General features: G+C 37.8%; 1 protein-coding gene and 2 non-coding genes across 10 annotated transcripts; 1 reads left to right on the plus strand and 2 right to left on the minus strand.

Annotated features, from left to right (window-relative positions):
• Positions 1-51,958: 51,958 nt before the first annotated feature.
• On the plus strand, positions 51,959-116,039 carry LOC103094472 (membrane cofactor protein-like). 8 transcript variants are annotated; one of them, XM_056815868.1, is made up of 14 exons: positions 51,961-52,344; positions 54,204-54,392; positions 61,465-61,656; positions 63,441-63,540; positions 73,245-73,330; positions 79,700-79,894; positions 82,600-82,782; positions 94,181-94,228; positions 96,140-96,187; positions 103,262-103,306; positions 105,159-105,191; positions 107,309-107,366; positions 111,107-111,190; positions 112,831-112,895. In XM_056815868.1, exons 1-13 carry the CDS (start codon positions 52,257-52,259, stop codon positions 111,177-111,179), a joined length of 1,338 nt encoding a protein of 445 aa, XP_056671846.1. In that variant the 5' UTR covers positions 51,961-52,256; the 3' UTR covers positions 111,180-111,190; positions 112,831-112,895. The 8 variants fall into 8 exon arrangements, with proteins under 8 accessions (XP_056671851.1, XP_056671850.1, XP_056671849.1 ...); XM_056815867.1 differs by lacking the exon at positions 111,107-111,190 and having other exon boundaries at positions 112,831-116,039; XM_056815870.1 differs by lacking the exons at positions 111,107-111,190; positions 112,831-112,895 and adding an exon at positions 111,434-112,811.
• A 1,779-nt stretch (positions 116,040-117,818) lies between these two features.
• MIR29A-2 (microRNA mir-29a-2) lies at positions 117,819-117,874 on the minus strand. Its single transcript, NR_127449.1, has one exon. It is a non-coding gene; the product is annotated as a microRNA mir-29a-2 (primary transcript).
• Positions 117,875-118,548: 674 nt separating this feature from the next.
• MIR29B-2 (microRNA mir-29b-2) lies at positions 118,549-118,612 on the minus strand. The gene has a single exon (NR_127450.1). It is a non-coding gene; the product is annotated as a microRNA mir-29b-2 (primary transcript).
• Between the last annotated feature and the right edge of the window lie 5,141 nt (positions 118,613-123,753).

Consider the following 123,753-nt stretch of genomic DNA (forward strand, 5'->3'; position numbering starts at 1 on the left):
TCTTCAGGGGATATATTCTCTCCTATGATACCTTTGTCTCTGGGGAGAATTGGCTCAGAGAATAAGTAGGCTTATTCTCCACTTGGCTTTCATCCCACCAAGTTCATGTCCAAATTCAGCAGCCCTGCCAAAGGAGTCCTCATCTCAGCTTCTCCTCGCTGGACCAGGTCTCCAGGGTCATTCCTTGCCCCTTGGGACATCAGAGCTGAGATAGCTACAAAATTGGCATGGATTTGACTCCCATATTCTCAGAAATTAGATGGTTTACCATTCTGACCTTTTTGAAACTTTATGTAGTCATAACCAACTGTCTTTCCCTAAAACAAAAGAACAAATACCAATGGAGAGAACATAACCCAGTATTCCCCTGGTCACTTGTGGGCCTTGAGGTTGAAGACCTCAGGCCTCTTCCTTTAAGGCACTGTCTCTCTCATCAAACACCATTAGGCAAGAAGTTTTGGCAGTCACCCCTAGAGAGAAGCCACCATTTTGCTTGGCTAGTTGAATAACTCTTATTTCTGGTTATGCTATCCTCACCACCTGGTTAATAGACTTGAACCAGTTGCAGAATGTCTACACAGGCTCTAAAACCCCTTTAAAAGACTTTGGAGTATCAAAAGTCTCCAAAAGCAACCCCCACTCCAGCCTCTTGCACATGGGAAATTATAGCAACAGCATCCATGCATATTTGTAGGGATAGGGCTAATTGGCCAGGCCCTTTTTACATAAATTCTCAGAGATAAAGTGACTTGCCTGTGACCCTACAACTTGGCGTTTGAGACCAGAATGTATTTATCCCTGAGCCCCCCAAACTCTTTCTGTTAAGGCCACAAATTACTCATTTGCAGAAGAAAGAAACAAGTCCAGAGGTCATGACTTGCCCACTGTCATCCAGGTTAATTTAGCAGGAGACCTAATAGCAGAAACCAGCTCCCCTGACTCCTGTTGACTTATCTTTTCATTATGCCACACATGATGACTCAGGAAAGATATTTTGACAAGAACCATTTTAAAACTGTGACCTGCTTTCAGAAAGTGGATGCCAGGAGAACAGATAAGAAGTAAGGCTTTTTTTTTTTTCTCATGGCAGAGAAGCCAAGGAAAACTAGAGCCCAATATTATAAAGTTTTTCAAGTTTGTTGCTCAGCTACAAGGGAAAGGTCAGTCTGTGGAAGATATCTTTTTTCATCAATGACTGTGATGTAAAATAACAAACAGACATAAATAAAGTGTATTTTTAAAAGTAGATGTTATGTTATTTTTTAATTTCTTGCTTATTATAGTGTTCACAGATCCCTTTCCTGAAAGAATGAGAAGCTTATATTGTTGAGCCAGCATTCTCATCAGGAAAAAAAAAAAGGTTGGTGAGCTGTGGAGCTTTTTATTCCCTTAGGCATTTATCGAGTAACCTGGTGCCCATAGCAAGAGAGTTTAAATGTTAAGGATTTAGAGATTTTTATAAAACTTTTCCAAACCTACTCATTGAAAGCTCTCCCTTCCTTCCAGTTCCAACTTGGTTGTCACCTTTTCTACAAAGCCTTCCCAGACTTCTCAGAGGTATCAAATTCTTAAAAAATTCAGGAAAGAGACTCCCTACCAAAAACCACTCAACTTGGGGATTGGAATATTCACTAGTGACCTTTGAGAGAACAATTTCAATAGAAGCAGAGGTAGACGCCAGATCACCAGTGGAGATTGTGGGCCATGAGGAAGTGTCAGATGGAGGATATTCTGAAAGAAACTTGACCATACAGGGAAGGATATTCTGAAAGAAGCTTGAACATACAGGCATGGTGTGGAATGAGTAAGAGAAATGAATTTTTGTTTCATTTTGAAGATTGAAGAATTATTTTAGTCAGAGAAGAAGTCAGGAGAAAGGGAAAGATTGAAGATGCATGGGAAAACAAGCATGAATGCTGCAACAAAATCCTAGAGAAGATAGTAGAAAATGGAATGAAGGGCATGTGCAAAGGCTAGTTTCTTATTTTGCTCATGTGACCAAAGAGGAAAGAAATTTATTCAGAAAATATATTCTTTAGAATAGCTCTTTGGACCAATAAATGAATATAGCTGACATTTCATGTAATTTTTAAAAATTGCTAATTGAGCATTAGTAAAGAGTTGGGCAGAGGAAAGAATGAGAGGATTCTGAAAAGGTTCTAAGATTGGCTAAGAGATTTAACATAGAATTGCCTTTAGGCCCTTTGGAGCCTAAAGTCATGTGTGTGTGAGAGAGAGAGAGAGAGAGAGAGAGAGACAGACAGACAGACAGAGAGACAGAGACAGAGAGATAGAGAGAGAGGCTTGAGAAGAAATGGATGAAATCACAACTCTGAAAGCATCAAAGTAAATTACTAAGTAAAAATCTTTTTTTAAGTCACAGGTAGTGATCATACTTTCCTTTTTTTACTTTTGTTCCACCGTATTTCCTTAGTACAAGTTATTTTTAAGCTTTCCTAACACTTGAGAGTTTGGAAAGAGGAAGGATTTTTCCACACCCTAGTTAAAAACAGGTATTTGGTAAGGATGTGGGTTGGCAGTAGGAAGAAAGTTGCCAAAATGAGGGGCAGCAAAAGAGTAGTGGGGAGGGGAAGAGAGGAAGAAAGAAAAGAGGGAGAGAAACTAGGTAAGGGAGAAGAGGGAAGAGAGGGGAGGAGGAGGAGGAGAGAGAGGGAGAGAGAGAGAGAGAGAGAGAGAGAGAGAGAGAGAGAGAGAGAGAGAGAGAGAGAGAGAGAGAGAGAGAGAGAGAGAGAGAGAGAAGGGGAGAGGGAGATTGAGAGAGAAATGCCAAGTAGACTGGTTTCTAGTTTTTTTTTACTCATTCTTGCCCTCAACCATTTTTTTAAAGAAAAAAACATTTGCCTTTGTAGCTGCCAGCAGCCATAAATTAATTTAGTCATGGGTGAACACTCAGAAAGGAGGCTGAAGACTGAGAGAGAATGGGTGATGAGGGAAAAGAGGGGAAACAATAAAGGAAGAAAGACTCAGAAACGAAGAGTTCAACAACATGGGCTCCAGCCATGAGTGCTCCTCTGATGGTGGAAAAGAGAAAGAGCTACCTGTGTCCCCAATCTTTTATTGGAGAATCAAGGAATAGGAAATGGGAGGTAGTTAATGAACAGGTGACATAGTATAAGATTTGACATTGGCTCAATAATAATAAGATCAAAGAGGAGGTGGTTAATCAAACATGTGACCTGGTAAGGAATCTGGTCTGTCAAGGTAGGAGCTAGGACCGTGTGCCAGCTAATGCCCTGCTCAGGAATTCTCTTGACCTTTGGACTGTAGGTTTGGGGAGTGGTCAGAATTAATAGAGTACCAACTAAATATAATGATCAAGAAATAATATGATACATGAGCACATAGGTTACAATATTACAACATCAATAATATTTTCAAAATTAGAATATACCTGGGATGCCACAGCCTTTTCCCAATTATTAGTGAAAAACCATATATTAGTTGAATATATACTATTTCAGTCTGAATATAGATCACACTTTCTCGGAAATCTAATGAGTAGAAAAGCTAAGGGTAACATATAACAGTCCTAAAATGAGATCTTGTTGAAAGGGGAAAAAATAGAAAACCATTTAAAAAATACTAAAGATCAATTTCAAGATAGCCATCACTTAAACCAATATAGTGCTGGATACCATAGGGAATTCAGAGGTTTAAGATATTGTCCCTGCATTTAATAAACTTGCAAGCCCAGTTTCTGGAAAATAATGGCTCATGATTCTAAAAGAGCACTCTTTAAATACCTTGGGATTTCCCATTTTCCATTCATCTTAAATGTTTCCTTTATTTCTTTCTGAATTTTAATTTGGCTTTTTCTTCTTCCATTGCAACCAGGATTTGTTTTGGTCAACCACTCCCAATATAGCATATTGGATAGAGTGAGTACAGCATCCACCAGCAAAAAGCCTAGATTAAAATTTTGCCTCAGCTGCTTACTTTGTACGTGATTGTGGGCACAGCTCAACTACTAAATAAGGATAAAATACTTGTTTTCTAGACTTGTAATAAGGATGATGCTTTGCAAACTATAAAGTGGTATAAAAATAGCTGTTACTCTAAAGATAATACTTAATATTTTCTAAGCACTGTGCTAAACATGAGGGATACAAATATAAAAGCAAAAGCAGTCTCTATCCTCAAGGAGCTTACATTCAAATAGAGAAACAACACACATAGTAGAATGGTGGCATGGGGCAGGGACTTCAGTTCTGAATGTTACAAGGGTAGTGGCCAGGATGAGAGACCCTGAATAAATATTTCCTAATTATAATTAAATATATTAACTAAATATATTTAATAATAACAATATAAATTAAATATAAAAATATAGTTAAATATAATTATAATTATAAATAAAAAGTTCTTAGTTATATATAACCAAATTAAGCCATTTGGGGTGGGGGCAGGGAGAGGATGCACAGCAGTTGCTGGTAAGGCTGCCCAAAAGATGGAATGTAAGTAGAGAGTGAAATGAAGCATGACTGGAATCTTCCTAAAATAGTGGGCCAGGTGAGATTGTCACCAGTCAGGAACCCCAGGGCTAAAATTCTGGAGTTAAGAAAGCTAAAACCTCCAAGGAATGGTTTCTAGGCTAGACAATGAGGCAGCTAGCTGTCCAAACTTTTGAGAAGATGGCGGGAAGTGAAATGTGTGTGACAGGGATGGGCTAGTGTGTTTTATTAATGAACATGTATTTTTCACTCATTAAAAATGATAGAACTGTGGGCAGCTGGGTAGCTCAGTGGATTGAGAGCCAGGCCCAGAGATGGGAGATCCTGGATTCAAATCTGATCTGACATTTCCTAGATGTGTGATCAAGTACTTAATCCCCCTTGCCTAGCCCTTACCACTCACTCTTCTACCTTGGAACCAATACCCAGATGGAAGTTAAGGTTTTTTAATAAATAATAAATGATTTTTAAAAATTGCAAAACTGAGGTCACATTTGAATCCAGGACCTCTTGTCTCCAGGCCTGCCATTCTATCCACAGAGCCAACTAGCTTCCCTTCTTGTATTGATTTTGACATATTCATAGAAACACCTATTGGAATGGGAACATTTAAGGTTACGTGTTTGCTTATTACATTAAATAAATGCCTTTCTCAAAAATCAAGGAAAAAATGTCAAAAAACAGGATTCTTAGTCATAGACAAATTAGAAAGGTCCTTTTATAACTTCCTCTGCATTGCTTAATTCAGGGGTCAAACACTGTTACCACCAAACAGGCAAGATTCCAGGGCTTCATCTGAAAGTGAAATCCCACAGTCTTTCTTTTATGGCTCCCACATTTGTGGAAAGCAAGAACAAGTCTTTCTGAGGCATCTTAAGAATTTGATTTTTTTTTAACTTCTTTATTGTCTGCTTGACTTCTTTCTCACACTGAAAACTAAGATCTTGAAGAAACATAGAATCTATCCATCTGTTACCACCTCTGTTCCATTATGGTATTTTTCCTGTCAGAATTAAAAACAGGGAACAATCCCACCTGTGAACAGCAGTTACCATCTAATGGTGAAGTCTAAATCATAAGGTGATATATTACTAGGCCCCCCAAATAGTTATCATTTATTGATCTAACAAAAACCCATCTTCTGACATACTACCTTCAGCTATAGAGTTCCTGAGGACTGATTTTTAAGAGAGCTAATATCTTTTATCAGGACAAACCATACTAAACCAATATTTAAACACAATTAAACAAAAATATTTTTTCAAACTGGAGGAATTCCATGTGAACTGGAAAGACTTTCAGGAATTGATGCAGAGTGAAAGGAACAGAACCAGGAGAACATTATACACAGAGATGGACACACTGTGGCACAATCTAACATAATGGACTTTTCTGCTTGCAGCAATGCAATGATCCAGGACAATTCTGAGGGGCTTATAAGAAAGAACACAATCCACATCCAGAGAAAGAACCGTGGGAGTAGAAACACAGAAGAAAAACAACTGCTTGATCACATGGGTAGCTGGGGATATGATTGGGGATAGAGACTCTAAATGATCACCTGAGTGCAAATATCAATAATATGGAAATAGGTCTTGATTAGTGACACATGTAAAACCCAGTGGAATTGCTTGTTGGCTATGGGAAGGGGATGGGAGGAGAGGAGGGAAAGAACATGAATGATATAATCACAGAAAAAATATTTTAAATTAAATAAAATTTTCACTAAAAATATTTTTTTCAACTCTATCTCCCTTACTTGTTGGATTTCAAGGAAATATACTTTTGGGGATACTTCAAACAATTCTAACAGATCTAAGATTTTTTTTAGACTAGGTCTCCCTACTTGTCCCAGGTTGAAAACTTATTGGGTACTTATTGGGCTGATCCCACTGGAATGGGCATAGGGACTTAGACCTGCTCCCTTCCTGTCTTGGAGCAGCTTGACCCTCCTTAGACAGTCTGGTGCCTTCCCATGTGTGAGCCCTCACCATATTGGTGATGGACTTAGTGTGGACACCTGATCAGCTTTAGCCCCCTGCAGCAGGGAACTCCCTAGACTCAAGTGATTGATCTAAAGGTCTCCTAAGAAATAGAGATTACAGGCTGCTGTCTCATCTCACTGTAACAGGTATATGACCCAACTCATAGAATCTCTTGCTATTTTCATTGACACCAGGGGAAAGGTATAACTATTTGAGGTGTAAAATCTATAGTAGACCCCAAGCTTTCAGCTTTCAAGTAGGCATCACAGCAATGTTTTAAGTATGGTGGTTCCTAGTCTTTGGATATGAATTTAAAAGAGCTCTGTCTCTCCAAAGAGTCTAGATACCTGAAGTCCAGCAGATAACAGCCAAGGGCAACTCAAAGAAGAGATCCCATCCTTTGAAATGCTCCATCCTAAAGCTTACTACTTGATTCACTTTCTTGTTATTATCTTGTGACTCATCTGGCTCAGAGATCCCCAAGATAGGGGTTTGGAATTATTTATTGGGCTAGAGAGGGACCCAAATGGATATGAGGAAACTAGGTGTATCCAAGAAGGAGTGATGGTGGGGAGCTACATGCTGATTCTTTTTATTTTTAAAATTGTTGATTTTTTTTAAAGTCATAGTTGTTTTTTTCCAATGTTATCTGCCCTTCTGGAACGAATATGAGAAAACAAAAGAATGTTGTGTGAAGACCTCTCCCTCCAAAAAAGAAAGAAATGCCTCCATCCTTTTCAGTTTCCTTTTGCATATTGTCTTCCCTCATTAGATTGTAAAATAGTGTTAAACTGGAAAAGACACAGAGCTATTAAATAGTCAGAAAAACTACATCTTTAATTAAGGAGAGAAGTTCAGTAATTTTCTCTCAGGCCTCCACACAGGGTTGTGGGCCACAAACCCACACAGAGCCCTGAGACTCTGGCTACCCAGGCCATGGACTCCTGGGAACAACAACTGCACAAGATTGGCAGCTCCAAGGAATAAAAGAATTTGGGGAACTTATATACCTTTTGGGAACCAGAGGGACAGGTAAATATGATTGATTGACATTACCATGGCTACAAGGAAATAGAAGTGTTCAAACTACTTGGACAGGCTTGGGAAAGAAACCACAGCCAGAGGCGAGGGCGCCTACCTTACAATGGATACTAAAAAGGGTGGTCCCTGCACAGGTGTAGGTCTTCTAGGGAAAGGATCTCTGATACAAAGGGAGAAGTATTTGATTAAAATTTGCTAACTCTACCTAACTAGGTCCATTAAATATCTTAAGGTCTGTTATTCCAACTGAAACTGTTAGTCTGAGATTCCCTTCAAGTGGATTCTCAGGAGAACAAAGACAATCTTTGAGGTCTCCATCTTTGAAGCTGACTAAACTTGGGGGTCTTCAGATCCCACATTGCTGCAAGTTCGGGGTTTCTAGATTCCCTGTTGACAATAGCAATAATAAAAACTAGCACATATATAGTACCTACTATGTTTTAACACACTGTGTTAAATACTTTACAATTATCACCTCATTTGCTATTGTTATTCCCCTTTTACAAATGAGAAAACTGAGGCAAACAACGGTTAAGTGACTTGCCCAGGGTAATGCAATTAGTAAGAATCCAAGGCCAGGTTTGAAATCAGGTCTTCTTGTCTCAAATCCTGGCATTCTATCCACTGTGCCACCTACTTGCCTTGAGGGGCCAGAGCTGTCATTGATTTTATTTGTATTTGTATCTCCAATGCTGGCATATATTAGATGCTTATGGTTTATCGATTGATTGAAAGACCACCAGACCAGTGAAGACAATACAATTGTAAGTCAACATGTGAAACCAGCAGAGATAATGCTTAAACTGGAGAGAAGAGAGGCAATACCCAGCAGAGAACTGTAGAGGGCAGTACAATGACATCACGGTAAGGGTGAGTTGGCCCTGCCATAGCTGCCTACTAGTCACCTGTGTCCCCATGCATAAACCTTGGCCACATGGATTGAATGTGTTTGTCTAGGCATATATTTCCCATGGATACATGTACTCCCTCTGGGCATTCCACAGAGGCACATCCCCTGACAGAATGTTGGTGTGAAGCCCTGATGATTTCTAGAAGAATGTACTCCCTGTAGGAGATTTTTCTCATCACTTCTTCATTTAGTTATTTTATTAATTTTTTTGTATTAAACCAATGTGTCTTCAAGTGACTAATGAAACTAAATACATTGGTGAGGGCTCATAAGCTACAGTTTTGACCAAATGCTAAATTACAAAGTATTTCCAGTCTATAGTAGCTTTTCTGGCCACCCACAGGAAAGAAATTCAACAATTGGAGGGAAATTGTTTTGGTTTCAGATTTTTGTGCCTTGTAAATGTCACCTTCTCTCAATTGATTTAAACTTTGTCAGTTGTTTACCCCAGAGTATGAATGAATTTATCAGATCTTTTCCTAAGAAAAGGTTCTGATAAGAGGAAGGGAAATCCACAAGGAAGGACAGAACAAAAAAACTTCACAATTTTGATTAGAATTACCCTGGTTATGTGTACAGATACATTATAAAATATTTTAGTTTCTGATACCAAAATATATTTGAATTCTAAAGACTATAATATTATATAATTTGATCCTTTTAATACTTGGTAAAAGTATCAAATTATTTAAGAAAGCAATATATACAATGATAATATAATATATACAATTGCCAAGAAAACAATATATACAATGGCTACAACAATATGGTTACCAAAGATCTCTTAGCAAATCTAAGACAGCTGGGTGACCCAGTGGATAGAGCATTTGGCTTGAAGTCAGGAAGACCTGAATTCAAATCAGATCTCAAAAACTGTGTAAATCTGAGAAAGTCACTTAATTTGCCTCAGTTTCCTCTACTGTAAAATGTGGATAATAATAATACCTACCTCCCAAGGTTGTTGCAAAGATCAAATGAGATATATTTGTAAAGTACTTAGTACTGTGCCCGGCACATAGTCGGAACTCAATAACCTTGTTTCCTTCCTTCTTTCCTTCCTTTGTCTTCCTTCCCACCTTCCTGTCTTCCTAAAGGCCCTTCCTTAATCCTCATCCCTTCTTGACCTCTCTCTAAGTCTTTGACACTGTCATTCGCCATCTCCTTCATGATACTCTCTTCTCTCTGGGGTTTCATGACATTATTCTCTTCTGGTTCTTTCCCTTCAGGTCAGACTGCTCCTACTCAGTCCCCTCTTCTCATGCCCATTAACCACTGATGTCCCTCTCCCCCAGGGCCCTCTTCTCTTCTCCTGGGGTAATATTTGGCTTGCTGATCTTATCAGCTCCCATGGTTTCCATCACCATCCCTGTGTTGATTCCACAATCTATTTTTCCAGCCCTAGTACTCATATCACCATATCCCATTCAGTAAATTCCAATGGCTCCTCAGTTTTGATATTCAAAATACATAATCTTCATAATAAAAAAAACAAAACCTTCATAATACAGGTAGTCTTGATATGCCTTATTCCCCCTCAGGTACTCTGCAATCTAGTGACACCATTCTCCTTGCAGTTCCTCACATATGACACTGTCCCCTGAATGTATTTTACTGAGTGTCCCCCAAATCTTAAATGTTCTTCCTCATCTCGGCCTCCTAGACTCCCTAAATTTCTTTACATCCTAGCTAAAATCCCAACTTCTACAAGAAGCTTTTCCTGATCCCTCTTTTTTTTTAAACCCATTACCTTCCATCTTAGAATCAATAATATGTATCGATTTCAGGGCAGAAGAGCAGTAAGGGCTAGGCAATGGGGGTTAAGTGACTTGCCCAGGGTCACACAACTAGGAAGTGCCTGAGGCCAGATTTGAACCTTGGTCCTCCCAGTCTATAGGCCTGGATATCAATCTACTGAGCCTCCCAGCTGCCCCCTTGATCCCTCTTAATGTTAACACCCAATATATCCTATATATAATGTGTCGCAAAAATTTCCTGACACTTTTAAGCCAGAAAAGCTTAAACAAAATGTACAAAATGTCCCAAAAGTCTTAGGGCAGTGATAGTGAACCTTTTAGAGACCGAGTATCCAAACTGCAACCTTCATACTATATGTGAGTCCCCCACCTTACCCCAGATAGGGGAGGGAGAAAGCATTCCCATTGGGCTCCTGGGTGGTCAGGTGGGTGATGTGAAAAATATCCTCAGGCATGAGTGGAGAGATGGAAGGGAGAAACCTGCTCTAGCGTGTGTGCCATAGGTTTACCAGAATGATCTTAGGGTGATTTTAACCTATCACGACCTATAAAGTTTAAAACTGCCCTAAAACTTATGACAAAAAATGCTATCCACCTCTAGAGAAAGAACTATTGGAGTTAAAATACAGATCAAAGCATATGTTTTTTCACTTTAGTTTATTTGGGTTTTGATTTTGGGGTTTTGATTTTATATTATGATTTTCTTATAAAAATGAATAATATGAAGATATGTTTTGCATGATAATACATGTCTAACCCAGATCAAATTCCTTGTCAGTTCTGGAAAGAGGGAGGGAAATGATTTGGGTCATATAATTTTGGAAAAACCTATGTAGAGATGTATTACATGTAATTGATAAAATAAAATATTTTTACAAAAAAAAAAAAGACTGCCTTAGGGATACCCTGTATATCTTTTGTACCCAGTTGTTTACATATTTAGCTCCTCCATTAGAATGTGAGACCTTGATAGCAGGAATTGACTTTTGCATTTTTTGGTATCCCCAAAGCCCTCAGCACAGTGCCTGGCACATAGTAGGCATTTAATAAATTCTTGATAACTTGATCTGACTTGACCCAGAATGAGAAGGCTGGTGTGGTTTACAGTAACATTACATTGATCCATAGAAATATGATTCTGTAATTTAAGCCCTCTGAGAAAATATCTTAGTCAATTGTCCTAAGAAGTTATAAACACAAATTAAATGGTTTTCATTTATCTTTAAAACAAATAATTTTGTTCTAGTAACAAACTCTCCACAGTAGTTCTTACTCACATCATGTGTTACTAGTCTACCTTAAGAAAAGACTAAAAGTGAAACAGGCTCAATCAATCAATAAAAAAAGGCTGAGGATAAAAAAAAGAAGAAGAAGAAGAAAAAGACAATCCCTGCCCGCAAAGAACTTACAATCTAAAAGGAGGGACAGCATGAAAACAATTCTGTTTCTGGAGAGGGGGACATCTATTATAGGATCACTGTGCCCTGTCACCTCCACAAGGACAATAAAGCTAGTGTAAAGTAAGACCTTGTGGTGTGCTTAGCTATGCAAGCTGTTTTGAAAGCACATTACAATGTGATATTCTAAAGTAAGACTTTACTGCAAGGACTTTAGTATCTGGGGCATTTCCATATGTATTGCTGAACTATGCAAAGGTTTTTATAAGAAACTGTGAATCTACAGAGTGTAGGGCTGATTTTTGTTTTTATATATGTGATACATTTAAAATGAAGCTTTCTGAAAGCAGAGTCAAGATGGCAGTGTAGAGGCAGGGAAAGTTCAGACCTCTAAAAACCCATCGTCACCAATTAAAAACCAAATGCTCCTAAGGGACTGAAAACCAAATCTAAAAACAGGACAGAGCTAAGGAACCCTCCTGCTGGCTCAACTTAAAAGGTACACCCCCCCCCCAAAAAAAAAAAAAAACCTGAATTCAAGAACACTCGGGTTTAAGGGGAAGGAAGAAGGAAAGTCCCAGGACCCCTCCCCCACCTACAGTACTGAGCCTCCAGCAGTGACTGGAATCTCTGGATGGGCAAGGGCACCAGTCTAGAGAGAGAACCTTGAGGCAAAGCTGTGCCAGGCTCAGGGCTTTGAACACAGGTGGCAGGGAGGCAGCCAGAGGAGAACCTCAAAGAAGGCAGCCCAATTATAGCTGAGATCCTCCATATTTTTGGCCTCAGGGCATATCCAGCATTGCAAGTTCAACTCAGCTAGGCTTAATCTTATCAAGCTCCAGTACCCCTCCCCCACAAACTGCTCTGAGTGCCTTGCTAAGCTCCAAGGGTGAAGGTTGACAGAAAAGCCGAAACCCACAGATCCAGCACATAATGAGAGGAGCAAGACTACAGTCAACTACAGGTGGAAAAGAAGGGGCAAATATAAGCAAACAACAGAAAAAGAAAAAAGAAATTACAATCAACAGCTTCTATCCAGCCAATGAACAAAGAGCAAATGTAACAGAGGAAGAAAAAGGAACACCAAGCAAAAACAGAGAACTCCAGCGAATTGGACACAGGCTTTGAAAGAACTCAAAATACAATTCAAAATACAATTAAGAGAGGCTGAACACAATTGGGAAAATAACTTAAAAAGCAAGATAAGTCATCTGGAAACAGAGGCACTTGAACTAAAATCAGAAAATAGTGTCTTGAAAGCCAAAATTAATCAGCTTGAAAACGAGGCAAAGGAGATGAAAGAGGAGACAAAGAAGATGAAAGATGTCCTCCAAAGAAAATAAGAGCAGAAAGAGAAGGATGACCAAAAAGTCAGGAATGAAATTCAGTCTTTAAAAACCAGAAAACAACAATTAGAAGCAAGCAACTTCATAAGGCAGCAAGAAACTATAAAACAAAATCAAAAGAATGAAAAAATTGAGGAAAATATGGAACACTTCATACACATAACAGAAGATTTAGAAAATCATTCCAGAAGAGACAACTTAAGAATCATTGGTCTACTGGAAGACCATGACAAAAGAAAAATCCTGGACATCATCCTACAGGAAATTATCCAAGAAAACTGCCCCAACATTCTAGAATAAGAGGGGAAAGTGGAGAATGAAAGAATCCACAGATTTCCTCCTGTACTTAATCCCCAACTGACAATACCCAGGAATGTTATAGCCAAATTCAACCAGACCAAGGAAAAAAATATTACAAGCTGCTAAGAAGAAGTCATTCAGATACCATGGAACTACAGTTAGGATAACACAGGATCTGGCTGCATCTACACATAAGGATTGAAAGGAATGGAATATGATATGCTGGAAAGCAAGGGAACTAGGTCTACAACCAAGAATCAATGCCCAGCAAAATGACTATATTTTTACAAGGGAAAGTATGGTCATTTAATAAAATAAAAGAATTCTAAGCATTCATAAAGAAAAGACCAGACCTGAACAGAAAATTTGATGCCCAAAAACAGAACTCAAGAGAATCATCAAAAGGTAATTAAGAAAGGGGGGGAAACAAAAAAAAACAAAAACAAAAACAAAAAAACAACTTTTTTAAGGGACCCAATAAGTTAAAATGATATGTGTCCCTACAAGAAAAGAGAATAATGGTAACTCTTAAAAATTGTTATTATTACCTGGGTAGCTAGAAGAATTATACTTAGAGGGAACAGTGACAAACTGTATAGGATAAAATGCCAAGACATAAATATGTAAATAGATATATGTATGCATAAATATATATGTATGTGTATATATATGTATATATATATATATACAACTAGAGTTTTTTTTTAAAAAGAGGATAATACTAAGAGAAATGGGAAAAGAAACAAAATGGGCTAAATTTATATGTCACAAAGAAGTGCATAGCAGAAGGTGGGAAGAACATCAATATACTGGAAGGGTAAAGAGGTTGGAGATAGAAAATACTTAATTCTTATGTGCACTGAAATTTACTTGAAGAGGGAAGAACAATCAAATACATTGGGGGAGAGAATTTATCTACAACCTATAGGGAAGTCGAAAAGTAACAAACGGACTGGTGGGGAGGGAAGCAATACAAGGGAGGGCGAGAGTGGGGGGATGGTTTAAAAAGACTGTAAGGAAAATAAGAGGGGAATAAGAAGGGAGGGGGGTAGAAAGGGAAGTAAAATAAGGTTGGGAAGTAGGGGGACTGATTAAAAATAAAACACTGGTGTAGAAGGAAATAGTGAAAGAAGAAAGGACAGGACTAGGAGTGGACATCAAAAAGCTGGGAAATACACAGCTGGTAATCATAACTCTGAATGTGAATGAATGAACTCACCCATAAAATGCAATCAAACAGAGAGTGGATTAGAAACCAAAACCCTACCATATGCTGTCTACAAGAAACACACATGAGGAAGGTAGACACACATAGGGTAAAAATAAGAGGATGGAGCCAAATCTATTGGGCATCAATGGAGAAAAAGAAAGCAGGAGTTGCCATCATGATATCTGACAAAGTCAAAGTAAAAATAAATCTAGTCAATAGAGATAGGGGAGGTAATTACATCTTGATAAAAGGCAGTTTAGACAATGAGGAAATATTAGTTTTATGCATCAAATGGCATAGCATCCATATTTCTAAAGGAGAAACTAATGGAGCTCAAGGATGCAATAAATAGAAAAACTATACTAGTGGGAGACCTGAACCTTCCTCTAACAGAACTAGATAAATCAAACCAAAAAATAAATAAGGAAGAGGTAAGAGGAGTGAATGTAATCTTGAAAAAATTAGAGCTAGTAGATATGTGGAGAACAATAAATAAGAACAAAAAGGAATATACCTTCTTTTCAGCAGTACATGGTACATTCACAAAGATTGACCATGTACGAGGGCATAAAAACATTGCAAACAAATGCAAAAGAGCATACATAATAAATGCAACCTTCTCAGATCACAATGCAATGAAAATAATAATTAAGGTACATAGAGAGGCAAATCAAAAATTAATTGGAAATTAAACAATATGATTCTCCAAAATTGGTTAGTTAAAAAACAAATTATAGAAACAATAATTGCATTGAAGAAAATGACAATGATGAGACGTCCTTTCAAAATCTATAGGATGCAGCCAAAGCAGTACTCAGGGGGAAATTTATATCCTTGAGTTCATATATTAACAAATTAGGGAGGGCAGAGGTCAATGAATTGGGCATGTAAATTAAAAAACTAGAAAGTGAACAAATTAAAAATCCTCAGATGAAAACTAAATGAGATCCTAAAAATCAAAGGAGAAATTAATAAAATTGAAAATCAAAGAACTATTGATTTAATAAATAAGATTAGAAGCTGGTACTTTGAAAAAACAAATAAAATAGACAAAGTACTGGTCAATTTAATTAAAAAAGGAAAGAGGAAAACCAAATTGACAGTATCCAAGATGAAAAGGGAGACCTCACCTTTAATGAAATTAAGGCAATAATTAAAAACTATTATGCCCAATTATATGGCAATAAATATGGCAATCTAGGTGATATGGATGACTATTTACAAAAATATAAATTGCCTATATTAACAGAGGAAGAAATAGAATGCCTAAACAACCCCATATCAGAAAAAAAGAAATTGAACAAGCCATCAAAGAACTCCCTAAGAAAAAATCCTGAGGACCAAATGGATTCACAAATAAATTCTATCAAATATTCAAAGAACAGCTAATTCCAATATTATACAAACTATTTGACAGAATAAGGAAATAAGGAGTTCTACCAAATTCCTTTTACAACACAAATATGGTACTGATTCCAAAGCCAGGCAGGTCAAAAAAAGAGAAAGAAAACTACAGACCAATCTCCCTAATGAACATAGATGTAAAAATCTTAAATAGCATACTAGCAAAAAGACTCCAGCAAGTGATCACAAGGGTTATTCATTATGACCAGGTAGGATTTATACCAGAAATGCAAGGATGGTTCAATATTAGGAAAACCATCCACATAATTGACCATATTAACAAGCAAACCAACAAAAATCACATGATTATTTCAATAGATGTAGAAAAAGCCTTTGACAAAATACAACACTCATTCCTATTGAAAACACTAGAAAGCATAGGAATAGAAGGGTCGTTCCTAAAAATAATAAACAGTATATATCTAAAACCATCAACTAATATCATCTGCAATGAGGATAAACTAGAAGCCTTCCCAATAAGATCAGGAGTGAAACAAGGATGCCCATTATTACCTCTATTATTTAACATTGTACTAGAAACACTAGCAGTAGCAATTAGAGAAGAAAAAGAAATTGAAGGCATTAAAATAGGCAATGAGGAGACCAAGTTATCACTCTTTGCGGATGATATGATGGTCTATTTAAAGAATCCTAGAGAATCAACTAAAAAGCTAGTAGAAGTAATCAACAACTTTAGCAAAGTTGCAGGATACAAAATAAACCCACATAAGTCATCAGCATTTCTATATATTTCCAACACATCTCAGCAGCAAGAATTAGAAGGAGAAATTCCATTTAAAATCACCCTAGACAATATAAAATACTTAGGAATCTATCTGCTGAGACAAACACAGGGACTATATGAACACAACAAAACACTCTCCACACAATTAAAACTAGATCCAAACAATATGAAAAACATCGATTGCTCTTGGGTAGGATGAGCTAACATAATAAAAATGACAATTCTGCCCAAATTAATTTACTTATTTAGTGCCATACCCATTGGACTACCAAAAACAAAGTTCATTTGGAAGAACAAAAGATCAAGGATATCCAGGGAAATAATGAAAATAAAATGCAAAGGAAAGTGGTCTTGCAGTCCCAGACCTCAACAATATGGTACGGGCTAAGAGACAGACAGGAGGATCAGTGGAATAGACTTGGGATAAGTGACCTCAGCAAGACTGTCTATGATAAGCCCAAAGATCCCAGCTTTTGGAACAAAAATCCACTATTTGATAAAACTGCTTGGAAAATTGGAAGACAGTGTGGGAGAGATTAGATTTGGATCAACACCTCACACCCTACACCAAGATAAACTCAGAGTGGGTGAATGACTTTAATATAAAGAAGGAAACTATAAGTAAATTAGGTGAAAACAGAATAGTATACATGTCAGATCTTTGGGAAAGGAAAGATTTTTAAGACCAAGTAAGAATTAGAAAAAAATCACAAAATGTAAAATAAATCATTTTGATTATGTAAAATTAAAAAGTTTTTGTACAAATAAAAAACCAATGCAACCAAAATTAGAAGGGAAGCAACAAACTGGGAAAAATCTTCATAACAAAAACCTCTGACAATGGTCTAATTATTAAAATTCATAAATAGTTAAATCAATTGTACAAAAAAATCAAGCCATTCTCTAATTGATAAATGGGCAAGGGACATGAATAGGCAATTTTCAGATAAAGAAATCAAAACTATTAATAAGTACATGAAAAAGTGTTCTAAATCTCTTGGAGAAATGCAAATCAAAACAACTCTGAGGTATCACTTCATACCAAGCAGATTGGGTAACATGACAGCAAAGGAAAGTAATGAATGTTGGAGGGGATGTGGCAAAATTGGGACATTAATGCATTGCTGATGGAGTTGTGAATTGATCCAACCATTCTGGAGGGCAATTTGGAACTATGCCCAAAGGGCACTAAAAGACTGTCTGCCCTTTACTGCTGGGTTTGTATCCCAAAGAGATAATAAGGGGAAAGACTTGTACAAGAATATTCATAGCTGTGCTCTTTGTGGTGGCAAAAATTGGAAAATGAAGAGATGCCCTTCAATTGGGGAATGGCTGAACAAATTGTGACATATGCTGGTGATGGAATACTATTGTGCTAAAAGGAATAATAAAGTAGAGGAATTCCATGGAGACTGGAACAACCTCCAGGAAGTGATGCAGAATGAAAGGAGCAGAACCAGGAGAACATTGTACACAGAGACTGATACACTGTGGTACAATCGAATGTAATATACTTTTCCATTAGTGACAATGCAATGATCCTGAACAACTCGGAGGGATCTACGAGAAAGAACCCTATCCACATTTAGAGAAAAAACTGTGGGAGTAGAAATACCCCCCCAAAAAAAAACTTCTTGATTACATGGGTCGAGGGGGATATGATTGGGAATGTAGACTCTAAATGAACATCCCAATGCAAACATCAACAACATGGAAATAGATTCTGATCAAGGACACATGTAAAACCCAGTGTTTTACGTCAGCTATGGGAAGGGGTGGGAGGAGTGGCAGGAGGGAAAGAATGTGATTCTTGTAACCAAGGAATAATGTCCTAAATTGACTAAATAAAATTTTCAAAAAAATTAAAATAAAAATAAAATGAAGTTTTCAAAGCTATCCTGCTGGTCTATGATTCCTTCTGTATTTCTTTCTGTTAACTTTCCTTTTTGAGGAGCTTTCCTCAAAATAACTTTTCTATTCTCTCATATCCTTCCTACTTAATGAAAAATGCTCATTTTATTTAGTGTTTGCTAAATTCCAAACAAAAATAAGGGAGGAGGTGGGAATACATGACCTCTGAAGACCATTCTACTGCTAGAATATGCTCCTATGCATCTCTGAAGGAAAAAAACTAGAAACATTTCATCATACAAAGAATATGAAAGGCAACTCAACAGAAATTGTAACCTGTTTTGTGGTTTATTTAATATTTCAAATTTAACTTAGTAGTTCTAACACTTTTCTTGAACATCTTTTGATTCTTTAATCACGTTTAGATATTCTTTTCTTTTCCTTTTGATAACAAATTGCACAAACAAAATGCATCCCCACATTGAACCTGTCTAAAGACGTATATCATCCTGCACTTTGGGTTCATTGCCTATTCTGCAGATGAGGAAACTGAGGCCCAAAGAGGGAAAGTGACTTGACCAAGATAAGTATGTAGAGTTGGATTTCAACTTCTGACTCCAGAGTCAGTGCTCTGTTAAATTCATGAGATAGAGAGATTGATAGATGGATGAATGGATGGATGGATAGAGGAATAGATAAATGAATGAAAAGATACATAGAAAGATAGATGGATAGAGACAGAAATAGATGCATGCATACCTACATACATACATATATACAGAGATAAGTAGATGGATTGACAAACATTAATGTTTGGCCATTGGCAGTAAATATATATATATATTAACATATTATTTGGGGGTGTATGGGGTGCTCAGGGAGGAGTAGTATCTCTGGTATGGAGGGCTTGTCGTGCCCTTCTAGGGCAGCTCTCCAGCCTCTGACCCCCACCTGACACCCAGCTCTCACTTGTGGCTCCTAGTAGCTGCTAGCATGTGGCAGCGGCCACACCCCGGGCAACGGCTTCAACAGGCCGGCCAAACCTTGTGAGGGTAGCCATTGGGTCGTCGACCCCTGGTGAACCAGGGCTTTGCTCACCCAGCATGTGAAGACTGCTTTGGCCGAACAGATGGAAGAAACCAATAAGAAGGTTCAACAGCTGAGATGGAGATGCAGCAAAGCACTGTGGAGTGCTTAGGGCGTGTTGGAGCACAAAAGACAACACGGCCATCCAATGCAGTTGAGGAAGTCTCCAAGTCTACCGACTTTTCATGCCACTGGACCCAGGCTTCCAACACCGAGAGTGGGACTGTCTCTGTGCATCGGCTTTTCCACTTAAATCTCCTTCACGCACAAGTGTTTTTGTGCACACTCATCTAAGCGCACAAAGACAATCGTCATCCTCGGTTACCAAGAGACTACTACTACTACTACTACTACTACTATATTATTTTATTTTATTGATTTGTATTTATTATTGCTACTCAATAATAAAGGCTACCTTACCATTTGCTAAGGGAATTTTGGATGTCTTCAAGGGATCTGAAGGAAGTTGCCTTTGTATCTCTGGGACACAGGTCTGTTCATTTTGTAGTCTGGTTGCATTAGCAACTGAGATTGTGTACAGCAGCTCTGCCCTCTAGAGGATAAAGAGCAGTATGGGCAGTAGCTAAGTCATTTCCCTAAATACTTCATTTGGAGCAAAGCTCCCTTCTCTTTGCCCACAGTAACATGTGGGGATCTTTCTTAGGTGCAGCCAGTTCTGTCCTGTATAGAGGAGCCCTCCCTGAGATCACTTAGTTGTCAATGCAGAGCCTGTGAACCACAGGCTTCAGACCAGCCCAACTACTGGATCTCTCAGCTTGTGCTGAGCAGAGCTCTGTGCCCAGTTTAAATTCATTTCTTGTTGGCACCATGGTGTAGAGCTTGTGCAAGGTCCACACCTCTATGGAAGATCCACAGAACAGACAGTAGAGTGCATGACTAAATGTTCTCCTGGAGGTTAATAACTCCCTTTTTTAATAGATGATAGAACCTGGAGCTCATGAACAATAATACCACAAAGAAACAAAAACAAAAATAATCATGCTTTATCTCTTGCTGTTGTCACCCTCACTGCTTGTTAATTTTAGGTAAAATGTCACACCTGACCAAATGACCAGGATTAAAAGAAAATGGAGTTTTTGAGAAACTGAAAAAGAAAAAAATAATTGATGTCAAGAAAGAAGAAACAAACTAAAAACGGAAGCCACAAGGTCCTCAGCCCTTCTGACAATGAGACAGTTAATAATTACCTTACACACATCAGGGCCTTAATAAATTGAATTTAAAATGGAATATAATTGAATTTAACACAAGAATAGTATACTGAGCAATTGTTTAAATGTTTTATTAGTCTTGCCCAGTGAAACCTCCCATCTTTCTTTGAAGAGAGTTAAGGCCTTAGAATCATTAATGTTCTTTTTAGACCAAAGAAAACTGGCATGCAGATGGTAAGTAAATTAAATTATGTCATCTATAAGAAGAGAGGAGAACCCTAGAAGAAACTAGAATTGGAACCTATTTTCAGGGTGTTTGGTTAATGTCATTGACTTCTGTCCATGCATGGAATACACTTCTTCAGTTGTACCTTTCAAGATTCAGCTCAGGCATTAGCTTCTATGAAAGCTTTTTTTCTGAACCCCACAACCGTTTAGTTCCTCCTCACTCTAAATTCCCTTGCATTAATTTTGCTTACATTTTCTATTTGCCTATATGGGTGTGTACTGTTTCCCCTGAAACTTGTTGAGAGCAGGGATTATTTACTTTCTTCTTTGTATCCCCAAGGCTTATCACAGTGCCTAATAAATAGGTAGTAGATATGTAAGACATTCTTGTAGATAGACTCAAAATACTCCATTTTCTTTGTAAACTGAGATGACAGTCCTAATTTTATATAGCTCTAAGGGTTGTTGTTTTTTTAATTTCAGAAATGTCAAGAGAAAAGAAACATTTCATGAATATTTGTGCTTTCAAATTTCCTATGTGAATATTTTAAAGATCCATGTGGATATTCCCTCTGCCAGCACAGATTCCGATCCCTCTACCTGTTAGTAGAGGTTCAATCCTTCTCCCTGTCTTTTCATTTTCCTTTTGTCTATTATCTTTTCCCATTCCATTGTAAGCTCCTTAAGGGCAGGGTCTATTTTTCTTTTTCTTATTTGTGTCCCCAGAGCTTAACACAGTTCCTGCCATCTAGTAGGTCCTTAATAAATATTTGTTGACTGACCTATATATCATATAGCTAAGTAAGAATTGAACATGAGGTCTCCTAACTACAAGTCCCAACTGGTGGTTGTTGTTTTTGTTGTTGTTGTTGTTTCAGGACTACAGAAGGCTCATTTGCTAGTAAATAAATGTTTAAGTGACTTGCCCTGAGTCACACAGATAAGGCAGCAGTTCTAGGATTAGAAATAGTTCCCCTGCCTCTGGGTCCCTTTATCTTTCCATTACAGAGAATTTTCACTTTCTTCTGTAAGTGGATCATTCTACAGATCTCCACATAAAGCAGTTTTTATTGCCCCTACCTACCACTTCACTTAACCTATACAAAACAATATTTTCACACAAATATACCAAAATACTGACATATATAAATATGGTACTTTGATAAAATAGAATTATGAAATCAAAAGTCAAGTTAATGATAAAGTATGCAAAGTACTGTACAGTAAGGCTCACATACATGTGTGGTATATTATCTCTGCTCCATTCACTGCACCTACTAGTAGTTGACTATACAACTTTTTTTATAAAACTATTAAGAGATATTAAAACTGTACCTCTTTTCCTCCCCTTGTAAATCTGACAATAGCAAGTAATAGTATTCTTTTTTTTTTTAACTCCTACCTTCCGTCTTGGAGTCAATACTGTGTATTGGCTCCAAGGCAGAAGAGTGGTAAGGGCTAGGCAATGGGGGTCAAGTGACTTGCCCAGGGTCACACAGCCAGGAAGTGGCTGAGGCCAGATTTGAACCTAGGACCTCCTATCTCTAGGCCTGGTTCTCAATCCACTGAGCTACCCAGCTGCCCCCAAGTAATAGTATTCTTAACTAGTCTTTGAACATATAATAAAAATCTTGAAGCATTTGGATCTATTTTTTTTCAGTACAAGAAAAAAATTCACCCAAATAATGAAATGCTTCTGCCAACTGATTTGCTGCAAACTTTGTGGTTTGACTTCAGGATTCAAAGCTTTCTATTCTTATGCTACCTTTGAAGCTGGCAACCCCATCAGATCTTCATTCAGAATCCTCATTCAGATTTTTTTCATTATTCTTTACATAAAGTCAAATTTGGATAATATAAATTTATCTATAGCAAGAACTGTCTGTATTCTACACTTCCTCTCAAGAAAGGCATTTTGGACAAGAATAGCTTAAAAACTGGCCTATTGGGGCAGCACAGTGGCTCAGTGGATTGGTCTTCAGTTTGAATCTAGGCTCAGACATTTCCTTGCTGTGTGCCCTGGACATGTCACTCAAATCCTATGGACTGACCCTTGCCACATCTTTGCCTTGGAACCATTATGTAGTATCGATTCTAAGAGGGAAGGTAAGGCTTTTAAAAAACTGACATTTTCAAAAAGACCAGAACAAGAGAATAGATAAAAAAAAATAAGTCTCCTTCCTCTTGGAAACCTCCTTCCTCATGGCTGAGAGGTGAGCAACTATAAAGGTAGAATATGATCTGCTTTGTCAGTATAATGCATTTTTTTGACATTGAATGTTATTGTCTTTCTTAAACTTAATTTCTAATCTGTTGTAGTGATGTTTCACAATTTCCTTCCTGAGAGGGTGAAAGGCCTGTCTTGTCAAACTACAGAAAGCCGTTTGGGAATCTACAAGAGTTGGTGAGCTGCACTGTTTTGTCATTTCCTGAGCTACTTATCTAATAACCAGAGGATGCTGACAACTGAGAAAGTTTTGAAGACATTTAAAGATTTCTCTCATTCCACTTCACCCTCTCTTCCCAACTCATGTGATAGTTTTTCCAGGAAGCCTTCCAAGAACCCCCAACAGTGTCATATTATTCAAAAGTGAAGGAAGGAGTCTCCCCTCCCCCAGAAAAAAAGGAAAGGGTTATTGTGTTTGAGGCTTAGGATATTCACTGGAGACCTCTGAATCTAATAGAATGATAAGGATAGAAGCCAAATCACATGGGTAGAGAGTGGACAGTGAGAAGTTTCAAGTAGAGGAATCTTTTTTTAAACAGTTTGACCCTGAAGGGGAGGAGAGAAATAGGACATAATTGCATTTTGTAGAATAGATAAAGAAATGAAAAACGCATTTTTTAAAGGTTGAGGAGATGTAAGAATTTTTATTTTTATTAGATGGGAAGGAGTTGGAAAGAAGAGATTTAAGACATATGGGGGGAAAGTCATGATAGCTGGAATCTTGGAGGAAGCAAGAGTGAATGGGACTAAGGACACAAATGGATAAGCACTAACAAGGAGTTTGGCAGAAGAAAGAGTGAGTGATAATTCTGAAAAGGTCGAAAGATTGGCCTAGGGCAGATAAGGGAGTTTATATGAGACAGACTCAATAATTCAGTGAAATAAAAGCCTAAAGTCATGTGTGGGGAGGCTGGTGAGGGTGGTGTCTGTGGCTGGAGGAGAAAAGGATGAAATCACATCTCCTTCAAAGGATCAAAATAAATTACTAGGTAAAACTTTCCCTTTTTTGTGAGCCTCAAGTAGTAATGAGCCCTTCCATTTTTACTTTTATTTTTACCTTATTTCCTTAGTAAGAGTCATTTTTAAGAATTCAAGACTTTTGTGAGTTTGGAAAGGAAAAGAAAGGATTCTTTCTCACCCTAGTTAAAGAGAGGTGGTAAGTCTATCTGTGGGCAGTATGTGCCTTGACAGTGGAAAGAAAATTACCCAACCTAGAGAGTAGTCTAAGAGGTCAGAGAAAGGAGAAAGAGTAGAAATGCCCTGGGAGTGTCTGTACAGAAACAATTAAAAACATCCCAGAAACTGTGTCATTTCACCCTGCCCCCATCTCCATGGTTACAACTACTCAAGGAATGAAGTAACTCTTTAATTTGTCTTTAAAGTGTCAAAGAGTTGACATAATAATAAGAACAAAGGCTTTGAAGTCAAACTACTAGCTCAGTTATTTCCTCTACCCAAAGACCTTAGAAAAATCACTTCCTTTTTCTTGTTCGGTTCCCCCAAGGCTTGCTTTAGTGTGCTGAGGTTTGATGAATGAAACTCTCACTATGCTATCTTCATTTCTTTCAGAATGAAATTGCTCATCATTTTAATGTTTTTATGGCATCATTTTAACTACCTATCTCTGAACTTTCTATAATATCACAGAAGGTCTAGAAACCAAAGTTAACATAGTATATTCCAGGTGCTGTCAGAATAGTACTATAAGAATTAGAAACTGAGGGATATCTATCAGATGAATTAGTTGTGGTAAATGATTATGATAGAATATTATTGTAGCATGACTCCATTTTATACAGTGAATATTGTATTCCTTGCCTTCTTAATGAGTAGGGGGAGAGAAGGGAGAAGGAGAATATGAAACTAAAAATAAAAATCAAATTAAAAATAACATCATAATGCTATGATAGTCTCTTTTCTTTCTTGATATAATCCATCATTTTATTGACCTTACTAGTTAGACAAATGGCAGCTTGAACTATGGTCCTTAAGAAAGAGTTCACAATTAAATAGAGTCTTTTCTGTGCTATATTTGAAGTTCAGTGCCCCTCATCCTACAATAATACTTTAATTATTTAATTTTTTAATAAGTACACTTGCTTCCCTGGAAAAATCTCACTTCCACATGGAGCCAAGACCAAATTCTATTTACATGGGGGGAGGGACCAATGAGAAGATTTGAAGATAGAATTTCTCACTCTCTAATTGATTGACTGTGAGACTCTCTGTGAGTTTTTTGTATGTGCTTTCTCTTATTTGCCAGTAAAAATCTTTTGGGGCTAAGGGAAAGTCAGGAAGAAATATATTTTTAAAGTTTTCTTTGGTTTCAGTGCTATAGAGAGAAAAAAAAGAATGAAAGCCACACCCCAAAAGCAAGGCAGCATGTTATAGGACAGTGATGGTGAACCTTTTAGAGATGGACTGCCAGGTACTTCCCCCACCCCACCCCCATGCCCTCCTCTCACCCCAGACAGGGAAGGGAGGAAGCACTCCCATTGGACTTCTGGGTAGGAGGCAGGTGATGAGAGGCATGTGTGGAGAGGGGGAAGAGAGTGCTCCATGTGCCCAGTGCTCTGCTCCCCTCCAGCTAAGTGCCTCACTGTAAGCTGTGCTCCCCTCAAACCATGCTCCTCTCCAACTCCACTGCAGGAATCACCTTCACCACAGACTCAACCAATGGCTGTCTACACACACCCTCACACAGCTTCCTCCCTCCACCCCTCCAGCACCTTACCCTAGACTGGGGAGGGAAGATGTACTCCCATTGGCTGTTGGGAAGAAGGGTGGGAGAAGTGAGGAATGTCTTCAAAACCATGAAGACAAGGAAGGGAACAGCTCCTTTCTGTCCCTCTGGCTTTCTAGTAAGAAATTCAGGTGGGTGACTGCAGGCATGCCCACAGAGAAGGCTCTACATGCCCTTTTTTACATGCATGCCATAGGTTTGCCATCATGGTTATAGGGGAAAGAGAAATGGATGGAGTTAGAAGATGTTGATTAGAATCTCAGCTCTGCAATTGACTGTGTAAAGTCACTTCTCTCTGAGACTCAGTTTTCCTATTTGAAAAATGGGGTGGGGATGTATAAAAATAGACTCAAACTCTAGAATTCAATCCCCACAAGCCCTTGCTCCACTTCCCCAAAATGCTTTGTAATCTCACGGAATTCTGAGGTGGGCCGAGATCGAGAAGGGATTTAAGCTGATTGCAAAGGCTTTTGTGGCTCTTTTTGGACTTCCGTTTTGGAGCAGAGGTGTCTCTTCCATGATGTGAGGTTATCTTGTCTAGGCCTCTGGCCAAGGCACGTGTTGTTTCTTATCCTGTATTTTCTTTAATCCTTAACCTTTAATAAACCTCTAAAAAATATAATACTCCTTGTAGAGAGAAACTAATTTCTACCTGCCTCAGTCTCCCCTAAATTTTAATCTTTATAGATGGGAGGCAAACTGGATAGTTTCTAAGATCCTTTCCAGCTGGTATGATACTTACACATAGTATGCTTCAATGCTTAAATTGATTGATAAAGAGATACCACCTAATAACTGAATTTACAAACTAAGCAAAGGTACTTGGGAATTTATATTACTCCCTGCCTTCCTAGATGAGGTGGGCAGCTCATCTACTCACACTCTCTCCTGAAACAAATGAGATTTCCATTCCAGCACTGAAATTCCACTGAACTTTTATTTCATTAATGACACTTACCATAGTCTATTATTTTCTGTACTTTTCCTTTGCCTTCTTTGGACTGTGAGATTCAGTAATATTTTTCCTTCTATCTTCTGTAGGAATTAAAAGCAATAATTCCCTTCCATTCAAATTCATTTTATTTTCAAGTCAATATACTTTTCTCTCTAATTTCTGGGGACATTCTTATCCTCTACCATTTTTTTAAAGTTAAAATCTGTCCTTTTCCAATTTTTAGTGAATAATCATTTACTTAGGGAGTATATATTATTTTGACTTGTATTTTTGGTCACAATTTCCCTCATCTTTGGTGAGTTAAAACTGGAGGGCAGCTTATTTTTGGTATTTCCAGTGGCTGTCTTATTTTTTTTTCCTGTTGATCAGCTGTTATCAATAGGCAGATGAGACCAGGAACTCAGGGCATGGCAGCACCCTCCAGACCAATGGTCTTGCTACCAGACCAGTCCTCATAGCTATTATCAGGAGAAGCAACTCCTATGAAAAAGGGGTTAGCCACCCCCACCAAATGGTACCCACAGAGCTGACAAACCAGCCAGTGGGTAAAACAGGAGGCTGTATGTATGGAGCACATCTGGCCACCATCTTTGCCTTGACACTATCTCCTCTCAGACCTTGGTGGAGATAAACCAGAACTCTGAATCCAAGAGCATTGGGAGGAGTTATGCTTGCATCCCAATACCCTCAGTCATTACCCTAGGAAGCAATCTGTTGAGAAGCAACCTGGCAACTGCTTCTAGAGATGCTACAGCCATAATTAACAAAGACTCAGAAAAGATAACTCTTGCCATCAAAGTTCTTGGCACTGTCAAATGGTTCACCATCAGAAATTGATATGATTTTATCAGTGGAAATAGCATTGAAGACGAGGCATTGTCATCTGCTTTGCCCCTGTATCTTAAGGACCTGGAGTATTCCAGCCAACTTATTAGCTAAAACCTTCCCTGGCTAAAAATTTCTCTATTAGAATGGGAGCTTCTTGAGAGCAGGGGCTATCTGATTTCTTGATTTGTATCCCCAGCAATTTCTATAATGCTTTGCCCACCTTAGGTGCTTAATAAATACTTCACCTCTTTCTTTCATACTGTGAGAATGTCAATACTGCTCCTTTAAGGGATATATAATATTTTTAGGAATGTATAATCTGCTTTCTCACAAAAAAATGATTCATGACTAAGCTGTCATTCAGTCTTTAGACCTGTCCTGACTCTTTGCAATCCATGAGATTTTCTTAGCAAGGATACTCAAGTGGTGTGCCATTTCTTTCTCCAGTGGATTCTGTGAAAAGTTAATATCCATCTGTACCCCTTTTTGGCACCCCAAGACAACCTTTAGATTTTAAAGGAGAAAAAAGTTTGATTTTTAAGACTGAAGCTACCAATTTGCTTCTTCCCCTTAGCTAAAGCATGGTGGAGACAAGTTCTTTATTTGTACACAAGCCTCTGGGTGGTGAAGCAATTGATTAAGATAGGTAGAGCCTTGGGGATGAGAAGAGTATACAAGAGCTAGTGGTGACTCCTGATGTCCAGAAGCTTGCTTCTAGTCTGGACTGAGGTCAGAGTCCTCCAATCAAAGAGGCTTGGGAAAGGGACATCCCAAAGAGCACAAATGGCTGAAGGGAAGGAAATTGCCCTTTCCTTGGAATCCTGGACCAACGAGGCATGTGATCTAGCTCAGAGATGGTGAGGGGGAGGCGGCTAAGAGAGCAGCCAATCACACTTGGCTAGTGCCCTTTCTTTCTGGCTTGTTTCATTATTTAATTAATTTTATAAAGTATATAAATAAATACATTTAGTTTATGAATTTATTATATTTAATAAATTATAAATTTGCTCAGTTGCTTTATAAATTTATTGAATTCATTTTACAAACATATTATTATAAATAAATGTAATAAATAATTATAAATTAAGATATGGTCTCCAGAGAATTTTAGTCATAACAATCCAATGGATCCTCAGAAGTAAAGTGACTTGCCAAGGGTCACATAGCTAGGAAGTCTCTGAGGTCATATTTGAAATCAGGTCTTCCTGACTTCAGGCTCAGTACTCTATCCATTGAGCCACTTAGCTGCCTCCTAGGTATACAAAGGTTAAGTGACTTGCCCAAAGAGACAGGATATGAACTTGAGTCTCCATGATTCCAGGCCCAGAACTCTATCCACTGAGCCCCAGCTGCCACTCTCCTGACTTAAAGTAGCACCTTTTTAATACCATGGAGCAAATGTTATTAGTTCCTGTTGACTTTGTGTGTTTCCTCTATTTCTTTTTGTATTTTAAATTGGCTTTTCAATCTTCCTGGGCAACCAGGATTTGCTTTAGTCCTTTGAACATTTTGGATTACCTGATAAATAACAACTGCTTCAACTGGGCCAAAGACCCCAGTCCCACACTTTTTCTTGCATTTCATCTCTGGTTGTTATCATCTGTTCCAAGTTATATGTTGGAAGTTGGGAACCTAAAAAGGGGAAGCAGTGGAGAAGAGAGGGAGGAGGAACATACTTGTCCAGTTGTCCTGTTTAGAAAATAGCAAAACAGAAAGCCCAGAATCTTGACCTGGGCTTTCCTGGAAAATGGATCCAGGCAAGCAAAGATAAAATGCATATTCCTTCAATCAGAAGGCCAGATGTATTTCCTAACCCACACTAACGATGACTCACCAGGATCAAAAAAGATGTTTAGACCAAGAACTAGGACAGGGGTTACAAAAAGTGCTTCTCTCTGCCAGACCTGTTGGAGATAGCACCCACTGGCAAAAATTATTGGGAAATTAAAATGAGATATTTTTAGAGTATCTTGCAAACCTTAAAGTGCTAGATTAATGCTAACTATTATTGTTGTTCTTGTTGAAGTATTTTGAAATTGGCACATACTCTTGAAGTCAAACTCCTAAATATTTGCTGTAAAAGAACCAATCCATTTCCTGTGAATTATCTGTATAACCTTAAGACCTTGGAAATTCCATTAAGGTGAATTTCTACTCTTGAAATAATGGGTAAAATTTCTGTTTTTGTTACTACACCATTGTCCATTACTTTACTTTTATTTTTTCTTTAAAACCCTTACCTTATGTCTCAGTATTAATTCTAAGACCTTTTCTAAGAGAGCTAATTTTAAAATTTTCTTCTTAGAATACACAGTGTTTAGAGAAGACTTTAGAGGCAACTAGATTATGCATTTTATCAACTAGTCAATGCATAAATATTTAACAAAAATTAACAACAAATTAAATTCACATTTGGTTTTTGAAGTAGATCAACATGCACTCTTTGATCTAGGGGCATAGCCTCCTTGCTATTCTATGAACACTCTCTACAGGTATTTTCTCTGAATGTCTCCTGTGCCTGGAATTCTCTACATCCTCTTCTCTACATCTTGGCTTCCCTTACTGGCTTCAGTTCTACTTAAAATCCCATCTTCTACAGGAAACTTTTTCTAATTCCTTAATTCTAGTTCCTTCTCTTTTTTAATTATTTCCCATTTATCCTATACATAACTTGTTTGTACATATTTGTTATTTTCTATAACTTGTTTGTACATATTTGTTGTTTTCTTCACCCCCATTGGATTGTGAGTTTTTTGAGGACAGGGACTCTGTTTTGCCTTGTTTGTTTGTTTTTTTAACACCCTCTCTTCCCTCTTCCTCAAAACACAGCAAATTCCTGGCATCTAGTGGCACTTAATAAATGTTTATTGACTTGACTGACAAGGTCACATACAAAAGTAATTGGTTTTTATAAAATTCTTCCCCCAAGCAATCTTTAACACTCAATCATTCTTGAAGTTTTATGAAAGTAGGAGTTTCTGCATGTGTCAAAGGGAAAGCCAAGATAGATACTGAATAAATTTCAATCCAAATGGTTAAAAACATGTTCAGTCAGGGGCAACTGGGTAGTTCAATGGATTGAGAGCCAGGCCTAGAGACGGGAAGTCCTAGGTTCAAATCTGACCTCAGACACTTCCTAGCTGTGTGACCCTGGGCAAGTCACTTGACCCCCATTGCCTAGCCCTTCCCACTCTTCTGCCTTGGAACCAATACACAGTATTGATTCCAAGATGGAAGGTAAGGGTGTAAAAAAAAGAAAAAACAAAAAACCATGTTCAATCATTCAATAGGAAATGATACTACTTTTAAAAGGAAAGCAACCTCCCAAGTGTGTCAAGGGCATCTGCAAAAAATATCTCATTTGCTATAAATACTTCCATCCATTTCTTCGATGCATTTATTGTAGGCTAACCCCCTGGTGCTCTTACATTAGCTGTTCTTTCAATAGTAATGCCTTTTTCAATTGGGAGTTTGAACACTTTGCTTTATTCATGATAGAAAAGAAGAGAAAAATAAGAAGACAATATAAAGGAAATTCTTTTGGATATTGTATAATCCTTTAGCAAGTTCTTTCTTTTTTTTAATTTTATTTAGATGATTTAGAATATAACAAATTCTTCCCCTCCTCTCCCCCTGTTCCCCTCCTGTATCTGATGCGCAATTCCACTGGGTTTAACATTTGTCATTGATCAAGACCTATTTCCATATTATCAATATTTGCACTAGGGTGATCCTTTACAGTTTACTTCCCCAGTCATATCCCCATCAACCCATGTGATCAAGCAGTAGTTTTTCTTCTGTGTTTCTTTTCCCACAGTTCTTCCTCTGGATGTGGATAGCATTCTTTCAAATATGTCCCTCCAGGTGATATTGATGAATATTTACAAAAATATAAATTGCCTAGACTAACAGAAGAAGAAATAGATTTCTTAAATAATCCCATATCAGAAAAAGAAATCCAACAGGCCATCAAAGAACTTCCTAAGAAAAAATCCCTAGAGCCTGATGGATTCACCAGTGAATTCTATCAAACATTCAAAGAACAGTTAACCCCAATACTATGCAAACTATTTGACATAATAAGCAAAGAGGGAGTTCTACCAAATTCCTTTTATGACAAAAATATGGTTCTGATCCTAAAGCCAGGTAGGACAAAAACAGAGAAAGAAAATTATAGACCAATCTCCCTAATGAATAAAGATGCAAAAATCTTAAATAGGATACTAGCAAAAAGACTCCAGCAAGTGATCAGAAGAGTCATTCACCATGATCAAGTAGGATTTATACCAGGGATGCAGGGCTGGTTCAATATTAGGAAAACCATCCACATAATTGACCACATCAACAAGCAAACCAACAAAAATCACATGATTATTTCAATAGACACAGAAAAAGCCTTTGATAAAATACAACACCCATTCCTATTGAAAACACTAGAAAGCATAGGAATAGAAGGGTCATTCCTAAAAATAATAAACAGTATATATCTAAAACCATCAACTAATATCATCTGCAATGGGGATAAACTAGATGCATTCCCAATAAGATCAGGAGTGAAACAAGGATGCCCATTATCACCTCTATTATTTGACATTGTACTAGAAACACTAGCAGTAGCAATTAGAGAAGAAAAAGAAATCGAAGGCATTAAAATAGGCAATGAGGAGACCAAGTTATCACTCTTTGAGGATGACATGATGGTCTACTTAAAGAATCCTAGAGATTCAACCAAAAAGCTAATCGAAATAATCAACAACTTTAGCAAAGTTGCAAGATACAAAATAAACCCACATAAATCATCAGCATTTCTATATATTTCCAACACAGCTCAGCAGCAAGAACTAGAAAGAGAAATCCTATTCAAAATCACCTTAGACAAAATAAAACACTTAGGAATCTATCTCCCGAAACAAACACAGGAACTATATGAACACAACTACAAAACACTCTCCACACAACTAAAACTAGACTAGAACAATTGGAAGAACATTAACTGCTCATGGGTAGGACGAGCCAATATAATAAAAATGACCATCCTACCCAAACTCATTTATCTATTTAGTGCCATACCCATTGAACTTCCAAAAAATTTTTTTTACTGATTTAGAAAAAACCATAACAAAGTTCATTTGGAAGAACAAAGGATGAAGGATATCCAGGGAAACAATGAAAAAAAATACAAAGGAAGGGGACCTTGCAGTCCCAGATCTCAGACAATATTATAAAGCAGCGGTCATCAAAACAATTTGGTACTGGCTAAGAGACAGAAAGGAGGAACAGTGGAATAGACTCGGGGTAAGTGACCTCAGCAGGACAGTATACGACAAACCCAGAGAACCCAGCTTTTGGGACAAAAATCCACTATTTGACAAAAACTGCTGGGAAAATTGGAAAACAGTATGGGAGAGATTAGGTTTAGATCAACACCTCACACCCTACACCAAGATAAATTCAGAATGGGTGAATGACTTGAACATAAAGAAGGAAAGTATAAGTAAATTAGGCGAACACAGAATAGTATACATGTCAGACCTTTGGGAAGGGAAATATTTTAAAACCAAGCAAGACTTAGAAAGAGTCACAAAATGCAAAATAAATAATTTGGAATACATCAAATTAAAAAGGTTTTGTACAAATAAAACCAATGTAACTAAAATCAGAAGGAAAGCAACAAATTGGGAAGCAATCTTCATAAAAACCTCTGACAAAGGTTTAATTACTCAAATTTACAAAGAGCTAAATCAATTGTACAAAAAATCAAGCCATTCTCCAATTGATAAATGGGCAAGGGACATGAACAGGCAGTTCTCAGCCAAAGAAATCAAAACTATTAATAAGCACATGAAAAAGTGCTCTAAATCTCTTATAATCAGAGAGATGCAAATCAAAGCAACTCTGAGGTATCACCTCACACCTAGCAGAATGGCTAACATGACAGCAAAGGAAAGTAATGAATGCTGGAGGGGATGTGGCAAAGTAGGGACACTAATTCATTGCTGGTGGAGTTGTGAATTGATCCAACCATTCTGGAGGGCAATTTGGAACTATGCCCAAAGGGTGATAAAAGACTGTCTGCCCTTTGATCCAGCCATAGCACTGCTGGGTTTGTACCCCAAAGAGATAATAAGGAAAAAAACGTGTACAAGAATATTCATTGCTGCACTCTTTGTGGTGGCCAAAAATTGGAAAATGAGGGGATGCCCTTCAATTGGGGAATGGCTGAACAAATTGTGGTATATGTTGGTGATGGAATACTATTGTGCTCAAAGGAGTAATAAAGTGGAGGAATTCCATGGAGTCTGGAACAACCTCCAGGAAGTGATGCAGAGCGAAAGGAGCAGAACCAGGAAATCATTATACACAGAGATAATAATACCACCACACTGTGGTACAATCAAAGGTAATGGACTTCTCCATTAGGGACAATGCAATGTCCCCGAACAATTTGCAGGGATCTAAAAAACACTATCCACAAGCAGAGGATAAACTGTGAGAGTAAAAACACCAATGAAAAGCAACTGCTTGACTACAGGGGTGGAAGGGATATGACTGAGGAGAGACTCTAAATGAACACTCTAGAGCAAATACCAACAACATGGAAATAGGTTCGAGTCAAGAACACATGTGATACCCAGTGGAATCATGTGCCGGCTATGGGAGAAGTGGTGGTAGGAGGGGGGGAGGAAAAGAAAATGATTTTTGTTTCCAATGAATAATGTTTGGAAATGACCAAATAAAATAATGTTTAAAAAAAATATGTCCCTCCAAATAGTTCTGGATTGCTACTAGTAGAGAAGTCCATTACATTCAATTGTACCACAGTGTATCAGTCTCTGTGTACAATGTTCTCCTGGTTCTGCTCCATTCACTCTGCATCACTTCCTGGAGGTTGTTCCAGACCCCATGGAATTCCTCCACTTTATTATTCCTTTGAGCACAATAGTATTCCATCACCAACAGATACCACAATTTGTTCAGCCATTCCCCAATTGAAGGGCATCCCCTCATTTTCCAATTTTTGGCCACCACAAAGAGCACAGCTATGAATATTCTTGTACAAGTTTTTTTCCTTATTATCTCTTTGGGGTACAAACTCAGCAGTGCTATGGCTGGATCAAAGGGCAGACAGTCTTTTAGTGCCCTTTGGGCATAGTTCCAAATTGCCTTCCATATTGGTTTCAATTGACAACTCCACCAGCAATGCATTAATGTCCTCATTTTGCCACATCCCCTCCAACATTTATCACTTTTCTTTGCTGCCATGTTAGCTAATCTGCTAGGTGTGAGGTGATACCTCAGAGTTGTTTTGATTTGCATCTCTCTGATTATAAGAGATTTAGAACATTTTCTCATGTGCTTATTAATAATTTCAATTTCTTTATCTGAGAACTGCCTGTTCATGTCCCTTGCCCATTTATCAATTGGAGAATGGCTTGATTTTTTGTACAATTGATTTAGCTCCTTATAAATTTGAGTGATTAGACCTTTGTCAGAGTTTTTGTTATGAATATTGTTTCCCAATTTGTTGCTTCCCTTCTAATTTTAGTTACATTGGTTTTGTTTGTACAAAACCTTTTAAATTTGATGTAGTCAAAATTATTTATTTTACATTTTGTGACTCTTTCTAAGTCTTGCTTAGTTTTAAAATCTTTCCCTTCCTAGAGATCTGGCATGTATACTATTCTGTGTTCACCTAATTTACTTATAGTTTCCTTCTTTATATTCAAGTCATTCACCCATTCTGAGTTTATCTTGGTGTAGGGTGCGAGATGTTGATCCAAACCTAATCTCTCCCATACTGTTTTCCAATTTTCCCAGCAGTTTTTGTCAAATAGTGGATTTTTGTTCCAAAAGCTGGGATCTTTGGGCTTGTCTGTCTATTCCACTAAAATCCTCCTTTCTGTCTCTTAGCCAGTACCATATTGTTTTGATGACCACTGCTTTATTGTACTCTATTTACTTTCTATATACTTCCAACTCATCCCAGCAGCAAGAGTTAGAAAGAGAAATTCCCTTTAAAATCACCATAGACAATATAAAATACTTAGGAATCTATCTGCCAAGACAAACACAGGAACTATATGAACACAACTACAAAACACTCTCCACACAATTAAAACTAAATCTAAATAATTGGAAAAACATTAATTGCTCATTGGTAGGATGAGCTAACAGAATAAAAATACAATCCTACCCAAACGAATTTACTTATTTAGTGCCATACCCATCGAACTACTAAAAAACGTTTTTACTGAATTAGAAAAATCAATAACAAAATTTATTTGGAAAAACAAAAGATCAAGATTATCAAGGGAAATAATGAAAAAAAATGTGAAGGAAGGTGGCCTAGCAGTACCAGATTTTAAAATGTACAATAAAGCAAGTTCTTTCTTGAGGAGAGTTTTAAAGATTCCTGAATTCATAATTTTATTATTTTACCATCTCAACTGTCAAAAGAACTTTCTAATGATTATATAAAGGGACAGCTAGGTAGTACAATAGATAGAACACTAGCCCAAGTCTGGAGGCCCTGGGTTCAAATTTGACCTCAGCTATTTCCTATACTTCCTATTTGTGTGACCCTGAATAAGCCACTTAACCCTAACTGCCTAGCCCATGTCAACTTGTATTAGTTTCCCCCCTAGATTGAAAGATCCTGAGAATCAGAAAAACACAGTTCTTAAGATTGTTTTATATACTGATAGGCCAAGATTCTTAAAGGCTTAAAATACTGCTTTGGTTTGTCTTCCTGTAATAAATATCTATAACTCATATTTCCTTGTTTATTTAAAGATTACTGTGTTATGTTGCTATGATGCTAGTTACTAGATGTTATCATCCTATTAGATACACAGTTCAGTGAACACTACTTTGAAAGGACTGTTTTATCTTTGATTCCCAAATGAACAGAGAAGTAAATTTCAAGAAGTTAAATAAAGAATCAGAACCTTATGAAGGTTCTAACAAATTATTGAAGGTTGTAAGTAGGTTTTCTATTCAATTTTCAGATCCTATTCCTCATGGATGAAAGATCATAAGAATTCAAGCTAAAAAGAACCTCAGAGATCTCATGGACTTCTATCCCTTTATTTTACAGATGAAGAAAATTAGGCTCAGAGAGATGAAGTAACTTGTACAAAGGTCACATAGCTCATATCTCGGTCAGGATTTGAACTGAGACTTTTTTGACCCTGTTATCGATATCTTCTATGCCAGCTATTTTCAAAGTGTGTTATGGGAAATCCTAGAAGTCCTTGAGACCCTTTTTGGGAATCTATGAGGTCAAAATCCTTTTCATAATAATACTAAGGCATTTTAATTTCTAATATGATAAATATAAAGCTATAATCCATAGATACATGAGCTCTTTGGGGGAGAGGGGTGGTGCTCAATAATTTAAGAACATAAAGCAATCTTATAACCAAAAAGTCTAAGAACTGCTCTTCTACACCATGCTTCTGCCAAGCAGTAGACAAAGATTAGCATGGGAATTAACTTGACACTCTAAGCAATATCTGAATTTCTAATATACCCACATATTTCATTACATTGACAACATTTGTGGATACTTGCTCTACATCTCTTGGCCTTCTATTTATTTCTGGGGTGAGTTCATTGTCCACTGGCAATACTTACCCAGTACATATGTACAGATGGACAACTGAATGGCTATCTGTTGTGATCTGAACAACATTCATTATTAATCCATTTGTTTTTTACTAGGGGAATTGCTAAGTGAGATTGACATCAATCCATTTATCACTACACAAGGTCTGGCCATTCAGTCAATTGCGAATCCACCTTTTTGATCCTTACCAAGCTCACATCTTGTCACCTTATTCATGAGGATTTTGTGAAAGCTAACACTTTATTAAAATCCAGAGAAATTATGTGATAGAAGCTATACTAACAAGGATATCTTCTACATGGGCTAAACTAGTTTTTTCCTTAAAATTTAGGAAAAATACACAGTAGTTATTGTCCATAGCAACTTAGTGTTTGATCTGCCCAAAGATTCAAGATTTGGGGGAAAAGAACTCATTATTTGACAAAAACTGCTGGAATAACTGGAAAACAGTATGGCAGAAACTAGGCATAGACTAACATGCCACATATCAGAATAAAGTAAAAATGAATACTTGATCTAGAAATAAAGGATGACAACATAAACAAATTGGGGGAACATGGAAAAATTTACCTGTCAGACTTATGAACTAGGGAAGAATTTAAAACCAAACAAGATATAGGAAACATTACAAAAAATGAAACGGGCAATTTTGATTACAAAAGTTAGGGAAGTTGTTTCTGAGACTTAATTGGTTTAGGGGACTAAAACTCAAAATAATGATGTAGCTTCTTGGATATTTGGGGCACAAAAAAGCAAGCCTACGAAGCCCCTCAGACTGGAAGGATATTCCACTGCCAGTCTAGTAACTATACCCATTTGACACGAATTGACCAAATGATTTTTTTAAACCCTTACCTTCTGTCTGAGAATAGGTACTAAGTATCAGTTACAAAACAGAAGAATGGTAAGGGCTAGGCAACTGGGATTAAGTGACTTGCCCAGGGTCACACAGCTAGAAAGTGTCTGAGTAGAAATTAGAACCCAGGACCTCCTATCTCCAGGCATGGCTCTCAGAGTCACTGTGTTGCCCTAATCAAATACATTTCTATGCATCTATAGAGATAAGAGGGGCTGTATCTACCTAAACTGGTGCCAGTTCCTTGCTGAGCATTCTCCCCAAAGAAGAAAATGCCATTGCCCAGTGAAAAGTAATTATAAAGACAGCTAGAAGGCACCATAGTGCACAGAGCACTAGGCCTAGAGTCAGGAAGATGAGTTCAAATCCAGCCTCAGACACATTATTACTGTGTGACCTTGAGCAAGTCACTTAACTTCTGTTTGCCTCAATTTCCTCAACTATAAAATTGGGATAATGATAGTACCAATTTCTGGGATTCTTGTGAGGATCAAATGAGATGAGAACTAGCACAAACTAAATGCTATATAATTATTATTTATTATTATTATTTCAAAGTAAGGAAACAGTTCCTGTTCCTGAGGAACTTGTAGTCCATCCCTAGAAGACAAGTATACGCACAAGAGAGAAACCAAACTTTTTTTGTGGGCGCACATTAGCAGTATGCAGGATTAGTAAGGGCATCTGAGTTGAATCTTGAAGGAAACTAGAGATTTTAGAGGTAAGGAAGGAGTACATTTCAGGCGGAGATACCATATCTTTATCATTAAATCTTTTTGGACAATCTTCAGAGCCATATTTATCTTCCAACATCTTTCAGTTCTAATTCTGAATGTTTTAATTTATCTAGGATTCCCACAGACTTGTTATAAATTATTGGAATATGGTCCTCCAAATGAGGAATCTTCTCATTTATTAAAGCTGTCTGAAATCTGTTAGGTTATTAACCTGTTATTCATATTAGGCTTCAAAGCAAATATAGCCCTCCCATACACACACATGCATACATGCACACACCTCTAGTTTGTCTACAATGTTCTGTGCCTGCTTTACTCACCAACTAAAGAAGACATTACAAAGATCCTCAAAAGTACTAAAAATGTACAAAAATCTGACTATATATCACATCATAATAAAGTTAACAACAAAAAGATGTAATGGCACGCATTAAAATTTTTAGAGAGAAGTAAATATGTTAAGTTTATTTCTAGGAGGCAGCTGGGGGCTCAGTGGAGAGAGAGCTGGGCCTGGAGTCCAGAAGACCCAAATGAGTTGGAATCCATTCTCAGACACTTATTATCTGTGCAAGTCACTTTAGCTCTGCCTGCCTTAATCTACTGGAGAAGGAAACAGCTAAACACCCTAGTTATCTGCTAAGAAGATGCCATGGACGATATAGTCCATGGAGTCACAAAGGATCAGACACAACTGAATGATGACAATAAAAATCTATTTCAGGCACTGAATTGTGCTGGCCAAGCTACAACTGATGGCTGCCTATTGTAGAGAGGGTGCTGATCTATACTGGAACATGGAGTGTTCACAGGTCCAGTCCAAAAAGAAAAATACATTCTCCAATGCCTAGCACAGTGCTCTATGCGGGTAATAAGCTTTTCATTAATGGCTGCTGAAATAGAATGTTAGAGATGAATTGGAGTTTAGTTTTTTTGGATTCAAGATATGACTTCTGCCCATTATTTTGTAAATCAGAAAAGTGTCTTCAGTTCTACCCTTTGTAGCATGTTATATCTATGCTCTCTTTCTCTCCTCTGATTCTACCACCTGCACTTCTATTCAAACCAGGCTGTTTTTCTTAGTATATCACTATATTATTCTTTTCCATTTTATGCCCCTGCATTTATACTCCCTGTGATCCAAACTACCCATTTCCTTACTCTGAAGGCCCTCCTGGCATTTGGGTGGGTCATTCTGTGCCTGGAACATACTCCCTCCAAATCTCTTCCGATGATCTCTCAACCTTTAAGGCCTAACCCAAATGATCTCTCATATGAAAAAAAGCCATCCTAAAATTTCTTTGAGTAGTTTTAGTTCCTTCCTTTGCCATCATCACATTCTGCCTTAAATAACTTGCTATCTAAATATATGTATAACCCAGATCAAATTGCTTACCAGCTCTGAAAAGGGGGAGGGAAAAGGAGAGAGACAATTTGGATTGATAACTTCAGAAAAATTATGTGGAAAATTTTTATGTGTTATTGGTAAAATAAAACAGCTTTACAAAAAGAATTTTAAAAATTTGTTATCTCTAACTAATAGTACACCCTTTCCACATTTTAATCCCTTTCCAATTTAGACAACCCCAGTTCCTACCCTTCTCTGATCTCTCTTTCCACAGTGCCCTGTATCTTTCACTTTATCATGAATGAACTTCTCTTAAGTCATTATCTCTCTTGTCCCCAACCCCCTTTTTATAGCCTGAAAGGATTTTAAATTTTTAAAATTTGAATTTACAAGCACTTATTTACTCTCTCTTCTCTCAGATTCTCTCATGTTCTCTCAACTTGCTCTCTCCTCACTTCTACCTCCTCTAATCTTCTTCTAGGGAGGGAAGAAGGGGAACATGAAAAAAAAAGCCCCTTTTAACGAATATTCATAGCCAGACAAAACAAATTCCCATATTGACCATGTCTAAAAATGTGGCATCTTGCATATTGAGTCTATCACCTCTCTGTCAGGAGGCAAGTAGTATTTTTCATCATTTGTCCTCTGGAATTGTGGCTGATCATTGCCACAGTCAGAGTTAAATGTCTCATGGTAGTCACAGACATCTAACTTTTTCCAGTGTAGACTGCTTCTTCTCTCACACTTCCCTTTCCTACCCAAAACACTGAGCCAGGAAAATCCATTATACTTCTTGTTCTTCATTGCCACTTCTAGACCCCCTTCCTCTGTGGCTATTTGCTCAAGAACCTTCTCTCTTTTGAGGTTTATTCTCTCAGTCTACATAAAGCAGTCTAAATTCTTGTTGCTGTCATCTGGCTTTTGTTTACATTTTTCTCAAGGACTTCATTGCTAGGCTCATGATCTTTCCTCTCCATTCCAAGTCCTGTCTTCAAACTTTCGACCATCAGTATTTATACTGCTGTCCCTTTAGATCCCTTGGCATCTCAGTTCATCAATGTCAGCTCCCATGACTTCCATTTCCATTCTCCCCACAGAAGTGGTATCTTAGACCTCCCTAACACAGAATAGTGTTCAACCTTGATGATGTTAAACTATGACATTCCTGTCTCTAACCAAAATCTCTTGTCCTTCTATCTCTCTCTGTACTTTCTAAAGGTTTTCCTGACCTTCACTATAATCTCTAGGCCTTCCATCCCTCCCTTTTTTCTGGGTCCATCACCTTTGCTCTGGCCTCCCTTCATATTCTTAACCATGTAGTCATGTTTAAATATGTACTATCCTCTACCTTTAAATTCTTTGATCCCTTGGACACAAGGTGTTCAAAACTGGGCAATGCTCTGTCTGGGTCAACATTGATTGGACCTTCTTGCTAAGGTTAACTTGTGCCTTTCATCACATCCTCCCTACATGTTCAGACCTACTTGATGCTTAAAAAACTCGTTTAACCAGGATACCTTACCAAATTACTGCCCTTTATCTCTCCTTTTCACTGTTAAGTTCCTAGAAATAGTCATCTACATTTTGTCTTTATTTCCTTTCCCCACATTTCTCAAATTCTTGAAATTGAGCTTCTGACTCTGTCACTTTAATGAAACCACTTGCTTCTAAAGCTCTAATTAATTAATTCAAGAATCTTTTCTCAGTCCTTTTCAGATGGCCCAGAGGGATGACATGACTTGAATGTGACATGAGGTTACAGTGGTAGTACAGAGGCAATATTTGAACTTGAGTCTTATTGGTTTCTAAGGCCATTCTGTGTCCATTGCTTTTGGAGTCTGGAAGCCTGTGAAAATGTGGTCTTAAGTCCTACCTTTGTCATTTGCCAGAATTAAAAAAAAAAAAAAACAACTTGCTAATTACCTGCTGAACCTGTTTTATAAAGTTATTTTTTTTAATTATTTTAGTTATTGGTGGGGATGTGTGATTTCAATATTGTCAGGAACTCCTAATGTGGAAACTGAAGATATCAATTCAATAATCATTTATTAAGAACCTCTGATATGCTAGGGAGGAATATTAGAATGTATTTGTGATCTCAATTATTTTGTGAGTCCCCTCCAATTATGCAGATTGAAACTTATCCATGCTTTCCCATCCATTCAGATTCTGGTCCATAACCTCCAATAGGGGTCTTCCTCAATATTTGTGACATCTTGGATTTATTAATGTAGTTATCTGGATATAGACCTGGCATCCCTAAATAACTAGCTCATCCTCATCTTTCTTTCATCCATTTCTTTCCTCCTGTCATTCTTTGGAGTCTCTTGTTGATTATATGCTCTATTGTCCCGATATGCCATTCCATTGCCCTGTGGGTGATGCTCATCTCTGAGTCTTTGGAAGAAGTGGTATTCTAGAATCCCAGTGATACAAAGCCAGAAATGAAACAGCCACATTTTGATAGGTGTCCTTGCCTTAAGTCTCTCTCCATTCTGCACAGTTGCCAATTTTATTATTTTAAATCATATGTCTGACCACATTACACCTTTTGCTCATTAAGCTCCTGTGAACCCTATAACAATTCAAATATAAATATAAATATATTCAAATATGAAGTCTTTTGGCAATTAAAGCTCTTCATAATCTAATGCCCTCCTACATTTCCGGTCTTTTTATGTTTGTTCTCCTTCATGCATTTTATGATCTTGTTATTCTGGCTTATCAATTTCTTGAATATAGCTTGGTGCCTTTTGCACTATCTGACTCCTAGGCCTCAAATTCTCTGTGCTTCTTAGCTTACCTATGCTTCTCAGTCTCCAAACCTTTCTTTTCCTATTCCAATTACCTTCCATTTACTCTAAATGTATCTTATATGGACCTACTGGTTCATATGCTATCTCCCCCTTTAGAATGCATGCTTCATGAGGGCAAGAATTAGTTTTACTTTTGTTTTTTTAACTTCTAGTAAAGTATCTGTGGAACATAGTAAGCATATGACTACTGAGGAGAAATAAATCCTTTCTTTGTGACCTTACACAATCAACCATATGCAAAATACCTACAAAATAAAACCAGCAAATCACCAGTAACTATTACAGAGTAGCTGGGGTCAGTGAAAGGCTAAGTAATTTGTTCATAGTCATACCTTTGGTATTGGCTGCCCTACCTGCCTAGCAGGTCTAACAGGAACAAAGGAGATGAAGAATCTTACAACCTTAGTGTGTTATGCAGAAAGAAAGATAAGAACACCTGTAGATCCTACCTCACAGGGTTGCTTCGAGGGAGACAGTTATTCTGTCTACTCTAACTATTCAGTTCCTTAACATACTACTCACTTCCCATAACCTACTCCACCTCATCCCTTATCCATTCACAAAGATGGTCAGACACTTTACTTTGCCACAAATGTACCATCTCCATAATAATGATGACTATGAATAATTTCAATCAATAATCCTAAAACTCTCTCATTTGACCATAATCTATTATTGGCTTTCTACCTCTTCCTCTGCTTTTCCTTATTGATACCAACTCTTCCTTCACCTTGTGACTTCCAATCTCTGGACTCCTCATTTCTCTTCCCAGGCTATCACCCCTGTACTAGCCACTCTCTCCTGTTTTTCCCCTTTCTCTAGTTCTTGGGGAACCAGTTCAACTCTACAGTGTCCTCTTCTTGAGTCCCTGGCACCTTTATATCACCAAGTGCACTTAGCTAAGCCTCAGCCTTGGATCACTCCCACCTTTTGCCTCTTATACCTGATGCTGAATGAAGGCGAAGAATATCATACAACCATTCTATCTGGGTCTACTACAAATTTATGTTACACATTCCCACTGTGCCCTGCTAGACTATCCTACAACAGATTATCAACTCTCTTTTTCACTCTTCACAACAACTCTTCCAAATTTTTTCATCCATTCTCAAACCTTCAAAGGTTCTTCCTTTCTCCACCTTCTCAGCTAAGAATCTTATCTCCTATTTTACAGAAGAAAAAAAAGAGGCCATGCACTGTGAGTTCCTTCTTTCTCATATTCACTCAGATGTTTTCTGCAACTATTTCCTCCTTCATCTATATCACAAGAAAGGGTGGCCTCACTCTTTACCTAGGTCCATCCCTATTCCCGAACAAAGGGAACTCATTCCTCTGTCAATCCCCTCTATCGTTTATATCTTCAATCTGTCCTGGTTTACTGGCTCCTTCCCTAATGCTTACAAACATGCCCATGTCTCCTCCATCTTGAAAAAATTCCTCACTTCATCCCCTCTATCTCTTTTGTTTTTTGGCTAACATCCTTGAATAGGCTATCTACAATAGGTATCTCCACATCCTCTCCTCCTACTCTCTTCTTATCCTTATAATTTGGTTTCCAACTTAATCATTCCACCAAAACTGTTCCCTCCAACCTTATCAATTATCTCTTAATTGGCAAATCCAGAAGCCTTTTCTTAATCCTCATTCTTCTTGATCTTTTTGTTCCTTTTAACATTATGGATCACCCTTTTCTCCTTAATACCTCTTTAGGTTCCCTGGACACCAGTCTTGGTTCTCTGACTTATCAGATTGATTATTCTTAGTCTTCTTTGCTGAATTCTCATCCAGTTCAAATCCTCTAACCACAGGTGTCCTACAGGCCTTATTCTCTTCCCTTTTTATATTGCTTTACTTGGTAACTCTATCAGTTCCCACAGATTTAATTATCATCTCTGTGCACATGTCTTTCAGATCTACTTATCTAGTTTTAGCCTCTCTGTTGACCTCCGTTCTTGTAACTCCAACTGCCTACTGGCCTTCTCAAACTAGATATCTTGAAGACATTTTAAACTCAACATAGACCAAACTGAATTATATTCCCCTCTAAACTTTTTTCTGCCCCCCTTTCCAAACTTCCCTATTTCTGTCAAGAGTAGTAACATCCTCTCAGTCCTCTAAACTAGCAATCTATTCACTATCCTCAACTCTTCACTACCCTTCACCTTCCATATCTACTCTGTTGCCAAGGTCTATCTTATTTCATATTTGCCATATTTCTCAAATATGCTCCCTTATCCGACACTCCCATAATTCTGATGCAAACTCTCATCAGCTCATTCTTGGTCATCATCATAGCTTGCTGACACACTTAAAACTCTTTCAGAACTCTCCCCACTTCAATCCACCCTCCATTTAGCTACTAAAATGACTTTTCTAAAGTTTAGGTCATATACCATCATATCACCTCCTACTCACTAAACTCCAGAATCAAATACAGAATTCTCTGGCAGTCTCTAATATCCTAATTTCTTCTCATCTTGGCCCTTTCCAATCTTCCTACACATTACATCTGGCCACATATTCTTCCATCCAGTGAAACTAGCTTTCTTGCTGTTTTCGAAACAAAAGACACATCATCTCTCTGTTCCAGGTATTTTATTTTTGGCTTTCTCCCATGCCTGCAAAGCTTCCCATGATCTTTTGACTCTTGGCTTCTTCCAAGTCCCAATAAAAACCTTATTTTCTACAGAAGTTTTTTCCAACCTTTATTATTTTTTATGTCTTCCCTTTGTTAATTATTATCCTAATTGTAGCTTGTTTGTACATTTGTCTTCTCTGTTAAATATTGAGTTCCCTGTTACAATCTTGTTTTATGAAACCCCAAATTTACCCTTGACCCATGGAAACTTGCCTTCAAGAAACTCCCTGATTCTTGTACCAGAATGAAAAAGAGGCCATCCCTTTGAGCACCCTATATAGGAGTGGTGGATGTAGTCAAATCTTAAGTACCTTTTCTGTCTTCTTGGTTTTTCTTATTGTACTTATTTCTCTCAGGTACACTAGCCTTGGGCTACAACCTCTTTTTCAAGCCTTTATGAAAACAGTCAATTGTCCTTCATTTCATATATTCCCCAAGGTTAAATATAACTCCAAATTCTTTAGTTCAAAGGAAATTCCCATTTTTTATGTTTTTCTGGGAGACAATTTTCCCAGAATCTTAGAGCTGGGTGGCTCTATGAGATGGCTGGTCATAAGAACATTGTCTCCCTTGTCCTGATTAAAGACAAAAGACATTCTTTTATGATAGATTTAGTGGTTCTGTGTTTTTTTAGGCTGACATATTTGGAGGTCCCATACAGATCTGAAGTTGTTGCTGGTTGAGCCACCTGCTAAAGTGATTCCAGACTAGAGCTTCCACAGGTACCCACTGAGTTCCATTCCAGGCTCAATTTGGCAGGTGGCCAGGTCAGTGAAACACTTGACAGTGAACTCTCAGGTATTTGGGAAACTGGCTTAATATCTTCTTTGCTCTCCCTTTCATTGTCCATTAGATTTCTTTCAACACATATACCTGGGCTAGATATAGAAATTGGCTTTAATCAGGAATTGAACTATGGGCAATCACAGAGATGTGTCTGCCCTAGCAAGTCTCGTGGAGGGGACAGTTATCAAATATGTGTCCTCAAATTGTGGACCAGGTACCAAGAACTCATTCAGAGCCCTAAATATTCCCTATCCCAGTCATTTCCTAAAGAGTCAAAACCTCACAAAGTTACACTACAGCCTGAACCTGAAGGGGTCCATCTAAGACCATATTGGTGAACCGATGGCACAAATGCTGGAGGGATATACCCCTTTCCCCCACTCCATGGGTAGCTGAGGGAATTTCTCACATGACCTACTCCTCTGCTCAGCAACCCAATGGAAGCACTTCCTCCTTCTCCTGTCTGGAGTAAGACAGAGGGGCTCTCCTGTGGCCTGAGGGCTGTAGTTTGGGCATTCAGTTTCTGAAAGGTTTGCTATCTGTAAAAATAGTAAGTGACTGAATTGATTATTGATTATAAACTGATTTGATACTCTGCTTGCTGTGCTTACAAAGTATCTTCATTTTATATCAGTGAAGTGAAGCTCATAAATGAACTCTTCAGAGCCAGGCACAAGAATGCTAAGGAGACTCTTGTTATATAAAAATAAATTATTTATTGAGAGTGTAAGGATGAAAAAAATTGTTTCTAACTCTAAAGGAATCTAACTCCACCCAAATAAAACTCCCTGGTTCCACAAGGAACCACTTCTATTTCCACAGGCTACACTGAGCCTTCCTCATCTGACTAACCCAGATTTCACTATTCTACAATAAATTAAACACTCTTACCCGTATATGAAGTATATAACTCTTAACTTTGTCTTCAAATTACAAAAATAACAAAGGTTAGCTGGCTGAACTAAGATATCTGTACAAGGAACCATAAAGCCAAACAGGAAGGACTTTACCAAGTCACCAAAGATTCCTAATATGGCTTAATATCCTCTTTGTTCTCCCTTCCATTGTCCATTAGATTTCTTTCAACACATGTACCTAGGCTAGATAAAGAATTTGGCCTTGTTATTTTTCCCCTGGGAATTCTTCTGGTACCTACAAGAGATACAAAAGGAAAAGGCTAGGCCTCACAGCTAACTAAATTCCACTTTAACAGCTAACTAAATCCAACTTAGTTGTGTTTTATTTTGTTAAGCGGTTTAATATAATTGCTGATTAATTTGGACATTTACACCAAAATGTCCAGAGTACTTTTCTAATTTTGTTTAAATCACCATGTATTCAATATCAATGTAGAGTTATAGAATATAATTATTTTTTAATCTGATGTCAGAAGAATCTGGGAAAGAATTGTGGAACCTGATAATGTTTATGTATAGAGTTGTAACAGGAGATAGTTGTATTCAACCCAAAATATGACTGGAGAGAACTGTCATTTGAGGTTAAACTGTATGAGCATATAATTAGGAGAAATGCTATGAAACAAATTGATCTATGATCTCAGTATCCCCAGTGGGGTGTCTCCTGGCATATAATTCTCCTGAATATATAGTTCTGTATCATGGGAAAGCCCTGCTAGTTTCCCTTGAAAGAAACTTGTTTTTATACCTAGCACATATTATGCATGGCTGTATATCATGGCCAACTTCTACCTGGCTTAATTAATAATCCAAATTAAGGGAGCCCTTTCCCTTATTTTAGCTATGTCCCTCTTTTCTCCTATTATATCAAAGTTTTCTATAATCATGAAAGGTAATATAGTTCTAGATAGGCAATGCTGAGACATATGGGAACTGAAGATGCAGGTATGTAGAATTTTAGTCATTCAAACAATCAGTAGAAAAGAATGACCTGTGATCCTGTTCCCTCAAACAGAAATCCAATCACTTGGATGTGATATTTAAATTTGGGACTCATTCATATATGTGTGTTTATATAAATATCCTGTCTCATTCATATGTGTGTATATGTGTATACATAGAGACACAGAGAGAGAGAGAGAGAGAGGGAGGGAAGGAGGAAGGTAGGAAGTGAGAGAGAGAGAGAGAGAGAGAGAGAGAGAGAGAGAGAGAGAGACAGAGAGACAGAGAGAGAGAGAGACAGAGAGACAGAGAGACAGAGAGAGAGACAGAGAGAGACAGAGAGAGGGAGGGAAGGAGGAAGGTAGGGAGTGAGAGAGAGAGAGAGAGAGAGAGAGAGAGAGAGAGAGAGAGAGAGAATATTCTGAAAGTGCACAAGAGTTCAAGGGATCTGAAATAAACTTGAAATAATGGTTAATGTGAGTCAAATGTCCAATCCATTTGAACATGGTTATGGTTATTAAATAAATAAAGTGAGTTAAAAGATGTTGTTTTTAGATCCTCAGCATCTTATTCTCCAGAAGGGGGAAATAAGAATGTTGAATTAGCATCTCATCCTCTACAAAGGGAAGGGAGAAATTTGAACTTAGTTTTTGAATTTAATTTTTAATTTTGAGAATTTTGAATTTAACTTTAAAATGGTTTTTAAACTGAAATTGTCATCTGGAATTGGTAATCTGATATGTGCTTGAGCAGGCATTTTAAAAATGTTGTTTTGGTTTTATAAGAGGATACTCAGAATCTTTATTAGTATTAGCTGGCATTTCTTTTTATTTATTTCCACAAATGATGATGTATATTATTTCCAGGTTTACAAATCTTTTTTTTTTCAGGTTTACAAATTTTGATAAACCTGTGTTGGGTTTTTTTTTTTTGCTTATATGTTTATTTCTAAAGTTCAGTGTATATCTATTTTTATTTAATGTTGCCTTTACTATTCAAGTACTGTAGTGTTGTTAGATAAACTGTATTTTCTTAGTATTTTAGTATTTTCTTAGGCAAATATATTTCTACTTGTTATAAGTAGATTTTAATAGAATTGTAATAAGATGTTAAAAGCTAACTAAAGAGATTACTTTTTAATATTGTTCAAAGTACCAATATCAAATAACTTTTAAGGACCATTAGAACATTTCAATCAATCCAAATGCATAAATATCTACTTTGGCTGACAGCAGAATTCTGTCCTCTATATACCTTATGAGCAAATATCTGAAGAGTTAATCAGTTCCTATTTGAGAATTTGGTTATGGATTTCCCATGCTTTCTTTTCTAGCAATGAAACTGAGAACCGTATTGCACAGACTCCTACAAAAAAGGTCATTGGAGTCTACCTCAGACCTTTAGAACTTGAAAGATGTGCTAGGTCTCCCCCACCCCACCCCAGCCTGGCCCCAGGCTCCCCTCAGACAGGGGAGGGAGGAAGCTCTCCCATTGGGCTACTGGGTGAAGGGATGGGGGATATGAAAAAATGTCATCAGCTGTGTTAGAGAGGGGGAAGGGAGCAACTCTACACCTCTGCCTTTCTAGTAAGGAACTGGGAGGAAGGGAGAGGCTTGCATGCCCACAGAGAATGCTCTACATTCCATCTTTGGAACTGGTGCAATAGGTTCATCATCACTGTGATAGAATGTGGGAAATAGGGTAGTTTTTTTCTGTTAAGATCTTACAGAAGCACGAGTGCCTGTGTTCTTTCTGGCAGTCAATGAATCCCTGCTGATGGGGAACAACCCCAGAAGTCAATTGTCCATGATTAGGCTCCTTGTCTCCCCTTCCACCGTTGGTAATGGGCAGTCAGACTCTCCTGGCCACATTGCCTTTGCCCTTTGTCCCTTGTTATGGTCAGTGGTGGAACTGCTATGACCTGGTGTGGAAAATGACAACCTTTCTTTTATGAAAAGTCAAATTTATCCTTCTCCCTTAGAAACTTGCCTTCAAGAAACTTCCTGACTGACCCTTGCTCCAGACAGAAAAAAGGCCACCAACCATGTGTAAGATTAAAATTAATATCCAATGACTCCAACAATTATATTTGTAAGTTTTATTAATAATCACTTGAAGCAGAAAGAAAATAAACTAAAAGAAATAGTTCAAACCTAATTATCTAACAAAAAAGTAAACCATGTCTGTAGATTCTCCTGCCTGGCATAAAGCCAGCTTTCCCAGCAGCAATCAGGGGAAAAGAGAGAGCAAGAGGCAGGGCTACACAAAACTTATATCCTCCCTATGTTAGCACTTAATGTGAGAAGGAACATGGGAAGCTGGCAAAGAGAGTTCTGGGGTTCAAAATACTAATTACACACATGTTTTGACCACTCTGAAAAGAAGTGGTGGATGTAGTCAAATCTTAAAGTACACTTTTTGTCTTCTTAGTTTCATTGTATTTTGGCCTCTCCCAGATACCCTAGCTTCAGGCTATCACTACTCTTCACAACTCTTTTTAAAGCTTCTATGTAATTTGTCAGTTGTCCTTCATTTCATATATTCCCTAAGGTATAAACATTACTCCAAGTTCTTTAGGTGGAAGGAAATTCCCATTCTTGGTGTTTTTCTGGGAGACAGTGTTCCCAAAGTCTTGGAGCTGGATGATTCTGTGGTGTGTGTGTATGTGACTTTTTATGGTGGCCAGCCATAAGAGAATTAAATCTCTTGTCCCGATAGAGACCTGTTCTTTGGCAACTGCTTTGTTGGTTTTATGTTTTTTCAAGTTGAAACTTCAGACTTGTCTTTTACTTTTTTTTGTATCCCTAGGGCTTAACACAGTGCCTGGCACATACTAGGTGCTTAAGAAATGCTTATTAACTAACGACAAATAAATGGGAGATATAATTATTATCTTGGGGACAGCTAATTGGTGCAATGTATAGATATAGAAGGCTTCACCAGGCCCTGAGTTCAAATCCTGCCCCAGACATTATGTGATCCTGGGCAAGTCATTTATTTAATGTTTTCCTCAGTTTCCTCTGCTGCAAAATGGCCAGCCAGGAAAAGGAAATGCTAAATCACTTCCATATCTTCGCCTAGAAAATCCCATAAAAATGGGGTCAGGAAGAATCCCAAGCAACTTAGCGATAACAACAAAAATAATTACCCTTATAATGCACCCAAGGGATACAGGCCAAAGATGCTCCTCATCTGCTTTCCTGAGGGACATCAAGGCTCTATGGTTGGTCTGGTCCTTGAAAATTCTAATTAATTTTCCTATTATTACTTCTCCTTTAGGCCAAAGGGCATGGGCAACCCGGGTCAGGTACCTTCCGCAGGACTCAAACTCCCTAGCCTGGAGAAGGTTAGCCAGAGATCCAGAAAAGAGAATAATTAGGGCGGGGGAGGGGGAAATTGCCTGAGAGGGGGCTCCAGAAACAACAACAACAACAAAGTCCCACATGCCCCACATGGGGAAAGCCTTCTATAAGAAGCAGGGCGGGTCCTGCAAGGCAGATTCTGGAGCCACTCAGGCTAACGGTCTGTCTAGGGGTCTGGGGAAGGGGTTCGGGAACCAGCGGAAGTGCCTGCCCACTCCTGCATAGCTTCCGGTTCTTCTTCTCTCCCCTCTGCTCTGCTCCGCCCCCGCCCCGCCCATCCCCGACAGTCCCGGGAGGGTGGAGCGGCGTTACAGTCAAAGTTAGGGCGGCGCCGCCTCCTTCCAGGAAGCGCTTCCCCTTTCCTTCTTATCCGGCCTCTCACCGCACCCACCCTAACTAATCGTCAGCTTCTCCAAAGAAGTCCTACCTAAAGCCAGCTCCTGGCCCTGCCAGTTAACGGGGAGAGGACACGCCTGGCGGAGAGAGAAGCCGGTGCCCCTGCTCCGGTCTCCGCGTGCGTCTTCTACGAGTGCTGGATCGCCGTCTTAGTCTCCGGCCGGATCCGCCTCGCAGCCATGGGGGCGTGTCCCCTTCGCGAGGCCTGGCTCCCCTCCGTGGGGCTCCTCTGGGCGCTGGCGCTGCTTGGCCTGCCGCGGGCCAGCGGTGAGGAGGGCTTGCGGAGGACCGGGGCGGGGGGGAAGGGGGAGGGGCTGAGGAGGGATGTGGTGGGGACGGCCACTTACTCTTTCCCCACCTCACTGGACCCGCAGATTCGCACTTAATGGAGTCCGCTTCGCGCCGCCCCAGGCTCCCTTCCAGTGGCTAATAACTCCGGCCTTTTAGACGAGGCATTGTAGTGGCCCACGATTTGGGAAATTCTGGCTTTCCATAATGGTTACCATCGCGCGGTGGATTTATGGAAATGGATTCCAAGTCTTTCAATGAATCAAGTGTTTATCGACCACCTGCTGTGTGTCGGGCGTCTCCAAACCACGGGCTGGGGATGAAGATAAAAACGAAACTCTTAACCGGCCTCAGTCTAATCAATTCAGGGGATAATCGAGCTTGGTTAACTGTCTAAGAGGGTTACTAAAAAGGAGGGAGACCAGGATTTTTGGATAGCCTTTAAAAACCAAGACCACTTCCCTCCAATTTTTTTTTTTGCCTAGAAAAAGAAACCTTAGAATAACCAAATAGCCTCATGGAGTCAATTTTTTTAAAACTCGTACCTTCCAACTTAGATCAATTCTGTATTAAAAAAAAAAAAACAAAAACTCATGTTCTGTCTTAGAATTGGTAGTTTTGTATTGGTTCTTAGGCAGAAGAAAGGACTAGAAAATGGGGGTTAAGTGATTTGCCCCAGAATCACACAGCTAGGGAGTGTCTGAGGCCACATTTTAACCCAAGACAGACTCTCATCTCTAAACCTGGCTCTCAAGCTACCTAGCTGCCCCCAGGGGTGACTACTTTTCCAAAACTATAGAAGTTATTACACATCCAAAAAATTTCTAGGTGGTGGCGGTTTTGGTCACCGAGAGAATGGATGGATGAGTTATCTTTGTTTTAAGTTGCCTAAGAAAGCTGTGTTATTGTGACCTGTAACAGAGGGTTAATTGGGAGACTACTTAAGGCGGAGGAGGTTAGCACTAATGCTGACTTGAGCAAACAATACTGAGAGTATGGATCGCCCCACTAGTAATATTTTCTTGTACGGCTCCTAAGTTGGAAGAAAAACTCCTCAAGTCCTAATATTAGTGTAGAATTAGTGTGGTTTTTTGAAAGTTATAACTCAATCCAATTTGAAGTTGACTGAATCAAAAAGAAGGAATGAAAAAAAGGATATTCAGAGTTGACTGCCATTCCATATATGCCCTTCCTTTCTAAAATTACTTGGAAATAATCATTTCACTAGTGGATCTAGGACCCTACAGGGAGAATTTTTTTATAGTAATAATTCATACTTTGTCAGAGCAGTTGAAAGCTCAAATCTTGGAGCTGTTTCTATTGATGTAGCACTAGAAAGGGAACTAGAGATTGTTCAATGAGGTTTCAAAATCAAATTTTGATTAACACAATGCCTCCCTACACCATAAATTCATGCTGGTAATTTTTGTTAGTAATTTTAACTGTGATATGACCCAAATCATCTCAGACTTTGTTTTCTATAAATATATACCAAGTATAAAAAGAAACCTGGTTTTGTAGTTGAAAAGGAAGGGAAAGGAATTAGCATTTCTATAGTGCCTACTCTATGCCAGAAACTGTGCTAAGCACTTTACAAATATTAACTCATTCCATGCTTTACAATAATAACCCTCACAATAACCCTGCTGCTGTTCTCATTTTTCAGTTGAGGAAACTCTGGCAGAGAAGTTAAGTGACTTTCCTAGAGTCTTAAGCTAGTGACCATCTGAGGCTGGATTTGAAAATATGCTTAGAAAAAATAAGATTCTTTTCATGAATAACTCCATTCTTGCTGGAATTGTGTATGGTTTGTAATTGTATAATCACTTTTTTTTTAGGTAATTGTAGTACTCCTCCAACAATTCCTTATGCTCATCCAGAAGAAAGCTATGATGCTGATAAAACCTTTGGTGATGGAACCACCATAACTTACAAATGTGATACTGGTTATGCTAAAATACCTGGAAAATCAAACTCAGTTACTTGCCAGGGTGTGGAATGGTCAGAAATCCCACAATTTTGTAATCGTAAGTTGTTAACTTATGTTTATTTTTAAGGTAGATAGTTTGCTTGTTAAATACTAAGTACATAAAATGGATAAAGTCAGCATGGCCTGATGGATAAGACATTGAACACAGTCTGGGTCCATACTCTGTCTCAGAGAGTTAAATAATTTTTTTCTGCCATATTTTCCTAATCTGTAAAATGAGGGGATTAGACATAATGCCCTGTAAAGTCAATTCCAGCTCTAAACCTATAATTCTTTGAATTTTAACATTATAAGTATCCCTAACGACTTATTCCTTTTTCCTTCTATCTCCTGGTCTTCATCATTTCTCCATAGTTATTAAATTTTCTTTTTCTTTCTGTAGGACCAGTTTGAAGTATATATAATGTTAAAGTTTTTTACCCTTAACAGTTTGCATTTCTTTGATCTGTACTGAGGTTGAATTTTTTTTTCAAGTCATTATTGACAAGGTGCTTTTACTTACAAATTGACCTTTTATGCAAAGTGAATTGAGTGTTGTCCTTTAATATTTGTACTGGTTCCTTATTTTAGATATTGAGTTGTCATAGAATTTTTGATACAACATTTCTAATCTTTTGTTTCTCTTTTTGTGTCTTATACATAGTAAACCTTAATATTTGTTCTATTGAATTATTGGATATTTTTGTTTATAATTTTATGGTGTTGAATTAGTATGTCTTGCTATATAATTTCTCTTATTTCTTTAATAATTTTACATGCCCTTCACAACTGAGGTAAAACATTCTTTTAATTTTTAATGATTATTTTTTCATGTTTAAGTCTGTAATATATAGTTTTTTATGTAAGTTGCTTAAGTTTTGTCATATTGCTATTTGGTTTTCCAAAAAATATTTGTTAAATAATCCTTAGTCTAGCTTTTATTTTCTACAAATTTGATCAAACATATATACATACATATGAATATGTACAGTTCTGTTTCTGTGCTCTTTATTCCATTCCATTGGTCTTTTTTTTTCCCTCCACAAATGAAATCATTTTGGTAATCAGCACCACTCAGTTCAAGATTTTATAGGAAGACTTAGACAAGAATTGAACAGGATTAAGAGGGTGGGGGTATATGTGTGTGTGTGTGTTACAATCTGTATTGTTGGAGGGAGCACTCATATTCAGTAAGATATTTTCTGACTCATACTTCACTTATTTAAAGGCACTTAGCAAGCAGCCTCCATGAGGTGGAATACAGCAAAGAACCAAAAGTAAACAAACATAGGCCTCTTAAGAGGCCAAAATAGATATCATGAAGTCTTGGCAGTAATGGTTCTTGTGTTTTAGGGATGATACTTTCCTCATAGGATATTCTATTTTATACATTTCTAAATTTGTTAGTTATCTGATTTCAAAGCCCATGCTAAGTTAGAAAGCAACAAATTCTAGAATCCCCAAATCTGAATTGGAAGGGACCTTATAGGCCAGTGATAGAAAACCTTTTAGAGATGGAGTGCCAGGCCCCATCCCCACCCCACCACTACCCCCCCCAGTGCCAGGCTTGCCCCTCCAGAGACTGCATGCCATGTCCCTCCCCTCTACCACATGCTGGGTGTCCCCACTCCCCCTGATATCCCCCCCCCCCACAAAACTGCTTCCATTGGGCTACTGGATGGAGGGATAAGTAAAGTGAGGAATGTCCTCATAGAAAGGGGGAGGGAAATGTCCTGAGCCCTCCTCTCCCTCCAGTTCTGCCACCTTTGAGCTGCCCACCTTACCCCCTGTGCATTCCCATTGGGCTGCTAGGTAGAGGGGCAGGGATGTGAAAAAATGTCATCAGGCATGGTGGAGAGGGGAACAACTGCTTAAGTCCCTCTGCCTTTCTAGTAATGAACTCGGGGGGGGGGGGGGGGGGGAGGTTAGCTGTATGCCCACAGAGAGTGCTCTACTTGCCATCTTTGACACCCGTATCATAGGTTCACCATCACTGTTATAGGCCATATTACCCTAACCATCCTTGAATAAGAACATCTTCTACAACATAACTGGCAAATAGTAATTCAGCCTTTATTTAAAGACCTACATTGGCTTGGGAACAGAATAATTCACTATATCCTGAAACAGCCCATCACTTTTGATAGTTATTATTAGGAAGATTTTCCATATATCAAACTTAGATCTGCCTCTCTTTCTCCTGCATATTTACATAGTTCTTTAAACAACTTCCTCTTTTTTCCACACCTGAATGATTTCCTTATGGCTTTAGAATTTCCTTTTTGAGCTTCTCATTCTTTCTGGGATAAATTTGTAGAAATTTTAGGCCTTTCCTTTCTCTGAAGGAGAAATCTAATCTAGGGGGTATGCAGGTTTGTTTCCATCTTTTCTCATCCATTCCATTGCTCTTAGTTTTATTTTCTGAAACTTAAATAGAGTAAGTTAAATTCTTTAAATACTTGAAGATGGCTATTGTGTTTCCTCAAAATCTTTGTCAAACTAATAAGTTCTCGTTTCTTTCCACTTGTTCTAATACAACTAATTTCAGTGCCCATCACAGTTCTTGGCCATTGTTTTCCTGTATATTTTCCTGTTAAAGGAAAGGGTTAGAGGGTTAGCCTCAATTTCCTCTTAAGTCCCTTCTACCTTCAAATGTACATTCCAATGATCCTTCTGAAAAGGTCACACACTGAAATTCAGCTGTTTATCTGTGTTCTGGCTGTGGTTCTCTAATGAAACCTTGGGCTTCATCACAGTACCATTTTATATTGTTGATTCATCAAACTGTTAGTCTGCTAAAACCTCCAGTCTTTTTCAAACAGACTTTCACTTTAATCTTCTCTCTGATTATGTACTTGAAAAGTGTGTTTTTTGACAAAAAGTATGAGAATTTAAATTTAACAGGGATAAATGTAATCTTATTAGATTTTAGCTCAATATTCTAGTCATTTGAGATCCTTTTGGATTCTGACCCTGTCTACTCTGTTACCTATTTCTATCTTTAACTTCAGATCATCTGCAGCTTTGATGAGCATTTTGTTGATTAAAATGATATATTAGGAATGAGAGAGACATCTGGGACATTTTACTGGAAATGTCTTCCTAAGTTAATAGGCTGTTAATAAGACTACTTTTGGGGCCTGTCAGGGAGGCAATTTGAAATCCACAAAATCTATCTTTTCTCTATATTTTCATCTTGTCCAAATACTTTTTTAAAATTTTAGTAAATTTATATGTATAATATTTGCTTGATCTACCAACCAGGAAATTATTGGGTTCCCTTGACTTGTCCCCTCCTCTTTGCCAGGGCTAATTACTTCTTGAATCCACAGTTGGCTCTTTTCTCTGCTGTTATACTCCTTTGAACTATTTCCACTGATTCTCTGTTCCCTGCTGAATTTAGTGTCTTCTATTGGACCAGTAGACAAGATACTACCTATAATAAGGCTGAGAATATAATCCATTTTACTCCCACTTTCAATCCTTGCTGTGTGCTCTGGTAGAATACTGATGTCATACTCTACCAATCTGCTTCTTGACTTGACTTTCTCACTTTTTTCTCTGTTTACTACATGAAACAGAGTAACTGTTAACAAAAGAAAATAAGGTTAGTCTAGCATAACTTGTTTTTGATGAAACTAAGTAGACTTCTGATGTCCAGATCCTTTTCTAGATATTCACTAATCATTCAAAACTTTGCCAGGAATTAAAGACAGACTTACTGAACTTTTTAAAAATTTACTCATCACTCCTTACATTTTAAAAAATTGAGACAGAGGCCCTTTATAGTACTTTGAACATCTCTTACATTTCCAACAGCATCTCATTTATTTCAATGCCTCCTCAATGATATCTAACAATCCTTTACATTAAAATACAGGTTCTGTCTGTATTTTTGTAAAAATGAAAGTTTTATCAAGTTGATTTTTGTTTTGTACATATTCCTTATAGCCATTACTTTAGCCATTCATTCTTAAATTCTTAAAAACCATCACACAAACTCTTCCTTTTAACAAAGAAAAATGTTAACACGAAGCCAACTTGATAAAATTGCATCTGGCAGCATTCCAATTGTCTCTCCTCAGAGAGAAATGATGTTTCAAAATAAGTTTTCTGGGATTGAGGTTGTTCATTAAAATGCATTGATTTCACTGCTTTTTAGTGTTATTGTAGTCTTTGTTGAACATTTTTTTAAAAATTCAAATTAACGAATAGCTCCCTGCATATCTACATAGTTCTTTAAACAACTTCCTCTTTTTTCCACACCTGAATGATTTCCTTATGGCTTTAGAATTTCCTTTTTGAGCTTCTCATTCTTTCTGGGATAAATTTGTAGAAATTTTAGGCCTTTCCTTTCTCTGAAGGAGAAATATTTCCCTAAAATCTAGGGGGTATTCAGGTTTGTTTCCATCATTTCTCAATCATGAATTCTAAAGTTAAGTAGTTACTACCTTGTATTTCTACTACATCAATTCTTTCTTGTTAGAATCAAGTCTAAAATAGTTGGTCCTCTATGTGGTTTTTCTATTACCCTTTGAAGGACAAATTTATTTTTGATTTTTTAAAAAAGTGGCTTTTAAAAGAGGCTGAAGCAGCAGTTGATAATCTGTAAATAGGATATAGGATTCGAATTTAACAATCAACTGCAGGAACTAAAAGGTAAATCTAGTGATGTTTAGCACCAGGACAAATATCCTTACACATCCCAAGTGCCTTGAGGGAGAGGGGGTGTGAGTATATGGGTGTGTGCAGAGTTAGCCCATAACCAATCATACACCCTTCAGGTAGTTGATATAATAATAAAAGGGGTCTATAACATGTTTTAAATAAACCATGAAGACTTGTTTATACTTTATTACCCTTTTACAAAATATGCAGTTTCACTGCTGGAAAGGGTAGGGCAGCTTACAATTGACTGGCAAAAAGTTGGTTGCATTCCTGGTGATTTTTCAAAAGCTAAACTTGCCAGTCCTGGAGAGAGCCCCACTCATTCACTCCTTTATTCATCTTTTGTGTGTTGGAGCAGACTGATTCACCTAGGGGAATACCATTTTGTATAGGGAGCACAGAGGGCCAAGAAACAAAACAGATTGTGGAGTGTGGCCCCTACGCTCTACCAGAGCACATAGCAAGAGGTTGAAAATGGTTTGGGGTGAGGTGTTTTATTGTTTTCAGCCCCATTGTCCACAGCATCTTCCCTACTGGTCAAGTAGGAGACCCAGAATCTAGCACGGAATACAGAATCAGTGGAAGTGACTCAAAGGAGTATGACTTCTGGCAGAGAGAAGAGAGCCAACTGTGGATTCAAGAAGGAACTAGTGAGGCACTGAGAGAGGAGCAGGCCACAGGAACCTAGCTTGAGCCACCTGCTCAACAGTTGCTGTCCTCAGATGGTGCAGCTTGATGACACTATAAGAAGAGAAAGGACATTGAAGCCCTGTGATACTAGAGACATATCTTTTCCTCCATGGTCCCTTCACTACCAGTGTATTCTTTGTCTTCACTCTTAACTGATGTTTTGTGTATGGGGGGGAGAATGTACCCCAAGTTTATGGTGGTGGTAGGGGGAGATAGTAGAAATGTTGTTTAGCTATTTTGTTACTATCCTTAGTAAATGTCTTTCCCTTGAGCTTATATCTATAGGCTAATAATCAAAAAGATAAACATGCTGGTTGGAGCTTGTGAGCTATAATTTTAGGAGTTTGAACCCACAAAATTCTTTGAACCCTGGAGGTAATGGTTTTTCACTTTTGGAACCCTACTTATATCATCTGAATGCTAGGTTTATTGTGTGAATATTAAAATTTCTCAGACATGTGAATCTTAAAAATTCTCAGACTCTACCTTAGAACATTTGGCTAAGGCCATTCCCCATTTTAAACAATGGAGGTACTTAGTCAGGAATGTATGTGAGAACTTTATTTTACTCCACCCATACTTAGGCATACTTTAGGGGAAGATAAAGTTGTAAACTCCTTACTGAACAATTGAAAAAGTACTTAACCCATACTTATAGTGAGGCCAAGCCCTTAAGCTCGGTCTATCTTTAGATCCCAAAGAAATAGAAATGATGCTATATTTTAGATATGTTTTAGTACATCATCAGTTTAAAGTGTGAATTAGTTTAAATTCAGTATTTCTTGAGGAGCTACTAGTTTACTTCATGTTTACATTTCTTGGATAGAATACTATGCTCATGAGACACAAGAGAATGTAGAAGACAAATCCTTGCCCTCCAGTATGTTAATCTTTATAAGAAGACCTGACTGGCACTTGAAATAATAATTAAGGAATATTTATAATGCCATTTGTCAGTTGCATTGAACTTAGTACAGACTAATCAATCTAGTAGCGACCTGGAACTCTACCTTCTCCCCATGTTAATCCACTAATATGAATACAAGATATCCTGATTACTTGTTGAATGAGTTAAAACTCACTTTACTGTACCTTTATGACTCTAGCCCCAGACTGCTGTTTAACCTTTCATTCATCCATATATAAGAAAACCAGGGTCTGTTCAGCTCAAGCATCTTGCAATCTACCCTGCCACTAAGAATATTCTCACTTCCTCATGCTCCTCTTCCCTTTTAGCTTGCCTTAGGAAAAGGAGTCATCAGTGATAACATTGCTCCTAGAATGGATAGAACAATTGTTTGGGAATTCCTGTGACTTCCTTCTGCAGACCAAAACTCCCTTCCCTAGCTCTAATTTATGCATGTTATTTCCCCCACTAGAAATAAACTTCTTGGAGAAAGCTGTACCACTTTAGTAAATGTATCCCTGCTACCTAGCAGATGTGCCTGTTACAGAGTAGGTACTTAATAAGTTCTTTTTCATTTGATTATCAAGAGATTCCTCAAAGAAATGAGTGAACATGTGTAATAAAATACAGAATGACATCTTCTCTATTGCATGTACCATTGAACTCATTCCCATTCAAAGACTAAAGGATATTTTTGATATATAGAGTACTAATTATGGGTTTTTTTCCTTTGTAAGGTTTTAGAAGAGAATATTTTGATCAACTCTTCAAAATGTTTTTCCTTTTGCTAGTCCTCTTGACTTGTATCTGTTTTCAATGATGACTGAATTTCTTTTTTTCTTATTCTTCTTTCTTTTATTCCCAGGTAGCTGTAATCAGCCACCCCGGTATAATACTATGCAACCAGATAGTGCATTCATAAGTCAAAATTACTTTCCTATTAATAGCACTGTGACTTTTGTATGCCGGCCTGGACATTCTCTCATTAAATTAGGTCCACTCCTCAGTATTTGTCAGGATGATGGAAGCTGGTCACCCATCTCAGAATCTTGTAAAAGTGAGTAATTCTATCACTATATTGTATTTTAGTAGGTTTTAGGGGAGAATTTTTCATTTATTTATGTTGAACTACCAAAACCATATTTTTTCCCATGATACATTTTTCATACTTTCCAAAAAATCTTTATAGTGTTAATTTTATTTTCAGTAATAATTTTCATTGATACCTTCTGTTTTTATATCAGTCATTTCTGAATATAGTTCTCTCCTTTCTCCCACTTCCAAATGGACCCTTCCACCCAGTGCTCATTCCTTGTAACAAAGAAAAACAGTTACTCAGTTATGTTGATCACATCTAACAATTTGTATCATCTTGCACTCATAATTTTCCACTTCTCTACCAAAAAAGGAATGTGCAACCTGGATATTAAAAGATCAGACCATAAAAATTTAGAAAAGATCTAGATCAGGTACCTTTCAAAACTATGGCAAGAGGGAAGATTCTCTAAATAGGACCAAATGAGAGATGATCACAAAAAACACAAATAATTTTAGTTAAATGAAATTAAAATCATGCTTTTGCATGATCAGTGCAATTAGGAAAAGAAGGGATGATATTGATTGGGAAAAAATCTTTGTATAATAAGTGTGATGAGGTTTGCTATCCAAATAAGGAACTCACACAAATATTAAGACCATTTTCTAGTAGATCAGTAGTTAAAGGATATAAACAAACAGTTTTAAAAAGGATTGCAAACTAACCCTATGAAAGATTGCTCAAAATCATTAATAAGAGAAATGTGCAAATCAAAACAATTTGGAGACATCATCTCACACTTAGTGAATTGGCAAAGATAACTAAAGATAGGCATAGTCATCATTGGAGAGGCTATAAGAGATTACACTACTAGGCATACCCCAAAGTGGTCAAAGAAATAAAGGTCTTTTTCATTAAAATATTCGTAATAATATTATTCATATTCATAAAACATGTGGTAGTAAAGATATATTTTGATTAGAGAATAATTAAGCAAAATGTGATATGTGAATGCAGTGGGATATTATTGTACCATTAAGAAACAACATGAAGAATTTAGTGAGTTGTGAGAAAATTTATATGAATTTATATGGAGGGAAATAGGTACTACCAGGAAAACAATGTATAGTAATTTGGCTATGTAAGAGAGAAAGAACTAAAAAATAAGACTGACTGAGATTAGTATGCCTTTTCTTTTCTTCTAGATGGGGGAACTAGGAGTGTAAAACATATGAACTATCAGAAAAAACTAATGTGTTGGTTAGTTCATTAATTTTTTTTTCCTCTTTTAAAATGTATTAAAATGATTGGCAAAATTCCTAGCATATAATAGGCATTTAATAAATAAATTGAATAAATGCTTGTTGGTTGGTTGGTTTGTGCTACATTCAGTACATTCAACAAGTGGCATCATTAATATGCTTCTGTTATTTGAGGTGCTGAATTTGGAGACAATGTATGATTAAACTATATCTCTTGACACTTAGTAGCTGGGTAAGCATAGTCAAGTTACCTAGCCCTTTTGGCCTCAATTTCCTAATTTTTCAAATGTAGATAATACCTACCATATCTTCCACATTGAGTTACTTTGGGGTGCAAATTAGGTGTTTTATAGGAAGATCTTTGAACCTTCAGTGTCTTGGATAACATGTGCATAGAAGGCATTTAATTAATATCTATAAAAACACCCAATTTGAGGTATATCAGTATCTCTCTCTAGATCTATCTGACTATATTCATGTGTATGAATAACTTTTAAAACTTTACAATATTATATAAATGTCAAATTTTATTATTTTTTTTAGAAAAATCATGTCCAACTCCAGTAACACCAGATCATGGTCAAATTATGACACCAACTGATATCCTGTTTGGCTCAAAAATTGAATATTCTTGTGATGAAGGGTAAGTTTTTCTTGAGGAAGTGGAGTGTGAGTTAACTCATTTAGTTTTGTTATTCTGTTTTTCTATTTTTAGGGCTTGTAAAACATCCTTTAAAACCATACATGGGCCTCCTCCTCTGGTTGATGGTAGTTCAGTAATAGTTTTAAAACATTTCTCTGTCATGATATATAAGTAACTATTGGAAGGCAATGTCTTTGTTAGTACAGGCTCTACAGATCCTATTAATGTGGAAAGGCATTGGGGTATGGCCCAGTGATGACTTATAGAGCAAGGGTCCAGGGGCAACTCTACCGAAGTTTGGAGATGGCATCACTTGACTGACTTTATGATGATGAATGGTTTTGGCTACAATAACTCTCAAACATTCTTTATTAAGATGTAGTGTGATATTTATAAGGAAAATGTAGGGGATTGAAGAACAGGGGATAAAGGAAGGTTTTATAACAGGGAATGGAGGAGTTGAAGAGAGAGAGGGAATATGGCTGCTGGTGAGGTAAAAGAAGGAAGATGCCCCTTCTGAGAGGCTATCTTTGGAAAATGGGGTTCCCAAGAAATGGGCCAACTAAGATAGCCTGAGGAGACGTCTTCTCTATTGATTGATGTTGAAGATGCCCCAGAGCAACAAGCCTCCCCCCTGTTAGATTTAACATGGTTGAGGTCTTAAACTGTAGTGATTAAAATAGTGGAAGATATAAATTGTGATAGATATAAGAGAGGGTGAGTAAATTTGACCGCTGAAAATATGTTTCACTACAGTGTCTTGGTTTTTAAATCAAATATAAGGTGGTCACCAGGGAAATATTCCCAATTATTCAAATACCCAAGTCAACTGGGTTTTATAGAGATTTTAATTAATACAAATGTGGAATTAAAGAAAAGAGAGAAAGAGAGAAAAAGGAAATAAGTATGAAGGGCCTTAAGCCAACATGGCCTAGACCTGAGTCTTAAGAGAGAAATCAGTCAGTTTTTTAACACTCACCACAAGATCTGTCTAAGCAGGGATTCTAGTGACACCAGGCCAGCATCATCTCAGCTGCTTTCACCAGCTCCCTCCTCCATCTAAATGTTTCAGAATCAGTCTTCCTCAAAATGAGTCCTCCTCAATCTGAATGTTTCAGAATGAGCTGCTCAATCTGAATGTTTCAGAATGCACTTCCAGCTCTTCTCTGAGCTCTCATTTTTAAGGGTAAAATCTCCTATGTCACCTCCCCTAAGTTCTTCCATCTACCAATCACTGTAGATGTTTTCCAAAAGACAGCCCATTTTGAATTCACAGCTGAGTAGATTAAGCTCTTTAGTAAGTCAGAAAAAAATGCTGCTGTGTCGACTAATTTCATTAAGAGAAAACCTCTGAGTAAGTTTTCACCTTTTAGGTCTAAGTAGTTTACAAGTTGCCCCACCTTTATAGGCACCTAGCATCCTAGTATCAATTCTAAAAACAGCCATGGCTCAAAGAACTCCTTTCCTTTATAAGTATGGTTTTCGAGTACTTTCATTGTTTAGCAAGGAGTATTCTCCCCTAAAGCAGTCTTAAGTAGGGATGGAGTAGAGATCCTCCCATAGCAAGGAGTTTTCACATTCAAGTAGAGTTCTCACTATCTGGTAGGAAATTATTTCAAGTAGGGAATTGGAGGATTCCTCAATGTGGAGTAAAATTTTTAACATTCATAAGTCTGTGAAATTTTAAGGTTTATAATCCCCCCTGATGATCATTGGGAGACTAGTCTCCCCATTGATCATTTAACATAATCAATTTGTAATCCTAAATGTACTTCTAACTATAGATATACATGATATTCAATTTTCTAAGAGAAATTAGAATAGTGAGAGAGGAAATAGAAAAGAAAATAAAGCAAAACCAATGTTTTGCTAGGCGCATTGACAGAAAGCCAAATTAGGGGCAGTCCCTTTTGGCATAAATGTGTACATTTTCAAAAAATGTTCAATCAAAGTTCAGTTCAATCAATCATATTCAAAGTTCGTTCTTGATCTTCTTGATGAAGTGTAGGTTTTCTGGCATCTTTCTGCAACAGTTCATTCTCTGGATATAAAAGTTTCAAGCTTCTTTCTTGAAGATCTTTTCTCGAACAAAATCAACGCTTGAATTTTTATAAAAGTACAATCTTAAACAAAAAAATCAAAATTCTTGGATTTTTATAAAAATACAATCTCAAACAAAAAATTCAGAAATTCTTAGATTTTAAATTAAAATGCAATTCCCCCTGAAGTAGGTGTTAAAAAACATCAAGTTTAGCTCAGAATGCAATGTTCAGTTACGGGGGTGTATGAATCAATTATCAAAAGAATAGAAAAACAATCAAAAACATAAGAAAAATTCAAAATAGGCCTTGTATAGGTCCAATATAAAGTAATTTCTATCCCACAAGTCTGTAGGACAGAATGCAGTAATATGTCATCTAGCCATTTGCAGCCAAGACCACAGGAAGTTGCCATAATATAAGAAAGAAAATAATTAGAATTCTATTTTGATGGGGAAATGTCATTCCCTCGTCTGATTTTTTTGTCATTCTCAGGGATATAGGGAGCCAGCATGATAGTCAAACTTTGTACTTGTATAAGTACTTCGTAAAGAGTGTAGATACAAGGAAGTCCTACGATTTAACATATGTCAAGCATCGCAACCTCAAGTCTCACATTAGTATTTCATGTGTGCTCTTTTGGGCACTATTCAGGTTAAGTCTGTGCTCCTTGTTTTTTATCCCTTTTTCTGGAATCATACATAAACATTAATCACAGTCCTATAATATTTTATCAATAAATGGCAGGTTCCCATAGTATAAAGCTTTTAGGTATATATTGATATTATAGCAAGAATATATATTAACTTCTATTACTGCAGGAAAAAAATATTAATATTAATTATGTGTACCTTAAGTACAAAAATGAGAAAAAATAAAATATTCTAATCAAAATAAAGAAAATAAATAATAAAAATAAGGAAAAAATCAGTAATTCAATGCGTTCTCAAAAAAAACAGCATCCACTTGTCTAAGGATTATTATCTCCAATGCATGCGATAGGTTTCAGTCAATCAGTCTCAGCAAAAGATGCTTTCTTCACATGTGAGCAATGAATCCAAGAGTCCTTTTCTCCAATCTTTATGGATGTTGGAGTAGTTAACAATATTTGGAATGGTCCTTCCCACGAAGGCTGAGTTGCTCCAGTACGCTTGAAATTCTTAATATAAACTTTATCTCCTGGATTCAGGTCATGCAGAGAAAAGTCTAGTGGTCCAGCTTGTACTGCAGCTCCGGATTCATGAAGTTCACGTAGTTTGTGCTGTAACTCCTGTATATAGGAAGCAATAGTAATATCTCCCCCTAATAGTGAGGTATATGCCGGGGAGAAAGGCTTAGCCTGTATAGGCGGATGTCCAAAAAGCATCTCAAATGGTGAAATATGTAAGTCTCCTCTAGGCCTGCTTCTAAGATAAAATAGGGCCAGCGGGAGAATTTCAGGCCATTTTAAATGGGTCTCAGTGCATAATTTGCCAATCATAGTTTTAAGTTCTTTGTTCATCCTCTCTACTTGGCCTGAGCTCTGGGGATGATATGGAACATGAAATTTGGGAGTTATTCCCAAGCAAGAATATATCTGATTTAGAAAAGAATCAGTAAAATGACTCCCCCTATCGGAATCAATACGTGCTGGCAGACCAAAACAAGGAATAATTTCCTTTAAAAGTATCTTTGCAACAAAATCCGCCATGGCTCGGGTTGCAGGAAATGCTTCCGGCCATCTGTTTAGTTGATCTACTAATGTCCAGCCTTTGGCATCATTATGAAATCTATCTGTAGATGTTCAAAAGGTGTGTAAGCCAGAGGACGTCCACCAAAGGCTTTTCCATGAAATGCATGTTGGTTATATGCCTGGCAGGTAGAGCAGGCTGAACATACTTTAGAGGCTATAGTAGTTATACCAGGGGCTATCCATACTCTCTTAACAGAGTCCACGATGCCCTGGGTGCCAAAATGACCATTTTTATGAATGAACACAAGTCTACTACTGTAAAGTATGTAGCTGTGCTAGGAATAGAGGAAATAATAGTATTTCTGTTAGAAACTAAGGAGTGTCTCTTTATAACGTGATCATTCACTGCCCTCAGATCCTGTATGAATCTATAGAGGTGCTTGCCATCGGGCCCTCTTTTTGGTTTTTTAACTGGCAGGATGGGCATGTTGTATTCAGATTTGCAAGGGATTATTATTCCCTGTTCTATTAATGAGTTAATAACTGGTGTAATACCCTCAATTGCCTCCTTTGAGAGGGGATACTGAGGGATGGAAGGAGGTGGGCTAGATTTAGTTTTTATCCGCACAGGAACAGCAGATTTAAGTAAGCCTACATCGGAAGAAGATGTGGCCCAAAGAGACTCCAGTATATCCTTAGGTATTTCAAAAGTGGAAGGCTCTTTTGCCTCCTAATTTTCCGAGAGAAGTACAGGGAGTAAATTTAAAGATTCCTCTGGTACTTCCAATGATAAAGAACCATCTGGTGAACAAGTTATTGTGGCTCTGAGCTTGCATAGAAGGTCTCTCCCCAGCAAATTCAAAGGGGAGTCAGGCACCAAAAGAAAGGAATGCTGCACCTCCAGGGGTCCCACAGACACCATTCCAGGGGCAAGTCTTTCAACTCTTTGGGGTATTCCTGACACCCCCACCACACTTTGTGAATCAACAGAATAACAATTTAAATCTGGTACACTCTTCAATACAGACCTGGTAGCTCCAGTGTCCAATAGATAAGCACAATAAGTGTTACCCACCCCCAAGGCAACATGGGGTTCACCAGTATGGGGAGGGCAGTGGACAGGGACAACGGGTAGCAGGACATCAGGGTCCGGAAAATCAAAGGTTGTATCCTCTGATTCCTGTGCCCCAGCCCCCCCCCCCAGACACCATCATTGTGTTTGGGATATTCCTTGGGCACCCCCCTGAAGGGCACCTCGATTATTTTTTGGACGAGCTCCATTTCTTATATTTTGTTGTTGGGTATTATCATTTTCTTCATTTGGAGCATTGTCATTATTTTCCCAGTTCCTATTTCTATAATTCTGGTTTCTAAAGTTCTTATTTCTATGTTCATTATAGTTATTTCCATAATTATCATTATAATTTCTAGAATTTCTAAAATTCTGGTTTCTATGACCATTATCATCATTATAGTTGTTTTTAACATTCATAAGTCTGTGAAATTTTAAGGTTTACACCCCAGACCAAGGTCACCCAGCAACGGTCCAATAAGGACTGTGGTTGAATGGCTATCTTGAAGTTCAGATCCCTCTATGTCACCCTGAAATGATAGTCCTCTTATCTGACCGGTTATTTAAATAAAGATGAATTTTAATAACAAGTTTGGATTGGGGAGGTATAAGGGAAGAGGGATTTCCCTTGATTGGGTTTGAGTCTCTTAGCTTTTGAGCTGAGGCCAGGCCTCGCAGGCTGGTGGAGGGTTTCTTTTATTCCTGTCTATGTGAATCTGTGCTAGTTTTCTTACATTCAAAGTCTTTAACAGTAGATGGCAAGAGGAAGAAAAGTTCTGGCTTTCAGAGCTGGTTGGGTCTGTCTCTTTGGGCTGACTCCCCTAAAGTCCAGCCTTAGAGTTCAGACTGCTCCCTTAAATCCTTTTGTTCAATGACATGAACACAGGAATCCAGGTAGAGCACACAGTTTGGAAAAGTCAGGAATAGAGGAACATCTATCCCGAGACAGGGAGAAAGGCTCCTTCCAGTCCGAGGGCCAGGAAGAGAGAGAGAGCGTCTTTTAGATCATTTCTTGATTTTTATACTAATGATATTGTTTCTTGGCAATTATGTATGGGTTCCTCTTCAAATGGCAGATCTGGAATCAAGGTTGCTGGATTCAATGGTTGGCATTGTTTTAAAGTGATATTTTCATTGCTTAGTAACACAATTTCATATTGAGAAAGTCTTTGTTGTGTGCAAGCTTGTAAATGACATTTCTTCAATATGAATTCTAGTTGGTTTGAAGAGTAGACATTAAGTTTTTATCCCAATACCAATCATGGTTGCTATGGCTGTGATTGCTCTCAAACAGGGAATCATTCCTTTCTCAGTTATATCCAGCTGTGTACTATAATATGTGACAGGCCTAAAATTGGATCCTAAAGTTTAGACTAACACTCCAGAAGCTATGCCTCTTGCTTCATATACAAAGAGATGGAATTCTCTGTTGTAGTCTGGTATACTAAGGCTGGAGCTGTTATGATTGTTTCTTTGAGCTGTGCCAAGGCTTGGAGATGCTCTTTTGTTAGTTTCAAAGGTTCTGTGTTTTTGGTTAAATCCATAAGGCATTTTGTTATTTGGCTATAGCCTGGGATCCATTTTTTTACAGAAACCTGTTACTCCTAAAAAGGCTCTCAGTTGTTTCTTAGTCTTTGGCATGCTGGGCTTCTATATGTACTCTACTCTTTTCTTGGAAATCTTTCTCGTCACCTTTTCCAAAATAAATCCTAGGTATTCCACTTTAGGCATGACACATTATAGCTTTGATTTGGAAACTTTGTGGCCTTTCTTATATAGCTCTAGGAGGAGTTTTTTACTGTCCTGGTAACAAACTTTAGCAGATGGGGATGCAAGAAGAATGTCATCCACATAGTGCACAATTTTGCTTTCTTTGAATTGGATGTTCTTTAAATGTTTTTGCAAGATTTGGCATAATGCTGGTGGGCTATCGCAGAATCCCATTGGTAATCTTCCCCATGTCATCTGAGTCTCATTCCAAGTGAAAGCAAAGATTTTTTGGCTTTCCTTTGCAATTGAAATGCTAAAATAAGCACTACACAGATCAACAACAATATAATACCTAGATTTACTTGGAATTTCTGAAATTATTTATAAGATGGAGGAGGAGGAGGAGGAGGAATCATCTAATGAAATCATAACTCTTTAAGGCATTATAATATCTATTTGTAACTTCATTTTGTTATACTGATAACATGAATATATTATTTCAATAAAACTACACTTCATATGTCCTTTTATTTACAATTTTTTTTCACTGTCCCAAGAAAAATGAGAGGCTATTGGTTGGGAAATATTTTGTTAGAGGAGAGAGTTACTTCATCTGAGAGGTCCAGTCTCTATTCTTTTTATCCTATTGACTGTCACAACTATAAACATATTGTAAATATCTAGTTTAATACTGGTCGTTAAAGATTTTATTAGAGACCACCAATTCGGCCTATTGAAGGGGCAATTCTTAGTCATGGTTAACTTAGCTTTATCTCAAGAAGCATTTCCACAAGTACTTATAAAGATGTTTGCTACCTTTTTAGAGAAGATACACTCTTCTAATTCCTGAAGAAAGCTGATTGGCGTAAGACCTTAGTGATATGCACCTGCCTCCTCTCTTTTCTGGAATTGCCAATAATGAGCCATGAGCAAGGTGTTCTGTCAGCAGCTAACAGCCTGAATGGCCATCATGTATTTGATTGTGATCAATTCATCTATCAGACTACTACAAGTCAATGGTACTATGGTGCCATGGGCAAGGTCCAGCCTCACTCGCAACTCCAGGGCTTCCCGGCCGGTGGCGAATGATCAGTCAAAAAAATAACGAACAGAAGACAGCTTAATCATTATGACCATGAGATTGCTTTGCATCTGATAGCTGCTCCACCATCTCCAGGCCTGGCGTTTATTTTTATACCCATTTTCTTGGCACACAGATACATTACGTAACACATGTGTCTAAATGGAAATAATTGGAAAAGTGATACATTAACTTTTAATAAATCACTTGATTAAAATTCTATATTATTGTATTGTGATTACAGATTCTTGACAGCATAAAGGTTTCACACAAGAGAAATTATTTTGTCATAGGTGGCTTAATTTTCTTATTACCCTGTGAGGCGTTTTGAGCTTATAAACAATTAAGGAAAATTACTTATTGCTTTTAATAAAATGGAATAATTAATCAGAAGTTCTTAAAAGACAATTCAACAATCATATTATTGAGGTTGAGGCATACTGGGAACACAATTCAAATTTAATATTAAACTGATCATTTTTCAGGGTTTACTAGGGAGTTTCTGAGTTACTGGTTTGTGAAGTCAAGTCATTGAGGTATATTGAAGCTTGCTGTATCTGTACGTTTTGTATGGGCCTTTATGATTGATTTGTGTGTTGGCTCCATAAGAATAGGTTTCTGTGAGTGGGAAAGTTTTGGGTTTGGCCTGTAGCTGCGGTTTTACTGAGGATTATGTGTCTAAGTATAAGTTAACCCATGATAGCCTTTTGGGGTTGGGTTTGAGGATCTGATCTTTTGGTGATGTTTTGGGGAATTAGGGTATAGGTATTTTGCTCTTGCATTATTCCTTTTGAGACTAGGGTGAATAGTAATCATGTCAATTTCATAGATAAGGGGCATTGATGAGAGATATCATGCAAGGGAGACTGAGTGGGCAATCACATCTTGCCAAGGGCCACCCTGTGGCCTCCTTAGCTGCCATGTGTGACTCTGTCAAGGCGCTGTGGCCTGATGGCTCCCAGCACTATGGTCCTGTGAATCCCAAGCATTCAAGCACTGCTTATTTTCTCTTCAGGATAATGCCAAAGCAAACATTGGAAAGATAAGCACTCTCTGCAAGAAATCATAGCACATTTCATTGTGATTCAGTACATTTGATTTGACAAATACTATTAAATGTCTACAATGTACATGTTATACAAGACACTGGAGGTACAAAGTTGAAAATTAAATAGTTGTGGTCCTCTTCTAAATTAGTAATATGGGGAAAGTAAGGGCATGTAGAAATAGATAAAGATGTAAGGTATTTTCATTAACTATCCTTCCACTAGATACCATTGACCCAATCTAACTGAATTAATAGCTGTAACTAAATAAGTATAATCTGTAGAATACATACACACGCACACAAGATGTGGTCCCTGCCTTCAGGTAGCTATCAATCTAGTTGTAGATATGTTTCAGACATATCAGAAGAGGCTTGTATGATAATAGCAATACATAAACATAATAAATGCAGATAGGTAGTACTATAGTTTCTGGAGTGTACTATGGGTTGAGATGACAGAGATTTCATGAATGAGATGACTAGCCCTGGAATGATGTGTAAAATTAGGTAGGGAGGGTGGGGAAAGGTATGTAAGTTCAGGTAAAAATTATGTAATGCAGTGCCTCAAGCACTAGGCCTGAATTTGGGAAGCCCTGAGTTCAAATCCAGTCTTAGAATCTTGCCAGCTGTGTGACCCTGTGCAAATCACTTAATTCTGTTAGCCTCAGTTTCTTCATTTATAAAATGAGCTTAAGAAGGAAATGATAAACCACTTTGGTATCTTTGCCAAGAAAATCCCCAAAGGGATAACAATGAATCAGATAGAACTGATTAGCAACAAAACAATATAAGTTAAATGTTGAGGTTTTAAAAATTAGTTGAGGAGACATTGAGTAAAACTGTCTAGCAAGGTCAGAAGCTTCAGAATTATATTAATTCTTTGTCTATCTAAAGGTTGGGCATGGTGGCACTATTGGTGTCTTTGTTTGATTAAATTGCAAAGTTTCAGTTGCCACTTCCATGATATAATTTTTGAACCTTTATCAAAGTTTTGGTGCAACTGTAGTTTATCAAGATGGAGTTACATACAAATCTCTTAGCTTATCTTAGAAGTCATATAACATATAACATTTTCTCTTCAGCTATCATTTAATAGGTGATGCTGTTAGACATTGTACCCTTTCTAACAACCAAGTTTTATGGAGTGGTGAATCTCCAGTTTGTGAAAGTAAGTAAATGATAGATTAATAAATTTAAGTAGCCTTTGGATATGTACTTATAAAGTTGCATGGTGTTTATCTTTTAATTTAATCTTGTTATTCAGTATGTAAATTGAAATCCATACTGAAATGTTAATAATATCCAAATGACTTGGGATGATGTTGCTGGTAAATGTTTGTGATCCCCAACTTATAAATTATTTCTATTTCAAGCATTTATTTGTAAACTAACAGTGTCCTAGGTTAGCTCACAGAAATACATTTAATTATGATGTAACTGACATAATAATATTAGCCTGAATTCTATGTCTTAAAAGTTTAGAAGAGAGTATCATTTCTTGGGGAAAGGACAAACATGAAGCCAAATTTAGCAACAGACCATATTTCCTTTTTACATCCTCCCATCTCTTAGTTACCTTCATGCTGCCCCAAAACTCTGACACTCTGCATCCAGCAGATCCACTTCCAAAATACTCTACTCTGAAATGATCTATTTGCTCTTCTTTCCTTTTCTGCAGCCAGATATTCTATTCCTTGCATGTTGCCATCTTAACTAGGAACAAAAACAGTTGGAAAGAATTCATACTGAATGCTTCACCTCAATAATACAAGCATCTATGAAAGGCCAGCAGTGTATAACACAATGTGCTAAGCACCACAGATATAAAGACCTTTGACTGGGGGTATTGTTTAAGAGGAAGATGAGATACAGTTTTAAGGAACTATAAGATGGGTTGAAATGTGAGAAGGCACTAGCAACTAGGAGCATCAGGAAAAGCTTTCTACTTACTGTTAGAGTGGGAAGAATGACACCTGAGTCAGACCTTGAAGAAAATCTAAAAATTTTTGGTAGTAAGGAAGAGGGGTATTCCAGGCCTATCCAAAGGTATAGAGGCAAGACATGGAATTCAGGGTTCAGGGAATAGCAAGTAAGTCAGTTTGGCTGAAATCTAGAATTATAAAAGGAGTTTTTGAAATAAGTCTTGAAATGCAGACTAGAGCCAGACTGTGAAAGGATTTAAGTGTAAAGCTAAGGAGTTGGTATTATCTTGATATTTAAGATAATATGGAGTTATTGAGGCTTCTTGTATAAGATAAGTTACATGACTGACCTGTGATATAGGAAGATTATTTTGGCAGCTTGGTGAAGGGTAGATTAGAATAGAAAAACTGGAAGCAAAGTGTTCAGATATTTGAAGATTATAACAATAATCCAGGTAAGAGATGGTAAATACTTGCATGAGAGTAGCCATGTGTATAGAGAGAAGAGGGCAGAAGTAGAATTAACTCATTGGAGGCAGAGGATGACAGAGAATGAAGAGTCAGGATGACAAACTGGGATGGTTGGAAAAATAGTTGGAGGTACTCAGTTCGCTGAGCCACCCATTTGCCCCTTCAAAGCCTCAGATACTTCTTAGCTGTGTAACCCTGGGCAAGTCACTTAGTCCCACTTGCCTAGCCCTTATTGCTGTTGTTTCTAAGACAGAAGGTAGGAGTTTTAAAAATTAATTATACTATGTTAAATTTCAGTCTTTTTTTTCTTAACATAATGAATTTGAAAAAAAGTTTGGAAAGATTACTTTTAATGGAGAGTCAAAGAGCCTAGTTAGGCTTTGTTCTCTTCAGTTTATTCTTCTTTTTAGGGAAACGAATATTTATTAAATACATGTGTGAAAAGACAGAAACATGATGTCAAGACAAAAAATGAAATAATCCCTGCCCACTGTAAAGATTAAAATTTTGGGAAACTGAGGCAGGTAAAAATTAGTTTCTCTCTGCAAGGAGTATTATATTTTTATGAGGTTTATTAAAGGTTAAGGATTAAAGAAAATACAGAAAGCACATGCCTAGGCCAGAGAGGCCTAGACAGGATAACCTCACATCATGAAAGAGACGCGTCTGCTCCAAAATGGAAGTCCAAAAGACCCCGAGCCTATTCACAACCAGGTTTAAATACCCCATCTCGCTCTCGGCCCAGGTGAGAATTTCAGTGAGATTACAAAGCATTCTGGGGAAGTGGAGCAAGGACTTCTGGGGATTAAAGTCCTGGATTCAAGTCTATTTTTTACATTTCTCCGTGTGATCATTTTTGGAAAAAATTAATTTTTTCCCCAAAAGGATCATGAAAACATAATCAACTTAAAGATTACAATAATGTGAGGATAAGAGAGAAAAAACAAAACAAAACCAATAATTGCTGGTCGCATTGACAAAAAGTCAGTTAGGGGGCATCCCCTTGGCATGAGAGTATACAAACAAATAAATGTTCAATCATCCACACCCAAAGTTCATTTTTGTGCACTTGTGGTCTGGAGGCTTCTTCATGGTATCTTCTCCAACAGTTCAGTTTCTGGATTCAGAGAGGTATCATCTTTCTTTACCTTAAATTCTTCTCAAAAAGAATTTAAACTTTCCAATTTAAATAATAATATTTTTTTACATTTCCCCGTGTTGTGGGTGATTGAAAAATACAGGATCACTTAGGGATGCATGGCTGAGGAATGAGGTATATGAACCAATTGGTAAGAGAAATTAAAAAGACATCAGAAAAATCCAAATAAAAAAAGAAAATACTGGATGAAAATATAGACTATCAGAGTCTTATGTGTAAAAATTCCAAATAAAAAGAAATATAAATCTATAACAGGTCCTTGAATCAGGGCCCAATTAAAATGATCTAAGCAATGATGCATTTACCCAGTCAGTAGCCAGGACTACAGAAAGGTACCACACTATGAAAGGCAGAAAAGGGGACCAGATTATAGGAGCCAAGGTTTTGGGGATACTCGTCTGTGAGTATTTTCAGAGTGAGTGTGGACACAAGGAAAGCCTATGTCTAGCATGTTAAACACAGTAACCTCAAGTCTTCACACTAGGTTCAAGACCTTTGTATTGGCCTAGAAGTGCATCAATCCATCCTGGATTGGCTGTTCTTGGCTCTGTGCAATGGCTCTTGTGTGTATATCTTGTCCTGGAATCAGACAGAATCATTAAGCAAAGTCCCATAATTTTTTTTAATAATTAGTGGCATCATTTTTATAGTCACAAGCTTTTTGGGGTATGCATTGGCAAATGTATCTTAAACTTATAGTACTGAAAAGTCAAAAAGTTAAAGAAAAAATGCTGGTGACATGTGTTTCAAATATAAAAAGGAGAGAGAATAAAAAAAAACAAATAGTATATTGCACATGCAAGAAAAATATAATAATAAAAGTCTTTTAAAAATTCAAAAATATAGCTTATAATCATTGACACTCTATGTCAGCTAAGAAAATATAAAATGCAAGGGTTTCTCACCAAAAATGAGATCCATTTCCTCTTCATGCCTGGCCATGATCTACTGTGAGTGAATGCAAATGAATTGAACAAGGTAACAGTTTTTCATTTTTAAAAAACAGTAGTACAAATATGTAGTCATCAGTATCCCTAAAATTCTCAATAGCCCAATTAATTACAATAGCAAACAAACACACTTTCATATTTTACATAAGGTGCTGTATGGCATTTTTAAAACCTATGAATTGATGGGTATTTGTCACAATTTTTACAATCATAGCAAATCTTTCTACCTTGGTAATAAACATTTTTAAACAAAGTAAAACTCATTTTGGGTTAAGAACATAATCAAGAAATCTATCATTCTGGTGCAAGTAAAATAGTGAGCTAAAGAGTATAAATGAGAGATGCTCCTTTTTTGGAGGCTTTTTTAGGGGTACAAATGCCCTGAAATTAACTGTCCCAACTTCCATTCACATATTTAGAAATGTGGGAAGGTTGGGGTTATAAAATGTATTTCACTTCAGCTATGGGCCTTACCTCGTGGTAGGGGCAGGCAAAATTAACCAGAGATTGTTAAAAAAAATTACAAAAATCATATTTTAAAAACCCTTAAAATCAATTGAAATAGATTATTTAGCACATTAAATTTTCCAAAGGTTGTTATAGCAATTGTAACCAGTTCTGATGAAGTCCATCTATGTGACAATTTACAGAGGCAAAATAGAAAGGCTGTTTATAGGGAAAAGCAACAGAATTTTAAAACTCAATACATTAAATGAACAGTGTAACAATATTATTGAATCCAGTAATATATGAATTTAAAATCACAAAGTTATATCTTAAACAAAACAATCAGGAAAATGCAATACAGAGATTTTTTAATAAACCATTGGAGTCTGAAATGCCTTAAAATTTATAACCTCCAGTCTTTAAAGTTCCTTGGGGGGGGGGGGGGTTGTTTGTTTTTAATTATCCATTTAAGTGTCTATTGTCCGAAGGCACAGTAGTAAGGGCTAGGCAATAGGCCCCACAGCTGGGGAGTATCTGAGGCCAGATTTTAACCTAGGACCACATGTCTTTAGGCCTGGCTCTCAGTTCCCTGAGCCACCCATTTGCCCCTTCAAAGTTGAATCTTTGGGCTGAATCTTTCTTCTGGCACGCAGGTGAAATCAATGAAATTACCAGAACAGTCAAAAGGTATCCTTCTAAATAGCCCATTGCTTTTAAGTTCCTGTTTGGAAAAGTCTGTTTCTTCTCCTCTCCCTTTTCTCTCTCTCCCCTGCTATGATCCGCCCACATGGTCAATACCCGTCTACTTGGAGGCTTAGCCTAAGGGAAAATTACCTGTTCTCCTTTCCCCTGAGTCCTGAGTGATCTGCTCCAAGGATCTGGGTTTGAACAAGGACCGGGTGAGCTAGAGAGAGCACCAGGGTAGGCCAGGAACGACAGGAACGCAGGCAAGTAGGGCCGGGAGCCTGAGCAGGAGCCAGAGCCGGAGCGGGGCCGGGGCCGGGGCCAGGGCCGGGGCCAGGGCCAGGGCCAGGGCCAGGGCCAGGGCCAGGGCCAGGGCCGGGGTGGACAGGTCCAGGACCAGGTGAGAGATATCAATCAAACAGGTCCGAAGTGGATGACTGGCTGACTGGCTGTCGGCAGGAGCTGATCAAGATGGTTTTCTTAAAAAGCATCTTGGAGAAACATGGCTTAGAAATCATTATCTAGGCTATCCTTCTTTAAAAAAAATTGAGAGTCTTCAAACTATAAAGATTAAAATTTTGGGAGACTGAGGCAGGTAGAAATTAGTTTTTCTCTGCAAGGAGTATTATAATTTTATGAGGTTTATTAAATGTTGAGGATTAAAGAAAATACAGGATAAGAAAGCACATGTCTAGGCCGAGCCGCGTCTGCTCCAAAACCGAAGTCCAAAAGAGAGCCTATTCCCAACCAGGTTTAAATACCCATCTTGCTCTTGGCCCAGGTGAGAATTTCAGTGAGATTACAAAGCATTCTGGGGAAGTGGAGCAAGGACTTCTGGGGATTGAAGTCCTGGATTCAAGTCTATTTTTTACACCTCTAAAGTTTATGTAGTATGCTTGATAAGCATGTGACCCAGAAAAGTGATCATTTGTGGAAGGAGAGCACACTAACAACTTTGGGATCAGGAAAGGAATCCTAGAGGAGGTAGCACCTGAAGGGGACCTTAAATGAATAGAAGGAATCTAAGAGGTGTGTGTTTATGTAGGTAGGGGGAGTATTGGGGAAGGGAAGAGTGAGAGCTGCAGAAGGGATTTCATGTACAAGGGTCAGACTATAGAAAAACACACCAAGAGTAACAATAGGTAAAAGATTATTGGCCATATGAATGCAGAAAAGAGAATGGATGTCAAAGAAGTTAAAGTAGAATTTTCAGGCCTTGGAAAGTCACTGGATATGGGGCAGGGGATTGGGAGGGCAGGTTAGAGGTCAATTTCAGGGTTGCAAACCTGGATACTTGAGAGAACAGCTCCTGCTCTTCCTTTACTTCTAGAGCTGCACTTTTTAAAGACTCATTCCCCATTTCCCCTCCTTCCCCCTCTGATTTCATTAAGCCTATATAGTTTTGTGTTTCTTGGAGATCACATTCACTGTACATATAGTAAATAAAGTGTAAGGCCTAACATGTATGACTACATACTATCTCTTCCACAGTCTCTTCTGTTGGCTGGATCCTTTTCTGAAGCAAAACTCAGGTTTGACTTATTTGCTATTCACCAAAAAAGGTTCCTCAGGATGGTGCTCATAATGCTTTCACAATGAGGAGTCTGGCACAAGCTGTTTCTAGGGTATGAAGAATGAGCATCATCTCCCTGCCAAGCAGATTTCAGTAATGATAATAAAACTAAATGCCCTTGGATGGAGACTGTTTTTGACATTCTCTCAACATACTCCTTTGCCCCCCTTCATATAAGGGCTTCATGTCTGATCCTGTTTGAGCCAGTATAACCCTATATTGAGTTTCAGCTAAATGATTAAGGTTTCCCAGCCCCTTGATTGTAATATTTTTGGTTCAGCAAGTGAATAAAAGAAAATTCTAATATTTAATTTTTTTTCTTTCCCACAAGTTACTACTTGTTTATCACCTCCAAATATCAACAATGGGAAGCACAATGGTGGCCACAAGGATGTATTTACCTATGGTGAGACAGTGACTTATCACTGTGATTTACGTGCTCAAGATCAATTTTCACTTATTGGAGAAGCCACCATTACTTGTGCTGAACATGGAGAATGGAATAAGCCAACTCCTGAATGTAAAGGTGATGGATTTCTTTAGGATTTCTTCCTTCTTCATCTATAAATAGTAAAACACTACTTTGAAAATAATCATAATGGATATAGCAATTTGTAGGAGTAGAAATAATATTCATGTCCCATGTTTCTTTTAAAATTTCTCTTCTAACTTAATCTGGTTTTGCTGGTGCAAATTAAAAATTGATTCTGTTCTGGAAATGTTACATATTCCTAAGTCTTGAGATGATATAGCATATGCTTTTTGAGGTCTGTAACCTTTTACCAACTGCCTTTGATTCAAGATCTTTCAAAAAGTAATTTGTATTTCTTTCCATGTCTATCTTGACACTTAAAATTATAGAGAACTTTATATTTTAAAACAAACAGTAATTTCATTACAAAATTTTATTCTTTTAATTAATAGTAGGGATTTATCATAAATTGTGTAAATGGTTTCATTGACTCATCAACTCAGCATGAAAAAAAGGTTCTATGAACAAAACTATATTTAACTCTTGTTAACTGTTCATTTATTAAACAATAGGGCTAAATCCCAAAGGCTAAACACCCCAGGAAATAAAGAGATAGATGAATAGGAAAACAATAAGAATAGGAAGACAATAAGATGGCATTTGTCCATACCAATCAGAATTCCAAAGAATTATTTTATAGAGCTAGAAAAATAGTGAAATTCTTCTGAAGGAATGATCAAGAATATCAAGGGGAAAAAAAAAGTAAAAGAAGTCAGCCTTATAGCACCAGATCTCAAACTATACCACAAAGTAATAATCATCAAAACTGTCTGGTACTGGATAAAAAAATAGATATACAGAATGAAATGACTATCGTAATCTAGTGTTTGATGAACCCAGGTTCCAAACTATTGACTCATGAACTCTATTTGACAAACTGCTGGGAAAAATGGAAAGTAGTACAGCAGAAACTAGGCATAGACAAACCTCTCATACCAAAAAGCTCAAAATGTACACTATATAAGTAAAGAATTTATCAGATCCCTGAATAATGATGGAGTTCATGATTATAAGAGACAGCAAGAATCACAGAACATAAAATAGGTAATTTTTGATTATGTTAAAGTTTTTGCACAAACAAAACCAATGTAACCAAAGTTAGGATACCTGGAAGTGGGGAAGATTTTCCAGCAAATTTCTCTGATAAAGATTTCATTTCTCAACTATATAAGGAACTAAGTCTAATTTACAAAAATAAGAACTATTCCCCAGTTGATCAAAGGATAATGTGAAAAGGCAGCTTTCAGAAGAAGAAATCAAAACTATCAATAATTTTATGAAAACATAGTCTAAATCACTACTGATTAGAGAAATGCACATTAAAACAGCTCTTGAGATACCATCTCACACCTATCAGATAGGTTAATATGACATAAAAGGAAAATGACATGCTGGAGGGAATGTGGAAAAATAGGAACACTAATACACCAGTAGTGGAGTTCTGAACTGGTCCAGCTGTTGTGAGGAACAATTTGGAACTGTGCTCAGAGGGCTATAAAGCTGGTTTCTTTGAACCAGCAATATTGCTAATAGGTCTGTATCCTAAAGAGATAAAGTAAAAGGACACATTTATAAAAAAATATAATGGATCTTTTTGTGGTGGCAAAGAAATGGAAATTGAAAAGACACCCTTTGATTGGAGAATTGCTGAAGAAGTTGTGGTATATGTTTATGGTGAAAAACAATTGTGCTACAAGAATGATGAGTGGGATGGTTTCAGAAAAATTGGGAAGATTTATATGAACTGGTGCAAAGGAAAATGTGCAAAACTTTCTGTACAATAACACCAATATTGTAATGAAGATCAGCTGTGAATAACTTGATTTTAAGATGGAAGGTAAGAGCTTAAAAAAAGTTAATACTGTGTATTGGTTCTAAGGCAGAAGAGTGGTAAGGGCTAGGCAATGGGGGGATTAAGTGACTTGACCCAGGGTCACACAGCTGGGAAGTATCTAAAACCAGATTTGAACCCAAGACCTCCCATCTCTAGGCCTGGCTCTCAATCCACTGAGCCATCCAGTTGTCCCCTAATTTACCTTTTTTGATCTTTAACAATCCCAAAAGATTCATGATCCTCCAGAAAGATAATTGAACTGTGAGTGCAGATTGAAGCATATTTTATTTCACATTATTTTTGTTGCCATTTCTTGCAGCATGGTTAATGTGGAAATATGCTTTGTAAGACTTCATCTGTATATGTTTCTTATTTGTAGAGGAGGAACTGATGGATGAGAGAATTCAGAACTGAAAAAAAATTTTAATGGTATTTGTTCCTGAAATGAGAATTGATTGCATTATGGAATTCAAGACTTGAAGGAACAATGGCTATCATTTCATCTAAACTCTTATTTTATAGATGAGAAAACTTAAGTCTCAGTGAGAGAAGGTGGTATATCCAAACTCACATGGGGCTTAATAGGAGGAGAGAAGGAATTTAAACCCAAATATCCTTACTCTAAATCCAGTGACCTTTCTACTGCATCATGAGTTTTTTGGAATCTAATATATCTGGAATCAAAATGTCATTTACTTTATTTTAATCGTGCTCATCATTTATTTTGTTGCTTTTTGCGGTTGTGAATAATTTCCTATTTCTGCTTTTTCTGTCCTCAAGGTACCGTCACACATATACCAACTACTACTTATTCCTACCTCTTCATAACAAACTTTTCAAGAACTTTCTAAATTTTCTTTTGTAGTGGTCAAATGTACAACTCCATACGTTCCCAATGCAGTCCAGGTGTCAGGATTCGGATCCTCTCATACTTATAAGGACACAATTGTTTTTGAATGTAAAGAAGGTTATATCTTACAGAATAATAGGAAGATTACCTGTGAAGCTGATAATAAGTGGAAGCCTGAGCTGCCAATTTGTTCTGAAGGTATAAAAATAAGTCTTTCTTTCACTTTTTTCCACTTTGCTACTTATTATATGAATAATAACACATAGTGACTATAGAAATCATTATTTTTCACATGTGCAACTCATATCCATTTGCTGTGGTTTATACATTTGCCAGTATAACCTGATTTAATTTTTAATATTTTTAAAGGCTCAACTCAACTTCTATTTATTATTTGAGGACTGTTACTATTCTCCTAGTTTTAGTGTTTGCCTTCACTCCCCTACAATAAGACTTTCTATTTCCATTTGTGTTTATATATTTTGTGTTAATTTAGTGCATTGAAGCTGTAAGATTAAAATTAATATCCAGTAACTCCCAAGTATTATATTTTATAAAATGTATTAATAATCACTTGAAGTAGAAGAAATAAAAAGAACAAAGTAAAAGCCTGAGTAAAAAAAAAACATGTGGGTAAAATTTGTTGCCAAGCTCTCACCCCCAGCCTCCACAGCTTCATTCCCAGGAGAAGAGCACAAGAGGGTGGAACTATACAAAACTTATATCCTCCCTATGTTAGCATGTAATGTGAGAAGGAACATGTGAGACTGGGATTTAGAGCCCTGGGAAACAAGTTCTAATTATACAAAGCAGATGTTTCATATGTAGTTGAGACTTGGACCTAGATTTTCCCAGTGTTTAGAGCAGATTTCTAGCCATTCCAGTGATTCTTTGCTCCTACCTGTCATTAAAACCCTATTTTCTGTACACCATTTCCCAGTTCCTTATTCCTGTCAATCTCCCTTATTCTGTTCACCACCTCAATGTCTGTCCCATTCAAGATCTACCTCCCCCTTCCACTAGGCTCTTAAAATATTAGTATGGTAAAAATCTTGCTTCTATCTTAAAATTTTTTTTCTTTCTCCTTCCATCTTTGATTTTACTGAAACTGACTCCCTTCTGGTCACAGCCTCTGGCTTCACTTTCACTCACACCCTCTATCGTGGTCATGGTGGGGGGATTTGGGATCCCCCTTGCTTCTCTGTTGCCTCTTTTGGCTATCACTTTGCCGCCATCCTTCAGTAACCTCACCTCCTCTAAAGTTCACTCACTCCATATATATTAATTAAGATACTGTTAGCAGTTTTCTATCAACTTCTAAAGCATTCTTCTTTTCTCACTGAGTTCATTGCCAGGCTCAAGTTCTTTCCACTCCCCAGCTCCTATCCCCATACATGGGCTTCAGCATCCTTACTGATAGTCCCTTAAAAGCTCTCCTCTCTACTTTCTTCAGCATGTCTTTGTACCGTATTCTTTGTTCATACCACAACCTCCAATCCTTCCACTTTTTGTTCTTTGGGGTCATTACCCATACATTGAATCCACTTGCCTCCCCTGCCCAGTTGTTAACGTATTGATGAATTAATGCAGCACCATACTGGCCTCTTTTCTTGAGCTGTTTATCAACCCTTTCTAGTCTTCCTCTGCTAGACTTCAGACCTAGATTGTTACCATCATTTGTTGCCTTTTGTTCTACTCACATCCTGAATAAAGCTGGAAAAACTCACAAAACTGTGCTAACTAGGCCCTCCAAAAATTTGTTCTATACTCCTGTGGCGAAAATTTATCACACCAATACAGAACTCCAAGCTAAATAATAGGTTTGTTGAGAGGAGGACTATCTCACAATAAAGCCGGTCCCTGGTCCTATCACAACCAGAGAGCTTTAGGAGATGGCATTTTTTATAGAGAGAAATCTTAGGACGTTGTGACAGTGATACAAAAATAGAAAAAGATGCTAAAATCTTTCACATAAGTGGTACTTAATTAGTGATGCACCTGATGATAAAGCAAGTGATTGTAAAAGATCTCTTTGGGTGATTACTTAAGGCTATTATTATTGCTGACCTTTTAAAGGCCCTTATACTTTTGGAGTCTTTTATTGACAATATGAGGAGTCAGCAGTTTAGAGAAACAAGAGGGGCCCTCTGCCTGTGGGATCATCTTGTGCTTGCACCCAAGGCAGGGTGTGGTGAGCTTGGTAGTAACTTTTGGTTATAAGCCTAAGATCAAAATGATGTAAACCAGATTTGATAACCACCCTAAATTGTAACAATCTTGGCTAATCCTTACATTTTTTATAAAGCAAATATATCACTTTGGCTAATCATTCCAAACTAATGATTATGTTATTAAAATAAGCATAAAGGCTAATACTACTATAATCATAAAAGTTGGTAAGGGGTTTCACACTCGCACTCTCAAATGGGCCCTCACTCCTTTAAGGCATTCTTTTTATGGCTCCCTAAGCAATCACTATCCACTCACCACAGCAGCTTTTCCAGATATTTTTATCCCTCCTAAAACTTCAGTTACTTCCTTTCCCCTTACTCCCTAAGCTGAGAACTTTGTCCTTTATTTACCAAGAACTCCCTCTTATCCTTTTTTCATCTTATATCCCTTGTACCCCTTCTTTTTCTCTTTCCTTCTTTCATGAGGAGTTCCTTCTTCTTGCAAAGACTAACCCCTCTACCTGCAGAAGTGATCCTGTTCCATCTCTTCTTGGAGATTGACCCTTTTATTATCCAAACTTACTCATTAATCTTTAGTCTCACCCTGCTTACTGGCTGCTTCCCTAATACCTTCAAATATGCTCATATCTTCCCCTTCCTCCAAAAACCCTTATTTGATTTCTTCATCCTCCCTAGCTATTATCATATACCTCTTCCATTTTGTGGCTGAAATCCCCCAAGGTCATCTATAATTGGTGTTCCATAATACTGACAAGTTCATCAAGCTGCAGTCTAGGAGTCATCCTCTACTCTTTGCTCATTTCTTATTCCCTTATATCCAATATGTTACCCAGTCCTATTTTTATATCTTTAAACATCTTTTGTAAAAGACACTACTATTCCTCTGTTACTGCTACCTCCCTTAGTACTCTACTTTATATCCTAGACTTGCAATAGTGTGCTGGTTGGGCTCCCTACCTCAAGTCTTTCTCCAGTACACTGTCAAATTGATCTTCCTTAAGTGCAGGTCCAATCATATTGCTCTCTCACTCTCCCCTTCATTTAACTCTTAAATTTTTTTTCACTTTATTTTTAAATATCCCTTTTTTACAAGATTCATTTTTTCCCTCCCTTCTTCCCTCCCCCTCCCGGAGCCGACTAGCAATTCCACTGGGTTGTATAAATGTTGTTACTTGATACCTATTTCCATTTTATTCGTTTTTGCTATAGAGCAATTGTTTTTAAGGCCTAAATCCCAAATCACATACCCATATATACATGTGATAAGTGATGTCATATGTTTTGCTTTTGCATTTCTACTCCCATAAGTTCTTTCTCTCAATGTTGATAGCATTCTTTTACCTAAGTCCCTTAGGAGTGTCCAAGCTTCTTGCATTGCTACTAGTAGCAAAGTCCCTTACATTGGATTTTTCCACAGTATCTTACTTTCTGTGTACAGTGTTCTTTTGATTCTGCTTGTTTCACTTGGCATCAGTTCATTGAAGTTCTCCCAGTTCATGTGGAAAGCTTTCAGATCATCAATCCTTACAGCACAATAGTATTTCATCACCATCATATATCACAATTTGTTCAGTCATTCCAACTCTTCCTCATTTTCCAATTTTGTTGCCACCACAAAGAGCACTATGAATATTTTTGTACACATATTTTTCTCTATTATCTCTTTGGGGGACAAACCTAGCAATGGTATTCCTGGATCAAAGGGCAAGCAGTCTTTTAAAGCCCTTTGGGCATAATTCCAAGTTGCTTCCCAGAATGACTGGATTAATTCACAACTCTACCAGCAATGCATTAGTGTCCTGATTTTGCCACATCCCCTTCAACATTTATTATTTTCCTTTACTGTCAGATTGGCCAATCTGCTAGGTGTGAGATGTTACTTCAGTGTTGTTTTGCTTTGCATTTCTGCAATTATGAGATATTTAGAACTCTTTTTCATGTGCTTATTGATAGTTTTGATTTCTTTATCTGAAAACTACCTGTTCATATGAGTCCTTTGGCCATTTGTCAATTGGGGAATGGCTTGATTTTTTGTATAATTTACTTCTCATAAATTTGAGAAATGAGCCCTTTGTCAGAGGTTTTTGTTATGACAAATTTTTCCCAATTTGTTGCTTCCCTTCTGATTTTGATTGGATTGGTCTTGTTTGTACATAAAAATTTTTAATTTAATATAATCAAAATTATTAATTTTATATTTTGTATCTCCTGCTTGGTCTTAAATCCCTCCTTTACCCATAGATCTGACAGATATACTCTTCTATGTTCACCTAATTTGTTTATGGCTTCCCTCTTCAGTCATTTTCCACTCTTGAGTTAATTTTGGTATAGGGCATAAGATGTTGATCTAAACCTAATTTCTGCCATACTGTTTTCCAATTCTTCCAGCAGTTTTTATCAAATAGTGGGTTTTTTTTTTTTTGTCTGAAAAGCTGGGAACTTTGAGTTTTTGGAAAACTATCTTACTACTGTCATTTACTCCAAGTCTATTCCATTGATCCACCCTTCTATCTCTAAGCTAATACCATATAGTTTTGATGATCACTGCTTTATAGTATAATTTGAAATCTGGTAAAGCTAGGCCTCTGTCCTTCACATTTGTTTTGTTATTTCCCTTGATATTTTTGATCTTTTGTTCTTCCAGATGAACTTTGTAATAATTTTTTCTAATTCTATAAAAAAAGTGTTTTGGTAGTTTAATAGATATAGCACTGAATAAGTAAATTAATTTAGGTAGGATTGTCATTTTTATTATATTAGCTCATCCTACCCATGAACAATTTATGTTTTTCCAATTGCTTAGATCTAGTTTTATTTGTGTAAAGAGAGTTTTGTAGTTATGTTCATGTAATTCCTGAATTTGTCTTGGCAAGTAGATTCCTGGTTATTTTATCTTGCCTAGAGTAATTTTAAATGGAGTTTCTTTTTCTCTTGCTGCTGGATTTTGTTGGAAAAATAGAAATTGTTATAAAGAAAAGAGTTAGAGCAAGGTTGCAGAGGCTTGAGACTAACAGAGAGAATTCTAGAATGGGAAAGTAAGGGAGAGTCAGTTAGGTTTAGGGGTTCTTTCTCTGTTTTTGACCTGGAGAGACAGGCTGCTTTTCTTTAGTGGCTGATATTACCCTGAATTCCCTATCCTGTCTTGCTGTCCGGCTTCCTTGCTTGCTTTGTTAATCTATTTTATCTACTACAGTTCCTGGTGATCCTGAACCTCTGGCATCTGATTGTGAGACTAGGCCTGGCTCCTTTTGGATCTAGGACCTTCCCTGGGCCCTATCAGGTTTACACAGACCCTTTCCTTAAAACCAGCTAAGGAGAATTTAGTTTAACTTAGTCAAGAACAAAGACTGGGGAATTTAGGCAGTGAGGAGAGGATTAGAGTAGGGAAAAATCACTCCAAAGAAATCTCTGTGAAGAGATATTAGATCCTGGAGTATTAGTTAGACAAATTAGCTTTAGTTTATCCCATACCCTTCTATCTTATGTCTTTTATTGAACCTACTTCCCATTTCACTGAATGATTCGTGTGCCATCTTAGAGTCAGGCTTCACCTCCACTGGGCTCTGTTGGCCTTCCCAAACCTATTAATCTTCTGATACTGGCCAAAACCTATCCATCTAGTTCCATTCCCTAAATCACCCTCCTAACAATGCTGATGATTTATGTGGGTTTATTTTGTACCCTGCAACTTTGCTAAAGTTATTGATTATTTCTACTAGTTTTTAAGTTGATTTTCTTGGATTTTTTAGGTATACTATTTTTTTAGGTATATTATCATGTCATCTGCAAAGAGTGATAGTTTAGTTTCCTCATTGCCTACTTTGATCCCTTCAATTTCTTTTTCTTCTCTAATTGCTACTGATATTACCACTACTATTTAGTATTGTACTAAAAATGTTAACAGACATTCCCTGATTCACTCCTGATCTTATTGGGAAGGCATCTGACTTACCCTCATTGTAGATGATATTTGCTGATGGTGTTAAATAAATACTTTTTATTATTTTAAGGAAAGGCCCTTCTATTTCTATGCTTTCCAGTGTTTTTAATAGGAATGGAGGTTGTATTTTTTATCAAAGGCTTTTTCTGCATCTATTGAGAAAATCATGTGATTTCTGTTAGTTTGGTTGTTGATATGGCCAGTTATGTGGATGATTTTCCTAATATTAAACCATCCTTGCATTCCTGGGTAATTATTGTTTCAGTGATGATGTTTATTGATCTAGAATAAGCTACTGCTTGTAGACAGGTGAGTGAAAAAAGGGTAGGAGTGGAATGACTCCTAAAACTCTCTCACACTCTCTCTTACTGGTCTATGACAAAGTGGTTCTAACTCAGGAATATGAGAATCCCCTGTGATAAATCAATGTTGATGGAGAGTCTTCCCTAACAGATGATAGAGGGGGTTAAGCCTCCCCCTTGTCCTCTGATTCGGCAGGCAAGTCCTGATCAGCACTTGGCGATGGCTGATCAGTAACCTCAAGGAGTTGGTCACACCAAAGTTTCTTAAATAAGTCCCTTCTTCCAATCTGATTGCATTTGAGTAGATTTAATAAATACAGGATATTTGGAAGTGGGGGAGTTGGTTTGAGGGTAGTGGTGTCCCTATTTTCCAAGTCCCACCGAGGTCCTTCATTCTGACTGCTACAGAGCAAGATCAGAATTTCTCCTTACCTCCCAACTGTAAAAATAATTTTAGCATTGTGACTTAAAATCTAAATTTAATTAGTTGCCAGTGAAAATCCCAAATAATAAAATACCCAAGTCAGCTGGAAATTTATGGTGATTTAATTGATATAGTGGAAAGAGATTAAGAAGTAAGAAGGAAAGGGAGTAGGATTTCTCCTGCTTGGTTAGTGCCAGAAAGAAGACCAGAGGCTCTAGAAAGTAAGGAGGAAGGAATCAGCCTGAATTCCAAAAGGGCTCAGCCAAGATGTCTGAGCCTGAATCAGCTCAAGGGCAAACTCACCTCCAAACCCAGACAAATAGCTGCCACCACGCCAAGATGTTGAAATGCTTAGCATGCTGCCAGCCAGAGTCGCCTCTCCAGGGGAAAAAGGCAGAGAGAGGAAGTGATGTGCCTTATATAGACAGTTTTACGCCGCTTTCCTGCTTATTTGTACCAATGATAGCTTAGCTTGACTTAGGACAGCCATAGGGTCTATCCGCTGTTTCTGATTTGTCATTTGCTATCACGTGCCCGTGTAATGTGGGTGTACACATTCCTGGGTGCTAGACCAAGCAAGATGGAGAGAATCTAAAAATCACAACTATCTAAGGGGTCAAGGTAAGAGTAAGGCAAGTGAAATAAGGCTGGGGGGTGGGGTCTGGCTCTCAGGATGAGTCCAAGGCCCCCACAGGTACAAAGAGACCTGAATCCTTCTTCATGTTGTCAGAGGTATCTCAATGTTGAACAATTCTTTTGGAGAAGTCTAGAGGCTGTCGATTCTGGATGTCTATAAACTGGTTCTTGGCTGATCTCCAGCAAGGCAAAAACCCTCCTTTCACCTTGAGATCAAATCTCAAAAGCCCAGATTTCCTCTTGGAGTTCTCTCAGATCACCGTTCTTCTCCCATGCTCCTCTTCTTCCAATGGTCTTTGCCTGTCAATCATGCCCTCTTCCAATGTTCCATCCTTACCTTTGCATGCTGCTCTTACACCTGGTATAAATCCCACCTGGTTATAGTGAATAATCCTTGTGATAACTTGTAGCTTTTTAGCTAATATTTTTAAAATTTTTTTTTTTTATCTATGTTCATTAAGGCTATTGGTCTATAGTTTTCATTCCCTGTTTTTGATCTTCCTGGCTTGGAAGTCAGTACCATAATTGTATCATAAAAAGAATTTGATAAGTACAACTCCTTTGCCTATTTTGTCAAATAGTTTGTATATTTGATAGAATTCACTTGTGAATCCATCTGGCCCTGAAGATTTTTTCTTAGGGAATTCTTTGATGGTTTGTTCAATTTCTTTTTCTAATACGAGATTATTTAAGTATTCTATTTCCTCTTCTGTTAATCTGGGCAATTTAAATTTTTTGTAAATATGCATCCATTTCACCTAGATTGCCATATAATTGGACAAAATAGTTCTTAATAATTACCTTAATTTCTTCTTCAATAGAGGTGAGAACACCCTTTTCATTCATGATACTGTTAATTTGGTTCTCTTCTTTATTTTTCTTAATTAGATTAACCAATACTTCATTTTGTTTTTTCAAAATACCAGTTCCTAGTCTTATTTATTAGTTCAATAGTTCTGTTACTTTCAATTTTATCAATTTCTCCTTTGATTTTTTGGGATTTTCATTTTGGTCATTATTTGAAGGTTTTTTATTTGTTCTTTTCCTAATTTTTTTTAGTTGCATGCCCAATTCATTAATCTCCTCTTTCTCTTTTTTGTTAATATGGGCACTCAGGTATATAAATACCCCTCCCCCCAGTACTGCTTTTGCAGTATCCTAAAAATTTTGATATGTTGTTTCCTCATTGTCATTCTCTTCAGTGAAATCATTAATTTTGGAGAATCAGATTATCTAATTTCCAATTAATTTTTGATTTGCCTTTCCATGTACATTGACTAATTATGATTCATAATTGCATTATGATCTGAAAAAGTTTCATTGATCATTTCTGCTTTTCTGCATTTTTTTGCATAAATGTTTTGCAAAAACATTTGCAATGTTTTTATACCCTAGTATATTTTCAAGTTTTGTGAATGTACCATGTCCTGATGAAAAGGTTTATTCCTTTTTATCCTTATTTACTTTTCTCCTTATATCTATTAACTTTAATTTTTCCAAGATATCATTCACCTCTCTTTTTTCTTATTTATTTTTTGGTTTTGATTTATCTTGATGTGATAGAGGAAGGTTGAGGTTTCCCACTAGTATAGTTTTATTTTTTTTTTAAAACAGATAATTTTACTATCTGTTTCCTCCTTAAACTCCAATAGTAATCTGAATGCTATATCATTTGGTGCATATGTGTTGAGTACTGATATTTCTTCATTGTCTATACTGTCTTTTATCAGGATGTAAGATAAGGTAACTTCCTTATCTATTTTAATCAGATCTATTTTTATTTTGGCTTTGTCAGATATTATGATTGCAGCTCCTGCCTTCTTTTTCTCAGTTGATGCCCAATAAATTCTGCTCCAGTTTCTTACCTTTACTTTGTGTGTCTACCTGCCTCATGTGTGTTTCTTGTAGATACCATATGGTAGGATTTTGGTTTTTAATCCACTCTGCTATCTGCTTCTGTTTTATGGATGAGTTCATTCCATTCATATTCACTTATGATTACCACCTGTGTATTGCCCATCATTTTGATTTCCTCTTTTAGTCCTGCCCTTTCTTCTTTCAATATTTCCTTCTATAACAGTGCCTTGCTTATAGTCAGTCCCCTTTTCCCCCCACCCTTATTTTACTTTCCTTCCCATCCCCTCCCTTCTTATTCCCCTCTTATTTCTCTTTAAGGTCTACTGATTGCTACCCCCCTTTCCCTTTTAATACTCCCTGCCCCACTCCCCACCTTGGTTATTCCCTCTCAGCTTCCCTGTAGGGTAAGATAGAATTCTATACTCCAATAAATCTGACTGTTCTTTCCTCTCAGAATTGAGTCCACTGAAAGTAAGGTTTAAGTATTATCTCTTCCTCCCCTTCTTACAATAATATTATTCCCTGCCCCATGTGCCTCTTTATGTGGTATAATTCTATTTTTCTTCTTCCTTCAAGCTTCTCCTAGTATCATCCTCTTTTTTTGTCCTCCCTCCCCCCCAATTTTTTTACATATCTTAACTTGATACCACAATCTCTGCCTATGAATAATTCTTCTATCTACTATGATAATGAAAACAATGTTTAAGTGTTACAGATATTTTTCCATAAAGGAATATAATCAATTTGACCTTACTGAAGCCTTTATAATTCTCCCACCCCCTTCTTGTTTGCCTTTTTATTGTTCACTTGAATTTTGTATTTGGACATCAAATTTTCCATTTAGTTCTGGTCTTTTTCTTTAGGAATGCTTAGAAATCTTCTATTTTGTTAAATGCCCATACTTTCCCTTGAAAATATATAGTCAGTTTTGATGGGTTGGTGATTCTTGGTTGTAGACCCAATTCTCTTGTCTTCTTAAATGTTATATTCCAAGCCTTGAGGTCCTTTAGTCTGGAGACTGCCTGATCATGTGTAATCCTGACTGGGGTTCCTTGATATATGAATTGTCTGTTTCTGGCTGCTTGCAATATTTTCTCCTTGGCCTGGAAGCTTTTGAATTTGGCTATAACATTCCTTTGTGGGATTTAATGTAGGGGGTGCTTTATGGAGTCTTTCAATGTCTATTTTGCCCTCTTATTCAAGAATATTGGCAGTTTTCTTGGATAATTTCTTGTGATATGATGCCAAGAATTTTATTTTTTTTCCCAGGCTTTCAGGTAGACCGATAATTCTCAAATTGTCTCACCTGGATCTGTTTTCCAGGTCATTTGTCTTTTCAGTGAGATATTTCATGTCTCCTATTTTTTCCATTCTTTTGATTTTGCTTTATTAATTCTTGCTGTCTTATGAGATCATTGGCTTCTACTTGCCCAAATTTAGTCTTTAAAGACTGATTTTCAGCTATTATCTTTTGATGTTCCTTTTCGATTTGATCTATCCTGTTACTATGCTACCATCTTAGCTCCCCCTTCATTTAACTCTAATGCCCTGTTTATCAACTGTGGGATCCAAAATAAAATCCTCTGTTTAATGTTCAAAACCTTCCATAACCTGAGCCTCTTTTACTTTCAGTCTCCTTAAATGCACCCTCCTCTTCCCTTGTGTACTCCTGTGATCCAGTGGCACTGGCCCCTTTGCTTTACCTCCCACAAGATATTCCATCTCCTAACTTGAGGAATTTTCTTATTGTCCTCTCTATACCTGACTTATCTCTGTGTTCTGGCTTCCATCGAGACTGAGCCAAAATTCTAAGTACAAGAAAACTTTCCCTATTCTCCTAAATCCTAGTTTCTTCCCTCTATTGATTATTTCTAATTTGTCTCACACACACACACACACACACACACACACACACACACACACACACACACATATGTATGCATGCATTTACACACACACACCTTGTTGAACAAGGTTGTTTATTTGTTGTCTCCCCCATTTGGTTGTGAGCACCTTGAGAAGTCAGAGTTTCTTTAAAGGTCTTCTTTTTTTGGTTTTTCTTTGTATCCCTAGCTCTTAGCATAGTTCCTGGCACATAGCACATTCTTAATGCATGCTTGTTAACTTACAATGAAGAAAAATTTCAGGAATTTTTACTTATGGAAAAGATAAAACTAACTTTATACTAAGGTCAGTAACTCTTAAGCTTTTTAAAATAATTTACTTTCCTTTTTTGAATTTCTAGCATCTGGTCTTCCTTCCAGTCAAGCACCACCTGCTACAAGTAGACCAGGTTCAGTAATTTCCTCATTTAATGTATATTTTTAAGAAATCTTATAATACTTTGGCTTATCACTCATTTGCTATTTTCATTGAATGCAAAATGCAGTGGTGATAGAAATGAAATAAGATGTGTAGTAAAAAGGGAAGAGAGAAGGGCAGCTAGGTAGCACAGTGGGCAGAGTGCCAGGCCTCTGGCACTCTGGAAGGTGGGTTTAAATTTGGCCTCAGACACTTACTATCTGTGTAACTCTGGGTAAGTGAACCTCAGTTGCCTAGCCCTCACTGCTCCACTGCCTTAGAATCAATACTTTATATCAATTTTAAGACCAAAAGTAAGTTTTAAAGAAAGAAAAGGGAAGAAAGTCCAAGATTCAATTCTTCCCACCTCTACCCCCTGCAGTATCTATTTCCAATGGTTATTTAGTGACTCTTACTCACTATTCCATAACCTAACATGGTTGGTGCCTTTTATGAAATGCATCATACTTTTTCAGAATTCACTCCATTTATTGTGTTCTGAACTATGGAGGTATTCTAGATCTGAGAACTGTTCTTACATGACCAGTGCAGTATCAGAAGCACTCACCTAATACTTTCTCCTATTCTTGCTCTGAACCTTCCCATACTCTACTGTTGCTGGAAGGAAGAATTGGGATATTGGTCCACTTCTGCAAATGATACCTGAACATTTCATTCGGTCATAAAAGCATAGCTAGAAGGGACCATGGAAGTCCTTTAGTTCAGTCCCCTCATTTTATAGATGAGGAAATGAGGCCTAAGAAAGATGTGGCCACACAGTGAGTTGAAGGGATTAAAACTCCATTGAAGTACAGGAGCTTCACAAAATCTTACCAAGTAAATATATAAGATTTTCAGATTCTTTGATTTTAAGAACTAAGTAACACTGAGTAAATGCTTAAGGAGAGTTTTTAAAGTTCCATTAATGCTGTCCCATTTCCAATGATCTTATTCAATTTATCCCTCCTCGGAGTTTCAAGAGGAAATGCTTTATGTTTTTCATCTCTTTCAGCTTTATTTCTTCCTTGTTAGGGGCCTTTGATTTGCGGTCTTAGAGGAGAAAGTAGACAGTAATTGACAAAATGAGAGAAATGCTGTTTTCCAAAATTAAATACAAAAGGACTTAAATTGACAACAGTAGTGATCAAGCCTTTAGCCCTTCCCAGAGGAAAGTGGACATCTGGATATGGCACTTGAATGTTTTGAAGATCAAATGAGATAATATCAGTATTTTGAAAATCTTTTAAAAATGCTTTAAAAATATTATTTTCTGTCAACAGTGATAAAAATATGCCATGATATTTTTTTCTCCTAAGTAAGATATAAAATATCTTAGCTAGGAGTTATTCCTATGTGCTGATTATATACTGCAATTGAACTAATCTTCAGCCTAAGATTCCCAAATAGGATGTGGGTATGGCAATATCCCATAAATATATTCTATTTATAGGTGTGTGTATACATATATAGCATTCACACACACATATGTATGTATATATGACATAGCTATGTTTTAAAGGATTCGTTTTATTTCATTATCACTTTTACTCATTGACAACTCATCTATACTCTCATATCTATTGTGAACTCACGATTGTGTTTCACCCTATCAAACAACCTAGTGTGTATTTAATTTGATTTTTGTAGTTTTTCATAGGAGTTGAGCATTTTATATAGGTTTGTAAAGTTTCCATGGTAATGGTGTTGAAAACTCTTAAATAGGAAAGAATAGGAAATGGTCAATAATATTCCAAATTTATTAGGCAAAGAGAAATTGGAGTTTTTATTTCTGGAGATTAAAAGAACAAGAACTTTTAATATCTATACCGATGAAATTAGAGTAGCAGTTCCTAAATTTTGTTTTTAATTATTAAATATGCCTTTCTTTTGGGGATTTTTCTAGGAACAACTATTGCTTCTCAAACAAAGCCACCTGTCTCAAGACAACCAGGTTCAGTAATTCTTCATTTAACATTTTTTATATGAATCTTACTTTGTTTTGATGCTATTCACCCACCATCTTTTATATCCCTAAGCATTAGGACAATAGAAATGATACTGTTAATATAAAAATTGGGAATCTGGCTGGAGATTTTTAATGGTTTATTGATAGAAAGGAACAGGTGAGAGATGAGAGTGTGAGAAGCTGGAGGTAGGTTGAGCTTAAAAACTGTTTACCCTAAATATGACTTCTCCATTTAGCTGACTCTTCCCCAGTAGCAATGAGGGCCAAACTCAGAAGTAAAGAGAGAGCTTGTGCTTCCTGGCTCAGGACTAATATAACTCCCTAACTCCTCTTCCCTCCATAGTGACATTGCATGCTGAAGGTCAGGCTAATGCCAAATGCTTATGTTGGAGATTAGGCATGGAGGTAATTTTCCTCACACAATCCCAACAGCCACCCATACCCATCCCCCTGATTCTTGATGTTAAATCTCCTTACTTGGGTTTACAGGAGATTAACATGTCAGATCTCCCCAATGAATCATTCCACATATGAAGTCTGTACATTTAAAATTCCCTCACTATACATAGAGGAAGTTACAACAATTTGGGAGTAAAAGGAAAGAGAGAGAAAAAAGTGATCGATAGGCTCATTGACAAAAATCCAATTGGGGGCACTCCTCTCTGGCATAAGAGTTTACAATCAGGATAAATGGTAGGCTCAACCCCCCTTCAGTTCAATTCATTATATCCAAAAGTTCACTCCAGATCTCTTGATGTAGTGTGTGATTTCTGCAAGAATTCTTATAATATCTTATCCAGAAGATCCACTTTCCTGGTTCAGAGTGTTTACAATTTTCTTTTCCTGAAATTACTTTAAAAGATCTTAAACTTTGTATTTTAAGATAATTATACAATCTCTACCTCAGAAGGGTATATGCCAACACTAGAATTGCCCCAGGATGCCTGGCTAAGCTATAAAGTAAATGAATCAATTTTCCCAAAAACAAGGGGAGAGAGAAAAATTAGATTAAAAATATACAAAAATCCTATATGCATAAAAATATGAGTAAAAATTAAAATCATAGACCCTTGATTCATCATCAAACTCCACTTGAGATAGCTGTATCCTACAAACATGCAGGACAGTTGTGGCAATATTACACTTATCCATTGTCGGTCAGAACTACAGAAAATTGCCATATTACAAAAGAGAAAAGGATAAACGTTTGAGGTAAAAGGAAAAAATGATTCCCTGGTCTGATTTCTCCTTCAATCACAAGGATAGGAAGCCAAAGTGAAAATGAGAGATAAATGCATAAACTTCAGTGACTGGGTTTGCCAGACAACTGCTTCCCCAAATCCCTGAGACAAGTTCTCTGCCTTGGCATAGATCCTCACCAATCCCACAGGGATTGTTGGTCTCCTTGACCCTGTGCTTCTTTGAACTTTTGAGTGGCTCATTAGTAGTTCCTTCTTCTGAAATCAGACAACAAATATCATTTGAAGTCCCATAATATTTAACCACCAATGGCAGGTTGCCATAGTCTAAAACTTTTGGGTATGCAGTGTTATCAGGGCTAATAGGTATTGTAAACTTATTCTTCAAAATCAAAATATCAATACTGATCACATTTACTCAAGTTTAAAAAAAATAAAATTTCAATTAGAAAGAAGAAAAAAATCAAAAAGAAAATCATATTCTACCTTCCATTAAACAATGGGCCAGTCAAACAGAGGCTTAACAAAAAGATTTATCGCCAAAAAAGAGAGCTATTTCCTGTCTAATCTGGCCATGATCCATAGTGCAAGTGTACATAGCTTTTTCTCCTGGTAAAAGCTTGGTGTAAGCTTTGCTGCAACAGCTAATATAAATTGTAAAAAGCACCACGGTTCTCAGGATTAGAAAAGCTCATTTGGTTATAGTAGCAAACAAACCAGTTCCCTGTAGGCATGACAGGTTCCACCATGCACCATCAGATGTCACATGAGTCTTACTGAATGTCATTTAAAATCCTTTGAAGATCATGGATATTTGTCACAATTTCACCAGATCTATTTATTATTTATATAAGAGCAACAAGATTGATTAATATGGACACACATACCTTCCAATGTGGCTGTACATAAAGCATGCTGATTAAATGCCTGGTAAGTGGGGCAGGCTGCACATACACCCTAGAGGCTATGTTATACCAGAGGCTATCCAGAGTCTATGATACCCTGAGTGCTAAAGGGGCCACTCCTGTGACAGATATGCATATTTGGTGATAGATGCTTCTAGAGAGTACAGGCTTCCCTTCAGATGACACCCACACCCCCTCAGTCTGTTTTTCTTTAAACTCAATATTTTATGCCTCCTAATGAGAGAATCTTAAATGTATAGACTCCATATGTGGAATGATTCATTGGGGAGACATGTAAATTTCCTGGGAAGCCAAGGATGAGGAAACTTAACATGCTGGTCTCCCAAAGAATTAGAAGGGGAGATTGTGTGAAGGAAATTATTAAGAGGACATTGATTACAAGGATAGAATCTAAAATGGCCAGCCACTGGGGTCAGTAGAAAAGCCAGCAATTAAAGTAGGGGACAACAAGGCAGAGTGAGCATCCCCTGGCTGCTCAGTGGAAGAAGGAAGGGAGGGCAATGGCTCACAAGATGTGACATGTGAGAGTCAGTGGGCTGAGAGAAAGTTAGATAAATTGAGGCCAGAAAGGTTTGGTCTCTACTTTAAAGTTTGGCTTCTTTTGAATTTGGACTGACTAGGAGGAGGGGGAAGAGCCAGCTAAATGGAGATGCCATATTCAGGGTAAACTTTCTTTAAGATCAATCTACCTTCAGCTTCTCACTCTTTCATCTCTTACCTACACCTTTCTATCAATAAACCATTAAAAATCTCTAGTCAGACTCCCAGTTTTTATATTAACAACACTATACTATCAGAAAGAAGGGAAGTGGAAAGGATATGTACTGTTCTCCTTCCTGTGACTCTCGTTAGTGAAGATCAGTGTTTCTTTTCTAGTTGTTCCTTGGAGAAGTGACAACCGAAATACTTTGCTGTTCCACTCTTTAGAATACACATAGTTTGGTGTATTTACTCATTTAGTAAACATCTATTAAATACCTACCTACTACAAGCAAAGTTTTGTGCTAGATTAGAACAATTCTGAAAGGACCAGGGAAGTTCCTCCTTCCCTTTTTTTAAGTGAGCCTCAGAATAGATTTATCTTTTCTAAAAAATAAATATCTGTTGTCTTCATATCACTCACCCACATTTTACAATGCATCCCTCCCAGAGAGGAGTCCTCTATAACAACAATGAATTAAAAAAAGAGGAGGGGGAAGCAGTTCAACAAAACTAACCAACAAAATGATTTTTCTGTACCCTCTAGTCCCCACCATTGCATAGAGGAGAAAGTGCTTACTTCTCATATCTTTGCACTGGGACACACTCAAGTCATTGCAATTTCTCATTCATAGGATCTTAGATTTTGAGAGTTGGAATGGACCTCTAGGCCATCCCAAACATCAGAGGAAAGTCCACTGTAATATACTCAGCAAGTGCTCATCCAACATTTGCTTGAAGACCTCCAAAGAGGGGGAACCATCCACCTCTTTAGTCAGACCATTATCCCTTTGAACACATCTAATCATTAGTGAGTGTGACAGCAAGCCTAAATTGACCTCTTTCCAACTTAGACCTCTTTGTCAAAACAATGGGTCTAATCTGTTTCATAAAAAACAGCCCTTCAAGGTTCAGCATCAGATAACCCATAACTCTTGATTCTTCTCTTTCCCAGGCCAATTGGCCTTAGGTCCTTCATTTAATTTTCATCAGACCTGGATCCAAGGCCTTGTACCATTCTAGTTGGCCTCCTGGATGTTCTAGCTTATTCATGCCCTTCATAAAATGTAGGGCCCAGAGTTGAGCACGGTATTCCAGATACAGTCTATTGGACCACATAGTAAAGTGGGACTATACTCCATAATCCTGAAAGCTTTGCTTTTTGTAGTGCAGCTCAAGACATGTTAGTCTCTTTGTGCTATCACACTATTAATTCGTTAGGCTTTATTCCAACAGAAGCCTCAGATGTTTTTCAGAATAAAGTCTATTATGGCTTACCTATCTTATGAAATAGATTTCTTTTTGTACATGAGTGTGAAATTTTGCATTTATCCTGTCAACATGGAAATCTAGAAATCCCCAGTTTATTTAGTTTGAGGGTAGAAACCCCAGCTTTTGACCTTGTCACAGGAGAGGTTTCCCCCTAAGGGAAGGTCCCTCTTCACCAGACAATAGACATCCACTTCAGATTTGGCACAGTAGGTAGCACGTCAGTCTTGAAAGCTGAAGATCCCGAGTTAAATCCTTGGAAGGAGGATGTGATATACTGGGAAAGGCTTCTGGAGACAAAAGAGCTACTTGACTTCGGATGGGATTTACCTCCCCACCTGAAGTGGATGTAAAAGCATAAAGTAAAAGCATAAAGCTGGGCAGCTAGGTGGTGCGGTGGATAGTGCTAAGTCTGGAGTCAGGAATTCATCTTCCTAGGTTAAAATCTGCCCTCAAACACTAGCTGTGTGACCTTGGGCAAGTCACTTAACCACGTTTGCCTCAGTTTCCTCATCTTTACAGTGAGTTAGAGAAGGAAATGACAAATGCTCTAGTATCTGTCAAGAAAACCTCAAAATTGGGTCATGAAGAGTCAGATATAATATAACAACAAAAAAGCATAGGGCCAAGCACAGATACCTAACCGCTAGAGACCTCCTGCCACATTGACATTGAAACAATAACAACTATTCTCTGAATCCATCTAATTGTATTATCTACTTTTTATCTTTCCATCTCCTCTACAAAAATAATATAAGATATTTTTCAAGTTTTCTTAAAATATGATAAACTATATCAGTTACATCAGTATTCCCTTCAAGTCTACTAGCTTAATAATCCTATCAAAAAAGGAAATGAGGTCAGTTTGATTATGACCTGTTCTTGATGAAACTGCACTGGCTCCTTGTAATCATTACTTTCCTTTTTAGATGTTTGCCAACCATCTCTTGATGATCTTTTGTAGTTATTTTCCCAGAAACTAAAGCCAAGCCATACTTTGCTGACTCTTATCTTTTCTCTTGTGAAAAATCATGTGAAAAAAAATTGCATTTTTTATGATCTTTCATGTTTCACTGACACTGACCTAACAGTCACATATCTACCAATTCTTCCTGGACTCAAGGATATAGGTCATCTGGATCATGTAACTTGAATTCATCAAAGTCAGCTAGGTACTCTTTCTGGCTCCTTAACTTGGGTGTTAACTTCATTGGTACAATTTTTGTTCTTTCATTTCCATGGGCATCCTCTCTTGCTGAAAAAATAGAAAGCCAAATAAGGACTGAGCCTTCTCTTTGTTGTTGCTTTCCATTCCTCATGCTTTTATCTCACCAACTATCAAAAAAAAACAAAACCTAGAAAATAATTAGAAACAAAAGGTGTTCATTTGAGGAATCTGAACAAATTATGTTTATGAATGGAATAAATGAGTATTTTTCATTAATAAACAATTAAAGGAATATTTTTCAGTGACAACTCAATACTTGTATAAGTTGATACAGAGCCAAGTGAGCAGAATCAGGACATTTTATACAATAACTACAACATTATAAAGAAAAACAATTTCAAAAGACCTAAGTACTTTAAATAAATATAATGATCAACTATGATTCCAGAATAGGCCTGCTACTGACTTCCTAACAAAAGAGGTGATGAAATTATGTTATAGATCAGTGATGGTGAACCTTTTAGAGATGGAGTGCCAGGCTCACCCCAAAATGAGTGCTGTGCCTGTTCCCCTGGTGCAGCGGTTCTCAACCTCTCAATTTGTAGCAATGAGAATACATAATGCATATCAGGTATTTACATTCCGAATCATAACTGTAGCAAAATTACAGTTTTGAAATAGCCACCAAAATAATTTTTTGGTTTGGGGTCACTGCAACATGAGGAACTGTATTGCGGGGTCACGGCATTAGAAAGGTTGAGAACCACTGCCCTAGTGACTGTGTGCTATGCCCCTTCCCCCAATCAAGTGCAGAGTATGTCCCCTTTACTCCACAGAGGGGAGGGAGAAAACTGAGCATAGGGGAGGGTAACATGAGTGTGAAAAAATGCCATCAGGTCTGATGGAGAGGAGGAGGGGAATAGCTCCACCTGAATCCTTCTGCCTTTCTACTAGTGAAGGGGGAGGGGGGATTGGGGCGTGCACACCCATAGAGAGTGCTCTGTGTGCCTTCTTTGGTGTCCATGCCATAGGTTCACCATCCTTGTTATATATGAAGACACAGTTTGTAACATGATCAACAAGTAGATCATTATTTTGTTTTACTATGATTGTTAGAAATTTTTTTCTCTACTTTGGAGAGGCTTTAAATGGGAGAAATGTGATTATGTAGCCAAAAAAGAAAGAAAAAAGGATCATTGAGCCATTTTTTAAATGCATAGAGAAAAATTGATCAATGTTCATCTCATTAATTAAATTATTCTTTTAAAATGTCCCTCAAAAGAATAATTTATCTATATAAGTATTAAGTGTTCTTTGGAATACTGACTTCTATATAGTTTACATATTTTGAAATTACTTTAAATGACTGTTTTCTTTTACATTTTCTTTCTAAATTTTATCACTATATCGAAATATTCATTTTTGAGTTTATTTGTAACCTACTTAAACAATCAATTGTAGTTATTTGTTGATTTGTAAGTAAATCATGTCATCAGTAAATAAGGATAGTTAACTCTTTTCTTATTGCTCTCATTGGTGTTTCTGGAACTGTGTCAAATAACAGACTTATTCCTGTATTGATTAAGAAAACTTCTTGCATTTTCCACTGCATATAATAGAAATAGACTTCTGAAATTTTAGTGATAAAACAAAACTTTAACAGTTGATTAGAAGTTTATAAGAAAAATAAAATTGCAAGAGTTTTCCTTTTAAGAGATAAAAGGTAAAACAGTACTGATAGGTATCATTGTACTCATCTCAATTTTTGACTGAATTTACTTTCTTTTTTATTTTCTAGGACCTTCTCTTCCTCCCGTTGAAGAACCACCCTCAGGCCAAATGAGTTCAGTAATTCCTTATGTAATATTAATAATGCAGACAGGAGAAGTTATTTGCTATGGCCCATTATATTATATAATGGAGAGGAAAATTAAAGACTAGACTATTCTTTCATACTTCCCCTGTTTTTATTTCTCTGGTTGGTTATTTCTTGTTGATTATTCCTCGGTAAAGTGTTGCCTCTAATGCAAGAGTTCTTAAGGTTGTGGACACCTATGGCTTCACACAGTGCTAGCCTATTATAGGTATTTAATAAATGCTTACTATCCACTGACTGGCTATGATAGGCAAATGAAGCCTATGAACTTATTCTTGGAATAATATTTTAGTTTAAATAAAATATTTAAAGCTATAAAGAAAACTAGTTATTGAAATAAAGTTATGAAAATATTTTTTTTAAGTGCACAGAATCCAAGTTAAAAACCCCCGCTTTAATGAGTGAGGTTAACCAAGAGCTTTTTGTTCACCTGAATGCAACTGATTTTTTTCCTTCTGCACCTTAAAATGCTCTTAAAGGGTCTTAACTGCAAACAGTTTTTCCATCATCCAAGCAGTACCTCTAACTCTGCTCGTCCCAATGCACAACATACACAAAGTTCTCTTCAGGTTTTTTTTTTCTTTTTTAAGCCCTTACTGTTTGGTAAGGCCTGGGCTATTGGGGTTTAGTGACTTATGCAGTCAGATAGGAAGTGTTTGAGGCTAGATTTAGACCCAGGTTCTCCTGACTGCAGGCCTGGTGCTTTAACCAATGAGCTACCCTCTTCATGATATTTTAGAAATAGTGGGTAGGAAGTGATAATGAAAATTCACAAAGCTAAGTTATGTTATTTTTTTTTAACTAATAGCTTTTCCTTCTGTCACTTTCTTTGGCATCATTTATTCCAGAGTTACATTAACTCTCTAATAATTTTTCACCTAAAGTTGAAGGAGAAATAAAATTTAAATGTGATTCTTGTCTTTTTTTCTTAAAGAGCAGTAAAATTTAATGTCTTAGTAATATAGTGGCCTGATGTACCTACCACCCATTTGTACTTTTGTAAGTTGAACTGTATATAACTGTATATTCCCATGTGTGAGCTCCAACCCTGTACTCTGGCATTTTGCTAGCACTTTTAGATTGCTCATATGTAGGATAGGGATCATGTCTTTGCTTAACAGCTAGAAAAACACTTTATTTAAGTGAATGCTAATAAACATTTTCATGTAACACATATCTTGAAGTTCCTAAACTTAATTGTAATTGGGACACATTTTTTTGTTAATTTGAAAACCAAGTTTTAACCAAATAATGGCCAGAAATAATAGAAATAGATATTGTAATACTCATACCTGAATGTTAACTTTTTTCTATTTTAATCATCATATTTCATTGGTATTTACTAAGTACCTACTGTATTAAAGCACAGAAAAATATAAAAAAAAAGGTTGCTGCTTTCAGTTTTCTATATGACGTGCTCTGCCATAAACTTGAAAGTTTATTAAGAGTTCAGTGAACTAAGTGAAATTGGTATTTTAGGAGTAGCTCAAAAAGCTAGTTATAAGGGCATCTAGGTGGCTTCAGTGGCTAGAGAGCCAGGGCTGGAAATGGGAGGTCCTGCACTCAAATGTGGCCTCAGATACTTCCTAGCTATGTGACTCTGGGCAAGTCACTTACCTTCAGTTGCATAGCCCCTACCACTCTTCTGCCTTGGAACTAATACTTAGTGTTGATTCTAAGGCAGAAGGTAATATTTTTTTACAAAACAAAATAAAAATATAGATTGACTAATCATTTTTTAGTGATCTAGCTCATAGTAGTTTACAGAGATGAAAGATGTGTGCAATGTTTTATAATGAATTATATTAATTTTTCTTAGGTCCTGGCATCATTGCCCTGATAGCTATTGCAGGTAAGTAGCACAAAATCTTAATGATCTTGTTTTAAAATGAATCCTACATGATTTAATGTGAAAAAGCAGAATTATTTGTTTCATTTTGTTCACTTGTATATGAATAGTTTCTAAACATTTTGATTACTCTTATGTATCTGAAAATTGAGTTTACACTCCCGATACATATATTTATTTATAAATTAAGTATATATAAGACATGCATATAGTTGAAATTAAAGGTGAAATTAAAATGGAATAAATCATATTAAATTTTTTAAAATTTATTAATGATACCAAAAAAGCTTTCCTCTCACTAAAATTATTATCATTTTTAATGAGGACAGTGTTATTAAGAATAATAATTCCTTATTTTTTAAAATACTGATTTTTCAACACTAAGGATTTGAAGGTATAGCATTAAAGTTTAGTTTCTTTCAATACTTGGCTTTAATGGATATCATAGCTGAAAAACATACTCTACAAAGGTATGTCAAGTTATCAGATTTAGTCATTAATTAAGCATTTCCTATGTGTCAGGCCTTTGCCTAAACACTTGGAATACAAATACTAGCAAAAAAGAAAGACAATCCTGTCCTTGAAGAGGTTATATTCTAACAAGGGAAGATGACATATAAAAGGAAGCTGAAGGAGGGACATGGTGAGAGGGAAATCAGCATCCTGGGAGGCCTGGGTCCTTTCCTTAAAAAGGAGAGTCTTGGAGAACTGACCAGTTAAAGGAAAGAGTCTTGGTGATCTACAGGGATGAGAAGACTAAAAAAAGAAATCTAGATCCTCAGATAGGTAGATGCAAATGGAAGACTTGCATACTGACTAGCTTACTGAGTCATGCTATTCATTCTTCAAATTTATCCACCAATTTTGCAGAGGTTTTTATTGATATTACTCTCTTGGTAATATATCTTTCTTGATGTGAGTCAGTTATTCTTGCAAACTAATCGAAAGGTTTTGCATCTTATTCTACTTTTGGAAAATTTTTTAATCAGGATAGAAAATTCTGTTTCTAGATCTAAAGCCCATGTATGAGATTTTTTATGTGACACATTATTTTAAAGAAACAAAAGCTTAGTTTTAAAATGCTTTTTAAAAATTGTGATGGCTTCATACTATCACTAGCTAATTATCTGGATGATCAATATATACTTAGGATGAAGTACATCAATAACAATAGGATGAAAACTACTATTTCAAATAACTTTAATCTGATTTTTCTTGACAAACTGTCCCATTTTATCAGATCATTAATTTTTAGCTCACTTGTGTGCCTGATGAAAAGTATGAAGAAGAAATAGAAGTGTAACCTCTGCTGTTGTTGTTTCCTATGCCCGCATTATTATCTTGTCTAAAATTTATTTGTATAAATCTTTAAAAATGTTTGTTCATTTTGTGAAGATTAGTTAATTAAAGCTAGATAACATAACCCATAAATCCACTTACTTGGGCCTTATTTCAGTTGTATGCATCACTTCTTAGTAAGTGAACAAACAGGTAAAGATACCATTGTTAACCCACAAATAGGTAGAATGTTCCCTCTTCTTCAGGACATCTTGCATTCTTTGAATCATAACTGACATACAGATCTCCTGAAGGTACCATTGTCAATCCATGTATTAAATTTCTTCCTTATTTTTAGATAAAAATAAATTTGAAAAGCAGTTTTAATATTTTCTTTCCATACTCCTAGTAGGTCATATTTCATACTTGCCACTTTGGAGACCACAAGCCTAGGGTGAAATAAAATAATCTTTGACGTTGAATTGCATGATCCTGCTTTGTGGTAGTGGTCTTGAAGAAGGATAGTTTGTACTTATAACTATTCAGTTTTGTAAAAAGTAATTTCCCCCCTCATGTTGAATTGAGTGAGTTACCCCTCAGTATTCTTTGGTAGTAAATTCTGCTTGGAATGTGTTCTCACTGATTTTAAGATGCCTGACAGACTAAGTAATTTATACACTGAGGAAAACTGAATGAATAATGTGTTACCCAGTAACTGTGATAACCTTGTATTATTTGTGTATGTCCATATGTTCAGCAGTGCCCAGGTATTGTCATTAAGAGACTTTAAGAAGCTTGTTATTTTCCAACATTCCATGATGTTTTAATATTTTTTTTTCTAGCTATCGTTTTTGTGATCATTATCTTGGTAATTTCTCATCAATATAACAAAAAAAAAGGGTAAGTCAAAATGTCTTTTAAAATGATCATTTTTTTACAATTCTCTTCAGAATTTTTTCATTTGCATTGACTTGCACAGTCTATTTTTTCCTTAACTGTATTAGTCTTAATACTAGCCTTGGCAAATTTGCTTTGTATTTAAGAGCCAGCTTAAACTTTTTTTTTTTTGTCATAGAAAAGGCACAGGCAAAATTATTGGCTTTCAAAGGTAAAAAAACAAAAGGAAAAGAAAAAAGTAGTCAAATAGAATGGTGACTTCTAAACTCCAGGATCTATAGGAGGTTGCTAAAAGAGTCCCTCCCAAAGTGCCCCAAGAACCCAGCTTGTGTGGTCAGGGCCACAGATGGGACCAGTAGGAACTTCATTAGCCAGCCCTTCCTCTTCTATGCTAGTTCTCTCAGCAAATGGTTCGCAAGCTGGAACAAAGCCATTGATGCATCCGAAAGCTTTTTGTGGGGCCTGTGGGGTGGGGAGAGTACATGAAGCTGCATATCTTCATTACTCACATTTTGTTTTCTTTTAAATTCAGTATGTTATTTTCAAAGCTGCTTGTCTGTTTCCTGCTGATCTTCCTATACTCCTCTGTGCATTTCAAAAAATACTTCCATGACCATTTTTTCAACCTCATTTTGGTCATCTAAATACCAGCTTCTCTTTCTCCTGTAGCTTATTTAAATAAAGAAAACAAATCCATACATTGACCATGTCAAAGAATGTCTCATTCTGCACCTTGATATCACTACTTCATAACATTTAATCGTTCATTAGTCCAGTGGAATCATGGCTAGTTCCATTACTCTGAATTCTTAAGACCTAGCTGTTTTTTTTTTGTTGTTGTTATCTAAATTGTTTGGGGTGGGGGTGGGGCAGCTGGGTAGCTCAGTGGATTGAGAGCCAGGCCTAGAGACAGGAGGTCCTGGGTTTAAATCTGGCCTCAGACACTTCCCAGCCATGTGACCCTGGGCAAGTCACTTGACCCCCATTGCCTAGCCCTTACCACTCTTCTGCCTTAGAACCAAGACACAGTATTCCATCCAAGATGGAAGGTATGGGTTTAAAAAAATAATAAAATAAATTGTTCTCTGGGTTCTATTCACTGTACTCTGAAATCTTAGATATCTTCCTGAATCAAAGCCCTTTGTATTTTCTTTCAGGGCAGTCATAATAGTTATTATAGTCATATATACCACTTAGTTTCCTGTTATTTGTCACTACAAAAAAAGCTGGTAATATAGAATATTTTTGTATGTTTGGGTCCTGTTTCTCTTTCTTTGATCTCTTTGGGGGTATAGGCCCAGTATTAATATTTCTAGCTCAATGGGTCCACATTAATGATCTTTTGAATGTAGTTTTACAGATGACTAGATTAGTTTATAGTTTTGTAATTTTAAAAAATCTAAGGAGCTCATAGTGGTAGGTTCACATAGTCCTGCCTGTAATAAGTGGCCCTGTCCAGTGTTGTAAATATTGCCATTCCCCCCCCTCCCCGCCCCATTATCATAAGTAAACTGTGAATACACATAAACAGAAAGAACAATGTGTAGTTTGGCAAAATCAAATTTGAAAAAAAAAATTGAAGAGATATCACAATAAAATAAATAGTTCATTGACACCGCAACTTGACCCCAAGATTTGTGATACACTATTAAAGGAAAATATTATTATCCCTTTGCTTTCTTGTGTAATCATTGCAGAAGAATTGGTACGGTTGCTTTAGGTTTTCTGACCAAAACAAAAGGCAGTTCTGTGTAATTAAATATCAGAATTCTGTTGCAAATCATGGACTTCTTGAAAATAATGCCTATTTCATATTTCAAAATGGGCTCAACAACTAAGAATAATAATAATGATGATACCAAACATTTATTTGGTGCTTTTAAGTTTGTAAGCCAATTTTTACATATATCTTATTATCAAAAGATAGGCGTTTTCATTTGATTGGAAAATTTGAGAGTTGTGCCATTGGCATGCTGCTTACAAATCCCATGTTTTTCTCCTATACAATTTGGAGGGACTAATTCTTGTGTAGCTATGGAAGCAATATGATCATCCCATATGAGAAATTTACTTCAAAAGATCTATCTGCAGATTTTTCAAGCAGAAGTGCTATTTGTTTTCTTAAATTCTTCTTAATTTGAGGGAATTGCAGCTTAATTAGTGAGTTAAAATGATATAATCTTAATTGTAGTGGTTAACAGAGGCAAGACCTATAAGATCTAACAAATTAATACTTTATGTTAGTCTTTTTAAAAAGCAGAAAGCTTGAAAAATGTGTATAATTTACTGAATAAGAAAGTAAGAAGATGTAAATGAAGTAGTTTTTTTGCCACCAGATTTTGACAGTTATCATTAGGGTAAAACAAAGATAGACATGCTTTAGAATTATTTCTGAGGAATACTATGTCTTCTGACTGGTTTTGCCTAGAGAAATATATTGCCACTTTAAGAGCTTTGACATCATTTTCAACTAAAACCCAAATGAGTCCAAATATTATCATATTTCTGTCTTCATTCAAAAGAGCATATATATCTTAAGATTTATTTGTCATTTTACTCTTTGAGATATTATTTTCTGCTATTTTCTTGGGCTTTTTTGCCACTATTCAAAAATCTTCCTCCTTCAAATGATTGTCCATTGCAGTTACACTGAAGAGTGTATGTTGTCCTTGATAAATATTAGTGGATAAAGAAAGCTTTCAGTAGTTTTTTGGGTTTATTTTTACACTTCTGTGTAAAAAACAGTGGGTTTTTTATTTAAGTTGAACTTTTGAGATTTTATTAGAAAAAAGAACCTATTAATGTTAATTATATCATTTCTTGCTATATTTCTTATAATTTTTACTTTCTATACTTAAAATTTTATCCTGCCTAACCTCAAGTGTTTAGTACCAGTTTAGATTTATTGTCATAGCAGCCAAACTGGGATTTGTAGGAGACAAAATAAGTGAAGTTGAGTTGGGAAAGATATTGAAAGAGTGTAAGTTAATTTGCATTTCTTTTCTACTTGCCCCTTTGATTCTTAAATAGGGAAAGCACTATACTCTATCCTGTATGATTACAAATCATTCTGGTTTATCCATATAAACGTGCAAAAGGAAGTAGTGTCTCAAGAGTTCAAAAACTCTTGATGTTTGGTTTGCATTCTTGACTTAGATTCAAGTCTGTCTGCTGTTTCTAGAATTTACACTTTTCCTTGGGAAGCTGGGAATGTTGAATTATTTGCCATTACAAAGTATTGCTTTAAGAAGTACAAGCTTTTTTTCCCTGGGTAATTGGTAGGCTTTCTTGAAGCTAAATTCAAGAATATATTGGAAAAATTTCTTGCCACAAAATTGAACAATACAAAAGCATGTCTCTTCTATGTCATAACTGTCCAAAACTCAGAGCATTTGATCCCAGTGTGATTTCTTTTGATATAATCAGTGTGCTCCATAACAGTCATGCACAGGACATCACTGGGGCAGAAGCTTGAATTTTCTCCATTTGATTAGATGGTCCTTCATCTTTTGAAATAACTTTTTCAATCACAAGAGTACACATTAGTTTGAATTAAGAATTATGTTTTTAATAAAACCAAAGCAGAGTGAAATAGACCTAAGTTGAACTTTTAGCATTACTTCATATCTCCAATAGAATTTATTTTGCTTGTTTCTCCTATCTTCCCATCTTCCTTTCCCCTCTTTGGTATGATTACTCATTCATATTTTATTCAGTCAGACCTTTTCCCTCCCTCTGTTCAGCACATACATAACTGATGAAATCCACAAAGAAGACACAGTTTTAAATTCTCTTAAACCTCATGAAGAAGCTTAGATCATTAAAAGGTATCTGTAACTCATATTCTGTCTTTAAATTATGCGCAACTTGAAAAAGTATTTGGAAATTGTCATTGGGAACTAACCAAAGCTGAGACATACTTAACATGGTGACTGCATAGGAAAAGTGCGTGCTTTGTTTTCTTTGCTGAACTACTAAAATCTTCTGGAACTAAACTTTTCTTCATTAGAAAACATGCTTTCTGAAATTTTGAAAGAAGTTTCAAAAGATTTTTTTTTCCTTTGGAGAAGAGGTCCAAACAAAGTGATTTCAGCAATGCCTCATGAATCCTGAGTATTCCCCTTATGTGGAGGTTGGCCCACATCTTTTTCTAAACAGGTACAAATCTAGGACTGAAAAATCCCCATGCCAATATCTTGGTAGGAATGTCCCTTTGTAGGCAATCAATTGGTAGCATTAGTAAGCAGTTACTGTGTGCCAGGCTCTGTACTAGTTGCTCAGGAGATAGTTTAAAAAGATAGTTCCTGCCTTGAGGAAGCCTATATTTACTCTATGTTTTACACAAAACTTAGTTTTCTTAATGTCTCTTAAGAAATTTCCAAAATTCCCAACATAAATTACCAGAATGAAACAGAAGGTGGATATAATGAAAATGGGAGGTGTGGTTCAAGAAGAGGTTTGGGCAAAAGCAGATATTACTTGACAGTTGGAAGAGATGTGAGAAGAATAAGTAGATAAGGCACTGTAACATCCTTTCTTTCCCCCCTCAAAAAATTTCCCACCTAATGAACAGCTAGAATATCTATAAAACAGCCTGGGATTCATGGGAGTCAAGAGCCTCCCTTGCCTCTCTGAGGGCATCACTGAAACAGGCAACACTAGAATAGCACAAGAACCTGGGGGCAGCAGTAACACATTTTTAACATCAATCATCATGAAACACATCTCCATCTTTTCCTACCTCAGAAATTCAATATAAACCATGTATTTACCTGGAAGTTTGAACCTGAGCTTGACAGAAGTTTGTCTCCAAAGAAGAAAGAATTGTAACTTATCAAATACACTTGGTGGGTGCTCTGGTTGTCAGGAATATTGTGCCTCCCAGGAAAAACTTCTTGGCAAATAAATGGTATATATCCAACTTATTATAAAAGGGAAATTGGTAATGTATGTCATATTTTAATAGTGATTATTATTTAGTAAGTATTTATTAGCTGCAGAATTCACTTATCCAGAATGTTTTGTTCTCCCATTTGTGCTGGATAATTGACATTTCCTGATTTTTAAAAGGATCATTCCATCATTATAAACCATCTTTAAAAGCTTCAGTTCAGTCACAGATTCTTGGATTGTGTTGTTTTATTCAGCTATGCCTCTGAGTCATTTTCCTGTTGCAGCTAAATGAAAATCAACTCAGTTCAGCACATTAGTTGGTTACCAACTTTGGTGTAAGGCACTGTACTACTAATAAGGAAATTGTTTAGAATCAATATATTTTTTTAATATATTTGCTTCTTTGGTGATTGGGGTTGGGAATCTGTAAAACCAATTAGGAATCCTTTTGAAAGAGTTTCTTTACTATATGTTTCCATTTAAAATTTTTAGTTTAACTTTAGTTAACAGTTTAACTTCTTATGGCTCTGTCATCTTGTTTGATATTGACACTCTTTCTTATTTTGCCTTATAGGAAAAATGCAACGATTCCTGCTAATGCTAGTTACAAAGCTTGCCCAAAAAAAGAGAATCATTCTCAGGAAAGCAATTGTAATGTTTGAAAATTTAATGTGTCCATCGATCTGGCCTATATTTTAGTTGAAATGTTAAGCACTTTTCAAGTTACTTTCAATGTAGCCTTTTTGCCATTTGAGAATGCAGCTGTTAAGTTGGAATTTTGATATTTTAAAATAAGGCTTAGCACTCATATACCTCCTTACATCATTGTTGGAAAACAAAAAGGTGCTCGAAATAGATTTGAAGGTAATACACACATTGGATTTCTCCATATCATCACAGCATTTTGTGTAGGGTGTCAGGAAGATTGCAAAGTATTTTCAGTGGACAATTATCCAGATGTTGAAAATGAGGGAAGTTGGACACCAGCTTTATGGATACTTAAAGGTTTTTTGTAAGAAATGTTCTTGTCAAGCAGTAGCACCTTCTCACATTAGTAATGACCTTCTTTGGTAAACAGTATACTCTCTCAAGACAGAGTTATTAGTAAGTCAGTTTGCACACATGGCTGTGAAGTTGCCATTTCTTTTCACCAGTCAGTGGGAAACAGACTTATTTGTTTAAACAAGATACCAAGAAGAATGATTTGACTACTCTGAAAGTAAAGGGACATTAGTGAGTCTCTAGTGAAGAATTCCAGCAAGAGGTGCACCATGAATACTTGTGGCCTTAAAAATACCAAAGATCTGACCCAATTCAAGTAGGGCAAGTGCTTTGTGGTGGGAATGTCCCCATGTTGAAAGCATATTAAAATCAAGCCTGAGAGATAGCACATAAGGGGCTAATGTCCTTGCCTTAAACCAAGAAAGACCATTCAAATCCTGCCTCTGAACTTCATGGCTCTGGGCAGGTGACTTAACCAGCCTGGTATAGCTCTAGGCCAATGATGGCAAACTCAAATAGAAACTTAGAAAACCACAAATTAACATATGCATGTTGTGTTGTATTTTCTGGTTTTCTTAATTTCCCAATTTTAGTCTGGTTTGAGCAGCACAAAAGTTTTGAAGACAGCATCTGGGCCCAAATTTGACATCTTTGCTCTAGGCTGTTTTCTAAAATGCGGAGGCTCTAAGTGAAGTGTCACCAGTAAGGGGGAAATGTCCACACTGGGAGTTTCCCACTTCTGATGCCACCCCCTCAACACACAGAATGTAGCCTGTTTTTAGAATCCAGAAACGTGGTCAAACGGTGACTTAAAAGCCTTAGAATACATTCTGAAGGGGCACATTTGTGAGACCATATCATCCCTCACTCAGTACTTTTTTAAAAAGATCTTTTTTTAAGCATTTTAGCTGGACAAAGAACTAAAAATAGACTCTGTACCATTTTTCTAAAGGTGTGTGGTACAGAAAATTGTATATATAAATCTGTATCACCTGCCCATCTCTTCCTAACTACACTCCCTAATTGAGTATGAGGATTTGGTTTCAACCTTTGGTCAGAAAAAAGCAGACTTGGGTATTTTCTTTGTTTGTGTCTGAAATATACACACACCTTGGATTCATGATTTCTTAAAAAATGTTGGTGTGGGCACTGCTTGCAGTGCAGAATGTAACTGACCCCCACTGCACGCATATGTTGGCCCCCCTCCCCCACCATTAATTCCATAGACAAGACCCCTTTGGGGTTGTGTTGGGGTGTGGGCAATGCCTCTCAAGGCTTCTAGAAGACAAATACATCAAATCTCCACTTTTCAGCTGGCAGCTACTGACCTCATTCTTTTTCTCACTTTGGACTCTGAGGTAGTGTACAAGGTATGACTGAATCACCCCCCAAATGCAAACTTTTCACCATTAATTCATTAGCTTTGAGCCCCTACCCCAGGGTGTTAAACCAGGGGAATGCTTTTTCCTATAAATTCTTTCTTCCAAACTTAAAAGACTTGGAGGAACATCAGCTGCTGCCTGCACAATGAATTAGCAGCAAGGAAGGATACAATCTATGCATATTTCAGCAGTGTCTCAGCTGTGAGAAAGGTCCTAGCCAAAGGCCCCCTCTGTTCTGAAACAGTGGGGCAAAGAAGGTGCTGCCTGAGATTGCCTCATAGTGGCCACTGCTGACCTCCAAAATGCTAGAACCACAGTGGGCTTATGCTCTCTCTGTCATCAGCGATTGTCTCAGAACCTGAGAAGTCGCCATTAATTGGTCAGTCCCCTCAAAGCCTCCCTCTAGCCTCCAGCCCTGTCACAGGTGCATTCTTCCCTGAAAGCTGACTGTCCCAAGGCTCGACAGAAATGTATTTCTGCCCTTGGGGCCTCACAGACTCCTTCACAAATGACCATTAATTTGTCTGCCTCAAGATGCTTATTTTGTTAATGGCACAATCCCTATATCCAAAGAGAGGGCTGTGCAAATTGGGAGTTACACATACATGCATGTTACACATAAAGGATACATTCACTTTCAAAGAAACGAGTGTGGGAACAAGATTCGGTATACCTCACCAATCTGGACCAATGCAAAGCAGGGAAAGGTTTCCCTTTGAATTACAGGTTTTGTTTTATTAAAAATATATAATGAAGTTTTATTTTGAAGGACAGTAACTCCAGCTAGGCTAGGAAATAGTGATGTTACATACCAATAAGCATAACTTATTTGTAAAGGAGTGCTTCAGTATTTCTTGTAGTCTTATTTGTGCTATTTATGAAATATATATGAGTTCTGAATTTGTAAAGTCAGGAATTGATTTTGTTTTTCACAATCAGGTTTTTAGGAATCATTATTTACTTAAAATGAAAGGGAAATTTCAAGTTAATACTGGCTAGATGAATCTTGAAACAAAGACTTATGTACAATAAGGAAACTGATTTCTATGAAGGTTTCTTTAAGCAATTTTGCACGAGGGCTCTATAAATTCTCTTAAGTATGTGTAATATATCTATATGCATGTATGTTTCTTGTGCGTCTCACATATCTTTAAATCTGTAATTTAGGATTAAATGTAATTTTCCTTTTATATATGTCCTTCCAAATAGCTAGGAAAACAAGTTTTATATGTATGTACATTGGCTATTTATCAACAACCTGTGCCTTCTCTGTTAAGAATCTTGTGAAAAGGAAGATTGTCCTTCTTGAATAAAAATTACAGATGTCCTTGAAAAGGCTGGCAAGATGTGTCTATCCAGAGGGTGGTTCTAAAACTGAATAAATTGTGGCTTTGTCTGATTGGCCTTTTGAGGTTTTTTTTTCTGTATTGCATGGGTCTTGGTGTGCTTTTTCCAGAATTAGGGCATGTAGGATTGAAGAAGATAAGCCAGGATTAGCTATGACTTGTATTTCATTGAGAGTGACAAGCTACACAAACCTCATTTCTGACAACTCTAGTACAGAACCAATGAAGGCTACTCCTAAAGTCGGCTAATTAGGCTCATTACTCTTCAGAATTCCTGTGTATTCATTGTGTTTCTTTGAAACTTTTTTAAAAGCCTCATCTGGCTGATCTCTGCATGTAGTCATTGAGACTAACTCTAATTTTTAGTCTTCTAGACTTTGTAAGCCTTTTAAAAATTAAGAACTATTCATTGATTCAATCTTTATGAAGTCACAGGGCATTGTTGTTTACCTTAAAAGAGTTTCTTACATCAAGTTGGTAAACCACATCCCATCTTAATTTGGGGGTATTATCTATTACTTGTTGGTATCTTTTACCTCAAAAGCAGCCTCTTATAATTCAACAATCAAGCTATGGGGGAGTCTTTTTTTTTTTTTAGGTTCAGTTTGATCTAGATCAGGAATTCTTACTCTGAATTCACGGATCTGGGTAATTTCATGAAAAGTCACAAACTTGAATGTAGAAAATTTCAATATAATTGGCTTCCTTTGCATTTCCTATATCTAAAAACTCTTCCCAAAAGGGGTCCAGTACACCCACAAAAAGGTTACCCCTCACCCCGATGTATACGATCTCCCAAGATTCATTTTCACACTGGATCCTGTGAAAACTTTCCTATTTTTGGCTCTCCCAATGGCAAGATTGCCACCACAGATGTAGACATCTTTGTGAACTGAGTTAACCTTAAAGGGTCAATTCCAGGGGACATGAGTGGCTCAGTGGATTGAGAGCCAGGCCTAGAGATGAGAGGTCCTGGATTCAAAACTGGCCTCAACTCTTCCTAGCTGGGTGACCCTGGGCAAGTCACTTCACCCCCATTGCCTAGCCCTTACTGCTCTTCTGCCTTAGAACTGATATACAGTATTGAGTCTAAACACAGAAGAAACGGGTTTTAAATAAAGGGTCAATTCCTTAGACTACCAGAAAAAGGAGGAAGACATTTAGGGCATTATATGGCATTATATGGCAAATTAACAGCTTGATAGGACAGTTGTCCAAGATTTTGGAGTTGCTGTGGCAGCTTCCAGAAGGATCATAATTTTAGAGCTGTAAGATACCTCATCCTCATCTTATAGATGAGGAAATTGAAAGATAAGGTTTAAATGCCTTCATGTCCAAAGCAGGATTTTGAATTCAGGACCTCCCAAGTCCACAGTTCTTATCCACTAGACCCCTTAGCTGTATAATGTGTCCAGCAAGGAGAAAATAATACTTTACTTGCCCAGTTATGTTTTGTTCTATCCCTTTATGCCTTATTCTTAATGTCATGGAATTAAATAGGAAGGAGTTGAAAAATAGACATGACAAGCAATGCAGAAAAAAATTTATTAGTATTTATAGACTTAATCGTTTTAAAAGCACCTCAAAGTTACAAAGAAAAGGCAAAACTTAGGACTCTCGAATTAAATCTTGTTGATTTTGTGTGTCCCGAGAACATTTATCCATTAAACTGTCTCTTACCTCAATGCAGTTGCAGTTGGTTAGTAAAAACTGTTTTGTTTCTTATTTTGTTTTGGTTTTGGTCCCATGATTCAAGAAGCAAATGCTATGGCTGACCAACCAGCCTTTGTTTGTATAGGGTTCCAGGACTGCTGCTTTTCCCCCTACATCATAACCGATTTCAAATGGTGCTAGACAAAAACAGACTCTGAACACCAAGAGAAATCGGTCAGCCTGTGTAAGAGAGAGGTCCAGTGGGGTTTGTGGAATTCTGCTGCCATCTTTGCATACACAAATCGCCTCACATTTTTCAGGCAAGTCACAGAACAGTTTTTGCCCGGGAGGGCTATTCTACTACCTACCCTTCACATCCCCACCCAATTGAAGACTAAAATCATGACATTCATTAAACAAGAAGTGTTTATTTTAGGAAACTATCGAGACCTACCACGGTTGGGCAGGACTATTGACTAACATTCCATAAGAGTAATATCATCTTTATAAAATGCTATTATCGAACATCCTCACAACAACCCTGTGAGGTAGGCAGCTAGTGAATAGAATCCCCATTTTGAAGAAAAGAAAACTGAGGCTCAGATTTTGACTAGTTCAAGCTCACCCCGCCAGTGACTGATTAATCAAGCCTGGAAGTCCAGGGCTTGAGATTCCCAATTCAATGGCTTTTAGCTTGAGCTACGTGAAATTGGCCCCAGATGCTTCTAACACGTTCAGTGGAGCTAACACCTTGAACAAGATCCTACCCCTCAACCAGTGCTTCTCACTTAATCGTCCTCCTATGGAGGGAGGTTTTTCCAAGTTCAGATGGCAAATCTGACAAGATGAGCCACTGAAACTTCTTGGTGTAGGGCCTTGCCTTGCCTTGCCGCAATTCTTACTCCTAAAACACTGATTTCAAATGGTGCTAGATACAGAGATGGAAAAATCTAAGCCACCATGTGAAACCAGCTTCCAGAAGAAGAGGATCATCCGAAGAGGGGAAGGCTCAGCCTCTGCTCGGAGATGGAGGAGGGTCTTCTTGTTCTTCCACTGGTGACAAAAGGCACAATTAATTATTATAACGGCACAGGAGGAGACAGTTACAAATGAATGGTGAGCAAAATGGCAGCAATCACTTATTTTCTGGAGCTGGCAACATCTCTTTCTGGTTGAACTGTGCTATCAGGCCAAAAGAGACCAGATTAGTGAGGTTATTGTTGATATAAAAAGGAGATAAAAGTTCTCATTGAAATGCACCATTAGCTCTTCAATGACAAAGACTTTTTCTTACCTACCCCACCATTTGGCCTCCTTTTCTTAAAAGGAGATTTAGTACCCACCTGTGATTTCTTCTCCACCCTGTGTAGAAATAATTGAAAATTTCAGTGGAGGAGCCCAAATTTCAGTGGAGGAGCCCATCCCATACAAAAGATGACTTTCCTGGTTTGCCTGTAAATGGACCTTCCAAAGGATTTTTCTACATCAGTTCATATAACATGCATTCGTTTCCCCAACATTTTCCCTCTGTTTCTACCTAGATCAGTGCTTAAAACCATGTTTAAAATAAATCTTTTGATAATTTCAATTTAGTTGGTTTCCTTTCTTATATACAAATTTTATGTGATGCATTTAAAAACATTTTTCTGAGAAAAGGTCCGTAAGGGGGAGGGCAGCTGGGTGGCCCAGTAGATAGTGAGGTCTGGTGATGGGAGGTCCTGGGTTCAAATTTGGCCTCGGTCACTTTCTGGCTGTGTGACTGGGCAAGTCACAGTCCTTACAGCCTAGCCCTTACCACTCTTTTGCCTTAGAACCAATCCACAGGACTAGTTTCAAGACAGAAGGTAAGGGGGAAAGCTGGGTAGCTCAGTGGATTGAGAGCCAGGCCTAGAGATGGGAGGTCCTGGGTTCAAATCTGGCCTCAGACACTTCCTAGCTGTGTGACCCTGGGCAAGTCATTTAATCCCCATTGCCTAGCCCTTACCACTCTTCTGCCTTAGAACCAACACATAGTATTGATTCCAAGACGGAAGGTAAGGGTTTAAAAAGGTAAGGGGTTGGGAGAGGGGGGAAAGAAAAGAAAAAGAAGGGAGTGGGGAGGGGCAATAAATTTCACCCAAACTTATGAGAAAGAACGCTATCCACATTCAGAGGAAGAACTGTGGGAGTAGAAATACAGAAGAAAAACAACTGCTTGGTCACATGGGTCGATGGGGATATAGACTCTAAGCGATCACCCTAGTGCAAATATTAATAATATGGAAATAGATTTTATCAATGACACACGTAAAACCCATGGAATTGCACATTGGCTAAGGGAGGGGAGGGAAAGAACATGAATCATGTAACCAAGGAAAAATATTCTACATTAATTAAGTAAATATTTTCTGACAAATAAATAAATGTCACCCAAGCAGCAAGAATCCATGACATAGAACTGACCTAGATGACCGTTTATGTTGCTCTGGAGTCATTGGGCGAAGCACGCGTGCACGCACACACACGTGCACAGGCAGAGGCTTATTCAGAATGACTTCTCTGACTCCAAATCAAAGGGACAGAAAAGGAGGCAAACGACGGCGTTTCTTTGCTAATTCTCATTAGGCCAAGGGCCTGCGGTGCTTTCTCATCACTGCTGGGAAACACCACCTTATACTCTGGAAACAATTTGTCGATTAGAATCTCACCTCTGCAGAAGCTTTTTGTTTGGGGAAGGCAGCGGCGTTGCCGCCACGGAGCCTGAATCTCACCTAATCTTCTAATTGGCAGGCAAGCACAAGCTCCCAAAAGCCTTCCTGGTGACTTGCAAGATTAAACAGGCTCCCTTCAGAGGCCTCACCGGGCTCCCTGCTTTCTCAGGCCTCTCAGCCCACTGGAGATGCCGCCGTCCCATCCCCAAGCTGCCCTGGCTCCCTTCCAGCAGCAAGGCCAGCGGGGCTGCAAGGGGGGTTCACAACAGCCCCCCAGGACCTTTTATACCCATTCACAGTCCTTTTTGTTATTATTCTCCCCACTGCGGAGCTGGGCTGGGAGAGAGCCCTCCGGGGAGGCAGCAGGCCGGCCACGTGGCCACCCACTGCCCAGGGAGTGGCAGGGCTCCCCCAGACCACACTCCTGGGTGACGGGGAGCAGGTTTGGAGATCTCGGCCTTCACGCTCTTTGGGAAGTGGGACGTGCGCTGTTCTTGGGCCACCCCGGCGTGCCCAGCGCGGTGCCAGGCACCCAGCAGAGTCCTCAAGAAATACATGGATAAGAAGAAAATGGAAGCGTTGGAGATGTGGGGGAAGAGGTCAGGAATCCCACGTGCGTGCCTGGAAAACCAAACCCTGTAAACACAGATTGGGAGGGCCCAGGCCGCCGTCGTCCTTCCAGAGCCCCAACAAAGGCCTGATCTCGTTCCTTACAGAGGCTCTCACTGAGGCGGCGGCAAAAGGAGCCCCAAGTCCTGCTTCGGGCCGGCCCGTCAGGAGGCTGCTTTTCGCCGTGGGCACAGGCTTCCAGTATCTGGTATTTTGGAAGAGGCGGGGGCACCGAGGAGCCTTCCGAGCCCTTCTCCCCTCCTCGGCCTGGTCTCTCCCCCCGTCGGAGCACACAGCAGCCACCTGCCCCAAGTTCTCCCTCTAAAGAAGCGGCGGCCTGCCCCTTTCCCTTGGCCCTCCCCACTGACCCCAGCCTTTTGGGAGAGGAGCCTTAAATGTCCTCTGAGCACGCCTGCCTTTTCTAGGAAGCGACGCCCACCAGGCCTCACCGCTTGGCCCGGAGTCCTCCCTGCAGGCCGGGCCGCCAGGCCACAACCGGCAAAGAGCAGAGCCTAAAGGACAGAAGCTGCCTTCGTAGAGGCAGGGCCCGTGCCAGGGAAATACCTGAGGATCGCCCCGACCGGCTCTCCTGGCTTCCCTGAGAACAACAAGGGGGACGGCCCGGGCTTCGGGGGCACGAGCTCCTAAAGGAGTTCCCTTTGGCTCTTTCCCCCAAAGGGCAAAGGGCTGGAGCCCCTCGGTGGGCCCTTCAGATACAGAGGCCGGGAGAGCAAGCTTGGCATCCCAGGGGGGCAGCCTCGTGGGCTGGGGGCTCGGGCCCCTGCTTGGGGCGCCATGCCGCGTCTTCATAGCTCTCTTCACGCTCTCCCCAGATGCTCTGTTCTTCCAGGTTCAAGTCCAAACTCTCCCACGCAGCCCAGATGCCCTCTTCCCTTTGGGGAAGTGGATTCAAAAGTGAAACTGCACCGGGGTGATGTCAGGAGGAGCAGAGAGGAGACCGTGGGAGGAGGCCCCGCCATGCATCCTCCATGTGGCCGGCCTTCCCTTCTCTCCAGCGCCCTCCCCGGTCTCTGGAGATGCCCAGCCGCCTCTTGCATCCGTCTCCTTGCCGGATACCGGCTCACCCAAAGGCCCGGGGGAACTGCCTGGAGGAGCCGAGCTGGGCCGCCCCTTCGCCGCTGGGTCTGCAGGAGTCACCCGTCTCCCTGCCCGGCCACGGCTACAGCAATGCTCCGGGCACAGCTTCAAGCTCTTCCCGGGTCTCGAAGGAAAGGGCATCCTGACGTTCTGCCCACTGCCGCCCCCCATACAAGCCCCTCCTGCCCACCTTTCTCCTGGCAGCGGGAAGGACCGGGCATGGGAACTAACCTCAGGCTGGCAGTTCTGCCCAGTGCCCGGGCACACACCTGGCAGGCGGCACAAGAAGCTGGGCACGCCCAGTGACGCTATTCCACTTTCCTCTGGGGGGGTGGGGGGGGAAGCAGGGCTGGGCCAGGCATGGGTAAGGGCTGAGCCCAGTGCCAGCCTACAAGCACACCCTCTCGCCTGCTTCCCCTGAGGCATATGGCTAGTAGCCGGACCGGGCTGCCCACCAGCCCCACTCTGTTATCAGGGCCCTGCGCTGCCAGTCTCATGACCAGGAACAGAGAGTGGGGGAGGGACGGGTGGAGGAGGAAGTTTCACAGTCTGGTGCATTTCCATGGGGGGTGGGGGGAAGGAGAGGGAGAGAGACAGAGACACACACACATACAGAGACAGGGAGGGAGAGAGACAGAGATGGGAAGACAGGAGAGACAGAGGGACACAGAGAGAAAGGAGAGAGACAGACAGACAGACAGAGACAGAGAGAGACAGACAGACAGACAGAGACAGAGAGACAGAGACAGAGAGAGAGAGAGACAGAGAGACAGAGAGAGAGAAAGAGAGAGAGAGAGAGAGAGACAGAGAGAGAGAGAGAGAGAGAGAGAGAGAGAGAGAGAGAGAGAGAGAGAGAGAGAGAGAGAGAGAGAGAGGAGAGAGAGACAGAGAGAGAGACAGAGAGAGAGAGAGAGAGAGGGGGGAGACAGAGACAGAGAGGGAGAGAGAGACAGAGACAAAGAGAGAGACAGAGACAGAGACAGACAGACACAGAGAAAGAGAGAAAGGAGACAGAGAGACAGACAGAGAGAGAAAGGAGAGAGACAGAGAGAGAGAGAGGAGAGAGAGAGAGAGGGAGAGGGAGAGGGAGAGAGAGAGACAGAGAGAGAGAGGAGAGAGAGAGAGAGGGAGAGGGAGAGGGAGAGACAGAGAGAGAGAGGAGAGAGAGAGAGAGGGAGAGGGAGAGGGGGGGAGATAGAGACAGAGAGGGAGAGAGAGACAGAGACAAAGAGAGACACAGAGACAGAGAGAGACAGAGACAGAGAGAGAGAAGGAGAGAGACAGAGAGACAGACAGAGAGAGAAAGGAGAGAGACAGAGAGAGAGAGAAAGGAGGGGGGGAGACAGAGACACAGAGACAGAGAGAGACAGAGACAGAGAGAGAGAAGGAGAGAGAGAGAGGAGAAGGAGAGACAGACAGAGAGCTCACAGAGAGAGAGACTGAATTCCCTTTTCTGAACTTTGGTGTCTCCCCTTTCACTTCTCTCCCTTTCTCCTGTCAGGAATGACGCTGGCTGGTGGGGGCGGGTGCCCAGGTACCAAGCCAACTGGGCTCTGGCCCGGCTCTCTCCCAGGCCTGGCACTCTCCCTCCAGCCGTTACCCGACATGCACTTCTGCCTCTTGTCAGGGAGACCTCGCCCTCTTGTTTTCAAAGTTTTATAACAGTATTGTTTGTTGTTGAGCAGATTAAATTCTTTAGCAGTTGGGGGAAGGGGGA

Source organism: Monodelphis domestica, chromosome 2 (assembly GCF_027887165.1).
Source record: "Monodelphis domestica isolate mMonDom1 chromosome 2, mMonDom1.pri, whole genome shotgun sequence".
Classification (NCBI taxonomy): domain Eukaryota; kingdom Metazoa; phylum Chordata; class Mammalia; order Didelphimorphia; family Didelphidae; genus Monodelphis; species Monodelphis domestica.

Bases quoted from the DNA above. Each gene is read 5' to 3' on its own strand.
- LOC103094472 (XM_056815867.1), top strand. From the start codon at position 52,257: ATGGGGGCGTGTCCCCTTCGCGAGGCCTGGCTCCCCTCCGTGGGGCTC. The intron at 54,393-61,464 runs GTAAGTTGTTAA...TTTTATTCCCAG, and splicing joins AATCCCACAATTTTGTAATC to GTAGCTGTAATCAGCCACCC. The intron at 61,657-63,440 runs GTGAGTAATTCT...TATTTTTTTTAG, and splicing joins CATCTCAGAATCTTGTAAAA to AAAAATCATGTCCAACTCCA.